This window comes from Lagenorhynchus albirostris, chromosome 7, assembly GCF_949774975.1.
Source record: "Lagenorhynchus albirostris chromosome 7, mLagAlb1.1, whole genome shotgun sequence".
Taxonomy (NCBI): Eukaryota; Metazoa; Chordata; class Mammalia; order Artiodactyla; family Delphinidae; genus Lagenorhynchus; species Lagenorhynchus albirostris.
This window is the reverse complement of record NC_083101.1, coordinates 31,554,512-31,676,407: the sequence shown is the minus strand read 5'-3', so window position 1 is coordinate 31,676,407 and position 121,896 is coordinate 31,554,512. Positions and strand designations below refer to the sequence as shown.

The window sequence follows — 121,896 nt, the reverse complement described above, 5'->3', positions numbered from 1 at the left end:
TTAACTCATTAGTCATCAACAGGAAAAAAAAGTTTTGTAAGTTTAATCTGCCTTTTACTAGTAGTGGGTTTAAGTATCTTTTCATATACTTATTGTCTGTATTTTATGTGAATAGGACATTAGCTTCCCATTTTTCTACTGTATCAACTTTTTCCTTCTGATTTATGTTAAGCATATTGTCTCCTATTTATACTGAAGACATTATCCCTAATGTGGCTTTGCTTGTAGTGGCTTTCCACACATTAAAAAATTTTATGAGTCAAATTTATCAGTTTTTCAATGAGATTTTAAAATTCCTTCTGAGGTAAGAGGCAGCATAATAGAATGAAAAAAGTAGAGGAATTTCAAACAATTCAGTCCATACTCTTACTGCCTGTGGCTGGGTCTCATTTTGCACAATGGGGTAGGAAGAGCACTGGATTGGGAGTCATCACTTTACCTCTCTGGGTCTCAACTTCCTCCTTTGTAGAATGGGGATGAGAATGAAAACTCCCTTGCAGGCTGTAAAAAAGAACTGGAGGGGATTCATGTAAAGTACGTTGTCCAGGTCTCGTATGTAGCAAATCCTATCTAAATATTAGCTATTATTAGGGGGAGAGGGCAGTATAGAATTTTAAAAACTATTTTAAATTCATTTGGCGTTTGTGGGAATAGGGTAGGGATGAGGATCCAAGTACTTTAGCCATTTATCCCCATCTCTAAGAACTACAAAGCTGGAGTCAGAACTTGAGTTCCAATTCTGGGGTCCTGCCCGTTTCCTCGTAGGTGACCTTGTACAAGTCACCTTCACTTCTCCGCGGCTCAGTTTCTTCACCTAGAAAATAGCTATATCATAGACCACCTGCCCTTTTGCTGGGCCAAAGAAACGCTTCAAAAATGCTCACAAAGGGCGGCAAAAACGTCTGTTAGGGTAATGCTTTCGGAGCCTCCACGGCGCCCGCCAGCCCCCCGTGGCCGGACCGAAGGGCGACAGCACCTCCCACCCCCTTCGCTCCCGCCCCGCCGCAGGAACAATAGCTCCCCCGGAGGCGGCGCCGGCCGCGGGCGGGGGCGGAGCTGCCGGCGCGAGCGCTGGGGGTGTGCGCGGGGCGGGGTCGTAGCCACCCCTCCCGCCGGCGGCTCTGTCACGCTCCCCTCACCGGGCGGGCCGGGGTCTTTGTGACGCGGCGGCGACGGCTGCGGACACAAAGGGAAGGCAAGCAGGCGAGCGAGGGGCTGGGCCTGCCCCCGCCCCGCGACCCCCGCCCCACGACCCCCTCCCGCCGCGCGCGCGCCCGCTCGTCCCCCGGCCTCGGTCTCCCCGGCGCGGGCTCGAACCCTCGCGCGCACCCGTCCCGACCCTCCGACTCCGTCCCGAGCGCGGCGGGCCAGGGCCTGGCGGGCGCTGCGGGTGGGGCGGGGATGCTGGGGGACTGCTACCGGGCGCAGCGGCGCGGCTGGTAGTTGGCGCCGAGGCAGCGGCGGGGCTCCCGGCGCGCGGCTGGATGCCCGGGGCCTGCGCTTCCCGCCGTCCAGGGGCGCCAGTCATGGGCGCCGCGGCCGCTGAGGCGCCGCTCCGGCTGCCGGCCGCGCCCCCGCTCGCCTTCTGCTGCTACACGTCGGTGCTTCTGCTTTTCGCTTTCTCTCTGCCCGGGAGCCGCGCGTCCAACCAGCCCCCGGGTGGCGGCGGCGGCGGCGGCGGCGGCGGGGACTGTCCCGGCGGCAAAGGCAAGAGCATCAACTGCTCAGGTAGGACTGGCCGGAGCGCGCCCCTGTGGCCCCTCCCTCCCTCCGCTCCCGCTGCCGCCTCCCTGCAGGTCCCCGCGACCCGGCTGGGCCGGGCGCGGGCGTGGGGGTCCCGGGAGCTGGGCCGAGGGTGAGCGAGGGCGCGGGGCAGGGCGCAAGCGCGCGGTGCGGGCTTGGGGACCGGCGTGGGGCCGGGGAGTGGCTGTGCGTGAGTCCATGTGTGCCGGGTGGCTGGGCGCGGGCGGCCGGGAGTGTTGGGAGGAGGTGAGGCCCGGCCGGCGAAGGGGAGGCAGCGGCCGGGGCCCCCGGTGTGATCGTGGGTGTACACGCGGGAGCGCGTGTTTGTGTTGTGAAGGCTCAGGGGAGGGAGGGCGGCCCCAGGCAGGGATTTTCTGTGTGTATGTGTGACGGTGAGGGGCCAGGGGAGTGAACGTGAGCTGGGGAGATTCCTTCTTCGGGCACTCGGGTCTCAGAGGGGTCGTGTGGGTAAAGGGAACGGGTGGCCCAGAGGACGCAGATTGACCAAGTAGAGTGATAGTGTGTGTGTGTGTGTCTTTTGGGTTGAGAAGTGGGCGCTCGGAGCTTGTAGTGACCCCGGGTCTATGGATATGAGCAGGGAAGGTCCTGGGGCCCGGGAAGTGACCCTCTGCTTTTGTGTGTTGCGCTGGCTGAAGCCAGGAGCTCAGAGATGTGCCGGGGGTATGCACTGAAGAGGAAGGGTGCGGGTCCTGGGGTGAACCTCGTTTGTGTCGATTCAGAGGGAGGTTAGCTAGGGAATCATCCTGTGTAGTAGGATTTGGCTAACAGAAAGAGGCAGTTAGGTCTCAGGGAGTGCCTCTGTGTAGCAAGGTGTGAGCCTGGTTAAGGTGGTGTGGAAAGAGGGAAGCGGTTCCGAGGGAGTGATCGTGTGCGTGCGTTTGTCTGCTTTGCGGGAGGGCCTGGAGGTTGGCAGCCACGGGAGCACGGGAGTGACCTCTCCCCTCTCTCCAAGGCCGTCTGCACCCCCGCAGCTGCTGGAAACAAAGAGCCTGCTGGGGACGAGACTGTGGAGGAGGGTATCCTGGCCGTGAAGTTCCCTTTTCCTTTCACAATGGGTCCCAGGGGAGCCCTGGGGCAAGGAGAGGCTTCCAGGTCTCATTTAGGGGTGGGTAGGTCCTCCTGGAGCTGGCCTGGCAGATGCTAGTGATCGTAAGCCACAGCCTTGCTAACTTGCCCTTTTATCAGTTCTCATTCTCCACTTGTCTTCTTTGAACCAAGGGCGGGAGAAGCAGCATGGGGGGTGGGGGAGAGGGGGAAAGAGAGGGTGGACAGGCCACAGGGAATGCGGGTGGTCTGCCTGCCAGACAACCTTTGTACCCAAAGGGCTCTTGAAGGGGCATTTTTTTGGGGGGAGTGAGGAGAGAGCCAGAGGGCCTCAGCACAGATGCTTATGCTACCCTGCATGAAGAAAACCTTTGGCCTGCTGTTAAGGTTTGAAGGTCTAAAATTCTTTTAATAATTTTAATAATGACATGTTTTATGATCGGGGAGGGGTTAGCATAGTAAACAACAGTGTGTCCATTAAAACTTTTCCACCCATGAAATAACTTTTACTTTATTTTTCTAATTAAAAAAAAAACTTTATTTTTGGCTGTGTTGGGTCTTCGTTGCTGCGTGTGGGCTTTCTCTAGTTGGGGCGCACGGGCTTCTCTTGTGGCAGAGCACCGGCTCTAGGTGGACGGGTTTCAGTAATAGTGGCACGCGGGCTCAGTAGTTGTGGCTCGCGGGCTCTAGAGTGCAGGCTCAGTAGTTGTGGCGCACAGGCTTAGTTGCTCCACAGCATCTGGGATCTTCCCCGACCAGGGCTCGAACCCATGTCCCCTGCACTGGCAGGCAGATTCTTAACCACTGCGCCACCAGGGAAGTCCCTATTTTTCTAATGTTAAGTGGAATATGGGATAATATTTTAACCATTAATCACACTTTAATGGTTAAAAATAAAAGTCATTTGTATATTAGAGTGCCTTTTTGTAACAAATACTGGTTATCAAACTAGTAAGTGATCACACCATGTCAAAATATTTTATGGGCTAATGTGCTGTGGTTATTTGTTCTTGCTGAGATAATTTGTCCTTAGCAAAATAAAATGTGTATTGATGGATGTTTTTGTGTATGCATTCTAACTCTTTATGGATAGTACAAGTTTTAAGAAAGGACATACAGGGCTGGAAACCCACAGGGTGTGGAAAAAAGGGACTGATTTGGGGATTTTGGCCCTTGCTAAGCAACTGTGTGATTCGGAGCAAGTTACTTAATTCTTCTTAGTTTCCTCTTTTATTAAAAGAGGGATTTGGATTTAATAATATCTGAGTCTTCTTTCAAGGGTATATTGATATTTTGATATATATAACAGTAAATTAGGCTCATCAAATAAAATGTTTCCTAATGCTAAGATATACTTGAATAACTGGGTCTAAAGCTAGAGTTTTAACTAAATGATATTTGTAGATTCTTGTCATAACTCTTTCTAGGATGAAGATCTGGGAATGATTCATATGAAAAATAAAATTTTAAAAAATAAATTTATTTATTTTTGGCTGCGTTGGGTCTTCAGTGCTGTGTGTGGGCTTTCTCTAGTTGCGGCGAGAGGGAGCTGCTCTTTTTTTTTTTAATAAATTTATTTTATTTATTTATTTTTGGCTGCATTGGGTCTTCGTTGCTTCATGTGGGCTTTCTCTAGTTGCAGCGAGTGGGGGCTACTCTTCGTTGCGGTGAGCAGGCTTCTCATTGCAGCGGCTTCTCTTGCTGCAGAGCAGGGGCTCTAGGCACATGGGCTTCAGTAGTTGTAGCACGCAGGCTTAGTAGTTGTGGCTTGCGGGCTCTAGAGTGCAGGCTCAGTAGTTGTGGCGCACGGGCTTAGTTGCTCCATGGCATGTGGGATCTTCCTGGACCAAGGCTCGAACCCGTGTCCCCTGCATTGGCAGGCGGATTCTTAACCACTGCGCCACCAGGGAAGCCCCGGGGCTGCTCTTCATTGCGGTGTGCGGGCTTCTCATTGCAGTGGCTTCTCTTGTTGCGGAGCACGGGCTCTAGGCGCATGGGCTTCGGTAGTTGTGGCATGTGGGCTCAGTAGTTGTGGCTCACGGGTTCTAGAGCACAGGCTCAGTGGTTGTGGTGCACGGGCTTGGTTGCTCTGTGGCACGTGGGTGGGATCTTCCCGGACCAGGGCTCGAACCCGTGTTCCCTGCACTGGCAGGTGGATTATTAACCACTGTGCCACCAGGGAAGCCCCGGAAAATAAATTTTTTTAAGTTGATTAATTAGAGAGCTATAATACTCCAGTCTGAACATAGGCATCTATTAATGCAGGTTGAGATTGTGCATAGATTTTTTTAGTAGCTTTTATTACCTAGGTATTTTCCACAAAGTTTACTCCTTTACATGTTTGAGTTTTAAAATCTAAATGCTGGCCTTGACTCCCTGTTGATTTTCATTTTGGGTTTTGGACCGTCATTTCAGCCTACTCTGACCTTTCTGAAGCCTGATTCTGTCTGGCTGTGTAAGTTGGGTCACTCACAGCTTTGTGGCCCTTGTAAATGTGAAGAGCAGATCTGTGGCTTTATTAAATTAATAGAAGTTGTCTAGATTGTGGAAAAGAATGGAACTATGTGATATTTTACTGCTGACTTGCTTCTAAATCGGTTGATGTTGATACATTAATCAACCAGATGTTCAGCCAGCTATGCATCCTCCTAGTTGCATTTGACAGATTTTTGAGCTTCTGCTGTTCAACATTTTCCCGTTTTGTTCCCCAGCCTATCATTAAAAGATTCTGTCAGATTGTCTTGTTTGAATCAGTATATATATATGTCTGTATCATCCATTTTCCATTTTAGTAATCATATCAAAAAGCAAATGTCATATAGTCTGCCTTAATCAAGAGCACATGGTGGCCTTTTCTTTTTATTGTGTTCAAAAACTTATTTACCCATTCTAGAGTTTTTCAGTGGATATGTGGCAACTTCACTTACGGATTTTTTTTCTGGATTTCCATTTCTCCTTTTTTGAAAATTGAGAATGCATTCTCTCATTTCTGGTCTTCTGGCACCTTGTCAAGACAGCTTAGATAATCAGCAGTCAGATCTTAAAGCTTTTTCAGTACCATGGAGTATGATTTGTTTGGATCAGAAAGCAAATTCTTTTGAACTAGCTCTCTATTCCATTACTGTCCACTTTCCATGCCACTTACCTTAGATGTTAGCTTTGTTTTATCAGAGTTCTACCTTTCCTAGTTTGAAGATCATGCTCTTTGGAGAAGATTACGTAAACAAAGAAGAAACTGAAAGGATCTGTATTATCCCTGTTATTTCTTGATATTACAACATCTTCCCTAAGCAGTGGGCCCTTTGTTTATCTCTTCTTGTTCTAAACCAGACTTAAAAAAAAATTGTCCTCTGTCTCAGTTCTCCACTCATTGTGGACTTTATACTTATTGTTTTGATTTTATCTTTTTATTTGTACTTATTCTTTTAAAAATCTAACTTATCAGAAAGCTCCATGTTCATCCAAAGAGAAAAAAGTCTGGAAATACAGGATTTATGTGAAGAAAAATGAACCTTGAACCCAGGAGACCAGGTAACCTTAGACATGCCCCCCCCTTTTCATTTATAATGTGGAGATAATGATAATAGTCTTTTTTGGCTCTAGGGTGTTAGAGAAGAAAAAATGAGGCTAAACATGTGAGACATAGATGTCTTAGGGAATGGGGTTAAAGAGAAAGAAAAACATTCAGAGAGACCAACAAGCTGCACTGGTGAGAGACGTAAGGTGGAGAATTTGAAGTAGGTTTTTAAAATGTCACGGGAATTAGAAGTGGATCCTCTGGATTATGGTGGTGGTAAGGATGATATAAATGGATGATATAAACTTCAGATTAAGAGAAGTGCCTCGTTGAGAAATTAAGGAAACACTCCCATTTACCATCACATCAAAAAGAATAAAATACCTAGGAATAAACCTACCTAAGGAGGCAAAACATCTGTATTCCAAAAACTGTAAGACGCTGATGAAAGAAATTGAAATGACACAACAGATGGAAAGATATACCGTGTTCTTGGACTGGAAGAATCAATGTTGTTAAAATGACCATACTGGGACTTCTCTGGTGGCACAGTGATTAAGAATCCGCCTGCCAATGCAGGAGACACGGGTTCGATCCCTGGTCTGGGAAGATCCCACATGTTGTGGAGCAGCTAAGCTCGTACGCCACAGCTACTGAGCCTGCACTCTAGAGCCCGTGAGCCACAACTACTGAAGCCCACGTGCCTAGAGCACGTGCTCTGCAGCAAGAGAAGCCACCGCAATGAGAAGCACATGCACCACAACGAAGAGTAGCCCCCACTTGCCACAACTAGAGAAAGCCTGCACACAGCAACAAAGACCCAATGCAGCCAAAAATAAATAAATTAAAAAATAAATAAATAAAATGACCATACTGTCCAAGGCAATCTACAGATTCAGTGCAATCCCTATCAAGTTACCAATGGCATTTTTCATAGAAATAGAACAAAAAATTTTAAAATCTGTATGGAAACACAAAAGACCCTGAATAACCAAAGCAATGTTGAGAAAGAAGAGCGGTGCTGGAGGAATTATGCTCCCTGACTTCAGACTATACTACAAAGCTACGATAATCAAAACAGTATGATACTGGCACAAAAACAGACATATAGATCAATGGAACAGGATACAAAGCCCAGAAATAAACCTATGCACTTATGGTCAAATAATCTATGACAAAGGCAAGAATATACAATGGAGAAAAGACAATCTCTTCAATAAGTGGTGCTGGGAAAACTGCACAGCTATGTGTAAAAGAATGAAATTGGAGGGAATTCCCTGGTGGTCATAGTTAGGACTTGGCACTTTCACTGCCGGGGCCCAAGTTTGATACCTGGTCAGGGAACTAAGATCCTGCAAGCTGTGTGGCATGGCAAAAAATAAACAAACAAACAAACAAATAAATAAGAGAATGAAATTAGAACATTCTCTAACCCCATGTACAAAAGTAAACTAAAAATGGATTAAAGACCTAAATGTAAGACCAGATACTATAAAACTCATAGAGAAAAACATAGGCAGAATACTCTTTGACATAAATTTGAAGCAATATTTTTTTGGATCCATCTCCTAGAGTAATGGAAATAAAAACAAAAATAAACAAATGGGACCTAACAGAAGTGCCTTGTTAGTGGCAATTCAGGATTTTGGGGAATAAAAAGTGAATTTTTCCTAATTAGTATAAAATCTTGATCAGGACACTTCTAGCTCCCTGGTATGTAATATGTGGGTGTTTATTAACTTATTTAGTGAAACTTGATTGAATACCTGCCTAGTATAACCTAATATACTAGATATTAAGGGAATATATGAGAGGTCATCTCTGCCTTCAAGGGCCTTATGTTCCAACAGAGGTGGTTAGTTAGCCTCTTATAAATATACACAGGAAATTTCTATTTACTAGACCTGGGCTTTCTCCCTCTTCCCTCCACCCCACTCAAAAGTAAGCATTTATTGAACACTGACAGCATTGGAATTTTTTTTTTTTTTTTAGCATTGGAATTTTTAAAAGGTGTACAGTTAAGTGATTTTTAGTATAGTCACAAAGTTGTACAATCATCACCACTATCTAATTCCAAGACATTTCACCCCAAAAAGAAATCCCACACCTATTAACAGTGATTCCATGTTCCTCTTTCCCCCCAGCCCTTAGCAACTACTAATCTTATTTCTGACGTTATGGATCTGCCTATTTTGGACGTTGCATATAGATGGAATCATACAGTATGTGGCCTTTTGTGATTGGCTTCTTTCACTTAGCCTGACATTTTCAGGAGTCATCCATGTTGTAGCATGTATCAGAACTTTATTCATTTTTATGGTTGAGTAATATTCCACAGTATGGATGTATATGGCACATTTTGGTTTTCTGTCAGTTGATGGACATTTGGGTTGTTTACTCTTTTTGGCTTTATGAAAAATGCTGCTGTGAACATTCATGTACAAGTCTTTGTGTGGACATATGTTTTCAATTTTCTTGTTTAACTCTAACATTTTGAGGAACTAGCAAACTTTCTTAAAGGAGCTGCAACCATTTTAGATTTTCCCCAGCACTGTATGAGGGTTCCAATTTCTCCACATCCTCTCCAACACTTGTTATTGTCTTTTTGATTATCGTCATCTTAGTTGGAGTCCTAGTTGAAGTTGTGGATCAATGTGGTTTCGATTTGCATTTCCCTAATGACGTTGAGCACATTTTTATATGCGTAACGGCCATTTATATATCTTGTTTGGAAGAATGTCTATTCAGATCCTTTGCTGGGCTTGATTTTAACTTTCTGTATTAAACATTCCCTTAGTAAATCATACTGTCCAAATCCCACAGCACACAGATGCTCCAGGGGTAGGTTAACTCTGGTTTGTCTGTGTATCATTTGATTTCTCTGCTTACCAAGAATCAGTTGTGTTTGTTCTCAGATTTACTTATACCACTGGTAGTTGTGAGTATAAATTAGTAAATATTACTCAAATAGATGAAATGTGAATGCACGAGGAATTGTTTTTATGCATTGCTTTGGAAAGACTTGATAAAGGCATGAAGCTGAAAGAATTGCCTTTCAATGAATTACATTGTGGTAAAGACAGCTGAAACAGATTGGGGAAACCTTATAAATCTCTGGAAGGACTCTGCTCCTAGCAAACTTTGCAAGTATTTTAAAGTCCCGTTCTACTGTAAAAGAGAGGAAAACGGACATTGTAGATAACGGACTATGAGTGTGGTTTATCCAAGGAAGGGGGGGGGCTGCATTTGGCAGACCCGGAGGTCTTGATGGCACATGGGGAAATGAATGTACATTTATATGTTTAAAGTTAAAAATGGCTATAATTATGTGTCATTTTAAAAAATGATTCCTTGCTCTACCTGACTTTTATGATTAATTCATCAGTGAGAGTTTCCACTATGCAAGGTGCCCTAAGGAAGATACAGATACAGTGTTGAGGGAATGAATAATTCTGATTTCTAGGCATCAAAACAACACTTTCTCTGAATAAGTGGCACTCTAGCTGGGTTTTACAGGCAGAATGTGAGCCTGAAACACCAGCCCCACTTTTGCCTGAGGCCTTTGCTGTTGATGTTCCTTTTGCTTGGAACCTTCTTGTCCCAGTTGTTTATCCCCTCATCTCCTTCACGTCTTTAACATCACTTGCAAAATGATGCCCTAAAATTGCACGCTTTTCCACCTTCCACCCCTTCTGCCCCTCTTCCACTTGAATCCTCATTTATGTTGTCTTCCTGCTCCAAAGCACCTTTTCCTGTGTGACCTGTTATACATGTTACTTATTCTCTGACTCCTCTGTGTAGATCCATGAGGGCAGGGATTTTTGTCTGTTTCTTTCACTGCTGTGTTATCTGTGCCTAGAACTGTGTCTGGCACAAAATTAGATGCCCATCTCATACATTTTTTAAAATTAATTAATTAATTTTTGGCTGTGTTGGGTCTTTGTTTCTGCGCACGGACTTTCTCTAGTTGAGGCGAGCGGGGTCTACTCTTCGTTGCAGTGCGCGGGCTTCTCATTGCGGTGGCTTCTCTTGTTGCGGAGCATGGGCTCTAGGGCGTGCAGGCTTCAGTGGTTGTGGCATGCGGGCTCAGTAGTTGTGGCTCACGGGCTCTAGAGCACAGGCTCGGTAGTTGTGGCGCACGGGCTTAGCTGCTCCGCGGCATGTGGGATCTTCCTGGACCAGGACTCAAACCCGTGTCCCCTGCATTGGCAGGCGGATTCTAAACCACTGTGCCACCAGGGAAGCCCCCCATCTCATATTTATTTGTGGAATTAATGACTGAATGAACGTAGAAACTGAGAAGAGTTGGAAGGGGTATTCTCTGGGCCATGGGAATGCTGTTGGAAAAGGTACAAAGATGTGACAGTGAGGGGAATATTTGGGGATACTGGGATGTGGGGATTAAGGCAGGAGGTGAGTCGCACAACTGCCACCATGTTAGAGGAAGGCCTTGAAGGCCTTGAGCTGAAGGTTTGGCACTTGCTCTGAAGACAAAGGGAAACTTAAAGGATTCGAGTGACATTGTGGTTTTAGAAAACAAAGTCTGGAATTGTTGAAGATGAAAGGGAGAAGGGAAGAGACTGGGAGCATGGTGAAAGATAACAGTAGTGGAAATGGGGAGAACTCAGAGGACTTGTTTGGCCTGCACTGTATTTTTAAAAATTGCATTGGTTGTTAACCATTAAAAATCTTGAGGTGTCACTTAAAAATCTGGATTGTGGTCTGCCCTTCTAAACTTGGAGGTATTGGTAACATTAGGCTCCTGCCACATGGCAAAAATCCTCCAGAGTTGTCTAGTGGAGCATCAGCTGTTCACTTTGTTAGTCCCTACCCAGCCATCCTTTCATTGACCTTTTTCTCCCTTAGCTTCTGGATCACCTGCCATAGGAGGCGGGATGAACTGTGATGCTCTTGATTTGGGATGGAGAGCCTGTTTGGAGGAGGGTCAAATTGGTGTGTATTCCTTCCCTCATTCCTGTTACTCACCATCACCAACTTAAATGCAAATCCTTATTTTTGCAGTTTCAAACCCTTACCATCTGAGCACCTCTCCTGCCTGTACTCCTTGCAACTTCTGCTGCACTGTTCTTTTATTTTTTTTAACATCTTTGTTGGAGTATAATTGCTTTACAATGGTGTGTTAGTTTCTGCTTTATAACAAAGTGAATCAGCTATACGTATACATACATCCCCATATCTCCTCCCTCTTGCGTCTCCCTCCCACCCTCCCTATCCCACCCCTCTAGGTGGTCACAAAGCACCAAACTGATCTCCCTGTGCTATGCGGCTGCTTCCCACTAGCTATCTATTTTACATTTGGTAGTATATATGTCCATGCCACTCTCTCACTTTGTCCTAGCTTATCCTTCCCCTTCCCCGTGTCCTCAAGTCCATTCTCTACTTCTGTGTCTTTATTCCTGTCCTGCCCCTAGGTTCTTCAGAACCATTTTTTTTGTTAGATTCCATATATATGTTTTAGCATACGGTATTTGTTTTTTTCTTTCTGACTTACTTCACTCTGTATGACAGACTCTGGGTCCATCCACCTCACTACAAATAGCTCAAATTTGTTTCTTTTTATGGCTGAGTAATATTCCATTGTATATATGTGCCACATCTTCTTTATCCATTGATCTGTCGATGGACACTTAGGTTGCTTCCATGTCCTGGCTATTGTAAATAGTGCTGCAATGAACATTGTGGTACATACTCTTGTTGAATTATGGTTTTCTCAGGGTATATGCCCAGTAGTGGGATTGCTGGGTCATAATGGTAGTTCTATTTTTAGTTTTTTAAGGAACCTTCATACTGTTCTCCATAGTGGCTGTATCAATTTACATTTCCACCCACAGTGCTGCACTCTGTTCTTTTCCTTCTCAACCTTTGCCTTGAATCCACCTCCTACCTCTTCGTATTTGAAAGCTACCCTGCTATCTCTGACTATACGATTTTCCTTGAAACACTCTCTAACGATATTTTTATCATATTTAGTTTTCCTTTATTAATTTTATATCTTAGTTTTAGTACTTCCTCTTTTTCAACTTTCCCTTTTTTTTCTTTCTAAATTCTTGAGGTGGAAACAGATCATTGTTTTTCTTTTCCCTTAAGACCACAGGCATTTTTGATAACATTCCTTTCATCATTGTTGTAAAATTTATGAATTTAGATATGTTACAGATAGATTGTTTTTTGGTTTTGCATTATGGTCTAAGAATGTGTCATAGAATTTCTAGGTTTTCACATTAAAACTGGCTGTGTCTCTGCGTTCTAGTATGAGAACACATTTTATGAAATATACCTCAGAAAATAAAGTGTTATTTCCTTGGCTTCTTAGTCTCCTATTATATAACTTTTTTAAAAAAATTAATTAATTTATTTAGTTATTTTTTGCTGCGTTGGGTCTTCGTTGCTGCACGTGGGCTTTCTTTTTTCTAGTTGTGGCGAGCGGGGGCCACTCTTCCCCGCAGTGCGTGGGCCTCTCACTGCGGTGGCCTCTCCCGTTGCGGAGCACGGGCTCTAGGCATCCGCGCTTCATTAGTTGTGGCACGTGGGCTCAGCCGTCGTGGCTCACGGACTCTAGAGCGCAGGCTCAGTAGTTGTGGTGCATGGGCTTAGTTGCTCCGTGGCATGTGGGATTCTCCCGGACTAGGGCTTGAACCCGTGTCCCCTGCATTGGCAGGCGGACTGTTAACCACTGCGCCACCAGGGAAGTCTTCCTATTATATAACTATTAATTTTACTTAAACTTAAAAATTTTTTTTGAATTTTAAACTTTGAGGTAAGTTGATGTAGTATACCCAGGTTTCCTAGTTAAGGTTTCACCACATTTGCTCTATCATAGTCTCTTTCTGTATCTAAGTCTATCTATCTCTATGTATGTATATCTCTATCTACCTTACATCTATATCTATATTATATCTATATCTATGTATCTAAATCTTTCTTTTCTGAACCTGACTCTGCCAAGTTGGCTCCTACCAAGGGAAATGGTTTAATTTATGCTTTATATCAGTTCTGTACTTTTAATTCTTTGTGTAGTTGTCTATTGTTAATGAAACATTGAAGCCTCCAGTTATGATACGGGTTTATTTTTCACAATTTTTCTTATATTTTTGTTATTCTGTTAGGGACATATACATTGTATAGTTTTTGTTTCATTTTTTGTTGTACTTTTTATTTTTGTGCAAGGCAGATTTAAAGAATCTCCTGAAGTCATAATGTTGCCCATTCCTTTTTGGATTTGTGTTTGTTTTTTAGTTTTTAAGTGTTGGGATTTGTTTCCCAATGTATATGTAGACCATTCTGCTTTCATAGGTATTCAGCCCGTTTACATTAAGTGAAGTAATTATGATATTTGTGCTACCCTCCATGATCATGATTATCTTTTAAAATGTAAAATCCAGTTGTTTTTAGTATAGTATACAACCGCAAGGTTGTGCAACCATCACCACAATCAATTTTGGAACTTTTTTGTCCTCCCCAAAAGAGACCTCATATTCTTTAGCAGTCACTCCCCAAACCCCACTCCCACAGCCCTAGGCAACCACTAATCTATCTTTTGCTGTAGATTTGCCAAGTTTAGACATTGCATATAAGTGGAATCATACAATATGTGGCCTTTGGTGATTGGCTTCTTTCACTTAGCATAATGTTTTCAAGGTTCATCCATGTCATAGCATGTTTCAGAATTTCATTCCTCTTTATGACCAAATAATAGTTCATTGTATGGATAATACCACATTCTGTTTATCCATTCATCACCTGATGGACATTTGGTTTGTTTCTCCTTTTGAGCTATTATGAATAATGCCACTATGAACATTCATGCACACGTTTTTGTGTGCACATATGTTTTCAGTTTTCTTGGGTACATACCTAGGAGTAGAATTGCTGGGTCACATGGTAAGTCTATGTTTAACATTTTGAGGAACTGCCAAACTGTTTTCCTAAGTGGCTGCACCGTTTTACATTTTCACCAGCAATGTCTGAGGGTTCTAATTTCTCCATATTCTGGCCAATACTTGTTATTGTCTTTTTTATTATAACCAATCATCTTTTAAGTTCATATATGTTATCCCTCATTTCTCCTATATATGTGATTTCTCTAATGGCATGTAAATTTTCAATTAAAAAATTAATTAATTTTTGGCTGTGTTGGGTCTTCGTTTCTGTGCCAGGGCTTTCTCTAGTTGCGGCAAGTGGGGGCCCCTCTTCATCGCGGTGCATGGGCTTCTCACTATCGCGGCCTCTCTTGTTGGGAGCACAGGCTTCAGACGCGCAGGATCAGTAGTTGTGGCTCACGCGCCTAGTTGTTCAATGGCATGTGGGATCCTCCCAGACCAGGGCTCGAACCCGTGTCCCCTGCATTAGCAGGCAGATTCTCAACCACTGCGCCACCAGGGAAGCCCTCAATTTTGTAAAAGCTGAATTGGGGAGATAATGTCAACCCATTTACCTCCTCCTTCCCTCTCCCCCCTTTTTTACATTATTAGAAACATTGTTTTAGCAGAACTATTTTCATTATTCTTACTACTAATTCCATCATTAGCTTCTCTCATGGGAGAAACGAAGCATTTAGGATTTTGCATATTTTTCTTCTCATGCACTTTGAAATTCTATGTTTAAATCTTAAAACTCCCTCAGTATTTGCTTTTAGTTTATTAGATGATTTACTGTTAATCTTTTGTTACTATTTGAATCTATTTCCTTTTTACAAGTGTCATGTATTTTTCATGGCTCAGTAGTTTCATCAGTCTTTGAATTCTAAAGTTCTTAACAGATTCTTCTGCCTTCAGAAACTTTTCAGCCATGGCGCCATTTTTCTCATTTTTGTGCAAATATTCTGAGTCTTTCTTTTCCATGGTTTAAAAAATAAAAGCAAAGAAAAGAAAAAAAAAAGGAAAAAAAAACCCCACACCTTTTTTCTTTGTTATAAAGGCAGTATTTGTTTGATATAAGAAATTTGAGGAATATGGAAAAATGTAAAGAAGTCTGTGATGATTGCCATTCTCCTCTGCAGTATCGTAATGTTTATGCTGAAACGATTTCAATTTATACCAGAAAAAGTTTGAACTTTTTCCTTGATATGGGTGTTTGCTTTGGCATATGCTGTTTAACCTGGAGCCACTATTGTTCACAGGACAGATCTTTTGGAATTTTTCAGTTTACCTTATTTTGCCTTGTCAGCTTTCGTATAATACTGTTTTACAAGTGAATCTAAACTGCTGTTATTTCTATTTCAATTCTGTTGTTTCTAGCCTTATTGTATATTTAGATCCTCTATTGTTCACAAGTCAGCTCAGTCTTTGTTTAGTGTCTTGTGTTCATTTTTTCATAGTTTTTTTCACTTTAAAGTAGTTTGAGATATTTTTTAGGTGGTGCCATTATGTTTACCATTGTTTCCTTCTCCATGTTCAGACCATAAGTGCTTCCTAATTACCATTTAATTAAACTTAGTTTTAAAAAAATTATTCACTATTTTATAACAGTTTGCCATGGTTTAAGGTTGTGGTTGTATCAGAGTTTCTGTCCCAGAGGGGAGAAGTAACCTTTACAGTTTCCAGTGGTCTTTTGTAAAGATGTCATTTAATCTTTGCAACCCTCAGAGGAGTGATTATTATACCCATTTTTACTCTAGGGAACTGGGATTTCTCAGAGAGATTTAGTGTTGGCCAAGATTATATAGTTACTTAATCAAATAATCAAAACTCTGAATCTGGAACTCTTTCTAATGCACCAGAGTTTGTGAAGTCCTTTTAAAGTTCTCTTTTAGAATAGTTAATATCAGTTTCTTCCGTGCCAACTTGCAGGTTGTTTTGTAGATTTCTGTCCTTGTGGGTGACTTCTGGTTTCTGGCTACCTCCCATTCCATTTGGTATTGCAGACACTAAGGAATAATGGTTTGAAATAGAACCAGAGATGGGAATTCCCTGGCGGTCCAGTAGTTAGGACTCAGTACTTTCACTGCTGTGGGCCCAGATTCGATCCCTGGTCAGGGAACTAAGATTCCACAAGCCATGTGGAGCGGCCAAAAAAAGAAATAGAACCAGAGGGTGTTTTTTTGTATTTAGATTTATTTATTGATATTTTAAATTTTTTGATGGAGGAAATACACTGAATATACATGCAGAATTTTAAAATACTTATGTAAACATAGGGAAGTCCCTATATAATTTTATAACCTGCTTTTTTTCACTTCATAATGGATTTTGGTCTTTCCATATCAGTGTATGTGTTTCTGCTGCATACTTTTATGGCTGCATAATATTTCATCAATACCTTATTTAATTAATTCCCAACATATGGACACTTAGGTTTTTTTCCACTTTGCTGCTATAAAAAAAAAAGCTGATGTTACCAATCTTGTACCTACGTTTTTATATGTTTTGTCTTCTATCCCCATCATAATTTCCTAGGAATAGAATTGTGGGGTTAAGGCATAGAGACAATTAAAATTTCCATGTATACAGCCATATTATCCTGTGAGAGGTTCTGCCAATTTATACTGGTATAGTTGGTTTGAGTGCTCATTTTCCACACCTTCTCCAGAGCTGGTGTTAATAAAAAAATAATAGCAAACACTTAACATAGCACTTATGACGTGTCATGCACTGCTCTCAGTGCTTTCCCTATCTTTATTTAATCCTTCATCAACATTGTGAGATGGGTACTGTTATTGTCCCTAGTGTTATTGTCCCCATTTTACAGATGAGGGAACGGAGGCACAGAGTGGTAAATTACTAAGGTGTCACATAGCTGATAAGTGATAGAGCCAGGATACTGATCTAGGAGGTCTGATTCTAGGGTCTGCCTCTTAAACACTGAATTATAATGCCTGTTCATTTTTTTTTTAATTTAGGTAACATGATTATTTTTTCTGATTCTTAAACTTTTTAATTTTTTATTGAGATATAAATTCACATCACATAAAACTCACCATTTTATACAATTCAGTGTTTTTTTAATATATTCAGTTATGCAACCATCACCACTATTTACTATTTAATTACAAAGCATTTCCATTGCCCCCCAAAAGAATTTCCATACCTATTAACAGTCCCAATACTCTTCTGTCCCTGTCCCCTGGCAACCATATAGGACTTCAGTTTATATATCTGTGAGAGTGAAGCACACAGGTTTGCCAAGCTAGTGAGAAATAGTAAGGGAGAGAGTGTTGAAGTTCGAGATCTTTGAAAGGGCTAGAAAGACCCTGGGTACCATTAATACCCAGCTCAAGATCTAGGTATTTCTTTCTGATCCTGCAATAGACTGTCCTCCCCATCACCTTGCCTGAAGCATACTGACATAGAGGAATTTAGAATTGAAGTAGGCAGCAGGGAATGATTGTAGGTGTTGGGGTAGAGGATTGACATGATCAAAGTGGTGTTTAACAAAGGGTGGTTTGGCAGTAGTGTGCAGAATGGGATGAAAAGTACTGGAGTCAGATAATTATGTGGCACATGTGAATTTCCTTCGTTAAATATAGCTTAGAGAACTTTTAGTCATCTCTGCTGCGGATGCTGTTTAATATTAATGTAAACTGCTTTTGGTTTTATATCATGAAGTATGAGTGCAGTTTATTTTCCCCCTCATATCTTTATAGCAGAAAATCAGTAATGTAATATGGTTAATTTAGTAAACAAGTTGAAGAGAATTTAATTCCTAATTCATCTCATTTGCTGAGACTGAAGTCAACATTTTTTTAAAAAATAAATTTATTTATTTATGGCTGCATTGATGTTCGTTGCTGCACATGGGCTTTCTCTAGTTGTGGTGCATGGGCTTCTCATTGCGGTGGCCTCCCCTGCTACAGAGCACAGGCTCTAAGGCTCTAGGGCACCCAGGCTTCAATAGCTGTGGCACGTGGGCTCAGTAGCTGTGACGCATGGGCCCAGTCGCTCCGTGGCATGTGGGATCTTCCCGGATCAGGGCTCGAACCCGAGTCCCCTGCATTGGCAGGCGGGCTCCCAACCACTGCACCACCAGGGAAGTCCCTGAAGTCAACATTTCCTAGATAGATCTGTTGTTTGATTTTCAATGATTTGTGTCATTAAAGGTATCTCTCAAACTGGTCTGGGGAAAGAGAAGAAGTGAATCTTTGTTGTATATCTACTTGTTCTAGGTACTGTTGCTTTTTAATACATTATCTCATCTAATCATTACAATACCTAGGGAAGGTGGTATACTCTACAATGTGAAGCACCAACATGTGAACCTGGCCCGTATTGACCCCCAAACTCACACTTTGTCCATTGTATGGCAAGCTGTCTCTGGGGTTGTTTGAAATCACGTTGAGTCTTTTCCCCCATTAAATATAACTGGTATAGAAACTTCTAAAGAGAAAAAATCATCCATGTTCAACTGGTGCAAACACAGCCCCTGTTAACCAACTTTTGTTTTTTCCTGGCTGGATTTTCCTATATGTGTTTTATTATTTTTTTTTTTTTTGCTGTACGTGGGCCTCTCACTGCTGTGGCCTCTCCCGTTGCAGAGCACAGGCTCTGGACGCGCAGGCTCAGCGGCCATGGCTCACGGGCCCAGGCACTCCGCGGCATGTGGGATCTTCTCGGACCAGGGCACGAACCTGTGTCCCCTGCATCGACAGGTGGACTCTCAACCACTGCGCCACGAGGGAAGCCCCTTATATGTGTTTTTTATACATTAGCTTGGTGTATGTGTATAGCTTTGTCTTCTGCCTTTTCACTTGACATTCATCAGCTATTTCCACATTGCTATATAATATATACAACCTTTTAAACAGCTGTTTAATGTTCCATGGCTGTGTCACACCATTTCCTGGTGATATTTTAATGTTTAAATATTTAAACATTAAATATTCTTAATATTTCCACTGTTTTCAGTGTAGAGATCATGGAACTGTCTTGTAGGCAGTTGGATATGGGGTCGTGAACAAGCTGGGGTGTTTTTGGGAGTGAAAGCATCCTACAGGGGTCCTGTAAGACTGGATTGGTATGCAGGTTTTCCCAAATACTATAAACATCTAGAGAATGAGAATAAACCCATTGACATTTTCTTAAGAACGACGTACAGAGTTTGAACATGTCCTGGAGGGGAGTCAATAAGGAATCACCTGGCGATGAACTGAAAATTTCCACGTGTTGATAAGTACTTAAAGAATACTTATTGTTAAGTATTATTTATTCATTTATAGGACTTTGCCCAACAATGCTCTGAAGGCTGGAAATAGCATTGGCAAAAGCAGATGGAAGTGGCTTAATAAGGTTGGGGAAAAGCAACTGGAGACTTGAGTGGTGGGAGTGCATGAGAATGCTGAGAGAGAAGAAGTAAAATGAGATATCACAATGGGATGGCTGAGGGCAGAATATTTTTATATATAGTAGGAGCCGTCTTGTCTCAGTGCTTTAAGATTCTGGTAGTTGGTTAATCAAAGTTTTTTAAGTGTGGAGTGACAAAATAATTCATAAATGCATGTAGCGTTTTAACTTAAAAATATATATTTATTAAACAGTATTTTGAAAGAGGTCCCAGAATTTTTCTTTGAGAAGAGCTGGAATTTCCCCTTTCTTGAATAAACTAGATTCATAATGCATTGAGTACACATTCCAGTTCTAACGTCTTTAAAAAGGAACTTAAAGACTTGTGGATACAAAAATCTAGTTTTTTTATCTTGCCTACACCTAAGGCAATAGCTATTTGTAAAAAGCAACTCATCTTAAGTCTTTCTGTAGAATTCAATTTTGCTTTCATAGAAACAATTTATTTTCACTCTTATGAAGAGTTGAAACCACAGAATTACAATAACAAATACAGTTGGCATACACAAGCTGTATAACATACATAACTGACTCTTGAAGCACAAGAGCTGCTCTCCTGGTTGGAGCTAAAGTACTCGTGAATGTTCTAGAGAGTGACCTAGTAGCCTTGAGGATTCATTGAGCCATGGGCATTGGTTTGTATGTTTTACAGAGAAAAGCACACTTTGGTTGATCTGGAGAGTTGATTAAATTGGGAATAAATTCTAAGAGTGACATGGACTGAGCAGTAGGAGAAGGGAAAAGAAGTGATTAAAAGGGAAGTGGTCAGAGAGTTGGGGGGATAATCAAGATGATTCGTTTGGAAGGGGAGGCCAGGTGTGTCAATTGCTGTAGAAAGGTCAAGAAAAGAGTTGTAAGACTAAGAAAAAAGGTATGGATCTTTAGAGTAGAGGTCATGTTGACCTTTGATAGAGTTTTGATATGAAGGGGGAAGAAGCCAGGCTTTCTAGAGGTTAAGACATTATTAAAGGAGGGGCACCCACTCTGAGCCAGGACTTGACATAAACTTGGAGGCAGTATATTTAGGTCCTCCTATTGAAATGAAAAACAGCCGTAGTAATGTGCAGAGATCTTGCAGATTGCTGCTTATTTGACTTACTTTCTTTGTAATGATTGTGTTAGAGAATTAAATGTAAAGCCTTTCATTTTATCTTTTATAGTGGATCTAACCCGGGGGTGATTTTGTTCCCTAGGGGACGTTTTGTAATGTTGAGACATTTTTGGTTGTTACAGCTGATCCTACTGGCGTCTAGTGAGTGGAGGTCAGGGATGTTGCTGAACATCCTGCAGTGAACAGGATGGCCCCCGCCCCCAACAAAGAAGTAGCTAACCCAAAATGTCAGTAGTGCCGAGACTGAGAAGCCCTCAATTCTGTCGTAACATTTCCAAAGTGAATTCACTTTTGGCTCCTGTAATTTCTAGCTAACTCATAAGATCCTCCAACTACCTTCTGTTTAATTGGAACGGTGGTAGGAAAGTCACATCATTCTAGAGTGCTAATAGGTCTCATTTTGAACTGCAGCCTGAACCTAGTTAGTGCTGCCAAAAGTTGGGGATTCTGGCAGTTCAGGTTCACAGTAAGTAGGGTTCCTTCGCTTACTGTGTATTGTTCCCCAGCTTTGAAATGTTAATGAAAATTGAGACAAGTTTTACATTTAGAGAATTATATGTCTGGCACATTTGTAACCAGAGCAAAGTGTTTCTGTTTTGAGCCACTCTGCTGAGTGATTCCTTGTGTAAAATATTTCTATTTGGAGAACTGAGTTTTGAGGGCCTTAGAAATGGCTCATCCTTTTTGCTGAATTTCCATTTTGGGCTCAGGAAGGCAGGTGTGTAATTATCATCATCACTGACAGGTAGTAGAGTGCCCTCTTGATGCCTGGTACTGAACAGAATACTTGAAAAGAAGTAACATTCAGAAGATGATCCCAATATAGAATTCCTACTATACTGAGTTTGAGCTAAGGCAGTAGTTCTCAAATTTGGGAGGGGTCAGAGCACCAGAAAGTCGTGATGCTCTTGATAATGTAATTTTATCATGTAAACTGTGATGTAGCACCAGATTATTTAAGACTTTCCTTAGAAATGTTTATCTTAAATTTACATGCGATCATTATGTCAGGATTGTCTTTAACTTACATGTATCAGTGACCTGACCAATAGTGGCTTAAATGATAAGGACTTTATGTGTTCATTTCCCGTAACAGTAAGTCTGGAGGGATGAAATCCAGGGTGGGTGTGGTGATTCCATAATTCTCTCCACACTCTTGCTCCGTCTGTCTGGTCTACCATCTTTAGCTCGTAGCTTTCACCTTCACGCATGTAAGATGGTTTCCACAACCTTAGGCAAGAGGTTTACTTTCCAAGCAGAACAAAGAATGGAATAAGGAAGGAAGAATGGACAGTGCTTATATATCAACTGTGGTACACAACAAGGGATCTGGGGAAATAGATTACTTAGCTGAGTACCTTGTTTCCCAGAACAAAATTGGGGTTCCCTTACTAAGTAAGAAGGAGAGAATAGATCCAAAGTAGGCAATTAGCCACGACGGCCACAATGACAAAACAATTTAAAGTGTGTTTGTGAGCTTGTGACATTCATGATCTTGTGTTCTCACACTGTTGGAGGACTTCCCTGGTGGTGCAGTGGTTAAAAATCTGCCTGCCAATGCAGGGGACACGGGTTCGAGCCCTGGTGCGGGAAGATCCCACGTGCCGCGGAGCAGCTAAGCCCGTGTGCCACAACTCCTGAGCCTGTGGTCTAGATGCCGTGCTCTGCAACAAGAGAAGCCACCACAATGAGAAGCCCACGCACCGCAACAAAGGGTAACCCCCGCTCGCCGCAACTAGAGAAAGCCTGTGTGCAGCAACAAAGACCCAACGCAGCCAAAAAAAAAAAAAAAAGATACATTAAGAAAAATAAAACACTGTTGGAATTTTTCTATTAATATTCTTTACCTATTTGTTGAACATTGGTTTTGTTGACAGCTAGCAAGGAAGTATCTCAGATAGTGAGGGTTTAAGAAATCTAAGTGAAAAAAAAATCACTTAAAATGAGAAAATTCTCTCCATTGAAGCTTTTCCCTTTCAAATGAGAAACTGAAATTCTACTTGATTTTAATGAAGGTACATTATAGTCTAGGACACGAGTTTTCCTAAGGAACATGGTTTGGGAACCACTGATAATTAATATTTATGCATACTATTAAATTATTTGTGGCTCTGCTTTCACTTACATTGTTCATAGATAAGAACATTCTTTTCTCTCTCTTTTAATATTACCACATATTGTGGGCAATTAAAACAATGCCATTTCTAAATTTTGTGTAATGATACTATCTATATTAGTTTTATAATCAGAAAAAGTGTTACTAATTTTTCAAGGTCAGTGCAAGTCTTGCCATCTTTGACACTGTACCCTATACTTCAAATCTATTTTTGTTTCCTACTTCTTGAAACTCCTAGAGCAAACATAGTCTGTACAACACAATTTCCCCCTTATTATAGACTATATTTATATTGAATTAATCACTTATTGTTCCACATGTTATTAGCAAGATCATAAGCTCCCTGTTAAGTTCTTTCCAGTGTATCCCAAATTCTTAGCATAATATTAGATACATAGGAGATACATAATTGCTTCCTGATCAACTAACTACATAATCACATTTACCACATTAACACACATGAAAATAGCATGGATTTGATAGCAAGATAGGTATAAAATAAAACATGACAAGTAACCAGTATAATCAGAATTTCATGACTTTTCACCCTTACCTGTTAATGTAGGACCTCTAGCTCCCACAGAATGCCTCCTTGCCAAGTTTATTTTTGGAGTTACCCAGGGGTGTACCATGTAGGCTCACTAATATATTCTGGCCGCTGCCACACAGCATGTCTTGTTTTTCTTGTGATGTTAGCTGCCCCTGAAGTTGCGCATTGGTACCTGCCCCTAGACATCAGAGGTGCACCTTGGAGCCTGACACCACTGTCTCCTTGGCTTTGTGCTGGCCTGCCCAGGAGTGCTGCGCCAGGGGTGGTGAGGTGTCCTAGCCCCTTTTCTACCCCTCTTATATCTTGTCATGTGGGTATCAAAGTGGAGCTCTTTGTGTCTTGTTGCCTCAGAGCTTTGTTTTTTTTTTTTTTTTTTTTTGTGGTACGCGGGCCTCTCATAAAACACTGTTGGAGGACTTCCCTGGTGGTGCAGTGGTTAAAAATCTGCCTGCCAATGCAGGGGACACGGGTTCGAGCCCTGGTGCGGGAAGATCCCACGTGCCGCGGAGCAGCTAAGCCCGTTGCTGCGGAGCACAGGCTCCGAACGCGCGGAGCACAGGCTCCGAACGCGCAGGCTCAGCGGCCACGGCTCACGGGCCCAGCCGCTCCGCGGCATGTGGGATCTTCCTGGACCGGGGCACGAACTCGTGTCCCCTGCATCGGCAGGCGAACCCCCAACCACTGCGCCACCAGGGAAGCCCTGTTTTTGTTTTTAACTTTTATTGAAGTATAGTTGATTTACAATGTTGTGTTAGTTTAAGGTGTACAGCAAAGTGAATCAGTTATACATGTATCCACTTTTTTTTTTTTTTACATTCTTTTCCCATATAGGCCCTTACGAGAGTATTGAGTAGAGTTCCCTGTGCTATATACAACAGGTTCTTACTAGTTGTCTATTTTATACATAGTAGTGTGTATATGTCAATCCCAATCTCCCAATTTATCCCTCCCCCCCATCCCCTGGTAACCATATGTTTGTTTTCTACATTCGTGACTCTACTTCTTTTTTGTAATAAGTTCATTTGTACCCCTTTTTTTTAGATTCCACATAAAAGCGATATCATATGATATTTGTCTTTCTGTGTCTGACTTACTTCACTCAGTGTGACAATCTCTAGGTCCACCCATGTTGCTGCAAATGGCATTATTTCTGTTCTTTTTTATGGCTGAGTAATATTCCATTGTATATATGTACCACATCTTCTTTTTCCATTCCTCTGTTGATGGACATTTAGGTTGCTTCCATGTCCTGGCTATTGTAAATAGTGCTGCAGTGAACATTGGGGTGCATGTATTTTTTTGAATTACGGTTTTCTCCAGCTATGTGCCCAGGAGTGGGATTGTTTGGGTGCTTCAGAGTTTTTAGTGAAAGGCATTCTTTAGTTTCTCATTGTTAGCCTCTCGGTCTCGTCATGATGACCCTTTGGGGCAGTCTGGATGAGATACCACCCTGTGCTTGGGATCACTCCTCCTTTCCAACCAAGGCTTTGTTTATCAGGCTGAGCTTTTCTGCCTCACTTTAGTAAGGATGATTATTCTCTAAAAATGTTCCTTCGTCCCTCATGCAAACAGATGCTTGAACAACTCTCACAGAGATGTGAGAATCTTAGTGGCAGGGAGGGTTTAGGCTCTAGATTGCAATCTCGTTGCACTTTTAAAATGCAACAGGTAAAACATTGCAACTCAAAAGAATCTCAAGCCAGGATAGCAAGTCTTAACTCAGAGCATGATCTTGACCCATGGACAAAATAAAAACTTTGTTCTTGTTTGGTATGTGTGATTGTATTGGAACCCAGTGTGAACTTTAAGGCTACAAAGAAAAGAAATAAGAGAAATACACTAAATTTTATTTCTCAAATTGTGCAATTGTTTTTATTTCTATGGTCCCTTAAATTGATGAAGCCTGTGGTTGAGCAAAGATATTATGCATTCTTATCTTCTTTTCCAGAGCAGTTCTTTATTAATGTATAGTTATCTTCCTTGGGTTTTACAATGTACATTAGACAGTAATTGGAACCCGGACCTTGTGCAGGTTCCCAGTAGGAATGTAGGCAGATTGAAAAAAGCAACACCCACACTTAAGATTGAGCCTCAGGAGCTAATGCAAGAGGTTAAGCGGGGAAGAGAAGAACAAGCAAAAAGTGGGAGTTCAGGAAAACCAAGAACATAAAGCCTCCAGAGCCAGGATGAAAGAATAGAAAGATGGTCATTTGTGCCTTGAATAGTGAGAGAAACAGAGAGAGCAACAAAACAGCTGCATTAGTTTCCTGTAGTTTTCATTTCTACTCATCTTTTTTTTTTTTAAATTTTACACATATGCTTGAACTTTAGAGCAATCCAATTTTGTGCACCTGATATCCACTTAAGGAAAAGAAGAAAAAATTTTTGTAACCAATAGTTACATAGACATATGCTTACTTTAGTGCAGTGCTTGGTGCAGAGTGGCTTCTCAAATAAGTACTGTGACTATCAACTCCTTGTGTATTTAGGTACTTGACTGCCAGCTCGTTGGAGGGTCAGCTAGGAGGAGGAGACCTGAGACACATTGCAGAGCACTGAGGACAAGTGGGGCAGAGAGAGGAAATGATGGTCAACCAAGACAGATGTCACTAGATAGAGAAGTAGAACGTCCTTGACTCAGTCCACCGAGTCCTGATTTGAAGTCTAGAAGTAGAAAACAACCAGGGAGGAAGGATTGCTGGAGAAAAGCTCGCTGAGATCTGTTTGCCAAGACCTTGTCTCCATCTAGAGCTTCATGAGATCTTGTGCTCTTTCCAGAGTCTCTCAGCTATTGAGCCACAGGGTCAGAAGCTAACTTAGGCCTCTCTGCTCCCAGACTCATGAGTTCACCTCTACACTGGGATGAATTTTTAAGCAACCATTTGTTTACTGTTTGTATAAGTGCATTTGTTGTTACAGCTCTCATTCCCAGTAGGGAGGATATGAAAATTGTCTTTGTAGTGGTTTTCACCCAATTCCATGTGATTGGCTGCTTTACTTAGCATTAACCTGGAAGCAGTTTATTAGGTTTCCTAGAGAGATTATTTTGATAGCTCCAGAATAAGACTGACAGTTTTGGAACAGGCACAGAATGACCACAGAATACTAGTAGTATTGATAGGCTCTGCTTCCTGTGGTAGTAAAATTAAATCAGTCATTTAAAAAATTTAAGTTGAGAAAGATTTTGAATCTTTCTTTGCAAGTAAATGCTCCATATGTTCCTGTTGTATGAGATTCAAGCTTACTTCATAATTCTTTTGTAATTAAAACTGTTTATTTGTTCTAGAGTGAATAATGATCATCCAAAACTTATTTTGGGTACCAGAAGAATCAAGATTCTTTTTAGTTATTATTTTTTATCCTTAAAAGTAACTTAAACACTAGAAAAATAATCTAAAACGTTAAGACAATAGTAAGAAGACTGTCTTAAGCTCTTGGCAGGAAAAATATAAAGATTCTTTGGATTTATCTTTGGGAATTATATGAAATCCTGAGTTTTATTTTTCTTTGCTTTTATATACTTTTAGGCATATTATTATGTAGGACTCTCTTTGCAGAATCTTGAACATTTTGTGTCCAGTAGAACTTGTTTTTTGTATGTTGTGTCTTATTATTATACTTGTGAATGAGGTGTAAAGACTTTTTCTTTTATTTATATATGTACCTTTGGATAAAAAAGACAAATATATATGAAACAATGTTTCCTCTTTTACAGAATTAAATGTGAGGGAATCTGATATAAGAGTTTGTGATGAATCATCGTGTAAATATGGAGGAGTCTGTAAAGAAGATGGAGATGGTTTGAAATGTGCATGTCAATTTCAGGTAAGGAAATCAAATCTCTTTTCAAAATTTTACATTTGTCATGTTTTGTAATTCCACATTTTTCAAATTAAAAAGCTTATTAAAACACCTTGAACCCCACAAGAAATTTGGGTTGACAGCCCACTGATTCTTTTTTGTCAGATGAAGCGCTCTTATTTGTACCTTCCATGCTTCTTTTCTTGAATTACGGGGGCAGACTGGCTCTAATAGAATGTGAAAATGCCTTGAAAAATATATTACAGTTCTATTCAAATGTAAGGTATAATTGTCACTGAAAGGAAATAAAGTACAGATTGCAGTAGAGTCACTTATTTAAAATGTTGGCCTTTTTTCCCCATTTCCTTCTTTCTAGTCTATCTCCCTTCCATTCTTATTTGTTGCTGTCTTATCTTTTTAGGCCAAAGAACATGACTGATTTGGTACCTCAGGGTAGATCAGGGTTAGTGATGGACTAGAAAGGGGAACCTCAAACCAAGTGTGAATATCTTTGCTTTTCAAATGCTGTTTTAGTTGTGATTTTGTTGTTTAAAAACACAAAAGGAATGGAAATGAAATGTGTTACATTCAATTCTTCTTCTTTTTTTTTTTTTGGCTGCACCACCTGGCTTAAGGGATCTTAGTTCCCTGACCAGGGATTGAACCTGCACCCTAGGCAGTGAAAGCGCACAGTCCTAACCACTGGACCACCAGGGAATTCCCTCAAATTTTTTTTTGGTTTATTTTCCGTGATTAAGTTATAATCTGGCTTCAGAATATTGTTCACAAGATGGTCCCTTATTAAGGATTTGAGATGAGACAAAGAAGGAGCTAGAATTTTTTAAACTCATAATCTTATTCTAACTGTACCCACCATTTTGGATTTTAAAGGTAGGAAAGGGAACAGATCAGGAATAAAAGCATAGGATAGTCAGTTACTTCTAGTAACCCTATAACTTCAGGCATGTTTTTGTATGATCCATCTGAAAAGAGAAGGCGTATTTCCCACCCTTTCTTATGATATTGTAATGAGAATTAAAATCAGAAAGGGAGCTTGAATATGAAGCCTTTTTGAAAACTATTAACTATCATGTTTATTTTCATTAAAAGAAGTAGAAAATTTAAGTAAAGGAGGAAGTGTTGGGGAGTGTACTGTTGACCAGCCAAAAAGGTTGTTCTTGGTCAAAAGGGACTTTACAATCCACTATTTATTCACACTAGCCACCTTTGAAGTCGCTTAGCTAATAACCTTGTGCCCACCCCTCCATGGTTGCTCATGTAACAAGTCAGGCCAGTGTAACTACTATATATAAAATAGATAATCAACATGGACCTACTGTATAGCACAGGGAACTCTATTCGATAATAACCTACATGGGAGAAGAATCTGAAAAAGAATGGATATATGTATACGTATAACTGAATCACTTTGCTGTACACCTGAAACTGATACAAAATTGTACATCAACTATATTCTAATATAAAATAAAAATTAAGTTAAAAAATAGGTGGTGATGTGTCTGACTGCCCTCCTTCTCCCTAAACCTTCTTAAAAATGATAGTAACTAATGTGGGCTTCTTTCCTTAAAAGAAGGTGTTGGTGTACATGGTGTATACCAAGCCCTCGTGAACTTCTACTTCTTCCTATTCTTCACGTTATACAGGTTTTATTGACCTATCTCAAGGGTCACTAATCCTTTCTTCTGTCATCTCCATTCTGCCCATCCAGTGAGTCTTTAATTTCAGATATTTTATTAAGAATTTATAGTTTCTATTTATCTGAGATTTCCTGTCTTTTCATTCATTACAAGAATATTTTCCTTGAGCATAGATATTGCTGCTTTAAAAATCTTTGCCAATTTCAATGTCTAGGACATCTTAGGGATCATCTCTGTTGATTGCCTTTTCATTTGAGAATGCATTATATTTTCTTGTGTTTTTTTCATATTTATTTTGAATATATCCTACACATTGTGAATGATATGTTTTCGAGTGTTTGAATTATGTTCCTCTGAGTATTGTCATTTTTGAAACAGTTAAATTGGCTGAACTTACACTGCAGACTCTGTTTTTCCCGTTGCAGGTAGAAACACAAATATCATTTCTTTTAGTCTTAGCTGGGCTACTTGGAGTGTGCCTCATGAGTGCTTGGTTCAGAGGTCAGCCACAGAATCTGGGACTCTGTGCTCCCTCTCTCCTTTCTGGGATTTTCTCTCTCACTTTCCAGTGGCTTTGGTTCTTCATGCCACAAAGATTGCAGGTTTTTGTTGGTGTTTCAGGCATCCTGTCTGGGGAAAACTGGGGCTGTTTCCTTCTTCCAACTGTCTTATATTTCCTTAGGTTAAATTCTTTGACATGGAATTGTTGGGCCAATGAGATGTTCATGTACAGATTAACATTCTCACTAAGAGCAGTGTATCAGGCTGCTTGTCTCCTTTCAACCTCTTGGTAGTGGATTTTGTCAGTCCTTTAAAATTATATAAATCTGAAAGGGAAAAAGCTTTTTTATTTGCATTTGATTACTAGGGAAATTGGAAATGTGCCATAAACTTATTGACCATTTTTTGTGAATTAATATTTCATATTCTTTGTTCATTTTTAGTATTTTCTTTTTCCCTTGTGTTGATTTGGGAAGACATGTGTATATACTATATATAATATACTATTTGTGTACTTAAAATATTGCTTACTGTGCTGAGCATTTTATATCCATTGACTATTCTAAATATTTTATATATATATATATATATATATATATAAGTTTACATAACTCATAAACTCTCATGAGAACCTGTGATGTAGGTACCATTTTGATACATTTTTTAGAAGAGTGATATATGCCCATAGTAAGCAACTGAAACATTTTATAAGATATATAATATAATGAAAAAATGTCTTCCTTCCATTCTAGAATACCAGTTGCAACATCTGTTAATTCTTAAACTTCCTTCTAGAAATATTCTGTTATACAAACGCATAGGTGTTTTAATTTCTCTTTTAAGTACTAAATCACTTAATAGTATTTACCTTAGAGATGGTTACTTTTAGTTTATATAGATTAATAAAAAGAGTTCTGTATTTTAAAAAAGTTATCCTAGTGTCATTTTAATTTTCATTTTGTTTATATTTTCTGATATAAAGAAGTTTAAAATTTTCATTTCATATTTATATTTGTCTTTATGATTCTGCTGTTCATTCTTTGAAAGTCTTTCCCTGCAACTCTAAGATTATGAAACCTTTTTGACCTTTTGACCAGCTGGAGAATCTTCTCATGATCTGTCTGGAATCCCTTGTATTCTTACCTTGCGGCAAAGCAAGAAAGGAAAATAAAAGTTAGGAGTTCGGTAGACGTTTATCCAGTGCTTACTTTGTGCTAGGCACTAGGCTAGGTGCTAGGGATATAAGGATGTTTCAAGACAAGTTGCTTGCCTTGTAGGAGCAAACTGCCTAAGGGCTTATAGTGTGATTTGATCCTGCTGCTGAGCGAACCTTCCTTTGACTCCTCTGCCTTCTTACAAGCTTATAAATCTGTTCAAGTGAGACTTAGATTTGTGCCAGTTTAAGAACAATGACCTCACACGCCCATTAAACACTACTCTGCTGAATGCTTTAGCAGTATCTTTCGATTCATTTAAAAACCTTGCTTATGAGGAGATTGGTTCAAGATGTCGGAGTAGAAGGACGTGTGCTCACTCCCTCCTGCGAGAACACATGAATCACAGCTAACTGCTGAACAGTCATCGACAGGAAGACACTGGAACTCACCAAAAAAGATACCCCATGTCCAAAGACAAAGGAGAAGCCACAATGAGATGGTAGGAGGGGCGCAATCACAATAAAATCAAATCCCATAACTGCTGGGTGGGTGACTCACAAACTGGAGAACAGTTATACCACAGAAGTCCACCCACTGGAGTGAAGGTTCTGAGCCCCACGTCAGGCTTCCCAACCTGGGGGTCTAGCAACGGGAGGAGGAATTCCCAGAGAATCAGACTTTGAAGACTAGTGGGATTTGATTGCAGGACTTCTACAGGACTGGGAGAAACAGACTCCACTCTTGGAGGGCACACACAAAGTAGTGTGTGTATCAGGACCCAGGGAGAAGGAGCAGTGACCCCACTGGAGACTGAACCAGACCTACATGCTAGTGTTGGAACGTCTCCTGCAGAGGCGGGGGGTGGCTGTGGCTCACTGTGAGGACAAGGACACTGGCAGCAGAAGTTCTGGGAAGTACTCCTTGGCATGAGCCCTCCCAAAGCTGGCCATTTGCCCCACCAAAGAGCCTGTAGCCTCCAGTGCTGGGTCACCTCAGGCCAAACAACCAACAGGGAGGGAACTCAGCCCCACCCATCAGCAGACAATCAGATTAAAGTTTTACTGAGCTTTGCCCACCAGAGCAACACCCAGCTCTACCCACCACCAGTCCCTCCCATCAGGAAACTTGCACAAGCCTCTTAGATAGCCTCATCCACCAGAGGGCAGACAGCAGAAGCAAGAACTACAATCCTGCCTGTGGATGAAAACCACATTCACAGAAAGACAGACAAAATGAAAGGCAGAGGACTATGTACCAGATGAAGGAACAAGATAAAACCCCAGAAAAACAACTAAATGAACTGGAGCTAGGCAACCTTCCAGAAAAAGAATTCAGAATAATGATAGTGAAGATGATCCAGGACCTCGGAAAAAGAATAGAGGCAAAGATCGAGAAGATGCAATAAATGTTTAACAAAGAGCTAGAAGAATTAAAGAACAAACACCTAGGGGAATTAAAGAACAAACAAACAAACGAGATGAACAATACAATAACTGAAATGAAAAATAAAATAGAAGGAATCAGTGGCAGAATAACTGAAGCAGAAGAATGGATAAATGACCTGGAAGACAGAATGGTGGAATTCAATGCCATGGAACAGAATAAAGAGAAAAGAATGAAAAGAAATGAATACAGCCTAAGAGATCTCTGGGACAACATGAAATGCACCAATATTCACATTATAGCGGTCTCAGAAGGAGAAGAGAGAGAGAAAGGACCTGAGAAAATATTTGAAGAGATTACAGTGGAAAACTTCCCTAACACGGAAATAGCCACCCAAGTCCAGGAAACGCAGAGAGTCCCAGGTAGGATAAACCCAAGGAGAAACATGCCGAGACACGTAGTAATCAAACTGACAAAAATTAAAGACAAAGAAAAATTATTAAAAGCAAGGGAAAAATGACAAATAACATACAAGTGGACTCCCATAAGGTTAACAGGTGATTTCTTAGCAGAAACTCTACAAGCCAGAAGGGAGTGGCACAATATATTTAATGTGCTGAAAGGGAAGAACCTACAACCAAGATTACTCTACCTAGCAAGGATCTCATTCAGATTCGATGGAGAAATCAAAAGCTTTACAGACAAGCAAAAGCTAAGAGAATTCAGCACCACCAAACCAGCTCTACACCAAATGCTAAAGGAACTTCTCTAAGTGGGAAACACAAAAGAAACGAAGGACCTACAAAAACAAACCCATAACAATTAAGAAAATAGTAATAGGAACATACATATTGATAATTACCTTAAACACAAATGGATTAAATGCTCCAACCAAAAGACACAGGCTTGCTGAATGGCTACCAAAACAAGAGCCATATATATGCTGTCTACAAGAGACCCACTTCAGACCTAGGGACATATACAGACTGAAAGTGAGGGGATGGAAAAAGATGTTCCATGCAAATGGAAATCAAAAGAAAGCTGGAGTAGCAATATTCATATGAGATAAAATAGACTTTAAAATAAAGAATTTTACAAGAGACAAGGAAGGACACTACATAATTGTAGTAGGGATCAATCCAAGAAGAAGATATAACAGTTATAAATCTCAGTACATAAGGCAACTGCTAACAGCTATAAAAGAGGAAATCGACAGTAACACGGTCATAGTGGGGGAGTTTAACACCTCACTTACACCAATGGACAGATCATCCAGACAGAGAATTAATAAGGAAACACAAGCTTTAAATGACACAATAGACCAGATAGATTTAATTGATATTTATAGGGCATTCCATCCCAAAACAGCAGATTACACTTTCTTCTCAAGTGCACATGAACATTCTCCAGGATAGATCACATCTTGGGTCACAGATCAAGCCTCGGTAAATTTAAGAAAATTGAAATCATATTGAGCATATTTTAGGACCACCATGCTTTGAGATTAGAAATCAGTTACAGGGAAAAAAGCATAAAAAATACAAACACATAGTGGCTAAACAATACGTTACTAAATAACCAAGAAATCACTGAAGAAATCAAAGAGGAAATAAAAACATACCTAAAGACAAATGACAACAAAAATACGACAATCCAAAACCTATGGGATGCAGCAAAAGCAGTTCTAAGAGGGAAGTTTATAGCAATACAATCCTACCTCAAGAAACAAGAAAAATCTCAAATAAACGATCTAACCTTATACCTAAAGGAACTAGAGAAAGAACAAACAAAACCCAAAGTTAGTAGAAGAAAGAAATCATAAAGACCAGAGCAGAAATAAATGAAACAGAAACAAAGAAAACAATAGCAAAGATCAATAAAACTAAAAGTTGGTTCTTTGAGAAGATAAACAAATTTGATGAACCTTTAGCCAGACTCATCAAGAAAAAGAGGGAGAGGACTCAAATAAATAAAATTAGAAATGAAAAAGGAGAAGTTACAACGGACACCGCAGAAATACAAAGCATCATAAGAGACTGCTACAGGCAACTCCATGCCAATAAAATGGACAACCTGGAAGAAATGGACAAATTCTTAGAAAGGTATAACCTTCCAAGACTGAACCAGCAGGAAATAGAAAACATGAACAGACCAATCACAAGTAATGAAATTGAAACGGGGATTAAAAATCTTCCAACAAACAAAAGTCCAGGACCAGAAGGCTTCACAGGTGAATTCTATCCAACATTTAGAGAAGAGCTAACACCCATCCTTCTCAAACTCTTCCAAAAAATTTCAGAGGAAGGAACACTCCCAAACCCATTCTATGAGGCCATGATCACCCTGATACCAAAACCAGACAAAGATACTACAAGAAAAGAAAATTACAGACCACTATCACTGATGAATATAGATGCAAAAATCCTCAACAAAATAATAGCAAACAGAATCCAACAACACATTAAAAGGATCATACACCATAAGGTTGCAGGATGCAAAATTAATGCACAGAAATCTCTGGCATTCCTATACACCAACAATGAAAAATCAGAAAGAGAAATTAAGGAAACACTCCCATTTACTGTTGCAACAAAAAGAATAAAATACCTAGGAATAAACCTGTCTAAAGAGGTGGAAGACTTGTACTTAGAAAACTATAGAACACTAATGAAAGAAATTAAAGATGACATAAACAGTTGGAGAAATATACCATGTTCTTGGAAGAATCAATATTGTGAAAATGACTATATTACTCAAAGCAATCTACAGATTCAGTGCAATCCCTATCAAACTACCAGTGGCATGCTTCACAGAATTAGAACAAAAAACCTTACAGTTCGTATGCAAACACAAAAGACCTTGAATGGCCAAAGCAATCTTGAGAAAGAAAAATGGAGGTGGAGGAATCAGGCTCCCTGACTTCAAACTATACTACAAAGCTACAGTAATTAAGACAGTATGGTACTGGCACAAAAACAGAAATATAGATCAATGGTACAGGATAGAATGCCCAGAGATAAACCCATGCACCTGTGGTCAACTAATCCATGACAAAGGAGGCAAGGATATACAATGGAGAAAAGGTAGTCTCTTCAATAAGTGGTGTTCTGGGGAAACTGGACAGCTACATGTAAAAGAATGAAATTAGAACACTCCCTAACACCATGCAGAAAAATAAACTGAAAATGGATTAAAGACTGAAATGTAAGATGAGCACTTTAAAACTTTTAGAGGAAAACATAGGAAAAGCACTCTTTGACATAAACCACAGCAAGATCTTTTTTGACCCACCTCCTAGAGTAATGGAAATAAAAACAAAATAAACAAATGGGACCAAATGAAACTTAAAAGCTTTTGCACAGCAAAGGAAGCTATAAACAAAATGAAAAGACAACCATCAGAATGGGAGAAAATATTTGCAAATGAAACAACAGACAAAGGATTAATGAAACAACAGACAAAGGAGGTCAATATCAAAAAAAAATCAACAATCCAGTAAAAAAATGGGCGGAAGACCTAAATAGACATTTCACCAAGGAAGACATACAGATGGCCAAGAGGCACATGAAAAGATGCACAACATCACTAATTAATAGAGACATGCAAATCAAAACTACAATGAGGTATCACCTCACGCCAGTTAGAATGGCCAGTATCAAAAAGCTAGAAATAATAAATGCTGGAGAGGGTGTGGTGAAAAGGGGACCCTCCTACATTATTGGTGGGAATGTAAATTGATACAACCACTATGGAAAACAGTATGGAGGTTCCTTAAAAATCTAAAAATAGAGCTACCATACGACCCAGCAATCCCACTACTGGGCATATACCCTGAGAAAACCTTAATTCAAAAAGAGACATGTACCCCAATGTTCATTGCAGCACTATTTCCAATAGCCAGGGCATGGAACCAACCTAAATGTCCATCAACAGATGAATGGATAAAGAAGATGTGGCACATATATACGATGGAATATTACTCAGCCATAAAAACAAATGAAATTGAGTTATTTGTAGTGAGGTGGATGGACCTAGAATCTGTCATACAGAATGAAGTAAGTCAGAGAAAAACAAATACCGTATGCAAACATATATATATGGAATCTAAAAAAAAAAATGGTACTGGTGAACCTAGTTGCAGGGCAGGAATAAAGAGGTAGACATAGAGAATGAATTTGATGACATGGGGTGGGAGGGTGAAGCTGGGGTGAAGTGAGAGTAGCATCGACATATATACACTACTGAATGTAAAATAGATAGCTAGTGGGAAGCAGCAGCACAGCACAGGGCGATCATCTCGGTGCTTTGCGATGACCTAGAGGGGTGGGATAGGGAGGATGGGAGGGAGGCTCAAGAGGGAGGGGTTAGGGGGACATGTGTATGTATATGGCTGATTTGCTTTGCTGTGCAACAGAAACTAACATGGTATTGTGAAGCAATTATACTCCAATAAAGATCTATTTAAAAAAAAAAGGATCATATGCCATGATCAAGTGGGATTGATCCAGGGGATGCAAGGATTCTTCAATGTATGCAAATTAATCAATGTGATACACCATATTAACAAATTGAAAAATAAAAACCATATGATCATCTCAATAAATGCAGGAAAAGCTTTTGACAAAATTCAACATCCATTTATGATAAAAACTCTCCAGAATGTAGGCATAGAGGGAATCTACATCAACATAATAAAGGCTGGGCTTCCCTGGTGGCTCATTGTTTAAGAATCTGCCTGCCAATGCAGGGGACATGGGTTTGAGCCATGCTCTGGGAAGGTCCCACATGCCGTGGAGCAACTAAGCCCATGTATCACAACTACTGAGCCTGCGCTCTAGAGCCCGTGAGCCACAACTACTGAGCCTGAGTGCCACAACTACTGAAGCCCACACGCCTAGAGCCTGTGCTCTGTGAGAAGAGAATCCACCAGATGAGAAGCCTGGGCACCTCAATGAAGAATAGCCCCTGCTCGTCGCTTAGCCTGTGCGCAGCAACAAAGACCCAACGCGGCCAAAAATTAAAATAAATAAAATTAAAACAAGACAGAAAAACATAATAAAGCCCATATACAACAAATCCACAGCCAACATCATTCTCAATGGTGAAAAGCTGAAAGCATTTCCTTTAAGATCAGGAACAAGACAAGGATGTCCACTCTCGCCACTATTATTCAACATAGTTTTGGAAGTCCTAGCCAGGGCAATCAGAGAAGAAAAAGAAATAAAAGGAATACAAATGGAAAAGAAGAAGTAAAACTGTCACTGTTTGCAGATGACATGATACTATACGTAGATAATCCTAAAGATGCCACCAAAAAAACTACTAGAGCTAATCAATGCATTTGGTAAAGTTGCAGGATACAAAATTAATGCACAGAAATCTCTTGAATTCCTATACACTAACAACGAAAGATCAGAAAGAGAAATTAGGGAAGCAGTCATATTCACCATTGCAACAAAAAGAATAAAATCCCTAGGAATAAACCTACCTAGGGAGACAAAAGACCTGTATGTAGAAAACTATAAGACACTGATGAAAGAAATGAAAGATGATACAAACAGATGGAGAGATATACCATGTTCTTAGATGGGAAGAATCAACATTGTGAAAATGACTATACTACCCAAAGTAATCTACAGATTCAGTGCAATCCCTATCAAATTAACAATGGCATTTTTTATAGAACTAGAACAAAAAAATCTTAAAATTTATATGGAGACACAAAAGACCCCTAATAGCCAGAGCAATCCTGAGGGACAAAAATGGAGCTGGAGGAATCAGACTCCATGACTTCAGACTACAGAGCTATGGTAATCAAGACAATATGGTACTGGTATAACAACAGAAATATAGATCAATGGAACAGGATAGAAAGCCCAGAGATAAACCCATGCACCTGTGGTCAACTAATCTATGACAAAGGAGGCAAGGATATACCATGGAGAAAAGGTTGTCTCTTCAATAAGTGGTGCTGGGAAAACTGGACAGCTACATGTAAAAGAATGAAATTAGAACATTCCCTAATACCATACACAAAAATAAAATCAAAATGGATTAAAAACCTAAATGTAAGACCAGACACTATAAAACTCTTAGAGGAAAACATAGGAAGAACACTCTTTGAGATAAATTGTGACAAGATATTTTTTGACCCACCTCCCAGAGTAATGGAAATAAAAACAAAAATAAACAGATAGGACCTAATGAAACTTAGAAGCTTTTGCGCAGCAAAGGAAAGTATAAACAAGACAAAAAGACAACCCTCAGAATGGGAGAAAATATTTGCAAACGAATCAATGGACAAAGGATTAATCTCCAAAATATATAAACAGCTCATACAGCTCAATATTGAAAAAACAAACAACACAATCAAAAAATGGACAGAAGACCTAAATAGACATTTCTCCAAAGAAGACATACAGATGGCCAAGAGAAATATGAAAAGCTGCTCAACATCACTAATTATTAGAGAAATGCAAATCAAAACTACAATGAGGTATCACCTCATACCAGTTAGAATGGGCCTCATCAGAAAATCTACAAACAACAAATGCTGGGGAGGGTGTGGAGAAAAGAGAAACCTTTTGTACTGTTGGTGGGAATATAAATTGATCCAGCCACTATGGAGAACTGTATGGAGGTTCCTTAAAAAACTAAAAATAGAGTTACCATATGATCCAGCAATCCCACTACTGGGCATATACCCAGAGAAAACCGTAATTCAAAAAGACACATGCACCCCAATGCTCATTGCAGCACTATTTACAGTAGCCAGGTCATGGAAACAACCTAAATGCCCATCAACAGACGAATGGATAAAGAAGATGTATATATACCGTGGAATATTACTCAGCCATAAAAGGGAATGAAATTGTGCCATTTGCAGATATGTGGATGGATCTAGAGACTGTCATACAGAATGAAGTAAGTCAGAAAGAGAAAATCAAATATTGTATATTAATGCATGTGTGTGGAATCTAGACAAATGGTACAGATGAACCAGTTTGCAAGGCAGAAATAGAGACACAGATGTAGAGAACAAAAGTATGGACAGCAAGGGGGGAAAGTGGGGGGAGGGTGGTGATGGTGGTATGAATTGGGAGATTGGGGTTGATGTGTATACAGTAATACATATAAAAGAGATATTAATAAGAATCTGCTGTATAAAAAAATAAAATTCAAAGAAAACCCCTTGCTTATGATTCCTCATGCTTTCAGTGTTAATATAAGCTTTCTGGGACATAATTTAAACACATTTTAACAGATAATAACAGGATTTAAAATTCTAAAATTGTTTTGTTCAGCCTGTTGATAAGAGCTATTGCATCTTGCCACATATATAAACAAAGCTGCTTTTATTAATGTTGAACAAAGAAAAATGATCAGTATTGCATCTTTTCATTAAAACCTGGGTAATATACAAAGAGGAGTGCATATGGCTTTTTCCTTGTTTTCTTTCTTCTTTCTTTCTCTTTGTTCTTCTGACTGGAGTTCTTGGGCCTATGTCTTTTTTCCTGAGTTTTTTAGTATCTGCTCTTGCTAGGTACTGTGTCCACTTATTAGACCTTTGTATTAGTCAGAGTTCTCCAGAGAAACAGAACCAACAGGATATATATATATAGAGAGAGAGGAGAGAAAGAGATTATAAGGAATTGGCTCACTCAATTATGGACACTGAGAAGTTCCACAATCTGCAGTCCGCAAGCTGGAGGCCCAGAAAGGCTTGTGGTGTGGTTCCAATCTAATTCTGAAGGCCTGAGAATCAGGGGAGCTGATATATAAGTCCCCGTCTGAGTCCAAAGGCCTGAGAACCAGGAGAAGACCAAGGTCCCAGCTCACCAGTCAGGCAGAGAGTTAATTCTCCCTTTGTTCACCTCTTGGTCTATTCAGACCCTCAGTGGATTGGATGATGTCACCCACATTGGAGAGGGCATTTATTCAGTCCACTGATTTAATGCTAATGTCATCCAGAGACACCCTCACAGATACATCCAGAAATAATATTTAATCCAGGCACCCTGGGGCCCAGTCAAGTTGACACATGAAATTAATCCATCACAACTTTGTTAATATCATTTATTGTATTCAGCACAGTTCCTGACACACAGTAGGTATACAATAAGTGCTTGAATGGATGTGGCTGCAGAGTTGTACACTGCTGCACCTTTGTAAACTACCTCAAATCACTCTTGAAGCTAAAGAGAAGGTGTAGGGGAGAGTTCTTTCCCCCAGCAAGAGTGGCAGTATAGAGGAGGCAGACCTTAGGTTAGAGTCAGTGCCCAAGTCAGAAGTTGTATGTTGTTAAAATTGCCGAAATCCCTTAATTTTTCCATAGCATAATGAGAGGCTTTTAAAAGACACTTCTGGAAACAGGCTGGCCTAAGAACTGTAGGTCTGCTTTTCCCATCTCATGCTCACTCCTTGGTATGTGCTCGTTAGGTTGCATTTCAGGGACATTGCCTACACCGTTTTAAGCCCCCTACTCGCTACCACCAAGTGACATATAGTGAGATCCTGCTGAAAAACTGGTGTGTAGTGGTTAGAGAACATCACTTGTCAGGAGTTGTGGGTCTTCCATTTGTTAGCTGTGACCTTGGGCAAGACTTAAGACTCAGAAATGATAATAGCAGTAGCAGAACCAGCTGATGTTTGTTGAGAATTTACTATGGCTAGATGTAAATGCTAAAGATGGATTTCTCTTATTTAATCCTCATAACAATTTTATTAGGTAGATACTACTATAATTACCATTTTATAGATAGGGGAAATGGCACTGGTGCTAGCCCATAGTCATACGGATGGTCGACCCAGGATTTGAAATCAGCATTTTGCTTCAGAGCCCCAGCTCTAAGCACTAAGTCATGTGCTTTGCAGGATTGTTATATTTAAGTTAGTTTAGGACATTTAAAGTTGTAGCCAGTGTTTACTAGATAGAAACTCCTCAATAAATCTTAGCTATTACCATATAGATTCTCAGCCCTATCAGACTTAATAATCCTTTTTTATAACCAATAATTTATATTCCATTTCTTTTCTATTCTTAAATGAAATTTGTATATAATGTAGCCTACATAAACACATAATTAAAGAAATCACTATAATATACACTTGCAATGTAAAGGAGAAATGAAAGTAATTTATAGTAAAATAAGTATTTCAAAATGTAAATGTTTGGGCATGATTACACTAGAAGACAATATAGTAGATGCTTATATTTACTTATAATGAACATTTGGATTTTTAAAAAGATCAGCAGCAGCAATTTCATACTAGTAGTATTTGAAAACAAAAAAGTAGAGGTATGGTGGATGCTAGAATAAAAGCTATTAGGAGAAGCTAGAACAGTCTTATTTGTATATGGCCTTACCATAGTTCCTACATGAATGGCTAGAGATGCATTCAGAAATTGTATGGTATGTATGTTGTGTGGAACTATCCTTTCCTTTGCAGTACATCGAGCACCATTGGAATCCATCTGCTAAATGACAGTAATGTCCCTTTCTCATTATGACAACCAAAAATGCCTCCATAGGGGCACTCACCCCTAGGGGGCGATATTAGCACCTTTGCAAGCACTATGTTAGAAAGTTATTAAATGTTTGTTGAGTGAAGAGTTGGCTTGAGAAGTCCATAGACTTAGCATTTGACATCTTGGAGCTTATGGTCTTTTTTGCTAATTATACATTGTATAATTACAGAGTAACATTGATTCCTGCAGACATCATACAAGTTATTGTGTACATTTTAGGGGAGAGAATAAAGCAAGTGATCCTTGAAGAATTAGAGGAGTATAGGAAGGCATCCTAAAGTAAAATTTTAATTTTAACTAAAGTTGATGTAGGAGTCTGCTGATATTGTATAGCAAATCAACTTGGTTACAAAATATTTTATTAGAAATTGTTTTTACCAGTGTTTGACCTGGGGTAGCATGCCATATTTATGATTCATAAAGTAAGTTGACCACTTTTTAAAAAGTAAATAAATGATAAAAATAAGCCTTGTTCATTGCAGAAAAATTGAGAAATACAGAAACTATATACATGGAAATAAAAAACTCTGGTGACAAGTAATGTGAAAAATTTATTGGTGTTTTCTTCCAGGATTTACTCTATGAATATTTATTTTTCTAAATAATTGAGATATATATGTGTATATATATGTAATTTATTTTCTTGCTATATTTTTATTTTATATTATCGAATTATTTAAGAAATTTGCATTCAGTTTTGTGGACTAGATAATACATTTAAAAATGGCAGGGACTTCCCAGGTGGCGCAGTGGTTAAGAATCCGCCTGCCAATGCAGGGGATACGGCTTCGATCCCTGGTCTGGGAAGATCCCACATGCCGCGGAGCAACTAAGCCCGTGCGCCACAACTACTGAGCCTGCGCTCTAGAGCGTGTGAGCCACAACTACTGAGCCTGCGCTCTAGAGCATGTGAGCCACAACTACTGAGCCTGTGCTCTAGATCCCGTGCTCCGCAACAAGAGAAGCCACCAAAGTGAGAAGCCTGTGCACTGCAATGAAGAGTACCCCCCCGCTCGCCGCAACTAGAGAAAGCCCGCACGCAGCAACAAAGACCCAACGCATCCAAAAAAAGAAAAAGGGCACAAAATTCTCAGAAGTTACGTATATGGTATTATCACCTACTTTTCACCTAACGTTATCTTTTTCTGTCACACAGTATTCTTATAAAGGGTAATGCTCAGTGACTCCTTGAACAGATATAGCATGGTTTAAATAAATATTGCCTTGTTGGATATTTAGGTTGTTTTTATGTTTTAGATATGAATACATTTCTATTTGAAATGACTGTAATAAATTTTCATCTACAATAGTTTCCTTCAGATATATCCTTAAATGTGTAATTCTAGATAAAAAAATCACATTTCTTTTTTAGAACTCTTGAAATGTATTGTTAAATTATGTTCTCAAAAGATTGAGCCAGTTTAAATTAGCACAACAGGTATATTGGTATGTCCACCAAATTGAATTTTTTGTTTGTCTAATGACCAGCTTTATAAGCTAAAAATAGCATCGCGTTTTCATGTACCACTCTGATTGCTAGTGAAACTCAGCATTTTTTATATATTAATTGACCATTTGTTATTTTTTGTAAATTTATCTTTTGTATTAATTTGTACTGTCTCTCTTTTAGTAATAAGTTATGTCATATTATACTGTTTTCCCCAGATTTTAAAACTTTAGTTCTTTATGATATTTTTGACATTTAGAAGTGTTAAAAGTTTTTTAAACATACCAATTCAGTGTCATTTCTCAAACATGAATCATCTTTTTTCTTTTCATCTACTAATCCTTCAAGGCCCAGTTCACATTTCATTTTCTCTGAGGAGGCTTTTCTTGAATACTTCAGTTTACAGTAATAGGTATTAGATATTACACTTATTGTCTACACTTTTGATTTAGTACATGATCATATATATGTATTTCCTATTTATATGGTTCGCTAACAAGATCGTAAGGTCTCTGAGAACAGAGTTCATTTTTCTTCTATAGCATTTACCTTGAGACTTTGTGTACTAGGCGTATTGAATAAGTGAATTTTGATAATAATGAAATGACATTACATCATTAGTGCTCATGACAAACATTGACAAGCATTTCCTTTTATATTATCTCCCTGGATCACAAGCAAATGATGTAGATAGGATAGGAATTTTCATTCTCATTTTTATGGATAGTTGATAGTTAATTTTCATTATGAATGTGAAAAAAGGTATGAGAAAGAAGCATAACTCTTCTTTTTAAAAACCAAATAAAAGAACAAACTCTTTTGTAGTAAAAGTATGTCATAATACTATGGTATTGCATTCATGAATATGAAATGAACTATTAATATTCATGCCTAGTCTGAGAATTTATTTTTGTTTCTTTTGCAGTGCCATACAAATTATATTCCTGTCTGTGGATCAAATGGGGACACGTACCAAAATGAATGCTTCCTCAGAAGGGCTGCTTGTAAGCACCAGAAAGAGATAACAGTAGTAGCAAGGGGACCATGCTACTCTGGTATGTGTGATATTCTTCTGAAAAAATGTTAGAAATGGTTCTCCCATACTTTTAAGAGGAAGTTTCCAGTCAGAGCTTTATTCCCAAAACTGCTGTATGGATTTGGTGATGATTATGTGAGGAATGGGGGAGCTCTTTTTTGCCTCCATTTCACGTTGCTTTTTTTTTTTTTTTTTTTTTTTTTTTTGCGGTACGCGGGCCTCTTACTGTTGTGGCCTCTCCCGTTGCGGAGCACAGGCTCCGGACGCGCAGGATCAGCGGCCATGGCTCAGGGGCCCAGCTGCACCGCGGCATGTGGGATCTTTCCAGACCGGGGCACGAACCCGTGTCCCCTGCATTGGCGGGTGGACTCTCAACCACTGCGCCACCAGGGAAGCCCTCAACGTTGCTTTTTAACCCCTGGTAGTCTTGTACTGACTGTTACTTCTCAGGACGTTTTTAATGCTTAATGCTTTTTTTTGGTGGGGACTTTGCATATCTTTTGCCTTATGGTTTGAATATAAGACAGGATAAGATTTGGGGTGGGAAATGCTATGGGATCCATTTTGTTGACTTTTATCTTGGGGGATGGGGAAGGAGTGGGGAGTATCCATGGGAAGTCATTAGTGGCATCCCAGGATGTATCTCTGTCCAATCTCTTCTCTTTTTATATCTTCTCATTTCTGTTTGCTAGCCCTAGTCATCCACCTCCCCCAATTGTTTGTATTTACTTCCTTGTCTTTTCCTTCCTGAATTAGTAATGGTTAATTTTGGAAGACATTAATATTAGTATCTTACTTGCGTTTGTATTTGGGGGCAGGGATGCAGAGTGAGGTATTGTAATAGAATTATTGTATGAAGGTTAGCAGTAAAGGTGGAGTCTATTCTTATACGATTACTCCATTTCCTTTCTCTCCTTGTATATTACAGTGCCTATGTTTTTATTGGGGCTCCATTACATAAGTGTAATTGATTGATGGTCCATGTGGTTGATCTCAAACTCTGGGTACACTAATACCACATGACTCAAAGCCCCCACTCTGAACTGTGTGGTTGGTATTTCTGGTGTGGCCAGCCCCTGCCCTAAGAGTATTGAGTGTGGCTTGTCCCACCCTAAGGTCTGATGTGGTCAACTCCCTTCCTAAACATCGATTGCCTTCCAGAAGCTGAGGGCGAAGGCCAAAACTCTCTTTGGGCAAGGCCAAATTCTTTTCCATACACTAAATAATTAGATGCTCTTAGGCCAATAGACTGTCATTTGATATGGTTCTTATACACTTCTCCAAGTACATTATGTTTCACAGACTTAACTTAGTAATTAAAAAGGAATATGGAGTTCTTTACAATCCCAAATTAATTATGCATCCTTTATGAGAAGTTTAAGACACCAACTGCTTTGATAAGCAGTGAATATTAAGCATTGGGAGGCAGAGTGGAAAGAGCTGGAAAGAGCACTGCACTAGGGTTACAAGACTTGGCTTTAAAGTAACTCCAGCTCTTGTTTACTGTATGACCTTACACAAGTCACTTAGCTGCTTTGAGCCCCAGTTACATACCTAAATTGTGATGGATGTCATCTCCTGGGGTTAAGTGAGAATTGAATGAGCTAAGCTATAAGGTGCTGTATTGCTTTTGTTGTCTTCTGGCTGGGGCCAGAGTTGTTCATGTCATTTGGTCTGGTGTTGGTCCTATTCCCTGTGCTAGGCACAACATTCTCCTTTGCTTATTTGAGAACTTTTTTATGCTTTAAGATTGAGCTTAAGCCTTTTCTACTCTGTGAAATCTTTCTTCTCTGGTATCTCCTGGCAGAGTTTATTCACACTTTGTGCATATCTCTATGTAAATATCGTACTGTTTTTCATTTATCCAACACATCTGCCTTTGGCCAGATCCTGTTTCTCAACAGGAAAGTACTATATCCTGCCTAGGGAGGTATATCATAATCCCAGGGTTGGGGCAGGGGAAGGCGTGTGTCCAGTGAAAATATGATTGACAAGAAGAACTCAACCTCATTATCAGAATAGTTACAGTATATTTAATTTATTTCAGAATTTTAAATGACCCTTAAGGAAGGTGTGAGATATTATATTTATTAAAATTGGACATTAGTTGGAAAAAAGATTGGGAGTAAGTATGTCATGCACTGGAACTGTCTTATTTATCAGTTTATATCTACCTTTTACTTATTATGTGTATGTTGTCTAACACATAATAAGTACCCAGTCAATGTATATGGAATAGAAGGGAAAAAGAGAGTTTTCCTAAGCAGAGTTTGGTAATAAAAATACATTTGAGTTCCCTTTTTCCTTGTCTTTTTTTCTACTCTTTTACTCTTTCTTTTCCTCTTTACTTTCTCAGAGAAGATATAATTATTTTATGGTTGATAAATCAAAATGAATACAATGTAAGACTTTGTATAAAATCCCATGAAGAGTTGAAGTGGATGCTACATAAAATATGTATTTTTTTCCCAGTTCTTCCTGTTTCTACCACGTTTGGGACTTTTATTATAGTCTGCAGGAGATTGAAGGGAAGGGGGGAAGGGAGTGATATTGTTGAGGGTGTCTCCCACTCTAGAGAACTATTTGAAGAACTGGAATGGATTCTCTAGGAAATCCTCCTCCCTAGAAAGTGCTGGGTAAAGTGTTAAGTTCATCACTTGCCATCTCTGTTCCACACTTATGATACCGCACCATTGCCCTCTTTTCAGCATGCTCTGAGCCATATGTTGGTTCTTTTAGGATTATAAAATACATATTTTAAATTAATTACAATTTACTCTGGCTTCTTGCTGGTAACTTTGAGGGAGGCTCTTTAATTTGACTAGTAACAAGTTTCTCACCTACACCTTGGTGAGATTCCTTCTGGTGAGGTTTCCTAGAGGAAGTTAATTTCATCAGTAATATGAAAACCTCAACCTTGAGCTTCTTTCCTTCTAAACCTTGGGGCTTTTCATATCTTTTGGCTTTTGGCTGTTATCCACAGATTTAATGAAGAAGATTTTTGGAGCAAGACCCAAAGCTCTTCTCCTCCCTTTCTAATAAAAACAGTTTATTCTTTATTCCTTTCAAGCTTCAACAAAATTAAAAATTTCTTCTACCTTTTAAGTGAGTTATTTAAATTTATTTCTATTTAGCCATTTACTTTATAATATTTATTGGTTTTTACTCTGTACAAGGCACCTGGGTATTTCCTGAATGGGCTACAAAGATGTATGAGGTATGGATTATGTGTCCAAGTAATTTATATTTGAAGAAAGGTACAAAATAAGTATATAAGAATAAACTGTTAGATATCCAGAAAAAATGAGAAAAGGGGCTACATGAGAATGGATATCACAGTTTGATTTTATTTATTTATTTTTGCGGTACGCGGACCTCTCACTGTTGTGGCCTCTCCCGTTGCGGAGCACAGGCTCCGGACGTGCAGGCTCAGCAGCCATGGCTCACAGGCCTAGCCACTCCGCGGCATATGGGATCTTCCTGGACCAGGGCACGAACCCATGTCCCCTGCATTGGCAGGCAGACTCTCAACCACTGCGCCACCAGGGAAGCCCCACAGTTTGATTTTTGATAAGAAATTTTACTACTTGATAATATGAGATTTCCAGTAAAAGTATTCATATTCATTCTTTATTTTTCTTCTCAGATAATGGTTCTGGATCTGGAGAGGGAGGTAAGTTTCAAATACCCCTTAAAAAAGTATTTTTTTCTTTCACTTTTTAAAAACAGCCCTATTGAGATAAAATTCACATACCATGCAGTTTGCCCATTGAAAGTATGTAATTCAGTGGCTTTTAGTATATTCACAGAATTGTACTTTCATCACCACAGCCAACTTTAGAACATTTTCATTACCCCAGAAAGAAACCCTGTACCCCTCAGCTATCACCCCCAATCCCTCTATCCCCCTTAGCCCTTAGCATTCTTTTTTTCCTGCATTTATTTTTCATTATAGGTTTGTTGTCAGACAAAGGGGAAATGTTGCTCCTGTTAAACTGAAGTTACACCAAGGTGCCCTCCCCTTAGGATCATCCCCAGATGATTTTAGCTTGGACCAGAGTATATGTAACACTCTCCCATCCCTTGCTTACAAATTTTTGCTCATAAGGAATTTTCAAGGTACAATATTTAAAAACAGTTTGAAAAACTAATATTTGGTAATTCAGTTTACTCTGAATTATTAGAATTGAGAATGACTGATCTATTTAATGGTCTAATGAGGCTGTAATTCTTAATGAGTATCCACTGTATGCAAAGTAAGTTTGAGGTGCTCTGGGGATGCACTAAAAGAAAAAACATACTCTGGTAAAATTCACCCTTATGCAAATGAAAACTACAGTTGTGATCGTTTCAGTACTATCTGAAACCTTACTCCACCCTTCTACATTTCATAGAATCCTAACATTTTAGAGTTGGAAGGGACTTTGAAGGTCACCTAGAGAGTAGAAGAACTGTTCTGAGAAAGAATTTCAAGGATGACAGTTTGACCTTAAAAAAAAAAGATTTAAACTGACCAACAATAGAATTTAATTTAAATGGACATGTTCAAGCAGAAACTTCGTGATTACGCGTGAAGGATGAGATCATAAATTCTGGATCTTAGAGCTGGAAAGGACTTTAAAGGGTCATGTGGTCCAGCCCCTGTGGTCAGATATTCAGTTAGGAAACTGTCATTGTTACTATGTTAAAGAAGTGGAAGTTGATCTCCAGATTTGCTTATATGGTACAAATACTGGATATCTTGCCCTGAGGATGTTGGTTGTTGGCAATTTTTTTTTAGGGAGTATGAGTTAGAAAGGCTAAGTGGTTTGCTCAGATTAATATACAAACTTTAGTGAGCTCATGATGGCTGTATGATTTCTAGATCTCATTATGTTTCTGAGGCCTTAGACATACTTAGGATTATGCTCCCTGGAATTGTTTCGGGAGTATTCATTAGAATTTGGGGAGGATTTCTACTTAAAGTGTAGGCAGACACACAAAATGGCGAGTTTGATAATAGTACCAAACAGGCACTTAGGTTTGTGTGTGCTTTCCTTACAACATCTTCTCTGCTGATTGACACCCCCTCAGTAAGGTGTGCTTTCCCAAACCAGACTGGGAAATCCCTTGAGTAAACTGTAATCCCTAATTTGGCTTCAGAACTGATCTCCCTGCCCAGTTTGAGGTTATCAGGATAGGATCCACTCTAGTTAAGACCCAGGAGTATAGGGTTCCCTAAATGTGGGATATGAGCTGAGTTGGGGGCTGGTGGTATGCACTGTTGTTTTGTGCTGGGTCATAGGAGACGCATACCCTTCTGTATTCTGGGTGTTGCTGGCTGTGCTAGGTGGTAAAGTAGAAAAGGGCAAGTCCTTTGTAAATAGACCCCTTTCCTTTTCAAAATTTGGAGATAATTTTTAAGGCAGGTGTGAAACTGATGTGAGGAAAAAGTAGTGGTTAGACTCTGCTTTGTTTAATCACTTATTTGCTAACCTGGATTGCACAGGCTATTTCAATAGGGTAATCACTGGACTAAATTTATTGGCTCATGTTTTTTTTTTCCTCTCTCTTATTTAATGTTATGGTAATTATTTTAAAGAATCAACCAAATCTAGCATACTGTTCCGTTGTACATAGGTTAAGGGATTATTTTTCTAGCCCCAATACTTTTTTTTTTTTCACAGCATATGTTGTACTCTTGTACTGACAACATTTTTGGACTCAAGCATTGATAGATTTTTGGAACTGATTTTTTTCAAGAGCTTGGGTACATTTTCCCCAGAAATAGGATAATGGCTGCTGAAAACATGAAGCATATCTGGAAAGGATCCCAACTTTTGGTTGAAAATTTAATTTTTCTTTTTAAACAGAAGAGGAAGGGTCAGGGGCAGAAGTTCACAGAAAACACTCCAAGTGTGGACCTTGCAAATATAAAGCTGAGTGTGATGAAGATGCAGAAAATGTTGGGTGAGTTGATTGAGGGAAGGGGATACACTTACTTGGAGGTTAATTATCAGCATTATTATATTATAGAAAGGTATCATCTAATTTGCTTCTGTGTATTTTGTGTGTGCCGTCTGTGTTTTTTTTGTTTAATGCTAGTCTACTGTCTTTTAAATTGATATAATACTATAGCTATTTAAGTGTTTTAGAATGGAAATCCATTTATAATTTTTTTCATTTTACCACTGCCTTTTTTTCACTGATAGTTTTACATATTTTATACCAAGTGCTAATTTTATTCATCAGAATTGCTCTTATTTGGAATTATCTTACTATTATATTTTTAACTAGTATCAATGATAAACAGTTTTTCTTAACTTGCATTTTTATACACAAACTTTTCATGTATTTCAGTGTATTAAGAAAAATTCAAAACATTCAAAATTTTAGAGATAATAAGTAAATATTATATAATAAGTAAAAATTATTTCTGGAAATCTCAGCTGCACTGATTGACATTTTGTTTTATTTTCTCACTCATGTTCAGCCTTCACTAAGGTGGGTTTTGTAGCTGGACAGCATTGTCTGTCCAATTTCCTGTGCACTCCCTGTGAGAAGGGTGTTGTTTGGTGGAGGAGTAACAATATAGACCTCATCAACACAGTTATGTTTGTTTCCTCCTTTCATCAGGTTCCTGTTTGTTTATTCCCAGTCTCAACCTTCTTTCAATTCTCTGAGGTGCTTGCTTTTTGCATAGGTGATTCTAAAAGCTTTAATGCTGTCTTTAGGACCTTATGTAACACAAATGGATCTTCTTCACTTCCTCAATTTTCCCTTAGTGCATATTTTACAGCACTTATTTTATAGAGATTTGCATGTTCTTTCTTACTTATATGTATTTTCACTGTGAATTTCCAGACTCATGTTTTATTCAGCCCTTAAATGCCTATTTGAGCCTTTTACTGATCAATGGTAGTATGGTTTAATTAGCATTTATGCCCAGAATGAGTTTTACAAATCAGGATAACCACATTTTCAGTATTTTGGTACAGAATCACCTATTTGTCTGGCACTTGGTAAAATTAAATGTCTGATAATTTACTTGATATATGTTTGAAAGTAGGTGAGAATTGGCAAAAGACACGGTCAATAAAAAGTGAATTCAGCAAACCCTGAGTTTGCTCTGTTTCTGCATATTGGTCACTTGGATTGACATGTCCCTCTGTTTCAATCAGAGTGGATTGATTTGTAAGAACATGTGTTCCAAAGTAGATTTTGGCCTGTAGAACATGAGAGAAATGATAGCAATGGGGACTTGCAGAGAGAACAGGTAATAGGTATTATGTTCTCTTCTTCTCTCTTTGTACTGATGATATGCATGATGAAACACCAGCATTTGTGTGTGTGTGTGTGTGTGTATGTGTATTTTTGTAGATATTTGGTTCTTTTCAGTATTTTTCCTCAGGACTGTTCTATAATAGTGTTCAGATTCAGAAGAGCTGTCAGTGATTGATTGGCTTGATCAGTTGATCTGTTGTTATTCCTTTGACAGTACCTCTCTTCAGTCCTATTTTTTACATTTCTCTGCTTTCATTTTCCATCCCTTAATTGAAAGAGATAGAGAGCTTTTGCTGGGAAGTAGAATGGATTCTGTGTAGTTTCAGAGGTGGCCCCAAGTATGACATCTATATGATAAAATACACATCTTTCTGTGTACCCCTTTTCTTGATGGAATATGTAGCCTATGCCCAGTCAGAGCAACTCTGTTGTATATACTAAATTCATTTTGTGTGTGTCTATTTGAGAACTTGTAACGCAGTTCTTGCAGGTACAGGCTCTAAGCATAAGAAAGTGCGCATAGACCAGGGAAGGGCTTACCAATAGTAAGGAGCATGCAGGCTGAGGAGCTTCCTAAGGAGCACGTGGATAGATTGGGACAGGCAGCCAAGACCAGGCCAGGAAATTGATGCAATAATAGGAGAACATTAAGGAAGCAAACTGTACCTTTACCTAGAAAATAAGTACATATATACATAGTAATAATAGATATTAAGTAAAACAAAATTCTATAAAATAATACTTAACCTTTACTAAAAATAATGTATTCTAATATTTTCCATACTGATTATGACCTACAGTTAAAAAAATTGCTCTGTAATGTAACTATAATAGATATTTTATTTCATGTTACATTTTTAGGTATGGATATTCATTTTCATTTAAAAAAATATTTTATCTTTTCTCATTTTGAAATGTCTTTCATATCAAAAGAAATGCTATATATAACCTATCTGGTTTCCAAAGGGCAGCTAATCTTTTTTTTTCCTTTTGTAGTTGATTAATTTATTATTATTTTTTAAAATTTCTTTTTTTATTGAAGTATGGTTGATGTACAATGTTGTGTTAGTTTCAGGTGTACGGCAAAGTGATTCAGTTATACGTATATATATAATCTATCCTTTTTCAGATGCTAAAATCTTTCTCTTGCTTTACAACTCTTTCTTTTCTTCTTGCTAATAGTAGGAAAAAAACCTGACTATTTGGGGGAGGGGATAAATGGTACCATGTAAGTTAATTTTCTGCTATTAAGAGAAGTGTAGTTTTTTATTTAGCCATTTAAATAGAAATTGATTTAAATGTATTGTCTTAAACAGTATACAAAACATATTCTAACATATTCTTAGAGTCATATATTGTATAGTTTGTTACATTTTTCAAATGCTGTTATATAGATTATTTTTTCAGCTCTTTATGGCAGTCTGTCCAGTGGGTAGGGCAAGGAAGTATTATCCTGATTTTACTGGGGGAGCTGAGCTCCGAAGAAGCTGAATGGCTGTGATCAAGCAGCAGAACCAGAACACAGGTCTCATGACAAGAGATTTATCCATTCTGTTGTGCACACACGTGTGTAATAGGATGATCTTCTCAGAGGCCACTGATGTTTTTAGTGGTAGCTGTTTCACGCCTACTAAAGGCTCCATTCTGCTTTGTGTTTTGGGTTCTACATTGTTTTATAAAATTGATTTTTCTTCTCCCATGTCAGGCTCTTCGCTGTTGCATCTGAGTGCTGTCAGTATGCCTTGTCAGTGATTCTGACTGTAGATGACTCCAACTTATTAATTGCCTCTCTGCTTCCCTGAAATAGGAAACAGTATGCTTATAGAAACTATATCTAATGTAGGAATAAATTCTAAATGTAAAATCAGAGTAAATAGGTTCTTCGCGGAGTGTGTGAACGTCAGATATTGCATGAATTTTGTCTCTCTTGTCTGCTCAGTGGCTATTTTATTTATAATTTAAATTATTTTTGCTTGTGAGAGGCTTTTTTCCTCTTTCTTTCCGAAGCACACTGTGTCTCTCTAATGGCATCGTGGGGCTTTGCATGGGTTTGTGATGGCTATCTTCATTGATGCTTACCTTTTGAATTTATACCTAGAGCGAGGTAGTTGAGGTTCCAAGAAATTTGACTCCCACATGGGTGAGGTTTCAGTATTCCACTGTGACCGTTGTGACATACAGTGGCTAGACTTTCTGCTTAGTCTTTTTTTTTTTTCTGCTTAGTCTTAAAACTTGGAAACAATACCTGCTTTACAGAAAATTGTATTTCTTAAACTACATAATCGTAGCAACCACACCCCCTCTTTATCTAAACAATATTTCTAACCAGTCCAAGGCTGAGGTTATTGCTGCAAGATAGCCCTCAGCTGTTTGTCTGGACAGTGGGACCAGATAATCAAAGAACTCCTTCAGCCAGGTAGACCTTTTATATACCTGACCTAAATCCCTGCCATGAACGATTTGAATAGTCTGTAAAATCATCTGGCATGGTGTCAGTACAGGCGAGTTATAAAAAACCTCCAATTATTCCTTTGAACTTCGTCTGCCATGTGCTTTATGGAAATTGTCCCTGCTCTTCTACCTCTTTGATGTCAGTCATTTTGGAGATGCTGTTTCCCTTTTCCCCTGAGTGATGTAAGCTGTCAGAGTTGCTCAGAGAAAGAATCATGTAGGTGTGCAGTATGACAGACAACGTTGAGAACCAGTTAATTCACCTGTTGGACATCTTTGTCATTTATGGTACCATTTTCTGCTTGGACACAGTTGCTGGCCACTATCACAGTCTGATGAGTCTCTCCCTCAGAACGTGGAATGAAATTTTGTTGTTGTTGTTTAAACAGAGAGAGTAATGCTGTACATCTGTCGTCTCCATTAACGTCCTCCTTTCTGGAAGTTGCATATACTTTTTAAAAAAAAGAACAACCAAAGGAGTACTTTTCTACCGTTATCTACTCTGCGCTTCTGCTTTCCTCCTAATCAGAGATGACAATAATTTTCATCATTTAACATTGCCTGACTCTGGATATTTGGAATCTAGACTTTTAAAACTATTTAGGTTTAATAAATTTCTACCAAGGCCCCTTAGATTATAATGGGAAAATAATTGTATGTTGTCCATTAGGCTCTGATAACAGGAAATAAACACTATTAAACGTTATTTTATACCAAGTATAACCCAGATGTTAATAATGACAGGCTCATTTGTCCAGAAATGCAGAACACAGTATCCCCATGGCCTCCTGCAGTTTGCTGGATGCTCTGTTACTCTTTGATGATTTGCCTCTGTTATTCTGTCTGCCTGAAGTCCCACCCCTGTATACCTACTTGTTTAATTCCTACTCTTCCTTCCAGCTTGGATGAAGTATGACTTCAGCACCTCTTCCTAGCAGCCTCCCTTGCTGTTTCTGCAGTCCCTATGAGTTAGGTGACTAACTCTGTGTTCCTCCCTTGGTCTTGAGAAAAACAACCTCCACATAGCACTTAAACTGTTGGGATCACTAACAGATTGTGGGCTCCCTGAGTACAGGGACTTTGTCTTGCTGGTTTCTATGTTGGATGAACTTGCCATAAGGTTAGGTATCTTAGGGTCCCTCTATAGGTCTTGTTGAACTCGTGGCAGTTCACACAGGGCTTTCCTGTTCACTTAGAGCCACACAAAGGTTCGTTGTGAGGGTTTAACATGTGTGAAAAGGACTAGTAGTATTGTGAGGAATTTGTAGCAGGTGAACTTGTTGCAGTCTTCGTTAGGTGTTTATGAAATCTAAATAACTTCACATGAATTAGTTGAAGCCAGTGTTTTCCTAACTGCTAAATAAAACTTACCATATGGAGAAGGAATGACACTTTCTATGCACAGTAAGGGGAAAGGAAGAGACAGGATAGATATTTTTCAATAATAATACCTTTCAGATATACATAGTATTTAATTATTTCAAAGGGCTTTTTACAAAAGCTTATTTGATTCTGTCACCAGTGTTTGAGGTATTATCACTATTATTAAAGACTCAGAGTTGTGATTTGCCAAAATCCTAGAGCTAAATCAGAGAAGTCATTGAATTTATTCATGTATGTATGTATGCATTCATGCCTTTGAAATTCATAGTGTTAGAAATTCAAAAGCTTTGAAAGGCTTTACAGTAAAAGGTCTGTTTCCCACCCCACCCCTGATCCTCAGCTACCCAATTGTCTTCACTAGAGGCAATCACTGTGATCTGTTTCTTAATCTCCCAGAGGTATTTTTTGCATGTACAAGCATGTATGTACACGAATTCTCTTTCTTTCCTTTTTTTAAACTAATGGCAGTGCACTATACATACTGCTCTACTCTTTATTTAAAACTTTTTTTGTAAAATGTACATTTTGCATACAGATGTGTTTAAAACATACACATGCAATTTAGAGAATACTACATCTATATACCTCACATCTAGGGTACAAAATAGAATATTGCCAAATTCACAGTACCGAGTGTTGACTTAGCTGGCACTGTTAGATGAAGGCTTACGGAAAAAGACACATTGAACAGTCTGTGTCAGAGTCTGACTTTTGGCTTCCTGGTTTACAAGATTCCCTTCTGGGGAAGTGGGTGGGCAAGACCCTGAGTGTTAAGGGGAATGTCATAGGGCTCATAGTTGAGGCATCTGGTAGGATTCTCATGTCACCAGGTATGGATGATTGGCAGAAATGTGGTCAGAGAGTGGACTGCTCTGTGTTTTCTACTTCCAGTCTCACTGTAGCTGACCTCCAGCTCTCAGGAGCACGTCAGTTAAATGAGTGTGCTCGTTTGTTTCAGGTAGTTGACATGAAGGGGAGAGCAGGAACTTCTTCAAGGCAAGCACAATTAAGAATCTGAGCTAGGCTTACCTGGGCATTCTCTTCTCTGGCTAAAAAGAGGGCAGTAGGCATCTTGGTAATGGCATCTAGCAATACAACTGTCCACTGAGTGAAATTATCAATATTTCAGTGTGGGGAACTCCCTGGTGGCTCAGTGGTTAAGCATCTGCCTGCCAATGCAGAGGACACGGGTTTGATCTCTGGTCTGGGAAGATCCCACATGCCATGGAGCAACTAAGCCCGTGCGCCACAACTACTGAACCTGCGCTCTAGTGCCCGCGTGCCGCAACTACTGAAGCCCGCGTGCCTAGAGCCCCGTGCTCTGCAACAAGAGAAGCCACTGCAATGAGAAGCCCGCGCACTGCAATGAAGAGTAGCCCCCACTCGCCGCAACTAGAGAAAGCCCGTGCGCAGCAGTGAAGACCCAACGCAGCCAAAAATTAAAACAAAACAAAAAAATTCAATGTGGACTGGTTGCCCTCTTAATATAGCTGTCATCTTGGAATCTTCCTTCAATGTTATGTCTTTTCCAACAACAATCAGTTCTCCATTTCTCCTTCACCAACTGGGTGTCCTACAATCATTTCTTTTACGCACTTCTTGGAGTCAGCACAGACCCCACAGGGTAAGGGCTTAGACCCACAAATTGCCCCTGTTTCAGACACCAGCTGCAAATGAGGTTCCCTGCACTTCTGCCCAGGATACTATGAATCTGGAGGTTCCTAAGACCTCCCTTAAGGTTCTAGAATTTGCTAAAATGACTTAGAATTAAGGAAAGAGCTGAGTCATCTCATTAGCATACAAAAGACTCTTTTGTCGAAGTTCCAAGGGTTTTAGGAGCTCTGCCAGGAGCAGGGGACAAAGACTAAACATATTTTTTGTTATACCACAAGCATCATCCTAGAAATTCCTTTACCTCTCTCCTACATAGGATATCCTGTTTCTTGCTTTTTTTACCTTTAACTTTTTTGTTTTACTCTTCCATTTTAGTATATCTTTCAGTAGGTTCTTGAGAAAGGGTACAAGGTGAGACCTTATATTTAAGGTGTTTTTATCCTACACCTAATACTTGACTTATGACTTGGTGAGTGCATAATTCTAGGTGGCAGATAATTTTCCCTCAGAATTGTGAAAGCATTGCTCTGTTGGCTTCTAGCTTCCAGTTGAAGTCTGAAACCACTCTGATTCATGGTCCTTTGTATATGACTTGTTTTCTCTCTATTGAAGCATGTAGAATCTCCTTTTGGTCCTCAGTATAACGAAATTTCACAGTTCCTAGAATCTCACTGACTTCTGATTTGAGAAATTTTCTTCAGTTAGTTCTTTGATGACTTCCTTTCCTCTCTTTTCTATTTCTGGTATTTCTGTTATTTGGATGCTGGACATTCTGGACTAGTCCTTTAATTTTCTTTTCTCTCCTATTTTCTATTTAGAAAAATTTTTGCTGTTTTTTTTGAATTTGTCATTTCTCCTGTACTTTTCAATTTCTAAGAGCTCGTTTTTGTTCTCATGGTGCTCTTTTTTCATAGCATCCTATTTTTGTTTTATGATTGCAGTATGTTTTTGTGGCTTGCATTATTGGTATTCTATCTGCTGTAAGTATGAGGTTTTCTTTTATTCATTTTTATTCAGTGAGTTTTAATCTGTTACTTTAACTTGTTTTGGGGGTCATATGGCCTTATAAAATGAATTAGTAAGTGTTCTTTCTATTCTCTGGATGATTTTGTGTAAGAATAGAAATGTCTATTTATTGAATGACTGGAATGAATGTGTTCATGAACTCTTTTTAAAAAAACACCTGGATCTGATGCCGTCTTTGAGGGACATTGTTTAAACTGATTTCTTTAATGATTTTAGTACCATTCAGTTTCTATTTCTTTTTTGGTCAAATTTAATAGTTAATATTTTTTAAAGGCTATTCATTTCACCAAAGTTTTCAAATTTGCTGGCATAAAGTTGTTTACAATAAACTTTTATTATCTTTTAAACCATAATCTGTAGTCTTTTTAAGTCCAGATACTGTTTTTTCTCTCATCCTGCTTTGTTGATTTGAAAGTCTTTTCAAAGGACCAGCTTTTGGCTTTATTGATCTTCTCTGTTGTAACTTTGTTTTCTATTTCTGTTTAGATGTATCTATAAATCTGTATCCATATCTGTGTCATCTATATTTTTCCCCTTCTTTTTTTGTTTTCACTGGATTTATTCCATTGCTCTTTTTCTAATTTCTTAAATGGATGCTTAGTGATTTAACTTTTGGCTGTTCATTTAATATTTTGAGATAAAACTTGAAAAAGGTGAGGGATCAAACCGAGTGGATGTTTGAGGGAAAAGTGTTCCAGGAAGAGGGGAAGCCCTGAGGCAGGAGTGTTCCTGGTGTGTTTGAGAGAAAAGCAAGACCAATTTAGTGAAAAGATTTTTCATGATATAAGTGTGGAAAATAACTACTTATCTCCTTTCATCTGTCACTTTCCTTGCTGAGATGTCTGTCTTATGTGACAACTGTGATGAGCAGGGAGAACACCATCTCAGTCACTCATTAGATTTGTGATCTAAGGGTTTTTAATGTCTTTCATATTCAGCTTCCCTGTTCTTAATTTGTTGTCATGATTAAAGAGGCAAATGTGACTATCCCTGCACAGTAGGTGCAGAGTAAATGGTTGTTAAATGTTTTGAATTTGACATGTTTGCTGAAGCGATTTCTTTCCATTTTAGTGCACACTCCTGTGCTTGAGCATCCTGCCCTCTGCTGCCGTTGCCAGTCTGCAGACACGGGGAACCACTGTAGTCAGTAGTGTCAGCAGCCTCTAGGGTCTAATACTGTCCTCCTCTCCTCACTGTTTCACTGAGCTGGACGTTCCTTGAGATGGTGGTTTCATTTTCTTTTGTCACGTGCTATTGAAAACATTAGCAATGGTTGTTCTCACAGCTCTTGGTCTTACATGGACCTTTTCTACACGTGATCAAGGAGGTTCCTGTTGAGCTGTAGTGCCCTCTTCTGAGTCACTCGTTTCTCCTTACTAGATTGGTTCGGGATCTTGCCTTTGTTGCTCAGCCTTTTCTCATCCCTGAAACTGTTCTGTAATACTTTCTTCCATTGGCCACCATTTATTCCTTAAACCTGGAGTCGGCAAAATTTTTCTATAAAGGACCAGATGGTAAATATTTTACATTTTGGGGGCCACATATGGTCTCTGTCACATATTCTCCCTCCCCACCCCTTTAAAAATGTAAAAGCCATTTTTGACTTGTTAGTAAATATTCTTATGAATTTAAAGTTTTTTTATGGTGCCTTAATTTTTAAATTGTGAAACAGAGCATATATTGAAAAGTTTATGAAAAACTTACACATTTAGTTTAATGTGCAAAAATGAAACAAATTGTGACTCCTGCCTTCCAAGCCAAGAAATATAGGGTATTGTCAATACTTTAGAGCTGCCCCCAGCCCTGTGACCCTCCCCAACTGCATCTTTCTTTGATCCACCCACTCTATTGCATTTTGTGGAAATCATTCCTTTGCTTTCCTTATAGTTTTATCACATGATAACCCTCCTAATAATATATTACTTGGCTTTTGTTTGATTTTGAGTTTTATATAAGTGGAATCATACTATGTGTATCTTCTTTTGCTCAGCATTATGTTTTTAAGATTTATTCACGTTAATGCTCATAGTTGCTTAGTTGAATTCAGTTGCTTAACGTTTCCACATCCTTTTATAGTCCATTTTAATGTTGATGGACATTTGGATTGTTTCCAGTCTTCTGTTCTCATGAATAATGCTCTGTGAACATATGCATGTCTTCTGGTGCACATGTGTAAGAGATTTTCAAGGGCCTTACTCAGGAGTGGAATTATTGGGCATGTGCATGTCTAGCTTTTCCTGGTAATGCCTGTTTTCCAAAGTGGTTGTACCAGTAAGTTCTCCCTTCAGCAGAGGATAAGAATTCCCTTTGCTCCTCATCCTTGTAAACACTTGGTATTGTTCTCTTAATTTTTGCTGTTTAGTGAATGTGATGGTATCTCGTTGTGGTTTAAATTTACATTTTTTTGATTATTGAGCAGATTGAACACCTTTTTACATATATTGTTTTTATATGCTTCAAAGTTCTATGTCATTTTTTAAATTATTTATTCATTTATTTATTTTTTTTGCGGTACGCGGGCCTCTGACTGTTGTGGCCTCTCCCGTTGCGGAGCACAGGCTCCAGACGCGCAGGCTCAGCGGCCATGGCTCATGGGCCCAGCCGCTTTGCGGCATGTGGGATCCTCCCGGACCGGGGCACGAACCCGCGTCCTCTGCATCGGCAGGCGGACTCTCAACCACTGCTCCACCAGGGAAGCCCTCCCTCCACCTTTTTTGAGGGCAGTATTTTAAAGAAAATCCCAGCATTATGTCCTTTCATCTCTAGTTATTTCAGTTTTACTGATATTTTATCTGCTTGATATATGAGTTACAGAGAGATGCACGTTCAAATCTACTATGGTAGATTTGGCTGTTTTTTATTGTGATTTTATCAGTTTTTGCTTTATAGATTTTGAGGCTGTTTAAAAATATTTAGAATTATATCTTCCTGGTGAATAAAATTTTTTATTTTGAGGGGTCTTCTTTCTCATAAATCTTTTCTGCCCTGAAGTCTCTTATGTTTGACATATATATAGATATATAGCCAAGATATATAGCCATACTAGGTTTCTTCCATTCCAGGTATGATATATCTCTCACAATTCTTTTATTTTGGTACAATACACATAATAAAATTAACCATCTTAACTATTTTTAAGTGTGCTGTCCAGTGGTATTAAATATATTCATAATGTTGTGCTATCATCACCACCATCCATCTCCAAAACTCTTTTAATCTTGTAAAACTGAAACTATATCTATTAAACAGTAACCTCCCCATTCCCCCCTCCCCCAGCCCCTGGCAACTACCCATATCATTACAGTTGAATATGTACCTTTCAAGCAGCATATAGCTGGCTTTTGTATTTTTATCCAGCCTAACTATCTTTGTATTTTAACTAGAAAGTTTAGTTCACTTAAATATATTATAGGGAATTCCCTGGTGGTCCAGTGGTTAGAACTTGGCGCTTTCACTGCCTTGGGCCCAGGTTCAATCACTGGTTGGGGAACTAAGATTCCACAAGCCCTGTGGCATGGCCAAAATAAATAAATAAATAAAGGGTAAGAATTAAAAAAAAAAATATATATATATATATAAAATAAATACCGATGTACTTTGATTTTTAAAAAATCTTATTTTGTACTTTTGTCTTGCTTTCTGTTCGTTTCTCCTTTCTTGCATTCTTTTGAATTTTTTTCTCTATTAGTTTCAGTGTTATACATATTCCTTTTGGTGGTAACCTTAGCATTAACATGCTTATTCAACTTATCGCAGTCTAAAATTCATCAATATCTTTGCTCTTCTTAAAATACTGTAATTTCAGTCCCTCCCAATTTGTATGCTATCAATATTTTAATTTACTGTTTTAAAAAAAATTTAGCAGCACCTAGCATTGTTGTCATTATTTTATATTGTCAGTATTTTGTTAATATTACCTATATATTTACACTTTTGTTCTTCATTTATGTTTGCATCTCAGATCTTACTTGTAGGATCATTTTTCTACTGCCTTTATAATTTCCCTTATTGACAGTTGGCAGGTGACAAACTCTAAATTTTTACTTCTTCCAAATTATTTTTATTTTACACTTAACCATGAAAGTTAGATCTTTTTACATAGAATTCTATTTTATCCCAGCACATTGCTGGTATTATTTCACTGTCTTTTGGCTATAAATAAACAATTTGGCTTTAGTATTGCTTTTGAAGACACCTGTCTCTCTTGTTGCTTCTTTGAATGTAATCTTTCTCTTCTTTCTGGCTGCTTTTAAAATATTATTTTGTTGCTGTTGTTACAGAAATTCCACTGTGATATTTCACTGTCTGGATTCCTTTTTAATAATCCTGTTTAGAATTTATTAAGCTTCTTGGTTATTTAGATTAGTATCTTTCTTTAGTTTTAGAAAGTTTGAGAAATTGCTGAGAATATTGCCCCCACCTTATTCTTTTAACTCATCTGGAACTCCAATCAGATTTTTATTAGCTCTTGTGACTCTGTCTTCCATGTCTCTTAATTTTTTTTTCATATGTTCTGTCTCTTTGACTCTGCCATGGTCTGAGTAGTTTCCTCTGACCTGTCTTCCAGTTCACGGAGTCACCTTTAGTTTATCTAATCTCCTGTTAAATCTGCCCATGAATTTTTTATTTCTAACAGTGCATTCTTTATTTATTAGAAGTTCTCTTTGTTTCTTTTTCATATCAGCTTGCTCTGCCCATGGTGTTTTATTTCCTTGTCTCTTGTGGGTATGAGAGTGAGTGAGCATGTGTGTGATATACTTGCTTTGCTCAGAACTGTATCTTAGAAATGTTTGAGGTCTAGGATAATAAAGTTGGGTTTCTACAGAGAGGATTGCATTTACTTTTGTCAGTTGTCTAGGGCCCCTTCCAGTCTTTGACTCTTAAAATAAATGCTGGACTTGAGGTTTTTCAGAACACCCAAGTAGTATTTTAAGTCGTAATTACTCATGTGAGGGCTGGCTTATACTTTTGAATTCTTGGGGAGATGTTTTTTCCCCCTCTCTTCAATGCTGTGTAAACCACAGCAGAATATTTTTTTCCTTTAAAACAGTCCCCTTGGAATATGGCATCTCATTTATACTCTACCCTCATGCTTTTCTCTAGGATCTTTAGACTCTCTACCTTAGGTAGGTCAGTATTATTCATCTTCTGTTCTCAGAGGCCTACAAAACCAAAAAATTGATCATTGAATTTACCTAGTTTGGTAAATGCCTTCAAGGTGAAAATCAGCTTTAGTAAACTTAACTGACCTTTCTCTATTCCTGTCTTCATATAACTTTTGTCTTAAAATTCCTTGCTTTCTTGACAACTTATGAATGCATTTGAGGACGTTTTGAAATATTTCGTCCAGTATTTTTTGTTGTTTTCATTAGGAGGATTAGTACAGGTTCTGAGTTCCATGTTGCTGGAAGCAGGAGAGTCCCTGTGTTTTTTATTTTTATATTCCCAGTTAGATTTTACTGTCCTTGAGAGGAGTGACGATACCTTGGACTTTCTTGGCCTTCTCTATAATGCAGTCTCAGTGTTAAGTGGACACTCAGTTTTACAGGTGGATGTGCAGCTAGGAAACAATTTTGAGGGTCTTCTATTTTACATGTTTTATATCTATTATGTTTTTTAATCTTCCCAATTATTTGGTAAGGTTACATATATTATTACCTCTGTTTTACAGATCAGTAAACTAAGACTTAGAAGGAGAATATGGACACAAATCTGGTTATTAGTTGGGCTAGGATTTAGATTCATGACTTTTTAAATAAATTTATTTATTTTATTTATTTTTATTTTTGGCTGCATTGTGTCTTTGTTGCTGTGCGCAGGCTTTCTCTAGTTGTGGAGAGCGGGGGCTACTCTTGGTTGCAGTGCACGGGCTTCTCATTGCAGTGGCTTCTCTTGTTGCGGAGCACGGGCCCTAGGTGCGCAGGCTTCAGTAGTTGTGACTCGTGGGCTCTAGAATGCACGCTCAGTAGTTGTGGCACACGGGCTTAGTTGCTCCGTGGCATGTGGGATCTTCCGAGACCAGGGCTTGAACCCATGTCCCCTGCATTGGCAGGTGGATTCTTAACCACTGCGCCACCAAGGAAGCCCGATTCATGACATTTGACTTATAATTCTGTGTCCTTTCTGCTATACCATGTTGCTTTCTAACTAATGTTGTTGACATTTGACATTCCTTGATTATTATCTTTAGATATGAAAATTTTAGAGAAACCACTGGATTAATAATATCTGGATGAAATTATCTCTAAATTCTCACCTGAAAGAAATTGTTAGCTGAGCAGTCACTTTGCTTAAACTTTTATCAGTGACTTAAAACAATGTATTGACTTCTGTTACAGAAAGCAGAAAAAGAGAATTGCTTACAAACTACTATGTATAAGATAAATAAGCTACAAGGTTATATTGTACAGCACCGGGAATATAGCCGATATTGTATAATAACTTTAAATGGAGAATAATCTCTAAAAATATTGAATCACTGTGTTGTACACCTGAAATTAATGTAATACTGTAAACCAACTATACCTCAATAAAAAAGTTAAAAAGTAAAAAAAAAAGAATTGCTCATTTTTGCTGTTACAGCATTGTGAAATACTTTTGTTGTAAAATATAGGTAATTTTTGTTTTTTTCCAACAGGTGTGTATGTAATATAGATTGCAGTGGATACAGTTTTAATCCTGTGTGTGCTTCTGATGGGAGTTCCTATAACAATCCCTGTTTTGTTCGAGAAGCATCTTGTATAAAACAAGAACAAATTGATATAAGGCATCTTGGTCATTGCACAGGTAAAATTCATTCTACTTATCTAGAGACCTGTCTTTAATATTGAATATCACATGTCTGCAGTCTTATTTGTACATTTTGGTAGTGTTCCAAATTTGGAAAACGAGAAATCTTTGATGCTTTATTTTTTTCTTACTATATATTTTAGAATTTCTTTGTTCTGTTACTAACTTAGCTTTTTTTTCCCACTTATTTTCATTATCTCAAGATAGAAACAATGGTCTTGGTTTACTTATTTAGTTACTAAGCTGATCCTAACATGGACTTGTAGATATATTTATAGCTCTTGAAAGTTGTCTCAAATTTGTAATGATTTTAGTTGCTTAAGAATTAGCTTATTTTAATTATAGTAAAACTATAAGTATTACCATATTTTTTTCTTCGGCTGTGCCACGTGTCATGTGGGATCTTAGTTCCGGGACTAGGGATCAAACCCGTGCTCCTTGCAGTGGCAGCATAGGGTCTTAACTACTGGCCCTCCAGGAAAGTCCCAACCATATTTTTTTTCATCTTTTTTTCTAGAGAATAATAGTTTACTTTGTTTTCACATTTTCTCTGTAGTTTTTGCTCCTACATATTAGATACTGTTAGAGATTTTGGCGTGAAGTTATAGAGTGTAAGGAAAAATTATTACCTTCAGTTTAAAATTCTTTTTCTCTTCTTGCCATCATTTAGAAGCCATGATACCAACTAAGAATGAATTTTGGTTTCTTTTCCTATTAGAAGTATCCAGTCACTAAAGGCACAGTTTTTCAACCTTCTTCTTCAGTAATACACACATGGGCTGAAATAATATATCATTTCCTAGTAACAAACAAGGGCCCCGCACATTCTCATGGCCTAGGATTGTGCATCTTTCCTGCTTACGAGGTCTAACCCACCCTCCCTCTAAGCCCCGTCCCTTTTTTGGACTTATTAAAGGGATATGTTTTTATCTGAGCTAAGGGAAGAAAGTTGTAAGCCAAAGTTTGCTACTTTATACTGATAGCAAGCTATTTGTGAAATACTGAACAACTGATTACAATATCTGTGGTCTAAGCTACCGAAGAATGCCCAAGAAGCTCATCATAGGATTGCCACGTGGGGGTCAGGTGTGCACATGGTACAGGAAACTGCTGATAGGGACCCCTTATAGGTGGAAGAAGTAGTATGGTTTGCTTTTCTTTCATGGGGTGGCATTTAGAGTGTAGGTAGGTTAAAGAGTAGCTTAGAGAGAGAATGTCTTTTCTGAGGAACTGGTACGTGATTGAATGGTACTGTCTGGAATTTCAAATTCAGAACAGTTGGTCGTTTGAGGATTTTGTTAATTGAAACTCATGCCGATTTAGAAGTGAGTTTGGAGTAGCTGGTCCTTAATGTTTTTTTTTTTTTTTTTTTTTTGCGGTACGCGGGCCTCTCACTGTTGTGGCCTCTCCCGTTGCGGAGCATAGGCTCCGGACGCGCAGGCTCAGCGGCCATGGCTCAGGGGCCCAGCCGCTTTGCGGCATGTGGGATCTTCCCGGACCGGGACACGAACCCGTGTCCCCTGCATCGGCAGGCGGACTCTGAACCACTGCGCCACCAGGGAAGCCCACTGGTCCTTAATTTTTGTCTTGGTACCCGTTTACACCTGAGTATTCCTTCCCCCCGCCCCCACCCGCTAGTACTGGGAAGCTGAAGCTTGTGCTTCTCAACAGGTGTTTATGGTTCATGTACAATCTTCCTGTCCTACTACAATTAATCAGTCAGCGGTCATTTTTATAGTAAATTTTGTCTGATAACACAGTTGAGGTTCCACGTTTATCTTAATCTGATATTTTTCCAGGGAAACTGGTGGGAGAAGGTAAATCTTGAGACCATTGTCCCTTGGAGAAAGGGCTAATCCTTTCTCTTCAGGTATGTGTTATTTCAGTTAGCACAGGGAAGACTTTTTTTTTTTCAGGGAAGACTTTTTAAGGAGATGATATTTGAGCTGAAGTCTGAGTGAAGTTAGACTGTTCATCACGCAGAGTGCGTTTATATCTGGGATGCCTTGAGGCTGAGATAGAAGTGGCACAATAGATCAAGAGAGTGGTAGAAAATGTGAGCAGGATAAGTGGAGAGAGTTGGGAAGGACCTGGAGCATTTGGAATGTTTAGGAGTTTCGTGGTGTGACTTAAACATCATATGTATCTTAATTTGAAAACTTTTCTCTTACAGACACAGATGACACTAGTTTGTTGGGAAAGAAAGATGATGGACTACAATATCGACCAGATGTGAAAGGTACTGAATCACAATTTCCCAAATTTTGGCCAACTACTGAAATATGGTCACTAGCTGTCCTTAGTAGTTCTATTTCCATTATAAGGACCTTTCTAACTTTGCTCTCTGTAGCAATATACAGTTGAATATTAGTAATAATACTGAAATAGTTAAGGTACCTTTCAGTTTACAGAGTACTTTCACATATGCTTTTTTTTAATTGAAATTTTTGTTTTTGTTTTGTTTTTTGCGGTACGCGGGCCTCTCACTGTTGTGGCCTCTCCCGTTGCGGAGCACAGGCTCCGGACGCGCAGGCTCAGCGGCCATGGCTCATGGGCCCAGCCGCTCCACGGCATTTGGGATCTTCCCGGACCGGGCCACGAACCCATGTCCCCTGCATCGGCAGGCGGACTCTCAACCACTGTGCCACCAGGGAAGTCCTAAATTGAAATTTTTATTGAGATAATTATAGATTCACATGCAGTTGTAAGAAATTATACAGAAAGTTCTCTCATATTTGCTTGTAAAATCCTCTTTACCTCTCTGGAATCTACTGTTAACACTTACCCTCTGCGCATGGGTCTTTGAACCTTGTTCCTTCTGCCTGGAACTCTTCTTTGCCTAATATTCATCTTTCCAGTCTCACCGTAGAAGTCATTTCCTTTTGGGAACTATCCCTTGACCCTTAAATCTAGATTAGGTGCCTCTCCTGCATACTCCCCTCTCCAACCCCTTAACCTACTCTAAGTATAACTGTCTGTTCTACTCATCTGTGTCCCCCTCTAGGCTATGAGTTCTGTGAGGACAGGAGACTGTATCTCTCATGTTCACTTTGGGATTCCTAACACTTAGCAGAATGTCTGGTACTTACATGGATGCTCCACACTTGTCAAAAGAATGGATGCAGCTTAAAGAAGCTGTAGGGTTTATTTGTACAAAGTCTTACATATAGTAAAGGTCAGATTCTTAGGTCCTTTGACTGCAGGTCCAGTGCTCTTTCACTCCTCATTTTCATATTCATTATTTCATTTGATTCTTACAACTACTCTGAGGGGTAAGGACCAGTGGGAACATTGAGGCTCAGTGAGGTTATAGCTAGTGAACCAAAGCAGATCTCCATCTTGGGATCCTAGACCAAGGCTTCTGTATAATTGCTTTTCCACGTGTGCATCTTCTACACATTTGGTTATACTAATGGACAATTTTTTAAAGATATGTGATCTACCTTTTATGCCTAATTTCTAAAAAATATATAAAATGAGAATAACAGGCCCTATTTCATGGAGTGTCATAAAAGTTAAATGAGATAATGCGTGTCAAGTGCTTTGAATAGTATCTGACATACTCAAAAGTGTGCAAGAAATGGTAGCTGTTATTATCTTTGAATAATTTGTTATTTCTGTCACTTGAATCAGTTATATCCCATGAGCCCCTGACATATCAGTTTCCTCTGTTGATACAAAGTGCTATATTTAAAATAAGAAGTCTCTGTATTCTCATAGGAGACATAATAGATCGGTGCTAGTTTTAGTCTTTATACTGATAGTGCATGACCAGAATAGGAAGGCTCTTTTTCAGTAGTTAGAAGCTCCTACTTAAGGCAATTTGGGGAATTGTGTATACCCAAAATACTTGTCTGCCTTTGATAAAATTACAGGGATAATTTAGTGCCTAAGCCATTTTTGAGATACTGAACATTCTTTGCACATAAGAATTTGTCTATAATGCAAATGAAATTATCATACTCAGCAGATGTAATTTACTAAGTGCCTACTTTATACTGGTTATTTTACTAGGAATTATTGGTGGATAGAAAGATATCTAATACATGACATCCATCTTTAAAGAACTTGTGATACAATAAGAAATGAATATAACCTAATTCTAACACAGTAGAAATGGGTTATTGTCATAAATGTAGTGCTGTTGAAAAGTGCAGTGAGAACTCAGAAAAGAAGCGATTACTGTTTGGTGGGGGTTGGTGAGGATCTGAGAAACTCATGAAAGAGGCAGAATTTGAGCTGAACCTTGAAGGATGGTTAGGATTTGAACAGAGGTCAGAAGGGTATTTAAGGAGGATGGAAGAGCATGAGTAGAGGTATGGATGCAGACAAACACTGTGATAGAGAATGTATTGGAGAATGATAAGGAATCCGTTTTTGGCTGGAGAGTAGGGGGCTTAAGAGGCAGAAGTGGGAGGCAAGACTGGAAAAGTAGCTTGGGGCCAGATTGTGTACTTTTTTTTTTTTTTTTGGCTGAGTCCTAACCCCTGGACTGCCAGGGAATTCCCATGTGTAAAGTCTTGAATGCTGTGTTATCCTAGGGCGTTTAAACTTCATTTGTGGGCAGTGGCAAAATCATTATATATTTGAAAAAGGCAAGACAACAAAGTTAACCAGTTGAATGCATTATATCTGGCAGAAATTGTGCTTATTATGTACTTTGGACTAGAGGCAGGGAGATCAGTTAAGTAAACTCAGAAGGAATAGATTCCTGCTTAGATATGGGGGATAAAGAGTTCAAGCTCATATGACTTAGTTGATGGATTCTATTTATAGAACTAAGAATGTTGGGAGGGGAAAGGTGTTTGGGGTAAGGTAAGGGAGGAGTTGACGATGGAGGTGAGTTATTTTGTAGTTTGAGTTGCTTGTGGAATTCACCCAGGTGACTTTGCTTATTAGCATAAATTTGTGAGTCAGTCGAGGTTATGAGAACAAGTGAGAGAGATTATAGAGCTGTATTGTCTAGTAGGGTAGCCACTGGGCACATGGCTATTTAAATTTAAATTTATTAAAATAAACTAAAATTAAAGGTTTTGTTTCTCATTTATACTAGCCATATTTCAAATGTTCAGTAGCTCCATGTGACCCGTGGCTACCATATTGGACAGCCTAGAAATAGAACATATCAAGAGTTGCAGAAAGTTCTGTTGGACAGCATTGTTATTTAGAAAGGAGAGGAGGCTAGGGACTTCCCTGATGGTCCAGTGGGTAAGACTCCACGCTTCCAATGCAGGGGGCCTGGGTGTGATCCCTGGTTAGGGAACCAGATTCTGCATGCATGCTGCAACTAAGAGTTTGCATGCAGCAACTGAGAAGTCTGCATGCTGCAACTAAGAAGTCCACATGCCGCAACTAAAGATCTCACATGCCACAACGAAGATCCCACATGCCACAACTAAGACCCAGAGCAGCCAAAAATAAAAATAAATAAATATTAAAAAAAAAAAAAAAGAAGGAAAGAAAAAAGAAAGGAGAGGAGGCCAGGATGAAGCAGAAAGAGGATCCAGAGGAAAAAAATCAAGAGTGCAGTGGCACAGAAGTCAAACAGAAAGGTTGGCTAGTAGTTTAAAACGCTACGTAAAGGACTTAGATGACAAGCATCGAATTTGAAGACAAGGGGATCATTGGTAATCTTGGACCAAGGAGTTTCTATAGAGTTGTGAAGATGAAATCCAGATTGTAAGAGTTAACACATGTGCTAGTAGTAAGGAATAAAGGTCAGAGGTAACTCTATTTTGTATGTTTACCCCATTTGCTTTTGTTTTTTTTGTTGTTGTTCTCACAAGCATTTATAGGAGCCCCTTAGTAAATATTCGTGTCCCCAGTACACAACCAAGATTAGGTAAGCAGGATCTAGGAATGGAGGCTACAAAGTGAAAAGCAGGGACACAGCATCAGAAAGAAAAATTGGAAGCTAGTGCTCAGTAAGAATGTTGTAAAGCTGAGCTCTTGGAGAAGGGTGCTCCCAGAATGGAGTATTTGAATGTCCAGCATGGTGGCTGAATCAGTGCCCTTCTTGGGCTGTTGGAAAACCTGTGGTAAATATTGAAATTGCAGTGTTAGAAGCTTGGTTGCAGATGTTGAAGTCATAAAGGGATATGATGGCAGAGCATGAGGTGTGTGGGAGCTGGGCATGTGACATTTTAAAAACTTGATTGTAGAAAATTTCAAACATGAATGAACAGGATAGTATGATGAAACCTCATGTACCCAACCACCGTCAATGGTTAAGAGCATTCTGTCTTTCTTGTTTTGCCTATATATCTCTACCCAGTGGATTATCATTATTCTTATTTTACAGGTTTTTTTTTTTTTTTTTTTTTTTTTTTTTTGCGGTACGTGGGCCTCTCACTGTTGTGGCCTCTCCCGTTGCGGAGCACAGGCTCCGGACGCGCAGGCTCAGCCGCCGTGGCTCACGGGCCCAGCCGCTCCACGGCATGTGGGATCCTCCTGGACCAGGGCACGAACCCGCGTCCCCTGCATCGGCAGGCGGACTCTCAACCACTGCACCACCAGGGAAGCCCTACAGGTTTTTTTTTTAGGTGTAATGTACATACACTGAAATGCACAAATGTTAGCTATCAGTTTTGACAAATGGATATACCCCATCTGCATTACACCTTATCGTAGTCTATAACGTTTCCATCCACCCAGAAAGTTCCTTTGTGGCAAATGACATTTTAATGTGGCCATTTTTATCCAAAGATGTTTTCATACAGCCTAAAATCTAACCGTATTAATACAGCTTGTTTGATATGCCCTTTTAAAAATGGTCTTGATAAATTTGCCTCATCAAAAGGTAAGCCTGAGCCAGTTGCTAAAATCACTGAAGGAAGGTGAGAGTGTGTGTTGTGGAGCGTGGTGGAGAGTCATGATGAGGATGGTTAGAAGGCTGCGTAGGTGGATGATACAGACCCCCACAGGAGGGCCGTCGTTGGGAGATGAGAGTGGGATGCTGATCTGGAGGTGACAGGTGGTGAGCACAGCAGGGGAAGATGAAAGGAAGGGGGATGGAGGAGTAATGTGATTTTGGTATATCAGGGAGATGAAAGGAGTACTTCCTAAGCAAACAGCTGCGGAGATGGATGAGTTTATGTGCATTAGAAAAGGTGTTTCACTGGGCAGAGTAGAAAGACTAGGAAAGAAAGAGTTAGGGTTGATAAGGAAAAGAGTGGGATTTAGACATGAGAGAATAGGGGGTGTTGGAGGGTAGGTAAGAGTTTCTACCTAGGTAAATAATTCTCTGTTGGGGTCCAAGGAGACTCGGGTTAGGGAAGGATGTGTTAGTGATGAAGCTTGGGGTGCAGGGTGGTATAGGGGAAGCAAGAAAGAGTATACTGAATTTCTTAACTGTAGAGATTTGTGGAAATAATGAGCCCTAGAGTTACCTTGGCAGCATTGATGTTGTTTCCGCCTCAGCAGCATCTTCTAGGTGCATGTCTTGGTTGTTAATGGCAACTCCTGTTGCTTTATTTGAGTGCGGCATGGATGAACCAGGACAGGTTGCCAGTGAAACATGGCTTTGCAGATAAGCCATCTGGAGCTGGGCTTTCTTACAATATAATCACTTAGAACCATACTCCCCTTTGTATTTGAAAACATTGCCGCTGGTGGCAGATTTGTTTCTGCATGCCTCTGTGGGTGGAAGGAGCCGATGGGTGACCAAGCACACTTTTTATAATTGTTCAGAGACTAACAGTTGCAGCTGTTGTTCATGGAGCCTGTCACCACTTGCCCGAGGGCATTGTTTGTTCAGGACTGTGCCCAGTTCTTGCCGTGTGAGGCTCCATCTCTGCTGTGGTTTCTGAAACTGTGCTTTATTACATCTTTAATGCCTTTTAATCTTTCCTTTTTGAAGTTATCTAATTTACTTGGCCTAGAGAACAGGTGCTTGGACATTCCACTTATGTCCATTCCTTACCCATCTCCCAGCGTAGCTTGGTGAAGTAATAGTGTGATGGTTAAGAGCTTGTGCTCTGAAGTCAGACTTGGTCTACACTTTAAAGGCTGTGTGGCCTGATTTCTCTGAGCCTCAGTGATCACTTCTATAAAATGGGGGCAGTGATATCTACTCCCTAGGATTACTTTCAGTATTAAATGCTGTGTCACTGAATTCCTTATCAGTGTTATTATGGTGATTGTAAATATTTTTGTTTTCTAATTTCATTGTTAGAAGCCTGGCTGTGTTAAAAGTTCTTGCCATTGGTGAGTCTACCTGTCTATAGCATGTTTCATGTGGTTCATGAGTGACAGTAGGGTGTTCATCTACTCAACAATTCTTAATCAGCACCGCCCTACTGTGTGCCAGGTGCTTACGCATATTTAATCCTCATCGCAGCCATATTATTGTCATTTTGCAGATGAAGAAGCTGAAACTGTGAGAGTTTGTGGCTCATGTAGAATGGCAGAGCAAAGATCAGAATTCAGACTTTCTGACCCTAAGCCCTGGTGCTCTTTCTCTTGTATCACAACTGTTCCAGAATTCTGCACATTAGAAAAGGTATTTCACTGGGCAGAGTAGAAAGACCAGGAAAGAAAGAGTTAGGGTTGATAAAGAAAAGAGTGGGATTTAGACACGAGAGCATAGGGGGTGTTGGAGGGTAGGTAAGAGTTTCTACCTAGGTAAATAATTCTCTGTTGGGGTCCAAGGAGACTCGGGTTAGGGAAGGATGTGTTAGTGATGAAGCTTGGGGTGCAGGGTGGTATAGGGGAAGCAAGAAAGAGTATATTGAATTTCTTAACTGTAGGGATTTGTGGAAAAAATGCCTGCTTTCTCTTGCCTACTTTCTCTAATTTTCTTCAGAATATTTAATCTGCCCTCAGCTATCACCTTGGCGAACACTTGTTCTCTAGCTTTAATCTTTCTCTAAGAACTAGTTTCATACGTTCAGCTGCCTAGTGGGTCTTTGCACTTACGTTTTGTTTGAACTGCCATTGCCTGAACCTCCAGGAACTACCGTCTTGCCTGGAACATGATAGGTGCTTAATAAATACCTTCCGGAGGACTGGAGGTCTAAATTTGAATTCAGTTTACTGCATTCTCTCTCCTGTCGTTAGGCTCACATTAGAGTCATTTTTGCAATTTTTTTATTGTGGTGAAATATATATAGCAACTTGTACCATCTTAACCACTTTTAAGTGTTTAGTTCAGTTGTACTAAATAAACTTACGCTGTGGTGCTGCCATCACCACCATCCATCTCTAGAAGCCTTTTCATCTTGTGAAACTGGAACTATAGCCATTAAACAGCAACTCTTCATTTCCCCCTCCCTTCAGCCCTTGTAACCACCATTCTGCTTTTTGTTTCTATGATTTTGACTACTCTGTGAACCTCACATAAGTAGAAATCATACAGTGTTTGTCTTTTTGTCACTGGCTTGTTTCAATTAACATAATGTCCTCAGGGTTCATCCATGTTATAACATGTCAGAATTCCCTTCCTTTTTAAGGCCGGAATAATGTTCCATTGCATGAATATACCACATTTTGTTTATCCACTCATCCATTGATGGACACTTGCGTTGCTTCCTGTTTTAGCTATTGTGAATAATGCTACCATGAATATGGGTATATAGCTATCTCTTTCAGACTGTGCATTCAGTTCTTTTCGGTATATATCCAGAAGTGGAATTGTTGGATCATAAGGTACTTCTAATTTCAATTTTTCGGAGAAGCACCATACTGTTTTCCCTGGTGGCTGTACTGCTATATATTTTCACCAACAGTGCTCAAGGGTTACGATTTCTCTACATCCTTGCCAATACTTGTTATTTTCTGGTTTTGGGGTAGTAGTCATCCTAATGGCTGTTAAGGTGCTATCTTGTAGTTTTGACTTCCATTTGCCTAATGATTAGTGATGTTGAGCATCTTTTTGTATGTTTATTGACCAATTGTTTATCCTCTCTGAAGCAAAGTTGTCTTACACAACTCTATATTAGGAACATCTTCAATAAGGAGGACAGTTCTGTTTTACTAAGCACTTAAATGTTAGTGAGTTGGTTGTTGCAGACTATATAAAGGGTGGAACTGGGGAAGTTTGACCTTAAGAAAAAAAATTGGTAGGCAGTGGGTTAGGTGGTGAGCAGACATGGGGAAATCCACACAAAGTTAATGAGAGAGAGATTTCACTTAACATGAGGAGAATTTGATAGTACTGGAATTAACTGTATTATGTTGAGTTCCTTATCTCTGGAAGTGTTTAAGTAGAAATGGGATCTCGAGGCTATAACTAAAGAAATTCCTTCATCAGACCAAATGGCCTCCAAGGACCCTTTCAGATCTGAGTTTCTGAGCTCATTTACTTTCCAAAGCATCTTCCAGCCATATTTATTTTTTTCTGTGTTTCTAATATCTATTCCAACTTCTGAGCTCAAGCTTTTCAGTGCCACAGTTTGGATTATGTAGTAACCTCCTAATTGGTCACCTGGTTTTACCTTTATCTTCCAATTAATTCTTAACAGCTTTTTGAGATATAATTTACATACTATTAAGTTCACCTGTTTAGAGAGTGCAATGCAGTGTTTTTTTTTAATATATTTGCAGAGTTGTACTAGCATCACATCATAATCTAATTTTAGATCATTTCTCATCACCCTCAAAAGAAACCTCACACCCATTAGTCACTCCTCATTGCCTCCGAACCACCAGCCCAGGTAACCACTCTCAGTTAACTTCTCTTGTAAAACGTGGCTTTCATTGTGTTGCTTTCCAGCTAGGAGGAGTTCAGGGTCCTCCCTGTCCATATGATTAAGAAAACATTTCTCACCTGAGGTTCAGATTTTTCCGTACTCTGATTTCAGCTTATTTTTCCAACTTTGACTTACACCTTTCTCCAGTCTGAATGTACAGCTCTTGCTAGGTCCATTTAACTCTCGTTCTTGAGAGTGAGAACAGGTGCGTTATACCTGTCTTTCAGTTTCCACCATTCCTCTATCTAAATCTGTCTATGCTTTGAGACCTAACTTGAGTCCTACCTTTTCTATGAATCCTTCCCTGGGTTATCTTGCCTAAAATGAGTTCTCCTTTGCATGTGAACTTCCATAGCACCTAGTATTATAAAACCTTCTTTTGGTATTTTGCTGTACACTCTCATGTGGGACCCCTTCCCTTTTGTTGTTCAGCTTTTTGTGTGATTCCCTAAATTGATTATAAGCTTCATAAGGGTAGGGACTGTGACCACTTTTTCTTTATACCTTCTGTAGCTTAGCTGAGCATATGGATGTGCACAGAAATAGTATGTAAGTAGAAAGGAATGAATAGTGCCGGCCCTGAGCAGGATGCTGAATTTGGACTCTGGAATAGACACAGATTTCAGAGTCTTAATAGACGTGTCCATGTTTTATATGGCTTTGCTTTGTCTAGAGCTTGATACCACATTCTTTATTAATTCATTCAGTAAATGCTATTGGTGTCATACTTTGTCTATTAATTTCTCAAAACCCGTTATTAATTTAGTTAACTTTTTCTTATTGCTATCGTGCATATGAATTCTCTGATCGCTTTCAGCTCAGCATTATTCTTGAAATTTCCTGCTGTTTCTAGGACTCTGTTATGGTAGATTAGTACATTACCACAGCCTCTATAGACCAATATGGTCTTTTTGTTATACACTTTATAGGACTTTGTTATTATAGGTTAGTACATAACCTCAGTCTCTATAATCCCATTATTATATACTTCCTGGTGTATCATACCATGAAAATATCATGTTCTGAGAAGTTGCAGGGTGGTGATAAGCACTATGGGAGACAGTTGCATTTCTCGAGTCACTTAATGGCTTGATTGTGAAGGTAGAATAGTACTTTTGGCTTGATACCATAGCAAGAAAGTACTACATGCTAGGTGTCAGGAGTTATACAGAAATGAGTAATACAAGCATCTAGATTCTCAAGGAGCTCACAGTCTTATGGTAGAGACTGATTTAAAAAAGCTAAATAGTTATAAGACAATATCATGAGTATTGTAGTACAGAAGTGGGTGCTAGAGTTATAGCAGCCCAAAGGAGGGATTGATTTCTTTTGCCACAGCAGAATTACAGTTTGGGAGCTGGAGGAGACCCTATACGCCCTTTGAGGACAGGATATATCTTAACCGTTTTTCTACCCCTGGCACCTGGCAGAGTCCCTGACATATGGAAGGTGATGAATGATGATAAATGAGTAAGTCATCTATTCTGTGCTGTCCAATACGGTAGCTACTAGCCACATGTGACACTATTGAGTATTTGAAATGTGGCTAGTCGGAATTGAGATGTGCTGTGAGTGTGGAGTGCTCATCAGATTTTGAAGACCTATTTGAGAAAAAAGAATGTAAACTATCAAAATTTTATGTGTTGATTATATATGTTGAAATGCTATTTATTTGATATATTAGGTTAAATAAAATATATGATTAAAATTAATTTATTTCTTTTTACTTTTTAAAAATATGACTACTAGAAAATAAAAAATTATGTACATGTCTTGTATTATACTTCTGATAGACTTTGCTGATCTCATTCAACTCTCTTAGAAATGATTTGACTAAGGTTACAAAATAGCAGAGATACCCTTAAAATTGAGACTTTACGTGTTGGATTTCTCCTAGTTTAGTGCTCTTCCTAGGCATAAATTAGTATAATGTAAATATATAAAATTGGAGGTAAAGTGACATAAGGTTGGTCTTGTTAAGGATGACGTGATACTCTCTGCTGTAGTTATCATATCTTTGAGCTTAATAGTCATTAAATTTGTTTTCCTTTTGTATGTAAATTTTGATCTCCAGAAAAATCTGCATGTTCAGTTCTCAGTTTTTTCACACTTGGTACTTCTATTCCCATTTCTCCCTTGCTTTTCCTCTCCCCACACTTGTATAAACAGATATACACATAGCCTCCTATTTATTCCTTCTTAATTTGTCTCCATTAACTTTCTTCAGATTATATTAACACTTTTTGTATTTGGGGGGAGATAAGCCTTTGCTGTTGCATGATCTGGTACATGGAGAGCTGGTTGGTTTAGTGGTCTTGTACGTACATTAATTATCTCACATAATCCTCTCAAAACTGCATTAAGTATAGTCCTGTTGTGGTCCCGACTTTACAGTTGTGAAATTTCAGGCTTAGAGAGGGTGGTATGTTCAACGTCACACAGCTAATTATGCACAGAATCTGTAAGCTGGAACTGTACGAAATGGCAGGAAGCCTGGGAATTTTTGCTACACACGGACAGGCCTGTAAACATGGAACTCTGGGTCCATAGAGCTGAGGACTAAAGTATTAAGTATATGCCAGAAAAAAAAGTAAAAAAAAAAATCGATTCCAGATTGTGTATGTGAATGAGTACGTGCGTATGTAACTATATGAGAGAAAGAGACAAATAAGGATAGAGAGAGAAATGAATGAATGAATGAATATCATTGATTTAGAAGACTGGGTCTCCATGCCTTCATCTTTCCTGCCCTTTTCTATCTTTCCTTTCTGACTCTCTTCCCATTTCTGATAGTGGTATTACTCACCACCCTTTTTATTTTCTTCAGTTCAACACAGTTCAGTTCAAATCAGTATGCCTAAGTCCAAACAGATGTTCATTAACACGTTTACAATGGTTCTCTTTGGTTAGAGGGATTTCAGGTGATTTTAAATTTCTTTTTTATTTGTTCTCTGTATTATTTGAATTTTTTTTATAGTAACATATATGAAGAAAAACTATATAAAAAGAACAGCAAAACTATTTTCATTTGGGAAAAAATCAGTATGCTGGATAGTTTTCATACCAAAATAAACCTTTTATCCTAAAATTTCAGAATCTCATACTTGTTCTCTGCCATACCAGTGTTCTTTGGCCTCAGTTTCATAACCTCAAGGTGAATGGTTACAGTAAGTCAGCTTTCCAAAAGCCAATGCTGTATACACCATCCCTCTGTCAGGGAGGTGAGATTTCTTTTAGAAGTAACATTTATTTTTATAGCAAAGATGTTGAAGGTTTGTTGGTTCTTTTTTTTTTTGGCAGATTGTTTTTTAACAGCAGTAGCTCACAGTGGTCACATCCTGCAAATACTTTTAAATGCTTTGAGTCTAAAGAGCCTGCCTGCTGTGTTTGTGGCATAATGAGACCTTGGTTCTTGTCCAGCCTCCTATCTGATACATTTCCTTTCCAAATTACCCAGCAAGGGGTGAATTTATTTGTTGCCTTAGAACCTTTGAAAAGTCCATATTTTTCAGTTTGCTTTTCACTGTTTATTGACCTGTTTTATGTTCTTGTAAGATGCTAGTGATCAAAGGGAAGATGTTTATATTGGAAACCACATGCCTTGCCCTGAAAACCTCAATGGTTACTGCATCCATGGAAAATGTGAATTCATTTATTCTACTCAGAAGGCTTCTTGTAGGTAAGTCAGAGTACCTCCAGATCAGAGGTGAGACATTTTTTCCATCATTGGTCACTGCTCTATAGAAGGCAATGAAATGTGGATTAAAAATATTACTAAAAGGTAGTATTTATTTACAATTGAGTTAAAAAATAAATTAGCAGCATCATTTGGAAAAAACTGGCAAGTAATATGCAAAAACAAAAACAGATGTTCTCTTAGGGTTTTGAGATGGACTTAACATTTTTAATATTATGCTATGTATTTTTTAATATAAAAATATGCCATAAACCAACATTATTCTGGTTTTTAAGCAGTCTATCACAGAGTGGTTTGAGGGACTAGAGAATGTGTTAAGAACCGAGGACATGTAACTCAAATAAAATTTATAGTAAAATAGATTTCTAAAAATGAGGGAATGTGGATGTAGAATCAGGTGTGATATGAGAGATGGAAACAGAAAGGGTGTGAATCTTTAACTGTGTGATTCCAGAGAGGTTATGCGACTTGTTGAAACTCAGCAGCAAGTTAGAAATAGAGCTGAGACAAAACTAGGTCTCAAGTTTCCTGATACTCAACCTGATGATCTTTGTGCTTTTTGCTCTTCTGTGTCTGTACTGATAACACTTCTTGCCGCTGCTTCTGGGAGCTTGTCCTCCACCTCAGGATGGTCTAGTGGGCCAGGCTATGTTTCCAGACTGGGGGAGATTGCTCTCATTCTGCTCACTCCTGCTCCCCTGCAGTTTGGCCAGTGAATCTTTCTCTCAAGAAGTAAAAGAAAGCTGTGTGAAACCAGGTCTCCTGGTTCCTCTATTCCTTTAGCTCCATTCTCCTGACTCTTTACCCCACTGCCCCACTCTCCTCCTACTTAAAAAATAAAACAAAACACTATAAACTGTTTTAATGGTTACTAAGAATTCTTTGTTAAGCTTTCTGCTTCTTCCTGATTGAAAGGTTTTCTTGTCTTTGAAGGAGCTAGCACCAGCCTCACCCCCACCCCACCCCTTTTCCTGAACATTGAAAAAAATACAGCCATGCTGTGGTACATATATGCAATGGAATATTACTCAGCCATAAAAAGAAATGAAATTGAGTTATTTGTAGTGAGGTGGATGGACCTAGAGTCTGTCATGCAGAGTGAAGTAAGTCAGAAAGAGAAAAACAAATACCGTATGCTAGCACATATATATGGAATCTAAGGGGGAAAAATGGTTCTGATGAACCTAGGGGCAGGACAGGAATAAAGATGCAGACATAGAGAATGGACTTGAGGACACGGGGAGGGGGAAGGGGAAGCTGGGACGAAGTGAGAGAGTAGTATTGACATATATACACTACCAAACGTAAAATAGCTAGCTAGTGGGAAGCAGCCGCATAGCACAGGGAGATCAGCTCAGTGATTTGTGACCACCTAGAGGGGTGAGATAGGGAGGGTGGGAGGGAGGGAGACACAAGAGGGAAGAGATACGGGAACATACGTAATAACTGATTTACTTTGTTATAAAGCAGAAACTAACACACCATTGTAAAGCAATTATACTCCAATAAAGATGTTAAAAAAAAATACAGCCATGCAAGGGAGAACAGGCCAGTTTAAAATAAAATCATACAGTGGATTCCTCATACTTGTCTCACAGTGACATACATACCTTGAAAGAAGATCAGATCGTGTTGTCCTCTTAGGATAGAGTGTCTTTTAAGATACCTAACATTGAGGGATGAGAGAGAATGATGTCCTGATAATGAAATGATACCAGGTCACTTTGTAGTATTTTACTCATTGACAGTAAGAAGACTGAATGGGGGCTTCCCTGGTGGTGCAGTGGTTGGGGATCCGCCTGCCAACGCAGGGGACATGGGTTCGAGCCCTGGTCCGGGAGGATCCTACATGCCGCAGAACAACTAAGCCCGTGCACCACAACTACTGAAGCCTGCACGTCTATAGCCCGTGCTCTGCAGCAAGAGAAGCCACCGCAGTGAGAAGCCCGTGCACCGCGGCAAAGAGTGGTCCCCACTCGCCGCAACTAGAGGAAGTCCCGTGCGCAGCAACGAAGACCCAACGCAGCCAAAAATAAAAATAAATAAATAAATAAAATAAAATAAAAAAACAAAAACAGAAAAGAGAACTGAAGAATAGACCAAATTTGTTTAAAAAAAACAAAAGAAGACTGAATGGTTTAGTAGTTGAAGGCTTTGGAATCAGGTATATCGGATTGGCCAGTTTTTGGCTATGCCCTTTGGAAGTTACTTAAAATTTCTAAGCCTCATTTTCCTTATTTGTAAAAAAAATAATAATGGTACTTGTTTCCTAGTGTCGTTAAAATTAAATGAGCTAGTGTATGCAAAGTGCTGAGCACAGTGCCTGTTACACAATGTGTGTTTAAGAAATAGCAATTGATGTTATTAGGCTGTACACACCATTAGGTTTGGGACTCTGCTCTGCCAACCACTCTCTCCCTAGTGCCTAGCATAGGGCCACTTCCAGTAGCTACTCAGTAAATAGTTTTTGAATGACATGTGATGATGGCCAACTTTTCCCTCTTCTTCAGACCAGAGGTGTTTCTTAAATGCTACAGAATCTCTTTTCTGCATTCTTGTAACTCCAAAAAGCAGGTGATCTTTTTTTTTTTTGTCTAAGCATTTATAGTGTCCACAAGAACCAGGCCATAGTATCACGTGCATTTCCACTGGTAGGTGTATGTGTTTGAGTAGCAGGAAACAGGCAGGGATGAACACCCTTTAGGCACAGTCCTATTATTAGGTTAAAATCTTTTAGCATTGTCCCATCATTAGTTTGTTTATTTATTGCCTATTTGGTACCAAATCCTACCTGACACTGGGGTCTCAAAATCAAATATGACATGGATCTAGCCTTCAAAAACACATACAGTCTGGTGGCAGCAACTGACAAATAATACACAATTAAAATATAATATGAAAAATGCTATCATACATAGATATGCATGAGGTGATTTGGGACTTCAAAAAAGCACTTCAACCTGAAGGGGGCATGGAGGACATTGCAGGAGGAGGGACAAGTCTTACAGGGACATTTGTGCCAATCCAGGAGGTTGTCCTCTGTCTTAAAGGCAGTGAGAAGCCATTTAAGGATTTAAATAAGAACGATGTGGTCAGATCTGAAAGCCACCCTGGTGGCTTGGTGAAAAATGGATTAGAAGACTGAATGTTAGGAGACTGTGTATGAGTGAACAGTGAGAGCCTGAACCAAGTAAAGAAGTTGTAGTGGGAATGAGATGAGGAGATAAGTTGCAGAGAGAAAATAGGTGGCTGAATCCATAGGTTTTGGTGACCAGTTGGGTATGAAGATGGGAATGTGGGAGTTGGTGGAGGGTCATGGGAAGGAAGAGTCAAGAGTCTCCCTGGTTTCTGGCTGATGCAGAATTGAGTGGGGAAGGAGAATGGGGGCAGGAGGTTTGCGGGGACATGATGTACTGAGCTTAGTAATGCTTGTTCTCAGGTGCCTGTGGGCTATCCTCTTACCTAGTAGGCTACTGGGTATCTGTGGTTTTGGAACTCATGAGACAGATGCACATTGAAGGTGTGTTTGGGAATCATTCCATCTCTAGCGTATCCCTTCTAATTCCTACTCAGCAGTCCTTCCACCCCACTGGGCCTCCAAGTAATTGATCTCTCACCCTGCATGTCCTCATCGCCTCCTTACTCAGCTTAACTCGTGGTCAATCCTTGCAGTCCGTCTCTTGCTTCATCATATACTCACTTGACAAAACTATAATCCAGGTTCATTCCAGCTTCCCGCCTGCTGTATACCTACACTCACCAGACTGACTGGTCTCACTGACCTTTATACTCAGTGGGCCCTGTATACTGCCTGCAGTCACTCTATAACTGCGGTCCATTCATCCTCCTGTCCTAGATAAGTTGACTGCTTTATACCGTCACCCCTCTCTTCAGACTGTCAACACCTCCTCTCTCATCCTCACTCTCAGCTGATGATCTTGTTTCCAAGTTCACTGAGAAAACTGGAGCAATATGAGGAGAATGCCCACAGACTTTTTACTATCACTGCCAGCAGTGCTCCCCCCTTTTCTTATCATATATTCTTGTGTACATATATTTTTTAATATATTTGTAAATATATTTTTATTTCTTTTACCTTGAAAGACCTCTACCAGCTACTGTCCCATTTCTGTCCTTTCCTTTGTAGAAGAACTCAAAACAGTTGTCTATAATCTGTCTTCAGTTGCTCACTTCCCATCTCTCATGAATCCATCCCAATAGGCTTTTGCCACCCAGCACTTCACTGAGACTGTTCTTGTTACTAAATTCATTAGTCAATTCTCAGTCTTAAATTACTTTTGAACGGTCAGTGGCGTTTGACCTCCTGTGTGATAGACATTCTTCACCTGGCTTCCAGGACGACACTCTCTTGGTTTTCTCCTACCTCACTGGCCATTCCTTTCAGCCTTCTTGCCTGGGTCCTCTTTTGCTTCCTGGTCTCTCAGTGTTGGTGTACCACCAGGATCCAGCCCTGGTCCTTTTCCTTAGTGATTCCCTCCAGCCTCAGGGCTTTACATGTCGTATGCTAATGACCCCCATCCCAGACCTCTCTCCTCAGTGTGGGACTCACAGATCTCTCTCCCTCACTGCCATTTTCACATGGTTGTCTGACACCCCAAGCTAACAGGACCTAAGCTGATCTCCTGATCTGTCTACCCTCCCGTAAACCTGTTCCATCTATAACTTCTCCATCTCAGTTGATGCCAACTCCATCTTTTCATTGGTTTAGACAAAACACTTCTGATACATCTTTGACTTCTGTCTCTGTCATACTCCATATTTAGTCAGTTGAAGAGTCCTGTTCGCTCTATTTCAGAATATATGCAGAATTTGATTACTTCTCATCATTGTCACTGCCATTCCTAGTCTAGGCACCATTTTTCCCCTCTGGCATTATGCAGTAGCCTTCCTGATTGTATCCTAAATAGTCCATATTCAACACAGCAGCCAGAGTGAGACTTTTAAAATAAAAGTCAGTTCATGTCCTTCTTCTGCTAACGCCCTTCCAGCAACTCCTCCATCTTCTGAATGAGGAGAACTTCACAGGTGGGCCCCTTTACCTCTCTGTCTTGGTCCCCTGCTTCCCTTCGGCTGGCCCACTCCAGCCATACTTTTATTTCTTGGACACACCATGCACTTATGCTCCCACCTCAGGGCCTTTGTGCTGACTCTTCCTTTGCCTGTTATGCTGTCCTCCCACTTGTCCACATGGCAAACTCCCTGACCTCTTTCACATCCTTACTCACATGTCTCTTACTGAAGCCTACCTTGACCACCTTACTTAAAGCTGCAGTCCTCCCTTCCTGGCCCATACCTGGCATTCATGTTATCCCTTAGTTCTCTCTCTCCTCTCTCTTGTGTAGTACATGTCACCTTCTAACATAACCATTTAATTTGCTTAGCGTGTTTCTTGACCCTCCCTCCCTGACTAGAGGGTAAACAGGCCAGAGATCTTTGTTCACTGATGTAACCTAAATGCCCATTATAGTACTTGGCACATGTCAGGTTCTCAATAAATGTGTTAAATGGATGAGTGAATGAGTCAGCCCATGAGGCCATGGGAGTGAATGAGATTACTATGGAGGGTATGGGGATGAAAGAGTAGGCAGTAGAGGACCAAATGTCTGGATCTGCCTTTAATCAGCAACAGAAAAAATAGTGCTAACCTAGAAGTTAATACTCTGGGTATTTGGAGAGTATAACCCTAAAGTCAGGTGCAGAAAATAATGTCCAGGGAGGATTGCCTGAATCATATATGGCCTATACATTTTTTTTGATATTCTGATTTTTTTTTTTTTTTTTTTTTGCGGTACGCGGGCCTCTCACTGTTGTGGCCTCTCCTGTTGCGGAGCACAGGCTCCGGACACGCAGGCTCAGTGGCCATGGCTCACGGGTCCAGCCGCTCCGCGGCATGTGGGATCTTCCTGGACCGGGGCACGAACCCGTGTCTTCTGCATCGGCAGGCGGACTCTCAACCACTGCGCCACCAGGGAAGCCCGATATTCTGATTTTTAATCTTTGGGTTAAGCTAAAGTGTCAGCTGAATAACTAGGACATTGTTATAGCTCCCTATGGAACTATTTTTATTTCACTGAGCTTTGAGTTTTAGCTGTTAGCCTACCATGAAAGGCATTATTTTAAATAATCCTATGAGACTTCATTATTGAATTTATTGCAGCTATATTATTGAGGGAAGTTCCCTGTATGAGAAAGTACCCTCCTTTTTTTTTTTTTTTTTGGTCACACCACACGGCTTGTGGTGATCTTAGTTCCCCAACCAGGGATTGAACCTGTGCCCTTGGCACTGAAAGCACCTAGTCCTAACTACTGGGCCGCCAGGGAATTACCAGAAAATACCCTCTTTAAGTGAGGACTAATGAGATAAAGTTCCCTTAAATTTATTAAAAATCGTAACTGTGATTCTTTATTTTTTTAAATTGAAGTATAATTGATTTACAATATTATATTAGTTTCAAGTATACAGCATAGTGATTCAGTATTTTTATACATTATACTCCATTAAAAGTTATTACAAAATAATGGCTATAATTCCCCGTGCTGTACAATATATCCTTGTTGCTTATCTATTTTAAACATAGTAGTTTGTATCTCTTAATGCCATACCCCTATCTTGTACCTCCTCCCTTCCACCTCCCCTTTGGTAACCACTAGTTTGTTTCCTATATCTGTGAGTCTGTTTCTTTTTTGCTATCTACATTCATTTGTTTTATTTTTTAGATTCCACAAATAAGTGATATCATACAGTATTTGTCTTTCTCTGACTTATTTCACTAAGCATAATATTCTCTATGTCCTTCCATGTTGCTGCAGATGGCAGAATTTCATTCATTTTTATGGCTGAGGAGTGTTCCATTGTATATATATATATAGCACATCTTCTTTATCCATTTGTCTGTTGATGCACACTTGGATTGCTTCCATATCTTGGCTGTTGTAAATAGTGCTGCTATGAACATTGGGATGTATGTATCTTTTCAAGTTAGTGTTTTTGTTTTTTTCTGGATATATGTCCAGGAGTGGAATTTCTGTGTCATAAGGTAGGTCTATTTTAGTTTTTTGAGGAATCTCCATACTGTTTTCCATAGTGGCTGCACAATTTACATTCCCACCAACAGTGTAGGAGGGTTCCCTTTTCTCCACATCATTGCCAACATTTGTTATTTGTGGACTTTTTGATGATTGCCATTCTGACAGATGTGAGGTGATATCTCATTTTTTTTTGTTTTACATTTTGTTAATAAATAGAGATGTTGAGCATCTTTTCATGTGTAAGCCATCTGTGTGTCTTCTTTGGAAAAATGTCTATTCAGGTCTTCTGCCCATTTTTTTTTTAATTTTTAAAATTTATTTTTATTTTTGGTTGCATTGGGTCTTAGTTTCGGCACGCAGGATCTTCATTGAGGCATGCGGGATCTTAAGTTGTGGCGCGAGGGCTCCTCGTTGCAGTGCGTGGGCTTCTCTATAGCTGTGGCGTGTGGGTATTCTCTCTCTAGTTGTGGCACGCAGGCTTCAGGGCACGTGGGCTCTGTAGTTTGTGGCATGCAGTCTCGCTAGTTGAGGCGCGTGAGCTCAGTAGTGTGGCATGTGGGTTTAGTTGTCCCATGGCATGTGGGATCTTAGTTCTCTGAGCAGGGATTGAACCTGCGTCCCCTGCATTGTAAGGCCAATTCTTTACCACTGGACCACCAGGGAAGTACCTTTTGCCCATTTTTTGATTGGTTTGTTTTTTTGATATTGAGTTGTATGAGCTGATTATATATTTTGGGTATTAACTCCTTATAAGTCGTATTATTTGCAGATATTTTCTGCCATTCAGTAGGTGGTCTTTTTGTTTTGTCTGTGGTTTCCTTTGCTGTGCAAAAGCTTTTAAGTTTCATTTGGTCCCATTTGTTCAGTTTTGCTTTTATTTCTTTTGCCTTGGGAGCTATATCCAAAAAAATATCACTACGATTTATGTCAGAGTGTTCTGCCTATGTTCTCTTCTAGGTGTTTCATGGTTTTCAGGTCTTATGTTTAGGTTTAATCCATTTTGAGTTTATTTTTGCATATGGTGTGAGGAAATGTTCTAATCTCATTCTTTTACATGTAGTTGTCCAGTTACTGTGATTCTTCTGAACAACTGGCTTGATTTCATTTTGTGGAGATTGTATTTTGTATCAGTGATTTTATCTCTTTTCCTTTTCCTCTTCCTTTTTCATTTTCTTTTCCTTCTCCCCTCCCCTTTCCTTCTCCCCTCCCCTTTCCTTCTCCCCTCCCCTTTCCTTCTCCCCTCCCCTCCCCTCCCCTTTCCCTCCCCTCCCCTCCCCTCCCCTTTCCCTCCCCTCCCCTCCCCTTTCCCTCCCCTCCCCTCCCCTTTCCCTCCCCTCCCCACCCCTCCCCTTTCCCTCCCCACCCCTCCCCTTTCCCTCCCCTCCCCACCCTTCCCCTTTCCCTCCCCTCCCCACCCCTCCCCTCCCCTCCCCTCCCCTTTCCCTCCCCTCCCCTCCCCTTTCCCTCCCCTCCCCTCCCCTTTCCCTCCCTTCCCCTCCTCTCCTTTCCTCTCCTCTCCCCTCCTCTCCTTTCCCCTTCTTTCCTTCATCCAATGGTTTTTAGTGTATTCACAGAGTTGTGCAGTCACCACAGTCAGTTTTACATTTCATTACCCCAAGAGGAAACTCTATACCCTTTAGCTATTACTCCCAAATCTCCCCATCCTCCTCAGCCTTAGACAACCAATAATCTACTTTGTCTCTATAGATTTATCTATTCTGGTCATTTCATTTAAGTAGATTATATTCATATAATATGTGGTCTTCTGTGTATTTCACTTAGCATACTCTTTCCAAGGTTTATCCATGTTGTGGCATATATCGGTATGTTGTTCCTTTTTGTGGCTGGATAATATTTCATTGGATGGGTAATACCACATTTTTTAATCCACTTACCAGTTGATGAATAGTTGGACTGTTTCCACTTTTTGGCTATTATGAATAATGCTGCCTTGAATAATTTTGTGCAAGTTTTTGTGTGGACATATGTTTTAATTTCACTTGGGTAATTTCCTAGGAGTGGAATTGCTGGACTAAATGCTAACTCTATGTTTAACTTTTTGAGGAACTGCCGGACTATTATCAAAAGTGGCTGCATCATTTTATGTTCTTTACAGTAACCTTGCCATCACTTGTTATTATCTGACTTTTTGATTTCTAATGGGTATATTAGATACCTCATCATACTGCGGTTTTGATTTGTATTTCCATGATGACTAATGATGTTAGTGCTTATTTGTCATTTACCTATCTTGTTTGGAGAAATGTCTATTCAGATATTTTGCCTATTTTGTATTTTTTGGTCTTTTTGTTAATGAATTGTAATAGTATTTTTATATATTCTAGATACAGTCTCTTATCAGATATATAGTTTGCAAAAATTTTCTCCTGTGGGTTATCTTTTCACTTTCTTGATAGTGTCCTTATGTACAAAAGATTTAATTTTGATTTAGCCCAATTTAACTTTTTTGTTGTTGTTTTTGTTGTCATATGAAGAAATCATTGCCTCATCTAAGGTCATGAATATTTACTTTCCTTTTTTCCCCCCAAGAGTTTTGTAGTTTTAGCTCTTACATTTAGATCTGTGATCCATTTGACTTAATTTGTGTATGTTGTGAGAAAGAGGTCCAGCTTCATTCTTTTGTATGTGGATGCCCAGTTGTCCCAGCACCATTTGTTGAAGAGACCGTTCTTTTCCCATCAAGTTGCCTTAGCACCCTTGTCGAAAATCAGTTGACCATAGATGTATGGGTGTATTTATGGGCTCTCAATTATGTTTTCTGATCTGTATATCTACTGTACTACTATTTTCTGTCTGCTAGGAAGCTTAGAACCCAGTGTGCAACCTTCTGGCAGGCGGCTAGGAACCTCAAGGGTAGGAATTGTGGACTCACATCACCCCTGGCTTCCCCTGTTTACTTCCAGGTTTCTTTCTTGCTATGTGTGTTTTATTAAAAATTATTTTTTTGTAATGAAGTGTGGGTCATTAATAAATATCCTTATACGTCAGATGTTTTATTAATCAGTTCTAACCGAAGGCTGGCTAATTTACACATTTTGCTTCTGTCAACTAAAAAATGGGAATTTTCTATTAAGTATCTTAAATGTTTCCCCCTGTCAAGCTACTATCATCACCTGATGTTGCCTTTTTATTTACTCTTAATTGGAATTCAGATAATTTCTAAGATTCACACCTATTTGACTGCTTGGCTGTGTTTCTGTCATTAATAACTTATTTTCATCTCCCCCCCTGCATTTTAAGTGATTGTATTATGTGTACTGAAAAGTTATCTTGAATATAATTTGGTGTTACGTTCAGAGAACTGTAAATGTTTATATCTATTTATTCAATAATCCCACTTCCAAGTATCTAGCCTAAGGGATAACACTAAATATAGAAAAGTGCACATTCATCATAATATCCACCACACCTAATCCATAATTCTGAAAAATGGAAAATAACTGATACGTCTAAGAGCAAGGAATAGATAAGTTAGCTGTATTATAGCCACCGAATGGGATATTGTGAATCCATATTTAAATGGCAGTAATAAAGTAGTATAAAGACTACTTAGCAGCTCTAAAATTAATGTGATATAATGATAAGTGGAAGAAGCACTTTATACAATAGTCATATTAGAAAGAGTAGAAGGAAATACAATGATGGCAATGTTTTTTTTTTTAGATGGTGGGAGAGTGCCTGATTTGCTGTTTTTGTTTAAGTTTGTCATTCTTTTGTATGTTTTAATTTTAAAACCTGGAATTATTGAAATTTATAGGAATCCTTTTTTTTTCCCTTTTTCAGATGTGAATCTGGTTACACTGGACAGCACTGTGAAAAGACAGACTTTAGTATTCTCTATGTAGTGCCAAGTAGGCAAAAGCTCACTCATGTTCTTATTGCAGCAATTATTGGAGCTGTACAGATTGCCATTATAGTAGCAATTGTCATGTGCATAACAAGGTAGGTAATGGCCTAAGAAACACCAACATTCAATTAGAGGTGGGTAGCTGTGTTCAAGAACCTTGAAACACTCAAAATGATAGGGACTTTACGTCCACCAGCCTATTAGGAAGAAATCCTAGGATCAGTTCTCTAAGGTTTCCACGTAGGTCTGACCTCCCAGTGTCTTGCTGCTTTAGAATTTGGTCAAGAACTCACTCCCAGGGTTACAGGCTGCAAGCAGAGGAAGCGTGAGGATATTCAGTGGCATAAAGGAATTTCGAGATCTTAGAACTGTGTGTGTGCTTCAAGCACTGAATTTAGGGACAGCGATGGTAGCAGAATGGTCTGCACATGCACGTAAGAGCCATGCAGAAACTTTTTAAGTCCTGCAGAACTGACTAGGTCTTATGCCCTAAGAATATACTTTATCCATAGTAAATATAATAAGGGAAGAAATCAGAGGTTAAAGAAAACTGCTTTTTTATATGTTGTCTTAACATTACTTCATTTTCTGGAATACAGTCATAAATATTAAACTTCAAAATTCTCTATCATAACTAAAACTGTTGGAGTTTATCATAACTAGCCCCCAAACTAAAGGACGTATTTGGAGTGCAATTAGCCTAAAAATGGGTGTTTTCCAGGCTGAGTGGAAATATGTAAGTCAGAACTGAACTGGACCTGGGAGATGTAAAAGTAAATTAAGTTCATCTTGTCTTTATGCTTCCCAGTCTCATGTCTTTTCTTCTTGCTTGCTTTGTCCTACCTCCTTTAAGGCTTGGTTCAGAGTCCCATAAACATCATCTCTATACTTTTCTGTATTACTCTGGGCAGAGGGTTGGAATTTATCAAGTGCAGATATTGGCAGGCCATAATGGATTTATGGCTCTTCTATCCAAAGACAGGATAGAAGCAGATCTTCAGTGGTCTCAGCCATCTGGAGCTAAAATGATAAATCTAGAAATGATAAAAAATATTCTCTGAGAAGCAGATATTTTTCATAAAATTTAAGCACTAAAGCCAGTGGACTTTTATTCTGTAGAACAGATGATCTGCCCTTAGGCAAGACTACTGAGTATAAAATTTGACAGTAGATTAAAGTAGAGACATAATATTATAAAAAATAATGACAGCACAAAGAGAAAATAGAAAAAAAAACTACCATGTAACAGCAGGGCTGCCTGTGGCTATTTAACATAGGCTCAGAGGTTGAGTAATTTGCCTGTGGTCATCCAGCTAGCAAGTGGAAGTGTCTGGATTTGGATTTGGTGCCTGCCCCATTTCCTAAATCATTCCTCTTTCCACTGAACCACCAAGAGGAAGAGGGTCTGTGTTGAGTCATCTTGGGAAATATATTTGCCAAGTATGACCATTGCATGGGAGCAAGGTTCAAACTTGATTTTGTAGTGGTTCAGGGTTTTTGAACAGGGGAGGGACTTGGTATGAACCATTTTTCCAGAGCATTAATCCGAGTGTCATCTGAAAAATTCACCAGAGGAGAGAAAATGTGAGGTTGGGGGAGACCATTTAGGACATTATTAGAGTAAAGCAGGAGTGGAGTAATAGATGATTTTGAAGATGAATGAAAGAAATAAGGTAATTAGGTAAAGGGAAGGGAAGATTTTGAGACCCAGTGACAGTGCCATCTTTAAGATCAAAGGATGTTTAAGTCAGCAGGGAGTTATTTTGCATTCAACCCCTTCATTCTAGAGAAGTGAGGAAACTGGAGCCCTGGGATGGGAAGTATCTTAGCCAAGATCACAGAGATAGTTCAGCCCTTTTACAGATCGTATCCAGCCTTTTGTCCAGCTCTCTGCTTTGATTCTCACTGTGCTGTAATCCTCAACGACTAAATTAAAGATACCCGGCAAGTAGTTTTCAAGGTAGTACCCCGCCCCCCCCCAATTTATACCCCAAATGCATTTGCTGCCTTCACAGACACGTCAGCATTGCCATATATTTATTTTTAACTGTGTTAGAGTGTCTACACTGCCCTCCATCTCTATGTCTGAAGGGTCAACTCATTGAATTTATCATAGATCTCTCCCTGAGGGTTTTTTATTGTGGCATTTTCTCCTCTAGAATGTCTTGCTCATGTGGATTTAGGATATTATAATTATGCGCCTGGACTTATCTGCATTGCATTTTTAAGGAGTGCCTCTCCCACATAGTCCATTACGGGACAGCTGTTCACTTATCCTGGGGTGGCTGTTACATATGAGGAATCTTCCTTTAAAAGGATGTTCTCACTGACCCACTTATCAAGACTGCATAAGTGAAATTTTCTTTTATGCTTGTAATCTTCTTTCATGTTGAACATCACCTTAGCCAGATCCCTTTATTGTATAGATGAAAAAACCGTGGTCCCGGGAAGTTGGAACTTGTCCAATGTCAAGGTGAGTTTGTGACAGTTGCAGAGGGTTGCTTGCCCTCTCAACCAGTGTCCCCATTTATGAAATGGAGATGATTCCATCACTGTCTACCTCCAAGTGTTTTTATGAGGATTAGTAAGATAAAATCTGTGAAAAACAGTTATGTAAAATGGAAGCGTTACCATCAAGGCTTTTAAGTCAAGACAAAGTAGTGCTCTTTGAAACTGAATAAAAACCTGGAACCTTACAGTAGAAGCACTCATTCTCTCAAGACTTTCTTTCCATTAGATTATAAGTTCCTTGCTGGCAGAGATTTTAGAGGTTAGTCCAACTTTAATATTTGCTTATAGGAAGAGGAGGTTGCACAGCTAGTTTCTAGCAGAGCCCAAACTCAGAATTACTGGAACTCATCTCAGTCCCTTTATTCCATGTTGTGTAGCATAGCACTTTGTGCACAGTAGGAGCTGATATGTTTGCATTCTAGTGGGCAAGCACAAGAGCAGTGACGGCACGATGAGCTTTATACCCCCGCGGAGGAACATGTACGGAACAGTGAGAGCAGAGTCGAGGAATATCCCTTATGCCCCGGAGGGCAGTTCTATTCTGGGTTCTGTGGTGTGCCCTAGAAGGGTGTGGAACGACTTCTTCTTAGTTACTGTCTGAAATTGCTAGGCGTTTCCTGTGTATTCTGATCTGAGGTTAATAAGCACATTTCTTCCTGATTTCTCCTTCATTTAAGCTGTCCTTGTCATTTTTGGGGGTGTCATCATGCTCAGGGAAAGTACATAAGCCAGGAGCCTTTCTACTGTCACGAGTTTATATGTTAGCAGTCACTGTGTCTTGGGAGCTGCCAGGCCAGAAGAAGGGTGGGGATTCCTCTCGGGGATGCACATGCACCAGGGGAGACTCCAGGAGTGAGTTCCATTTGTATTCATACCTGCATCATATATCAAACCCTCTTACCTCCCAGCTTTGTAGAGAAGATGGCAGTCTGACATGTTGGTCTCTCATCAAATAGCGTCTGTTTCCCTTTCATGTGGTCACATGCAGTATGGCTTTACATGTGAAGTGTGTGTTACTCTGGAAACATTTGAAATATCCTAAACAAAATGACATTTTTCTTTTTTTTTTCCTTAATTCAACAGAAAATGCCCTAAAAACAATAGAGGACGACGACAGAAGCAAAACCTAGGTCATTTTACTTCAGATACATCATCCAGAATGGTTTAAACTGATGACTTTTATATGTACACTGACCATGTGATGTACATTTGTCTTTTTTTAAAGAATGGAAATATTTATTTCAGAGGCCTTATTTTTGGACATTTTTAGTGTAGTACTGTTAGCTCGTATTTAGAATATTCAGCTACAACAGTTTTGGACTGTTTAGTAGTCTTTGTTTTATGTTTTTAAATACAGAAATTGATTTCACAAATTTGTACCACATGGTAATTCTAAGACTTGTTCTTTACCCATGGAATGTAATATTTTTGCAAAGATGGACCACTTCACAAATGGTTATAAAGTCAGACCCACTTCTTCCACAATGACCACAGCAAATGACCAAGCATGAACTGAAGGTAAAGATGTTTACAGATTACTTTTCTTACAAAAGAAAATCTAGAAGACTCTGTGTTTAGACATTTCAATGTTTTTGAGATTTATTAACCGATTTTTTAGACACTGCCTATCGCATGAATTGTAAAGCTGTGTGTGTTAGATGTAAAATATTTATAAGGTGTATGGACTGGAATTTGATCCTTTCTCTCCTTGAAAAAATAATTCTGAATTTTTAAAAGTATATGGTAGCAATGATGGAACGGATCACTGAAAAGTAGATTTAGATGTTGTGAAAATAGTCTGTTTAACAAACAGATTGGAATAAAGCCTACACTATCATTTAAACTACTTCTATACACATTCATTTTTAAAGAAATATTTGTTTTAACATAAATAAACTAATTGTATCAGTGTTTGTGAATAAATGCAAAAATGATTGTTAACGATTGGTGCTCTTCACATGAGCTTAAAAATCATCTAAGACCTCTCTCCAAATTTGTCCTGTAGTAATAGCTATACTAATAGATTGTTGGTGTTTAAAGATCTGAAGTGTGAATAGAATGTATTCAGCTGTTTAACATGTAGTTTAGGTATTCAGAAGTATGCATGTAGAATTTAAGAATATGTTCAAAATATTAATTTTAATAATTTGGTTTGGAAAAGCATGTTATAATATAATGTTTTCACTATACGGCCTCTGTTTTGGTGTGTTTATTTACTGCATTCTTTGATACTGACATATCAGTATGTTTAATATGTGAAATTAATAGAAAAAGCAGATTTCAGTTCAAAATTCCCATTTGCTTTTACAAATACTGCTTGAAATTGTCTAAAGGTAGAAGCTTCACCCAGCGCTTGGAGTTTGCTTTTTTGGTTATTTGGCTTCGAGGCTTAATATTAGTAACATGGTGGCCTTAGGGAACTTTTTTTTTAAAAAGCTTTCCTCTTCTACCCACACAGTCTTATTTGAGTCCCTTAGTCATCAGTAAGCATGTTTGGAACAGCACCCAGTGCTTTTGCAAGGGTTCATATTGCAGAACAGTCACGTATGGGTATTTGTAGTTACAAATACTTGACCAGTCTCCAGGGGTGGGGTTTCCAACCCTTTAAACAACCCTGTTCCCTGTTATCAGGCTAACTTTTTGCTCTCAGTGCCAGAATTGATTGCGCTAAGACATCTTTCACTGAGAAATAAATAAAATGGAACATAATGGGTCTGCTTCAAATGCTGATAAAATCCACCAGAATCGCCTGTCGAGTGTGACAGAAGATGAAGACCAAGACGCTGCTCTTACCATCGTGACTGTGCTGGACAAAGTAGCTGCCATCGTGGACAGCGTGCAGGCCAGCCAGAAGAGGATAGAGGAGAGACACAGGGCGATGGAAAATGCCATGAAGACCGTCCAGATTGACCTGCTGAAGTTTTCGCAGTCACACAGCAACACAGGTTATGTCATTAACAAGCTGATGGAGAAAACGCGAAAGATCAGTGCTCACATTAAAGAAGTGAGGGCCCGAGTGGAGAAGCAACAAACTCACGTCAAAAAAGTTGAATCCAAGCAAGAGGAAATAATGAAGAAGAACAAATTCCGTGTGGTAATATTCCAGGTAAGCTGGCACCTGTGTTTAGCTCGATTACTGCTGTCTGTTGCGTCCTTTAATGGCCAACAGGTCTTGTCAGACCTGTCACATGGTAACTATTGTGTATATGCGTGTGGTGGAGTTCTGTATCATCAGAGATCTCAGGATAAAACCATTTCTATGTTAACTGGTATACTATCATGTCAGTGTTTTGAGCTTCTCAGCCGTTTCATGTAATATGAACTGTGGATCATAGCTGAGTCTATTTCTTGCCTTTGAAACTTAATATTGGTAAGCTGCTTTTGGCATATTAGCCGTATTAGCATGATGCCCTCTCAAAGCCTTTGAGAAGGTTAGGACTAGAAGATATCTAAGAAGCCTCCAGTTTAAAACACCTCTTTGTTATAGAAAAAAAGAAACTGAGGACCTGTAGCTCTGCAAAGTGGTTCTTTCCCTTATTATGGAGAGCCCAGAAAGCCCTAAACAGTAAAATGTAAACTTTTCAGAATATAATTTGTCTATTGGAATTTTTACCTATAATAATGTATAAGTCACAATAATAAGACAAACGGTCTATTTCTTAATGAACAATCAGACAGTTGTTCTTTTTCTTATAGTTATATAAATGTAGGAGTCACATAAGTAATTCCTTATATTTGATTACCAAGTCTTTACTTAGCTGAATTCTTTTAGCTGCACTGCACAGCTTGTGGGATCTTAGTTCCCTGATCAGGGATCGAACCTGTGCCCTCTGCAGAGGAAGCACAGAGTCCTAACCACTGACCGCCTGGGAAGTCCCTACTTAGCTGATTTTACATGATAGTTTTTGTGTGGCGTTGTGTGTTGAGATAATAAGTTCCTATCTTACTCTGCACTTGATACTCATATTTTTTGAAATAGGAACACATCCATGGCAAATGCCTAATATCTATAATATATTTTAAAACTCTTACAAATTAAAAGGGAAAAAGTTGAACTTTCATGGTAGAAAAATTGGAAAGTCATTATCAGTCGGTTCACAAAAGACAAAGTAAATGAGCAAAATTCCATTTTCACCTATGTAAATATTTGCAGTTACTGAAACATTCGCAGAGTTTAAGAGTAGGAAATAATAAGCACTTAAATATTCTGCTGGTAGAATATTAAATGGTACATTTCTGGAGGGCGGTTTTGGTATTATGTGTTAAGAACCTTAAAAATTCGCAAACCTTTTGGCCCCAAAATTTAATGTCAAAGAATTTGTTGTAAGCATAAAATCAGGAATGTGTGCGGGCATGTTCACTGGTACATATATGCAGTGTTATCACACTGTATTTTTAAAATTAATGTATGCCCATATGCATAGGGAAAAGGCCTAGAAGAATAAAAACAAATTGAAATAGGAACACAGTTGGTAGGTAGTTGAAAGATACCAGGGATGTGGGCCATAACTCCCGGGGCATTCTTTACACTTTAGTCAATTCTCCATAGCCCACTGTTGGCTGATAAGGTTACACGGGGATGGCAGAGTGGTATTTTGGATCTGTATTTAAGAGCCTGTTGGTTATTTAGGAGGAAGAATGGGAGGAGAGAGAGGGTTGCTTACTTCAAAGGTAGTCAAGTTCAACTATGCCATCTGAAGGCCTTTACCATTTCCCTCTCCTCCCAGGTCCCTGGAAGTCCTTCTCCAGACTTAAATTTTTGAAAAAAAAAAATCAGTCATCTTACTCTCAGAAGCCAGTTGTAGTATATGTAATGGGGATCTAAATTTAGTACTGGAGAATGTAGTATCCATTCTTGAATTCACTTTTCCACGGGCATTAACAGTTCATTGCAGCTCTATTTACAATAGCCAGGACATGGAAGCAACCTAAGTGTCCATCAACAGATGAATGGATAAAGAAGATGTGGCACATATATACAATGGAATATTACTCAGCCATAGAAAGAAACGAAACTGAGTTATTTGTAGTGAGGTGGTTGGACCTAGAGTCTGTCATACAGAGTGAAGTAAGTCAGAAAGACCATATGCTAACACATATATGTGGAATCTAAGAAAAAAAAATGGTTCTGATGAACCTAGGGGCAGGACAGGAATAAAGATGCAGACGTAGAGAATGGACTTGAGGACACGGGGAGGGGGAAGGGTAAGCTGGGACAAAGTAAGAGAGTAGTATTGACATATACACACTACCAAACGTAAAATAGATAGCTAGTGGGAAGCAGCCACATAGCACAGGGAGATCAGCTCGGTGCTTTGTGACCACCTAGAGGGGTGAGATAGGGAGGGTGGGAGGGAGGGAGACACAAGAGGGAAGAGATATGGGAACATATGTATATGTATAACTGATTCACTTTGTTATAAAGCAGAAACTAACACACCATTGTAAAGCAATTATACTCCAATAAAGATGTTTAAAAAAAAAAACAAACAGTAATGGGTATAACTCACCCTCCACTTGCATGGGGCATGCCAGGAAACCTTCTTGGTATCCAGCATGTCTCCTGAGAACCTTTGTGTGAAGAGTAGACCAGGTTAACAATCAAGATTTACAAAGGCTAAAGAAAGCAGAGGAGTTTCTGAGAAGTTCTAATTGACCCTTTTTGTCTATTGACATAATTCTTTTTTTTAAAAGTTGTTTCTATATTCACCTGTTTATTCCCTGAAAGTTGCTATTTTTTTTCTTTGAGCACCTACGGTTACTTGAATGAATAGAAGATGGTATGAAAAAGGAAGCGAGAGGCACTAGTGAGAGACATAATGCTATGAAGAGTCTGTGAAATTAAGTTGTTCAGAGTAAGCAGCACTTTATCTATAAGCAGTGGCTATCTCTTGTAATGGGAGAGCATGTAAAGAAAAGATAAATACCAATGGATTCAATGATTCATTAGATATTAGAACACTGTATACAGCATTCATATGGGTTTGTTTAACAGTTAGAAGTCATATGCTTAACAGTTAAAAGTCATATATATATATGTGTGTGTATATATATATATATATATATATATATATATATATTTTTTTTTTTTTTGGCCAAACCGCGCACCTTGCAGGATCTCAGTTCCCCAACCAAGGATTGAACCCAGGCCACGGCAGTGAAAGCTCCAAAGCCTAACCACTAGACCACCAGGGAACTCCCAAAATTCTTATAATTCATTCTTACGGTTAATATGTTTAAGTGGCTATATTGAGATTGCTCCTTCCACTAAAATTAACTTGAAGCTGAGTAATTCAGCTCTAGTATACTTTCATTTCGATTTGGGTTTTTCCTCAAAAAGATTTCCCTAGATATATCTTTTGGTGGCAAGTCTTTATTGCTTTTATCTCCCACCGTTGTGTACGGCAGAGCTTTCACCTAATTGTGGACATTGGCATTGAAAAAAATTATCTGCTCTTTATCATACAATTATGATTTCTCCTTGAACATGCTTTCACCTTAGCAACCTCCTCACCATGAAAGAAAGCCAGGAGGCTTCCCATATCTTCTAACAATTTTGCTTACTAACCACATGCCCGTGCCTCCCAAATGAGGTATTTGGCCATTCCCTAATGATAAGTCCCGGACTTCTAAATATTTGAAATTCTCTTAGCAGTATTACTTTGATAATCAAGGCCATTATCCTCTGACTCATTATACTCATTTTGTTACAAAAATCATCTTTTTACCTAGAATTTTACATGAAAAAATGTATAATAATTGTATTTGGAAATAACTGTAATTCAGCCCTATAATTTTCAATTATTGTTACAGTGTATTCACCACTAACTCATGGTATCTTTGACTCAGAGGAGTTGCAACAAATAGATTTACATAGCAGGTGCTTTCTCTGTCTCTACCCCTGTTTTGTTTTGTTTTTAAGCCTGAGTTTGTTGTGCAGTTGAAGAAGGGTTTGTGATTCTTGAGTTAAGCCATAACTGATTTCTTCACAGCAGGATTGTGAGGGTTTTTCCATATGAAACAGTAATTATTGTTTGGCTCCTTTTCTAATTATACCTACTCAGTCCATACCCACCCACTCAGTGCTGCTGAAGCTACTCCCTGTAGTAGGTGTCAGGAAAGGAGAGGAATAATGTTGCTGCTTCTGATTCATCAGAGAGCTATGAGATACCCACTCTACCTTTTTTTTTTTTTTTTTAAGTTCCTAGACTCTCCAATCCTGTAGCCAAAGAATTTAATTTTAAATAAGTATCCAGAGAAGTAAAGTTCTGGGGATACGTTCTTGACTATCAGGATGATAGGTTTTGGAATACGTATAAATGTATTTCTTACACAGTAAATTTTTTGGTTGAACAGATTTAATCTGGATCTCAAGTAGCAGCACAGTTTCTTTTAGAAATTTCAACTCGTGGATTCAGTTAAAAATCCCATGATCTTTAAAGTTTTTCCTGTTTAGTTCTAGAAATAACCCCAAAATAGAAAGTTGGGGTCCTTTAGCAGCCATGTTTCTGGCCTGGTTCTCAAGGTTACCAGTGTCTGCCATGTTCCCAAATCCAATTTGATGAGTCCTTTTACCTTTTTGACGTATTTGTCATAGTTGGTCCCTCCCTCTCTTCTTGAAACTTTTTTCCCCTTGGCTTCTGGGGGTGCCTCTCGCTCTTGGATTTCCTCCTGCCTCACTGGCTGACATTTATCCTTTTTGGTTCTTTCTCATCTCTTCCTTCCTCTTCTTCTTTTTTTTTTTTGAATTATTTATATTTATTTGGCTGTGCTGGGTCTTAGTTGCGGCACGTGGAATCTTAGTTGCCCCGTGCGAGATCTTTGTCGCAGCATGAGGGATCTTTAGTTGCAGCATGCAGGGTCTTTAGTTGTGGCATGTGAACTTTTAGTTGTAGCATGTGGGATCTAGTTCCCTGACCAGGAATTGAACCCGGGCCCTCCTGCATTGGGAGTGTGGAGTCTTAGCCACTGTATCACCAGGGAAGTCCCTCATCTCTTCCTTCTTATCTTCAGGTCCAAAATCCATTTATGTATCAATAACACCAAAATTCAAAGATCTGTAAAAATAAAATTTTTATCGTAACTTATTTGGCAGCAAGACCTAGCTTTACCTGAACTCAGTGGATGCCAAAACCCAACCTCAAGTAGCATGAGGCTGTTTATACTCTTTGTCCCACCTTAGAGTGAATATTTGTATTTTTTTGCCACAAAAAGGTTTTTTCCCAAGATCTCACTGGGAATGTTATGTAATATATTATTTTCCCCAAATCTGAAATATTCTGATTTCTGAAAGGTAGCTTTGTTCCAAGGAGTTTTGAATAATGGAGTGTAGACCCATTCATTCAATCTCTTGGTGATCTCTTTCATCTGGTCTCATGATTTTTAGTTTCATCTTTATGTTAATGATGCCTAAATTTATCTCTAGTCCAGATCTCTCTCCTGAATCCCAGACTTATGTACTCAGCTGTCCACTCAACATCTTTGCTTGGATGTACAGTGGGCATCTCAAAGTCAGCATGTTCAGATCCCATCCTTCCCCATCTCAGTGAATGGCTAATCTGTCCTTCAGCTGCTCAGGCCCTGGACTAGAGAATCATCCTTGACACTCTCCACATCTCAATCTAGCAGCAGCAGATCCTGTTGGCTCCTACCTTCAAAGTGGATCTGGAATCAGGCCACTTCTCACCACCACCTCTGTCCACACCCTGATCCATCTCTTACCTGATTGAGCTCAGTGGTCTCTAACTGCTGTCCCTGCTTCTCATCTTGCCCTCGATAGCCTCGTTTCAGCAGGGTGACCCTTTTACAACATAGGTCAAGTCATGTCACTATCCTCAAAACTTTTTAGAAGGCTTCCTATCGCACTCGGAGTAAGAGCCACGGTCCTTATGATCAGATACAGAGCCCTACGTGAGCTGGCCCTCCCACTACCTCTCTTACCCTCTCTCCTCCTCTTGCCCCTTGGTCACTCTGCTTCAGCCACACTGCCTTCCTTGCTGTTTCTCGTTTCCTCCCAGTTATATGCATTACCTTCAGGTCTAGGCTTGGATGTCACCTTATTAGTGAGGCCTTTCCGAGCATCCTCCCCAGTCACTGTGTATCCCCCTGCCCTGCTCTATTTTTCACCTTAGCACTTATCACCATCCAACATACTATGTAAGTAACTTGTTTATTTCTCTCGTCAAGAATACAAGTTCTTTTACTCTTTTTTTTTTTTTTTTTTTTTTTTTTGCGGTACACGGGCCTCTCACTGCCGTGGCCTCTCCCGTTGCGGAGCACAGGCTCCGGATGTGCAGGCTCAGCGGCCATGGCTCACGGGCCCAGCCGCTCCGCGGCATGTGGGATCTTCCCGGACCAGGGCACGATCCCCTGCATCGGCAGGCGGACTGCCAACCACTGAGCCACCAGAGAAGCCCTTTTACTCTGTTTTATTCAAAGAGGGAGGTTCTCAGTTCCTAGACTAGTGACTGGTGCATGGTAGGTGCTTAGTAACAATTTGTTGAATGAAGGCGTATGCTTCTCATTTGTTCCAACCGTCATTTGTTGAGTATACCTACTATGTACAAGGCACTCTGATAGATGCCAGGCATAAGACATAAATAAGATACATCTCTGCTTTCCTGGAAGCTATTATTTAGTGAAGGCCTCAGGGAGACATATATAAATGAGTAGAGTTCTTCAATTCAGACTGTGATAAATGTTATAAGTAGAGGAATGCATGTGTCATTATGGTATAGATTGGAGACAGGTTTGACCTCTGGGGGAAGTTGGGGATATTTGAATTGACTCGAAGAAAGATTTTATTCACAAAGCTGGAAAGAGGTGAAAGGTAGCAAAAACCACGTTTATAAAGGCATGCAGGGATGAAAACAGTATGTGTTTAAGAAACTCAGAGGGGTTGTGTTGCTGGACTGGAGGAGTGGGAAAGTAGGTTTTGCTCAAACTGAAGAGCCTTCTAATTATACTGAAGAATTTGAACTCTATCCTTTGAGTGTTGGTGAGCTCCCCAATGTTTTAAAGTAGAGAAAGCATGTGATCAGAGCTATGTTTTAGAAACATTTCTCAGGAAGTACTTTGGTGATGTTTTAGAGGTATAAGTATTGCACGAGTTCAGGCCTGAGATGACAGGGCCTGAACTAAGACGTTGGTAGAGGCAAGGAGGAAGGAGGTGGGAACAGAAGAGTTAGTAGTTATTAAGCAATATTATCGACAGCGCTTAGTGACCAGTTGGATATGGGATGAAGAGAGGGAATATTTGGGACCATGCTTCTGAGGTTTTTCTGGGTGGCACCTGGAGGTATTGGTGCTGAGAGGTCCAGGAAAGGATGATGGCCGGGCCTTGATTTTTGGATATGTGAAGTTAGAGGTTCCTGTGTTACATCTAGGTGGAGAAGTCTTTCTGACATGTAGCAATGGGTTTTCATCTTAGGGGAAGGGGAGAGGTGAAGGTAAAAGATTTGTGAGTCTGCTTGCCTGGATGTGAAGGTAGAGCAGTGGATAAGTTTGCTCGGGGTGAGCTTGGGAGATGAAGAAAAAGAAACCCTGAGAAATGCCAGCATTTAGGGAGTGGGGGGAGGATAAGCAGCCCGTGGAGGAGATTGAAAAGGCGTGGCCGGAAGGTTAAAGAACCCATCGCTAACACGCTTGCTTTCTCTCTCCTTCAGGAGGATATTCAGTGTCCAACGTCCCTGTCTATCATGAAAGACAGAAGCTTGACTGCTGAGGGTCCAGAGGAGGAGGACGATATCTTCGATCCCTCAGTTGATCTGTCTTCGGATGAAGAATATTATGTTGAAGAGAGCAGATCTGCCAGGCTTAAAAAGTCAGGCAGGAAGCGCATTGATAATATCAAAAAGGCCTTTTCCAAAGAAAACATGCAGAAGACACGGCAGAATTTTGACAAGAAAGTGAACAGAATTAGGACTAGAATAGTGACACCAGAGAGGAGAGAGCGGCTAAGGCAGTCAGGGGAGAGGTTAAGGCAGTCGGGGGAGAGGCTGAAGCAGTCAGGGGAAAGGTTTAAGAAATCTATTTCTAATGCAGCTCCTTCAAAGGAAGCTTTTAAGATGCATAGCCTTCGGAAAACTAAAGACCGTGCTGCGGCCGAAGGTCCCGAAGAGGTCAGGGAGATAGGGGTGGACATCATTGCCAGGAGCGAGTCTCTGGGCCCCATCAGTGAGCTGTACACCGAGGTGCTCAGTGAAACAGACCCCAAGGAGGCCAGAGCCTCACATCCTCCCCGAGAAGGTGGGGAAATCTCGACCCCCGAGCCTTTAAAAGTTACTTTTAAACCCCAGGTGAAAGTAGAGGATGACGAATCTCTTTTGCTAGATTTAAAGCAGTAATTATAAAGAGGAATTAAGTATATTATAATTGTAAGTCTCCTTAATCACACAGTTTTAGTTTAATTAGCATAGTCATTTACATGTATATGCCATATAGGAAAACATAAGTGGTATGGCTGTCTCATTTCTTAGGTTTAAAATTTTAAAGGTAATACAATTATTAATATACATTTGCTTAATTAATATACACTTCTTGGGGAATTCTTTTTTTTTTCCTCCCCTGGGGAATTCTTTTTTTTTTTTTCCCCTCCCCCAGGACTTACATGATTCTATCAGCTTCCTCTCTTAGGTCACCTCTCATGGCAGCTGTGGATTTTTAAGTTCCTTTCTCTTGCCCATCAGAAAAATAGTTTCCTAGTGAGGCCCAATTAGGTGTTCGGTAGTCTACCATAAATGAAGGCCAAAGTTATGGCCATCATTTATTTGCAAGTGAACTCTCGATTTTGGTCTAGATTAATATTGTGGCCAAGCTCAAAGGGGAATAAGTCACATGTGGATTTTATCTGTATGTTCACATCAATAGATTTTTTAGTAAATTAGCAGTCACACCCCTTTTTGATGCCTTTGCATAAAAACGTTGAAGTGCTGGACTTGAGCATTTAGTTCTGGCATCACAGCTTTGCTTACTGGGAGCCACTTGGCAAGTCGTCTAATGGTCTGGTCAGTACAACGGAGAGGGTTCACCTGTCCTACCCTTCTCAGAGGACTGTTGTGAAGATAAGGAAATGTTATACATTCTGGGAGAACAAGAGCTATTTCCAGAGAAAACAAACCCCACTGGTTCCTCAAAAGCAGAATCGAAATAATTCCATCTTCTGAAAAAGTCCTGAGCTCCAAGCAGTGAGGACCTAGGTCGGACAGACACTAAAGTTGGTCTTCAGAAGCGTTTTCACAGAATCAGGAATCAAAAGTCAATGTTTGGGTGACATCTTTTTTGTCAAAGACTAAAACCAGACCTTGGGTTTGAGTTGGGTCTTAAAACGTTTCCTGGAAAATTCTTTTCTGATTTTCTTCTGATTCAGATCTCTGGTGGACTGGAGCAGCATTGTTTCGAGCAGCATGAAGCCTGCGACTGTGGCTGTGGCTTCCAGAGGCCTTTCTAAAGTCAGCCTTTGTGCAGTGCTTGGAAATGACCTCAGATGCTTCTGATTTCCAGAGTGAACCCCTCAGGGCCCATCTGTCCAAAACAGTATTCGTAGGTGTTCATCATAACTGCTTTGGGAGGAAGCCAGATTCCACTTATTTGTTAGCTGTAGATCTAGCCAATCTAGAAGTAGATATTATTGCTAAAGAAAGAGAAATGGTCATACCGGTCCTGCACTTGTGTATGTTTAAATCTTCTGGTTTGTAAAAGGGAAGAAATGATGGAATTGTGGAATTTGAAGAGTTTGGACAGCAGTCAGCTTTCAGTCAGTTTTGGATGCTCAAGTAGTAATTAAAAATTGTACACACACACACACACACACACACACACACACACACACAGAATCAGCTTTAAAATATTTAACTCAGTTACCCAGCTGTTTGGGTTTGGGAATTTGATTCAGCATCATTTCCTCTTCACTCTGCGTGAATACATAAAATCATGAATTGTTAATCTCATTATCTTTTTTTATTGAAAACTAAAGTGTATACAGCTTTGAACAATACTTTAAAAGGAATAATTTTTAAAATGTTAGAGTTTAGAAAGAGCTTGGATGCCTAATCACACATTTCCTTAAAGCCATAATAAATTTGAATTTAAAAAAGACATTATTACAAAGTTTGATATCAGTGTCCTTTTTGTAAATATTTTTTACTAATAATGAATGCAAACAGTATGGCATGTATTTGATATAGTAACCCTACTCATAATAGATATGTTTCTAGGTTAAGCAGAATGTAAAGAAGTTATATGCTTTTTTTTTTCTGGCCCTACACAGTCCTACAATTGAGCAAAATATCACTGTCAAGGAATTTTTGTAAAGTCCATTTGCTTACTGACCCATTATATAAGCAGACTTGATATGTTATGGAACATTTCCCACATAGGTACGTTTGAATTTTGATTTAGAAGGCATTATAGCCTGGCCAGCTCTTCATCATGGTAGACTCTGAACAATTTCATGTTCCCAGAGGTTCATTGTAACTTACACTGCTTTCTTGGTACTAGGATTTTCCCCTCCGTGTCACTTCTGTCTCTCAACATTTCCCCCCATGTTTAGAGCGTTCCTCAATTCCACATTCATGATTTTTTTCTCTTTTCACCCCATTCTCTTGACGTAAAGAATGTCTTTATTATAGGCTGCAGAATCGTACATCTTCATTTAATGCAAGGAATATAGTCAACATTCTCTATTTTTAAAGTTTCAGACAACACAGATTTTCTCCTCATTTTACTCTTCTGTATTTTTGAAATTATATGTTAGATTTTAAACAGTTTATTGAAATAAAACCATTAGCAGGATTTATCCCCTTTTCTTTCTGTGAGGCAGAACAATGCGACATCCGTAGACACCCAGGGCATGGAGCCCACTCTCAGGCTCTACTATAGAATAGACAGACGAGAAGAGGAAAGTGCAACTCTGTCTCCTGCACATGATGGATCCAGAGGCTTTCCTCTCAGGGTCTATGGTGGCCTGGTTCTGGGCCATAGGTTAGAGAAAAGGGCCCAATGTGAATGGTGATAAGAGGAGCATGAAAATTCAGCTTGTTGAGAGCGTATTTGTGGTGTGTGTAAACTCCCTTGAACAGGTTTTCATAAATTAAAAATACAAACCAAACTACAGTATTTCATTTTGACTTTATTGTTTACCTTCCATATACGTATAAGGGTTTGGTTCAGAACAGTCTGAAGTTCACTGTGATTCTATCAGCTAGAGAGCATGGGTCATGTTATGTAAAATATTTCACAGAATCACTGTTAACTCTACAGTCCCCAAACATGAAATTATTGGCCCTGTTTTTCTTCTGAGACATGTTTTCTATAGCTTTTATTGAACCCTACTAAAAATATTATAGGTTACAATCCCCAAATAATTGCTGTGGCGTATCTGAGTCAAGACTAGGGCGAATGACCACTGTGGTCTCATCCTCAGTTCTGTTGGAATTTGGGGCATGCTAGTATCTGGTCTGTAGTGAATGAAAAATGAATAAGCCTTAGTGCTGAGTTTTGTGTGTCATTCTTGTGACCACTTCTGAGTGATGTGATTTCTGAGGATTTATAGCTGTCCTTAGCAAGTCAGAATCCTTCAGTGTATTTCTTGGGTGGATAGGAGATCTAGGATAACTAGCTCTTCACTGTGAGTCTCTTAGGACATCCAAGGATCCCCAAGAGAATAGCTTGGAGTGGCAGAACATCCTCAGGCTTTGAATTTACTCTGGGCATCTTCCTAAACTCAGCTGTGCTTGTCAGGGGCTGTCCTAGACTGCTCTGCCACTTGATGCCTTTGCTCATGCCGTTGGGTCTCTCGTGTGGTTTGGGAGATGAGTTTCAAGTTCAGTGATAATGTCCATTTCCTTCTTTTAGCTTTCATTGGTTACCTCCCACCCCTTAGGAAGGGTGTGATTAATTCCATATAGTCAATATACATGGCACCTTTGATCTGCCAGATTCTGTGTGAGGCACTGAGAATTCAAAGATGAATAGAACATAGTCCTTGTTTCTTCCCCTTCCCCCTCTCCCCTTTTCTTCCTTCCCCTTTCCCAGCCCTGATCTCAGACTCACTGTTTCTAGGAGTCCGTCAAGCCAAAATTCAGCAACGTGACTAGTGATGTGTATAATATGATGGAACTGTAGAGATGGAAGATGTTGATATAGAATTTAGATTATATGTCAGTCATACCACTTATCATTACATTTTAGTTCATTTGTGTGATTGTCTTCTAGACTAGACTGTGCTGCTCAGGGGCAGGAACTCTATTCTATTCATCTTTGGGTCCCCAGCACTTGGGAGCCTCCCAAGTGCTAGGCATCATTAGGTATCATGATATGAAAAATATGAAAAATAGGGACCCTGCACTTAAGGAGCTTTTCCTCTGGTGGAGAAGACAGACATGTAATCCAACATCATTGCATAATGTGATTGGAGCCTCATGTCTAAGAAAGGATGATGGGAGCATAGAGGAAGAGCGTCTAACCAGCTGAGGAGGGGGTGTCAGGGAAAGCTAGAGAAAATGGTGCTTCACTTGGCATTTGAAGACCAATCAAGAGTCAGCTAAATAACAGAATTCAAGGCAGGATGCAGCTGGAGAGGTTGTATGAAGATGTTTTGGGTTTTATGTCAAAGGCCATAGAGAGCCTTTGAGATTGAAAGCTGTGGAGTGCCATGACTGATGTTTGTGGAAGGATGTTCTGTTAGCAGCAGGGGCAGTGAGACCAGTTACTAGGCCCCTTACATTTTTCCAGATGAGAATAGCACCTGACCTCAAGCATTAACAGAGCTCTGCACGGAATAAACTTAGATGTGGCTTGTGACAGGGATCAAATGATAGCCAGGTTTCTGACTTGGGTGAGTGGTCCTGCCATTCACTGAGACAGGAAATGTGGTATCCTGTCTGGGGACTCTTAGACAGTACTCTCCTGCTGCCCCTCTCACTCTTTGCTCTGACAGCCTCTGTTGCCGGTCCCTTGCATAACCTGAGAAACAAAGGGGAGCCATGCGTATACTCCAGAAGCTCCCACACTAGAGGTCTGCCTAGTCTAGCCATTGTGGCTCTCACCCATGCTTGAAGAAAGCCTCGTTTGGAGCGATCCTTTCCTGGTTCTAGCAAGTGCCTTGCCCTCTCCACCAGGACTCCAAAGTTCTTGGGAAGCAGCATTGCCTTTCAGATGTAAGGCCATTGTGAGAGCTTCTCTCCCATCAGTATCTTTGTTCAAGGCCGGATTTTTGCTTGCTCATTGTATGGTCCAAAGAAAAGCTGCCCTTGATCTTAGAATGGATGCTTTTGATTTGTTTATTTCTCTCTTTATAATCTCAGCTGTTGTTTGGCACCCAAGGGTTCTAGCCAAAGCTGTGCTTGGTATTGCAGCTGACACTACAGTAAAAGCTGCTGTAACCTGGTACCTTGGCCAAGGCCAGTCACCCAGGTTCATGTAGCTACTCGGCTGCTGGGGCTACAGTAAGAGCCTCGATCTCATCATGGGTGCTTTGGTTTCAAACCTCATCCCTTGGTGTCTGTCACATGAGATCTGAGTCATGGCATCACAAATGTATTAGGGGTTCAAGATGGGCTTTGATGCAACCCATTTTTCTTCTTTTCCAAGGTTCTGGCTGATGGAAGAGTTCGTTTAAGGATCACCAGCAAAATGGAGACCAAGGTGTCATCTTATTACTGGCTGGGCAAATGTCTAATACTTCCCCCAAATGCAGAGCATCTGGTGGATTCTGTTGGAGAATGTGGCTTAGACCTAAGACACGAGAGAGAGAGAGAGAGAGAGAGAGAGAGAGAGAGAGAGAGAGAGAGAGAGAGAGAGAGAGAGAGAGAGACCCTGCTGTGTCCCTGGGGACCTGTATACTTTGTGTGGCAGTAGCGAGAGCAAGGTTTGTGGAGCAGAAGCAGGGTCCATTTTATCAGCTAGCAATGAAGCCCACAGGCCAGCCTCACATACTCAGCCAGGGGGAGCAGGGGATATGGAGGGACCCCCTCCGCCCCCTGGCTCAGGTGGGCAGGTAGTAAGGAGATGGGAGGCAGGGAGGCTGGGGCTCCTGACCCAGAAAACCCACCATCCCAGAACGAAGGGTCTGATTTGAAGCCATAGCCTGCCTTGTGCTGTCGCCTCATGTGCAGAGTTAAACCTAGCCCACGGAAGGTAGCCCACGGAAGGTAGCCACTACCACTGAGGCCTATTTTGGACACAGTAAATTGAGGACCACGAGGAGGGCAGGCAAGTAGATACTACAGGTCCCAGACCGAAGGAGAGGGCTGGAGAAATGCACTTGTTAGACGAAGCACAGGTAAGTGAAATTGTGGGTTTTCACGAGAAAGTTCTGGCAGTTTGACTTTGAAAGAAACAGTGGATAAAGATCTTTCAAGAAAGGAATGGGTAAAGAAGTTGGCTAACTTGTAAATTCAGCTTTTCTTCTGAACAATTCTTCGTGGGCTCTTATTTCAAAACTTTCTCCTGGTCAGTCTATTAACTGACCTTAGGTAGTCTATTATCTTCGTAAGGGCAAGAATTCTCTGTTAAACACTGTCTGGTTTCCAGACCTCCCTGATACAATTCACTTTAGGATAAGAGAAGGACTAAATATTCTAACCTTAAATTTAGAACTACAATGAGCACCACAGTCTGGAGGGTTTCGTTCAGTCTCTTGCTGTTAGTCCATTAAGGTATTACTTAATGGCTAAAGTTTGCCTACAGCATAATATTACAAAGCAGCCAAGTTACCCGTATAATCTCATGGGCTAATATTCACAACTTATCAGTCTCATTAGGCCTTTTATCTGAATAAGTTTCAAATTCTCAGACTGTGGTTATGTAGATATGTTGTTTTAGGGTAAAATAAAATCCATTGAAATGAGTCTTTCACTTTAATTGTATTAGTACCTTTCAAGTGGCCACATTTATTTGGAAAGTTTCTGTAAGGAGAAGAAATAAATTAGCAGAATTATGCACGGGATGTGCTTGGCTCTGGTTCAAAGCAACGGAGAAGATTTCAGAGGGAGACATTCGTATGCTTGTCAACTGTTAAGAAATAGGACTAAATTTTCTTCAAGAGGAGAGAAAATATCCTATTAAACCATAGGTTGTAGATGCATGAGGAGAGTGCACCCAAATGTTCTCTACCTGAAACTCATACATCTGTCTCACATAAAAAATCACCAACGTTACAGGCAAACCTGTGTTGGAGAGTAAAATCACTTAAGATTTACTAGTTATTCTCCCATATTCTTAAATAATCATCTTCCAGTGATAATCTACTTCAACAACTCTCTCCTTGTTTTTCCTCTCCAGAATGACAGCATCTGTGAGGGTAGAGGGGCCAGAGAGAGACTAAATCATTGGTTATAGGGACCAAAGGAGCCTGAATTTACTCCTATGGTTTGATGGAGGCCACACATACATATGGTGGATTATGTTTCTTGACTTTCTCTCAAAATTTTGTGCCGAAAAGGCAATGATTATTACATTTTTTTCCCCAGGGGCAGACGATATAGGAATGGAGAGAATGGACATGGAAATCATGAAACTTAGTCATGAGTCTTCTCGGCAAAACAACAACTCTCTCAGCTACAAATTAAAGATCAAAGCCAGGAACACCTTGAAATAGTACACGCTGAGGAATAAGGGTAAATGGGTGGTCTCCATTGTCCTTGAGGACAAAGCAAAATAAATGGGTTTCAAATGCAGGGGATTTCCACAAAGAAAGGCCCCTACTGTGCAGAAACATTTTCAAAGGGTTTAAGAATTGAACCCTCTTCTGTTTTGAGGTAGGGTAGTGAATGAAGTGCCTAGAGATGAATGCATGCATCACATTTTTGTTGTTCCGTAGTTTCTTACAATGTGCAGCCATGATTGTCATATTCATATTATTCTTTTTGTAAAGCCTCTTAAAACATTGTTCATGCCTGCTTACTGGGATTTTATGAGTTAAGAGCAAGAGACTATTTCCCACCAATAAGATAATATCTTATCTTGTACCTCCCATAATTCAGTGCTTTCTTTATATTAGGTATTTACTAAGTAGTTACTGAATGAAAACAAATGATTCTTTGAAGTATGACATCTTTTCTTAATATCTTTGAATTAAGGTCATTTATTTATTTGGTATTTATTGAGCATCTCCTATAAGCCTGGCACTTTTCTAGGCTCTGGGGAAAAAAAGCAGTGAAAAAGACAAAAAGTTCCTGCTTTCAAAGAGAGCTAAACTAACATTCCAGAGGGAGACTAATGATAAGTAAGTAAATGTAATATGTTAGGCGGTGAAAAGTGTTAGGAAAAAATAAGTCAGGGTAAGGAGGTGGGACATTATGGGTGGGGTGGTGCCCGATGGGTGCTGTTTTACAAAGCGTGTCCAGGAAAGCCTCTCTTGAGAAGGTGGCCACAGTCAGTGTCCTGAATCTAATGCAAGAATTTCTGGGAAAAGAATTTCAGGTGTGTTCAGAGGACAGTGTGGCTGAAGTGGGTGAGGATGGAAGAGTGAGACCAGTGGGGTGTTACATAGGCTGTGGTAAGGAGTGTGATTTTTACTCTGAAGGAGAAGGGGGCATATTAAGCTTGTTGAGCAGAGTGACAAGATGTAATTTATTGATCTGTTTATACTTGTTGAAAAGTCAAACCATTGTGTTCATACAAAAAGCTAACTAGGGACTTCCCTGGTGGTGGTGCAGTGGTTAAGATCCGCCTGCCAATGCAGGGGACACGGGTTCGAGCACTGGTCCGGGAAGATCCCACATGCCGCGGAGCAACTAAGCCCGTGCACCACAATTACTGAGCCTGCGCTCTAGAGCCCGCGAGCCACAACTACTGAGCCCGCGTGCCACAACTACTGAAGCCCGCGTGCCTAAAGCACGTGCTCCACAACAAGAGAAGCCACCGCAGTAAGCCTGTGCACCGTAATGAAGAGTAGCCCCTGCCCGCCACAACTAGAGAAAAGCCTGCGTGCAGCAACGAAGACCCAATGCAGCCAAAAATAAAAAACAAAAAAAGCTAACTAGAGTTCCTGTCTTAGTTCACAGTGCAAAGGAAAAATCATCCAAACTCCAAACACTTTCCGTTCTATGCTCTCCTTAATAGTTTAGTCCTTGGCCACATCCCAGGAACCCCATTGCAGCTCAAGGCTGACATCTAGTGGATATTTTCACAATTGTTTATAAGCCTGCAAATTGGAACATTCCAACTCTTGATTAGAAATAGAAGGTGAGCTTTAATGTAAAAATCACAAACAGGATGATAAAACAATCATAATAATCTTAGGAGAAGATTACAGTAGATTTGCCTCCTTGTTTTTCTTTGGATCATATTCTGGTGAGTTTGCATTCCTCTAACAAGTATTTGTTAAAACTGGTAGGTTTAGCTGCCAGCAGATTGTGGTAGGAAAATCATGGGCTGGTAAAGGGAGAATAAGTCAGCACTGGGTGGAATCACTGGGAGGAAGTGCTCTGGTTCTACGAGTGCCCTTCTAGCCTGTGGTTTGTTGTGTGGTATCTAAGGGTGTGTGTGTTCCAAACCTGACCTGGAGTCAGGTTGACACTGATTTACAAAAGGGGTCTGAGCTCACGAGCAGGGCATGATGGGAGGAGTTCAGGGCAGTGGGGAAATACTCAAAGTCAGGTGCAGTTAGGTGGTTCCCAACGCTTAAATGGGGTATTGAGTGCAGCAGTCAAGAGCTTTAGCTTTATAATTGGACATCTGGCTTAATGTCTTACGCTGCCATTTACATACTGACTGTAAGAACTTGGGCGAATTGCACTCTCCGTATCTCAGTTTCTAAATTGTACCCACTTTGTAAAGGTGTTTTATTAAGTCAGGTAATTTATGCAAAGCACTTAACATGCTGGCACTTACTACACAGTCAGTAGCAGCTAGGTGTTGTTTTTCAGAGGAACCATGAGTAGCCATTAGAGGTAGAGAAGCAGGCTATTGTAGTAATAATAGTACCGCACTAAAAAACTTTTTTTTTTTTGCCCCCAGCACTGAAGATTAGCAGAATTGGGCTTCCCTGGTGGCACAGTGGTTAAGAATCCGCCTGCCAACGCAGGGGAACATGGGTTCGAACCCCGGTCTGGGAAGATCCCACAAGCCACAGAGCGACTAAGCCCATGTGCCACAACTACTGAGCCTGCGCTCTAGAGCCCACGAGCCACAACTACTGAAGCCCGTGCGCCTAGAGCCCGTGCTCTGCAACAAGAGAAGCTGCCACAATGAGAAGCCCGTGCACCACAGCGAAGATTAGCCCCCGCTCGCCGCAACTAGAGAAAGCCTGCGTGCAGAAACGAAGACCCAATGCAGCCAAAACTAAATATATAAATTAAAATTTTAAAAAAGATTAGCAGAATTTAGGTTTTAACTATTTCGTATATCTATATGATCCATTTTATCTGCATTGATTGGGGGTTGCTGAATATTCTGCCTAAGGTATATCATTATACTACATAAATATTAAAATTGTTCAGTGGCTTTCATTACTTTTAGGGAAAAAGATCCAAATATTTAGCTCTGTGGGACCTGGCTCCTGCCTGCCTCTTCAGATGATCTCTTACTTCTACTCCCCCTCAGTTTCTGCATACCAGACATGCTGAGATGTGCTGGCATTTTTGTGGGTCCTCCAGCACCTTGTTCCACCTGTCTCAGGACCTTTGCACAGGCAGTCTCCTTAGCCAGTCCACATCTCTCCCACTCTACCCACCCCAACAACCAAGTACACACCTGCTAATTAATGCCCACTCATCTTTCCGATTCCAGCTCAAATGACACTTTTTCAGGGAAGCTTTCCCAGCCTCCACCCCACTCCCAGGCTGGGCAAGCCTCCCTTCTTATAAGATATCATAGCATTCTGCACTTTTAGTTTTTCTTCAGAACACTTACAGTTTTAAAGTATATATTTATTTGCTTCCCAACTAGACCTTAAGCATCTTAAAGGCTGGAATGGTGTCTGCTTGACCCGTCGTTCTGTCCTTGCCAGAGTGCCTGATACATTTAGACTCTCAGATATTTTTTTGACTAGTAAAGAGAGTAGTGTGAAGGAGTTGGGATCTGATTTGAATATTAAAGTTCAGAAATAGGTAAAACGGTGGATGACTAACTCGAGTGTGAGGGGGTCTAGTGGGTACTGTGGTGTGATGCCCAGGTTCCCTCTTTAAGACTGGGCATTCATTCCTCCAGGGTGCTGGGAGTTTTGATGGCTGATGGCAGTCAGCCTAATCCGTCCACAGGAATTACCCTCAGCAAGGAGACCACCTCACCTAAGGTCACACTGCCTCCTGAGAGCAGCCCACCACATCCAGTGACAGGTTGATTGGGGGATATGTGTTCCACCCCTTGCCTAAGTCTGGGACAGTTTTGAAGGGCCATTCCAGGTCCAGAGCTCACCACAGGATTGGCTGAGGCTACCGTGAACAGTTCAACTCCCTCCTCGGATCCTCCCTCCCTCAGCCCTCACAGGTGCTGTTTCTGAAGGCACTCCTATACCCCCACACCACTTGCACATATGTCTCAGCGTCTGTTTCCTAGGGAAACTGATCCACAACTGGGCGTGGAGGAGAGGGAGGAGTCTAAGGTAGCGCCTCGATTCCCGGCTTGAGGCAGCAGATGATGCCATCCACCGAGATGAGGAACATAGAAAAGATGTGAAGTTGAAGCAGGTTTTCTGGAAAAGATACGTTTTGGAGGTGCGAAGTCAGAAGTTCCTTTGGGATAGCCAAGAGTCTGAAGCTCAGAAGAAAGATGTGGGCTAGAGGTATGGATTTGGGAGTCATTGGCACAGCAAAACAATGACCTGAGACAGCTCACCCATGGGAGTGTGGAAAGTGACACAGAGGACTAGTGTGACCTGGGAAGCAGCAGAGGGAGGCAGGGCAAGGAAGACAAACCCGTGGCAGATAAAGAGTGATCAGAGGGGCAGGAAAACCTCTCAGGAGTGTGAGCGCTATGGATAGCAGAGGGAGCAGCAAGGGGGTTTACAGCGAATACAGGCAGATGTGTCAGGTGCTGTAGGGAATGCAGCACGGAAATGTCCTTTGGATTTAATGATATGGCCACTGAAGACCTTGCTGAGGACAGTTTTAGCGGAGTGAGTAGAAGCAGCCAGATTCCAGTGAAGTAGATGGGCTTGGAGGGACGAAGAAGAGACAGACGGGGTAACTTTGGTTTTCAATAGACAGGAAGAGCGACAAAGGAGAGGTAGATACAGCAGTGAGGAGCTAAGAGAACAGGATATTTGTGTATAAATGATGGGAAGACGGGCTGAAGGAGAAGGTCCAGTTAGAAAACTATAAAGTGAAGGCCACAGGAGTGACAGCTGGTTAGAAGTTCTTGAGAAGGTGAAAGATGATCGAGCGCGCAAGAGGAATCTTGGGAGAGGTGGAAATAAACTACTACTGACGCTGGAAGGAAAATGAGTAGCCATGGAGGCAGTAACAACAGCTACAACTTATTTATGCTCTATAAGCGTCAGGAACTTTTAGTACTTTCTTTAACGCTCACAAATCTTTCAGTACAATACCACGCCCCCGTCCCAACAGGTGCTGCGAAAGGGGCGGGGCTTCGACTCTGATAGGGTTCCTCCCTCCCCGGGGCCCCGCCCGATCCCCCAGATTGGATGGTGAGCGCACGTTTCCATTAGGGCAGGACGTAGGGGGCGTGCTCTCCAGGACTGGGCGGTTTCAGAAGCCACCCCTAACCGTCTGGAAACGGGTTCCTCTAGGAAGCAGGAGGAGTGAAAGCTGAATTTCTGGAAGGAGGCCTACGGGAGCCGGGAAGATGGATGTGAAAAAGCACTGCCTGGGTGATAACATGCGTGCGGCAAGCGCGACAATGAAGGGTCGGCTCCAGTGCGCAAGCGCCGAGGCCTGCTGGGCATGGCGTTTCTCTTCTGGTGCGTTAGAATCCCAGCTCTGCGCCTGCCTGGAGTCCCACGTGACTCGGCATTTTGGTTTCCAGGAATTGCGTTAATAAAATAAGTTGGTAGCAATCGAACCGTCTAACAAATAGGGAATTTGTTAATTAAAATATAGTTACGTACATAGGGTGGAATATTTTGTAGCCCCACCCATGCAAGCCAGAAATCTAAATTGTGTGTGTGTGTGTGTGTGTGTGTGTGTGTGTGTGTGTGTTTTGGTCTCTTTGCAGTCGAAGTACCAATATTCTCTCGTTGAATTGTTATTAATGGCTGGTGTCCAAGCTGTTAATTCAAAGATTTGAGGGTGAGACAAGTGCACTTTCTTTCCCTGGGTGGAATTAGATTATGAACACGTTGTTATAATGAGAGAAGGGCAATGATGAGTGAGTTTTCTCTGCGCCATGTGGGTCTGTGGTAGGGAGCTGGCGCGGAGGTCACTTGGAAAAGAACTCTCCTTAAGGGCATTGCTCGGAGGTGAGGAGACCTCAGCAGAGGGCCTAGAGCTGTACGATTAGATGCGGAAGTTGCGGAGGGTGGTGGGATGTAGTCAGGGATTTGCTGGAGGAGAGGCATTGCAGGAGGAACCTCTGAAAGACCACAAGAAAGAGAACCAGCCACCTGTGGAAGGCACCAGTGCTCTCCAGATTTCCCAGGTGGGAGTAGACAGCGATCCACTGGGACTCCTGAAGTGTAAGCTCTTTGGGTGGTCTTGCAGAGGTCCCCTTGCTAAGCTTGAAGTTAGAAAGGCAGGGCTCTCACACCCACCACCTCTGGTTGGAGGATCAGCAAGGCTCTCTGAAGAAATCCTCCAATTCCCTTCCAAACTTTACTCTTACCCTTTTATATTTTCTTTATGGGCAGGATGATGGATTCAAGAAGTTTTTAGCTGAGTCCTTCTTTGCAAATGCACCAGGATGGTCTGTTTCATGACTGATTCATGCTTCAAAATATTTTGGTATATCGATTCACGCCTCCGAAACAGGAAGAGTTTTGGTTTGATGCTGCAGCGTTATCAAAATTGAACTGCAAGAAGCAAGCAAAACTTTCCTGGAATAAAAGACCTTGCTGATCTCTATCTCAGGAACCAAGGCTACCCCTAAATTCAAACGTGTCCAAATCCTAGTTCCACTGAACAAGCAGAGCTTTATTCTACATAATTCTTTCTCAACGCTAGGGGTGCAGTTGTGTTGAGAGCTGGAATCAAAGGGGAGCCAGCAGAGGGAAACTGTTCTTTCCCCACTGATTAGCTCAGGCGTATCCTATAACTTCTTTAGCCACTCTCAGATAAGAAGTCCTCTGGTCACTTTCAGACTCAAGAGTAATCTTTGAGTAATTACAATTCCAGTCCAGTGTCATAATCTAACAACTTTCTCTTATCCACTGGAAAGCTTCTCTCCACTTTCCTCTCACGCCTGGTTAAAAAAATATCAAACCACGTAGAAGGGTTTATTTAAAAATCACTGCCCCACTCCCCTCCCCATCCTCAGTCTCACCGCCCAGAGGGATCCATTATACACAGTTGTTTATCTTTGTGTTTAGTAAACTTTAGTTGTTGAGAAATTTACCTCAACCTTCGCTTCCCAGTTGGTACTCAAGTTCTACTACTTGGCGATGTTAATGGTTTGGAAAAATGAGGGGGTGACTCCTTACAGACAATCTGTGGCACTTTACCCCCCTCACCTGGACCCTGCCCCCCTGATGATCTTCATACAGTGGGTAGATTCAAGATCTGTATGAAAGACCAGAAAGTCAGGCTTGCTGGTTGTTAAAAAAGACCACTCATTTAAAAGCTTTTTTAAAATGGGAGCGGATGGTTTGTCACAAGTCATGCTCACTCTTCTCCAGTAACTTATGAGACCCGAAAGGCCTGCTCTTGCAAGCCCGGCTGTGGTAGTGTTTGCATGGATTGGGTGCAGCTTTGATTGCACCTGCTGTGTTTGTTAAGCCTGGCAAGTCTGTCTCTTGGGAGCAATACTACTCCTGTGCCTTTTGTATAGAAAGAGTTGCCTCGGTATGGCTGCTGCCCATCTCTTGTCCTGGGACCCCTGCCAGCTGACCCTCCTCGTTCTCTTAGCCGTGATTTCTGAGGCAGCACTTCTGCAAGTCCATTGAGCACAAGGACATAAACTGTGCTTTTTTGGTGTCTTTCCTGTAGCCCATGGGGGACTTGCAAGTGTATTTTGTCCAGCACCTTATAGATTATTACCACTTTCTCTTCTCTCTCCTGGACTGCTTAAGTACCTCCTAACTGGTCTGTTTGCTCCTCTTTTAGAAGGCTCTCCACATGGAAGCCAATGTGTTCTGGTTATCAATTTATAGCCTCTCAGCTTCAAATCCACTTGCATTGCCTGCTCTGCTGGGTCCTTTAAATATTTTTCCTTTGCGGGCTGGCGTGATGCTAAACTTTGTCAGTAGAGGGCACTAGAGAGACACTGTAGGAGGAAGTTTTTTTTCCTCCTTGGGATGTCCTGCACTCTGCAGGTTCCGCGGTGTGCACCGCTTCTCCAGCCGCAGGATCCTGGGCCCAGCTCCTGTAGTGCACAGTGGCCAGGAGCCCCCAGCAGCCAGAAACTTCTCGTGGTGCCCCCGTTGGGTGGCTTCATAGCAGTGTGCCTCCAGAGAGTTCCTGCCCTTTGAACGGCTTCCCTTGGCACCCTAGAGGGGGATGGTGACCGGTTTCCAGCTCTGCAGCTTCTCTGCCATCCAGGGAGCCACAGAAGTTCCCTCTCCAACAAGGTCTGGGTCTCAGCCCTGGGAGTGGGAGGCCCTCCCTTGGGGTGTGGCTCTTCCTTGTAGCTGCTACACCTGTATTTTTTAGAATTCTCTTCCTGTCTTACAGCCCAGTCCCTCATTACTCTGACCTCCTGTTAAATAGTTAATAATTCCTGATATTAAACTTTCCCTCTTCAAATTACTGTGTAGTTTCTGTCTCCTGATTGGACCCTGACTGATAACACAGTGTAATCGTTGTGAAATGTAAATCTGATTTTGTCATGCCTCCTTGTTTAAAACCATTTTATGGTTTCACTCTGCTTATAAGATAAAAAACTCCCCCCCTCATTTTCATGGTTTCTGAGGCCCTGCGTAATCTGGCCTCTTTACCTCCCTGGCCTTATCTCAGACCAGAGTCCCCCGTGCTTTCCTCCTGCTACAGAGCTTTTACAGACACTGTTCCCTTTCTCTGAAGTCATCTTCCCTCACTTTTTTGCCTGGTAAATCCCTACTCACTTTGAGTTAATCATCCCATCCTCAGGGAAGCTTCTCCACCTTCCCTGCCTCGGTCGAATCCCTTTTATTTACTTTCAGAGCACCTGTGTAAGGCTCCTTCAGACCATTTTTCTTGGTTGTAATTTTACATATGTTTGTGCAGTTTAAAGATTAGTATTTATCTGCTGTCTTACAGACCGTAAGCTCCTTGAGGACAAGAGACTGTGGCTCTTTTGGTTCCCTGTATAGCCGCATGTCTAGCACATGTTACAGAGTGGCTGTTATGAAGCAGGCATGTCACCTCGTTGCCCTTGTCTTTTTTGTTTTTAATTGAAGTATAGTTGATTTACAATGTTGTGTTAGTTTCTAGTGTACAGCACAGCAGTGATTTAGTTATATGTATGTATATATATATTTATATGTATTCCTTTTCGGATTCTTTTCCAGAAACTGAGCTAAAGGGAACTGTTTTCAATATCTTGTTGCCCTTGTCTTGGTCCAAGGATTTCCCTTTGGAAATACTCCAATTTGCCACAAGATGGCAGGCTAAGACACTCTGGTACTTAATTTCCTTTGAGAAAGAAGTGGTGTTTCAGGTTAGAAGGAAGGCCTTTCTCTGAGCCAGAAGAGGATCCCTTTGAAGTGAGATTGAGTCACATATTACAGAAGATTTCTCTGAAAATGTTCTCTGCATCTCCACTTCTTCACTGACTCGGAAGAACAATCTGGGTTACTAATAAGCAAGACAAAGGAGAGATTCTGCGCTGCTTGCCTGAGGGGCTACTGTGCTATTTAGAGAACAGTTCTAGGGAGACACAAGGACCCTGAGCTCTGATTCATCTGGGAAAATAGGGACCTGACAGTGCGTGCGGAGGCGACAGGAATATTTATGCCCCTCTCCTCAGTCTTTGTTTTGCACTAACTGTGAGTTCGAGAGGAAAGGTCTAGAGCAAGGGGGTCAACAAACTGTGTCCCTAGGGCCAAGTCTGGCTCTCTGCCTGTTTTGGTAAATAAATTTAATTGGAACCCAGCCATACCCATTTGTTGATATTCTGTCAGTATTTTGTACAACTATGAATACTCTGACAGAGACCCTGTGGTCTGCAAAGTCAAAAATATTTACTGTCTGGTCCTTTAAGACAAAATTAGGGGACATTTGGTCTAGAGGCATGTAAACTTTTTAGAAGCCTTGATATCTGGTTAGCATTTAGCTGACATTCCATAAAAAGTAGTGATTTGACCTTGTGGGGGAAAGACTTGTCTTTCTTTACAAGAAGTAAACATTCTGGGTGGAAATGATATGGATTCCTTGAGGTTACTTATAGTGGTACCCATATAAGTCGGAAATTATTAATTCATTTCAAGAGTTGCACATTTAAGTGTGCTACATCTTTTCTTTTTTAAGTGGAAATATGGGCGTACATGATATGGGCGTACATGTTGGAAATGCTTACCATGCTTTCCAACAGCAGGATTAGTAAGTCACTGCTATGCTAATTACCTGTACTTCATTTTTCATGGTACCAGCCAAAGGTCTTGTAGCTATTTACCTTTCATTCAAGAAATATTCTTGGAATGGTTGTTGTGGCTTATTAATGAATTTGTTAGTGCTCAGACAACGCTGAGTCAAAATCACATTAATTCATTTTGCAAGTTTTAAACAGTAAAATACATTTGCTACAAACCCAGAGCTGTATTTATTTATGATTTAAATTTAAGGAATTTCAGTGTTAAACTTCTTTGCTCTTCTAGAGTTCCTTTAAAAATTTTTTTTATTATTTATTTTGGCTGTGTTGGGTCTTTGTTGCTGCGCGTGGGCTTTCTCTAGTTGCGGCGAGCAGGGGCTTCTCTTGTTGTGGAGCTCAGGCTCTAGGCGCGCAGGCTTCAGTAGTTATGGCACATGGGCTCAGTAGTTGTGGCTCATGGGCTTAGTTGCTCTGTGGCATGTGGGATCTTCCTGGACCAGAGATCGAACCCGTGTCCCCTACGTTGGCAGGCAGATTGTCAACCACTGCACCACCAGAGAAGTCCCTCTTCTAGAGTTCTTAATGTTGATTTATGCTTCAGTATGCTGATTTCTTCAAGCACTTTTAATAATGAAAGTATGTGTGTTACATGTTTTTTATATGTGTCTGTACCTTTACATGTGTGAGAATATCCTTGTGTTGTTTAGAAAAAGTGGGCATAAACATTTGACATAAAAACCCATTTTGACAATGGTTTTTCTTTTTTAAAAAAGACTACTAATTATAGTGTTGAAGGTACTTCAAAAAAAAGTGGAATCATGATTCTGTACAAATATAAAATGAAATGTGTATCAAGATTTTATTTAGCTCATTAGTTAATAAGAGAACCAGTAAGATATTACAGTTGGTTCAAAGGAAAATTCAAAGAACCACATATTATATAGGCAAATAAGGAATGCTGGAATGAATCTACAAAGAGATTCAAAAAAGGTCTATTGGGGACTTCCCGGTGGCTCAGTGGTTAAGAATCCACCTGCCAATGCAGGGAACACGGTTCGATCCCTGGTCTGGGAGGATCCCACATGCT

The 121,896-nt window shown here is 40.0% G+C and overlaps 2 protein-coding genes across 2 annotated transcripts; both read left to right on the top strand.

Annotated features, from left to right (window-relative positions):
• Positions 1-1,526: 1,526 nt before the first annotated feature.
• Positions 1,527-94,406, top strand: TMEFF1 (transmembrane protein with EGF like and two follistatin like domains 1). The gene is made up of 10 exons (XM_060154724.1): positions 1,527-1,728; positions 27,113-27,222; positions 43,799-43,928; positions 47,556-47,582; positions 49,762-49,858; positions 64,284-64,432; positions 66,609-66,674; positions 78,679-78,802; positions 89,675-89,833; positions 93,333-94,406. Exons 1-10 carry the CDS (start codon positions 1,527-1,529, stop codon positions 93,415-93,417), a joined length of 1,149 nt encoding a protein of 382 aa, XP_060010707.1. The 3' UTR covers positions 93,418-94,406.
• A 418-nt stretch (positions 94,407-94,824) lies between these two features.
• On the top strand, positions 94,825-103,810 carry CAVIN4 (caveolae associated protein 4). Its single transcript, XM_060154723.1, has 2 exons — positions 94,825-95,355; positions 102,914-103,810. The coding sequence occupies exons 1-2, from the start codon at positions 94,948-94,950 to the stop codon at positions 103,592-103,594; spliced, it is 1,089 nt and encodes a 362-aa protein (XP_060010706.1). The 5' UTR covers positions 94,825-94,947; the 3' UTR covers positions 103,595-103,810.
• The last annotated feature ends 18,086 nt before the right edge of the window (positions 103,811-121,896 follow it).

Coding starts and splice junctions, on each gene's coding strand:
- TMEFF1 (XM_060154724.1), top strand. CDS start 1,527: ATGGGCGCCGCGGCCGCTGAGGCGCCGCTCCGGCTGCCGGCCGCGCCC. Junction 47,583..49,761: donor TTCTGGATCTGGAGAGGGAG/GTAAGTTTCAAA, acceptor CTTTTTAAACAG/AAGAGGAAGGGTCAGGGGCA. Junction 78,803..89,674: donor ACTCAGAAGGCTTCTTGTAG/GTAAGTCAGAGT, acceptor TCCCTTTTTCAG/ATGTGAATCTGGTTACACTG.
- CAVIN4 (XM_060154723.1), top strand. CDS start 94,948: ATGGAACATAATGGGTCTGCTTCAAATGCTGATAAAATCCACCAGAAT. Junction 95,356..102,913: donor TCCGTGTGGTAATATTCCAG/GTAAGCTGGCAC, acceptor TCTCTCCTTCAG/GAGGATATTCAGTGTCCAAC.